This window comes from Eubalaena glacialis, chromosome 6, assembly GCF_028564815.1.
Source record: "Eubalaena glacialis isolate mEubGla1 chromosome 6, mEubGla1.1.hap2.+ XY, whole genome shotgun sequence".
Classification (NCBI taxonomy): Eukaryota; Metazoa; Chordata; class Mammalia; order Artiodactyla; family Balaenidae; genus Eubalaena; species Eubalaena glacialis.
In genome coordinates, this window is record NC_083721.1 from 124334950 (window position 1) to 124479128 (window position 144179).

At 37.3% G+C, this 144179-nt stretch overlaps 1 pseudogene; it reads left to right on the forward strand.

Annotated features, from left to right (window-relative positions):
* Positions 1-29684: 29684 nt before the first annotated feature.
* LOC133093047 (small ribosomal subunit protein uS17-like) lies at positions 29685-89434 on the forward strand (annotated as a pseudogene).
* Positions 89435-144179: the final 54745 nt, after the last annotated feature.

The following is a 144179-nucleotide window of genomic DNA, read 5'->3' on the forward strand; positions in this document are numbered from 1 at the left end:
GCCACCTTGGGTTTGGAAGTGGAAAACAATCAAAGGATTTCTTAAATAAAGAATGAATTACTTTGTCTTATTAATGTCAGTTCCTTCCATATAGCTTTAATCCATTGATTCTCAGGTGGAGCTCTCATTGTAATGGAAAGTGGAAGAAAACCATTGGGAAGTGAGAGAAATCTGTTGAGAAAAAAATTAGTCATAGGCTTCCATTTCTCATTCTAAAAGTGAAAAAGTAGTAATATACTGTCTCAAAATGGAATCCCCCAAATTATTTCCATAACAATGTTTACAGATATAATTAGCCTATCTATAATTATCACTTGTTACCTTGATAATCATAGTACAGCTTTTGCCGAACTAATGTGTCCTTATTCCTAGAGAAGGAACTGACAATGAATGAAGAGGTTGATGATTGCTAATCTAACATTTGAAGATATGATTAATGTGAACCAATCTGTGAACTTTCTCAAGCCTAACAAAATTGATCCCTGGATAGATTTGCCATTTCCCCTTCACTGCTTTGAGGGACAAAAACAAACAAACAAAAAAACAATCTTAGAATTCCTGCCCAAAACTTTTCTCTTTTCTCTGAAAAGAAACAGGTTGGTAAACTTGAGTATATTTGTATAAGAAATAAACATACAGAAATGTGTCATTAGTTTGTAATTTTGTAATTAGTGTGTCTGTGATATTTTTTCCATCTGAAGGACATACAAAAAATAGAGACAGGGCTAGAAATTTGTTCAAGTTATTATTTTTTGAACTATCATTTTAGGAATCTAAAAGGGGCTTGAGAGTTCATCTTAGAATGGTACCATCTGTTCTTATTATCATTTCCCTCCAACAAAGACTATATTGTTTCATATGAAGGTATAATCTTGTCAGAAAATGAGTTACAAATGTTAATTTCTGATCTACCTCCTGTCTTATTATGTAATTCTATCCCTAAGCCAAATATATAACTAACAAATGACTTTGCAAAATGAGAACGTTACCTTGTCAAATTACTATTCTATGGGCATTCAAAAGAAAAGCAGACTGCATTTGTTTTGTTGAATATTTTTAAAGGTAATAATTCTATATACTTCTTTAGAAGGATAAAAAACATGCTTATCTACTCTGTCATCTGAATATGTACTTACTTCATCTTATTGCAACATCTTCAATTTCATAATCATAAAATAATTTTTTCTTGTTTTTAGAGACTGTAGTTCTGCTCTGTGGCAAAGTCACTCGTTCATCCATGTATTCTTTCATTTATTCAGCAATATAATTTTTAGCACCAGTATATTTAGCCAAATATCCACATGCCCATTGACAAACAAACACTCCTGAATCCAGTTCTCACAGATGATTTGTATGCCTGGTCTATACTTAACACTTTGTTCTCAACTCAAATATCATCCCTTCAAAGACACCCAGTCAGTCACTATATGAAAGGCAGTGCATTCACAGTGTGTCATATTAACACTGCCTTATTGATTTTCTTAAGCAAATCACTATCAGAACATACAGTGTTCATTCACTGGCTTGCATGACTATTGTTCATATTCCCAAGCTACAATACAAGTTTCATGAAGGCAAGTGGCCTGCCCTATCTCACTCATTGCTGGGTCCCCAATATCTTGAAGAAAAACTCACATATAGTGGAAAAAGAAATATTTAGTGAGTAAATGAAAAATTTCAGTTGGGGATATAGGCATTTGTCAAATAATAATACATATATGCAAAAGCTCAACTCTGCTACAAAAGAGTTGGCATGGTGTTGTGTGCTGTAGGAAGGTTTGACATTATCTAACCCTGATGAGGACTATCCTAGGAAAGTCATAACTTATCTCAGGGCTTTATACAAATTAAATTCAGATAGATAAAGAGGGCAATACCCATCTCTCCAAGCTCAGAGAATGTACAAAGACCCTATGACAGGAATTGAAAGATGGCCAATGTAGCTAAAATGAATAGAAAGAGATAAGAAGTGGGAGAAACTAGCACGGTGATTTTCACTTTTTGTAACCATGACCCACGGTAAGAAATCCACTTTATATCAAGAACCAGTGCACATACAGACACATACTTACATACAGAAATAACAGAAATAATTGAAACAGTTATTATCCACTAAATAATTTTATGACCCACTAATGTGTCACATGCCCAGTTTGAAAAATAAGGGACTAGACATGCCATATAAAGTCCTCGTTCCTTTATGCAAAGAGGCCAAGAGAAAAACTTGTTTTATATATATATAAACAAGTTTTTTTCTTTATATATATTTATATATATATTTAATATTGCCTTATTATGGAAACCAGATCAGGGTAGGGGGGAGGTTTCTGGAGACTGGTCAACAATTCACACAAGAGATCTTGGCAACAGAGATCAGGAGATAGTAGGGCAAAAGGAGAACAGAAGAACAAATGTGATAAATATTTAGGAGCTACAAATCAGCTAACTTGGCCGTGCATTGTATATGAAGAAGGCAGAGTATTAAGGACGACTCATATGTTTCTGTCCTGCACAGCTTCGTGGAGGATGGCGCCACTCAGTCAAGTTGGAAACTCTGGAAGAGCACCAAATGTAGTGGGTAAAAAGACATGTTCTGTTTGACTTGGGTTGACTTTGAGGTGTTTTGAGACAGTCAAGTGATAATTTCGAACAAACAGTTGGGTATACCGATTTACAGTTCAGAGGTAGTCTGGACTAGAGATTTAGAGTTTTGGTTTATCTAAAACTGAAATCACAGATCTGGATGATATCATAGTAAAAAAAAATGAGTCAGGAGAGGAAAAAGCAAAGGAGAGAGCCTTATGAAATCCCAACACTTACATATGTAAATGCTAAGTGGAGGAAGATGAGCTTGTAAAGGAGAATGAGTAGTGACTATACAGGATAGAAGGGAAAAAAAAAGATGATAGTGTCATGGAAACCAAGGAAAGAATTTATTTCAAGAAGAGAACGTTCAATTCTGTATTTGCTGAGAACTTACACCCTGGCTATTTAATTTGTATTATTCTTAGTGTTGTTGTTATTGTTATTGTTGTGTTCCTTGGAAGACAGTGTTAGTATCCATGCATGTTCATTCCCTACTGTGTTTTCCTGTCATCTTCTTCCTGATTTTGCTCCCTTTCTCATCCAGTTTAGATAATATTCTATATCATTATAACCACCCTCTTGCCAATTTCTTTAATTTTACTGCTTTTCTATCCTTCTGTGTCACCTTCCTGGGGGACCTTCAATCCTGGATAAATTCAACTGTTTTACTTCTTTGCTGCTAGATGATACTGGAGGAAACCAACAACATCCAGATTATTGCCTGTATAAATTCATGGTTATTTACTATCTACTGACTTAAGGCTAAATAGCAGTTCTTCCTTTTGCTCCGCTCAAGTGTGTATCTAATTTTCTACAGAAACCATGTTAAACCTTCAACATTTATGCTAATCCCACCACTTGACCCCTCTCAATCTATTGACTCTGCTTCTTGAATTACAGGGAAAACAACAACAAATAACAAAATCATTGACCAGAAAATTGTTCAACATCCCATCACCAATTCTACAAACAACCCTTAGAGATTGCATAAGACAGGGCTTAAAAGTGTGGGCTTCAGATCCAGACAGCGGGTGACTTTTGGCAAATTACTTAAACTTCCTGTGCCTCAGCTTTCTCATCTGTGAAATGGGCACAATCCCAACATCTAACCTAAAAGGACATTGTACTGTTAAATGATCTAGTGCAGTGGTTCTCAAACTTGGGCAAGTATCAGACTCACCCAGAAGGCTTGTTATAACACAGTGGAGGCCCATCCCCAGAGTTTCTGATTCAGTAGACCTAGCATCAAGCCCCAGAATTTGCATTTCTAACAATTCCTAGGCAATGCTGATTTTGCAGCCCAGCATCAGGAACCAGAGTTTGGAAACTACTGATCCAGTACGTGAAAAGCACTTAGAAATGTGGTCAGCACATGATAAGTACTCAAAACCTTTTTGTCATTGACACATATTTCCTCCCTTTATCTTCAGACAGGGGGAAAGCCTCTCTCATGCCTACAGCTGATCTCCTAGCCTGTTCTCTGCGACCCATGACTTTCTGCCTTCTCAGGCAATTCGATCAATTGACTCTTCCCTATTAATTTTCTCTTCGTCCTCTCCCTCTCTGTGTATTCCTTTTCATTTGAATTAATAAAGTAGAGTTTAGCATGTTTCTTCTATATTAAAAAAATATCAATGTCAATACCTTGGCTCCATTTAATAACCGTCCTAACTCTCCGTCACTGAGCCAAACAGCTCAAAAAGAGTTGTTTTAGCTCATTTTCTCCAGTTCCTCAACTCTTACTAGTTCCCCAGCCAACTGATTTCTGAGCTTATTTCTACACTGCTCCCCTATACTGCTCAAAAACTATCAGCACTACCTTTACTGTAGCTAAAGGCAAGAGATGTTCATCTCCCCTGGAAGCCACTGGCATTGCTGACCACACCCTCCTTCCAGACACCTCCTCTTTTCTTTTCATCTTAAATCCATACACAGTCTCCTGGATTATCTCCTTTGGATCAGCCACTACTTCTCCATCTCTTTTACAAATTTCTCTCTTCTGTGCTGCTTTTTAAAATCCTAGTTTGTTTTATTTGTTTGCTTGTTTGATTTCAATCTTATTCAGAGACTTTTCTTCTGACTCTTCACTCTCCCTGAGCAAACTCTGTTGAGGAAGTAATATTGATCTGAAGGCATAATTTATTATATAAAATAAGGAAAATGTATCAGAGGCAGTGAGCAGATATAACATATCTGAACTCAGTGCATTCAAAGGAATAAATATGCCATCAAGAGCTTAAGAAACAAACAAATGGGGAAATACAGAATGTTTATATTATTTTGACCATAGAAAAAAAGACAAGACAAGAAGTAGGAGTTTGCGAGCAAGGTTCTCCATGTTCAGTCACCACAAGGTTCTCCATGTTCAGTTCTCCGTGTTCAGTCATTTCCCTTTGAAATAGAGGCGATGCTTTACACTAATAATGTATAATAGGGGGTGGGGAAGCCCGCATCAATGAAACAAATAGTTATCAGAGGTGAGGAAACTCAAGGTCTAATTAGCTTCACCTTGGGTGAAGGTCTCAGGAGGAGTAGAGTTTGGATCACATAAAAATGAGTTAAACTGACCCAGAATATTGGGAGCTTCTAGCGATTGCATACCTATCGTTTCTCACAAAATTTTATTTTTTAATCAGTGCCAATAAATTGTATAGTTACATATTGGCCTTATGTCTCATGTTCTCCCACTAAACTTTGTCACCTGGGAGAAATCTGGGACTGAAAAATAGCACAGTTCATTGGCTGGGTGATTGCTGTAAGTAAGGTTATCTGCTGCCCTCTTTCCTTTACTTTGGAAGGTTGGGTCCCTTTGCTCATTCACAGCACAGATCCTGCATGTTTTCAGATGTGTACATCTAATCGACTGCAAGATAACTCTGACTGAATGTTTCAGGCTCTTCAAACTCAATATTTACAAAGCTGAACTCGCCATCTTTCCCTACACCTGCTTTTCTACTTTTGTTTTCTGTCTTAGTGAATGAAAACTCCCCCAACACAGTTGCAGGTGACAGAAAATGGGATACGGTTTTTCTTTCTTCCTTCTCCCTCAGTCTCCCCATCTTATTGATCATTACCATATTCTAGTGTATCTACCTCCTATATATTTCTTAAGTCAATCCAGCCACCATTTCCAATTTATTGTTCAGGTCACTCTCATGCTTCCTGTAGAAGTGGGAGAGGTGTTAGGTGATGCTGTCTGCTGTGGACAGACATAAGCTGAATTGGTCCTGCCTTATGCTTAGGTTCTTTCTGGTAGATAATAATAGCTGTCAAGGAATTTCAGAGAGCAAAGATTAACTACATTCTCATTACTTTGCCATTAACTTTTAATACGAACGAATCTCATGCCGAATTCCGACAAACCTATAGACATTTATTAGACTGATAGTCTTTGGTAAAATTCAATCCTTGCCTCTAGTTGGCATCATGCAATCAGAAATCCTCCTACACCAATGGCTGAGTGTTGGATCAATCAGAGCTCAAACCTCAGGCATCATCCTTAAGGAAAAGAGGTCTGACTCAAATTCGCATACCCTGTTCTGGTAGTCATGTCTACAACGTTTTAGCCATTCTACGTGTATTGAAAACCTTTAATATAACAAACGATAATCTCTTTCTTCATTCATCATGCTAACTGACAGGCCTCCAGTTACATCAATAAGCACTATTTCTAACATTCAGTATGCCACTTAGCAAAGACTTTGTTGTCGATAGAGATAGGATTAAAGGAGTGCTTTGGGTAGCTGCCCCTTTTTAATAGAATGGGAGCTGATCTCCCTTTGACTGTGCACCCTCGATGTTCTGTCGGATAATCAGAGCCAAAATCAGGTCCTAAACTAACTGGTACATATATAATATCACAGTGATTGTCCTAAAATCTTATAAAGTAATTTATACATATTGTAACAATGTTTTTGGTCCTTGCCCTCTCTAAGCCTTAAAATACTTCTGAAAGTGAAACTATGATCATATTTGATTCTTAAAACTTATCAATGGCTTCCCATTGCTCTTACGATAAAATAAAACTTTTGTGAAATAGCCTCATCTGACACCATTCTTTTTTTTTAAAAATTCATTCAAAAAGTAGTTATTAAGCACCTTTTAAGCAACAGACACCATGTTAATGCTACAGTTGAGTATGTGCAGTGTCCCACAAAGAACAGTAAACAAGTGACTACATTAAATGATTATACATTGTGATATGTGCTATGGAAAAACCAATTGTAATGACACCTTTCTATCAACATCACTCACTCCCTTACCTTCATCCTTTGCTATTCAGCTATCCTGAACATCTCTTAAACATACCATATTTTTACCCAACTTTAAGCCTTCCCATATAGACTTCCATTTGCCTGGAAAACTCTTTTCTCCTCCTTCATCTGGCCTACTCATATTCATCCTTCAAGAGGTGAGTTAAATATCACTTTCTTCAAGAAATCTTTACTGCTGATTATTTTCAACAAAATTATGTTCTCACACATTTGTTTGTGAAACATCAATCATAGTGTTAATCACACAAATTTGAACTTCTCATCTCCACTTTGATTTGCTTATTTGTATCATTCATTAGATGAAATGGGATAACTCTTATAACTCCTAGTACAGTGCGCTGTACAATGTAGTTCTCAACAAATATAACAGACCTTCTCTTTCATTTCCCATAACACCACCAGTATTTAGACTTTGCCTATAAGGTAGTTCCTTGCTAGAAAGATTAATGGGTGGAAATATTTAATATTATAAATCAAATTATTTAGGAAACAGTCACAGACAAAATTATGCTATTTGTAAAATCTTTTCATTCAAAATATGAGGCGTACAATGCAATTTGTCCTAATTTGGTGTTTATATATTTCCTTTTCCAAATTTATAAGAATGCTCCCATTCTTGAGGACCTCCCCAAACCTTGGTTTAGAAAGGCTAAAAATAATTCATTTATGAATGTAAAATACAATGTTGAACTGCTGTATTATCTATACAACTCCAAGGAAGAGTTTGAGTTTTTCCCTCTAAAGTCACCATTTTGATTTGGAATATTTGTATATAGTTTTATTTATGGTTTCATTATTCCAATAGCAGTTTGTGCCTTTAGAGTATAAAATCTTTTAGACTCAAGAGTTCAGCTATGGAAAAATGGAGAGAGATTCACATATTAAATCATTATCAGCTAACTTTCCATGGTTGGCTGAAACCTTAACAACAATGGATTACTAGGCATTTGAGCAGTGATACTGGGAAAGATTAGGAAAACATAAATTATGCTTACACAGTTACATGCACTACCAGCTCCCAGCATCCTAACTGCTGTGGTGAAAACCTTTCGGCTGCTGAAACACTTACTCTCTTTTTGTTCCAGATATGAACTGGCTTAGCTACATTCCCAGGCTGTATGACCAATTTGACATCCATGAAATGCACTATAGTGACAGTGTCTTTGGGCTTCGCTTCCCTCTCTTACTCCAGACACATTGAGGGACCACAATGCCTGGGTCTCTGGGCTCTGGATCTCACAGAAACATTTATGAAATCATTTTTATTTATAATTATTCATGAAAAATCCCCCCTTCAGACAGCTTGTACCCAGCTTGCGTGCCTGGACTCTATTTTTCCTTAGGGTGGCCGATTTACCCAATGGCCATTCAGGCTGTTCAGGCGGCCAACTGAAGACATTCTTCCCCAACTGCAGAAAGAGTACATCGTCATATTTATCTGTACTGAAAAAGAGAGGTAATATTACTAAAGAATTATGTGCAAACAGGTATTCTCACCAGCCATTTTCTAAAAAAGGTTTAAAAATGCTATATTATTGCCAAAGAACTGAAACGATTTTTTTTGCATTGCTTATGGAAAAGCTGGCAATAGAAAAAATAAAGTTGATTGAGGGGGGCCCACATTTGGGAGGCAGCCCAGAAGAACAGCAGAGGAGGTAGGTTTAAAAACACAGGAGACAGAGACACAGGAAAAGAAAAATCATCAGCATGAGCCCGTGCAGATTTATCCTGAAGGTAATGATGCTTCAGCTTGGGAGCCCTTCTATCTCTGACCACTGGGAATGCAGAGAGTTCCCGGGAGTTGTGGAAGGTTCTAGATAGGGAGAGAAACCTGGGAGGCAATCAGGAAGAAACTCTGGTAAATTACTTTGAGAGAGCTAGGGTGAACTGGACCTGAATCACCAAAGCTCCAACAATGATTCATTCTAAATAGTTACTTTGGAACTTCATTTTGAGTTTGTACTTTTAAAGGATTTCTCAGAGAAACTTTGCCTCAAATTGTGTCAGTTTCAGGCCTCACAGAATTGGATCTTCCCTGAGCATAGATAATGACCACATTTCTCTAACTGACAGAAAAGGCTAAAGAGGTCTCATTTTATTTGCTTTGGTCTCCCATTACTTACATTTTCATTTCTGGCTTGGAGCTCATGGTCTGGGTTTTGGGGGCTACCACTAGGTATAGTGGCTTTCTCCACTCACTAATTCATTATAAAAATTAATAGAAAGATTAAAACAATCTGTAAACTTACTGGGGCTGGGTGGAGTTTCTTTTGATTTTTTTTTCAATCAGTACTAACAACGTCATTTTAGAAAAACATAATTATTTTCACATTTTATTCATATAATAGATGAGACGTGAAATGAGCTTCATGGATGATAAACACCCCAATGGCTACTAAGTTTTATACTGTATAAACAAGGATTGAGCTGCTGCTACACAAAATTAACAATAAAATTTTAGTGTAGATGCTGGATATGAAGACAATAAAGTATCCTGAGTAAAGAAGATCATTAGTCTTAGGATGAGATAGGACCATCTTATGAAATTATGTACGTGTGAACAAAAAAGAAAATGAGTTTAATTCCACACACAATTAGAGCTGTATTTCAAGTTTTTATCTTAACTGTTAAAATTGATTATACCTTGGGAAAAACAAAGTAAGGTGTCACAATTATAAAAATAGTGTCATAGCAGTTTTATGTGGAATACATAAACATAGACATCATTGTATTTCCCAAGTTGTGAAATATACAAAATAGAGAGTGATGAACTCCAAAAGATAGATGCAAAGATTTTGCACATTTTAAAAAGAAACTAAAAGAAATGTGTTTATTTGAAAATAGTTCTGAACAAGAAAGGACCTGATCAAAAAAGAAAGAGAGAAAGAAAGAATTCTAAAGTGTTTTATTAGAGAGTAATTAACTTAAGTAGGGAAATAAACTTGAACTCTGCAAAAAGAGCAACAGGGTCTATAGAACACAGTTATCAATAATAGTAATAACGATAAGGGGCTTATTTTGTGTAGCCGAGAACGGTGCATATCAGCATTCATCTTCTCCTGTCTCCATGACCACGTTCTTCTTGTATATTAACAAATTCCAGAAGATAAAAGCAAAATGCAAATATTATTTCCAACATTTTAATTTTTGTAGATGTGTTTGCTGAAAGTAGAAAAGAACACAGTTATTTCTCAAAAGGGCTGCAGATAATCTTCAAGTCCCTGTCTATCACTGGGATAAGCCTATCTCAAGAAGAAATTTAAAAATGCATTAACTTAAGTGTATGATATAGCATCTTCCTATTGCCTAAGGCTTTCACTTCAGCTCTCTTAATTCTTGTTTTATAAGAAAATCTGTGCAAGATGGATATACTTATTGTGGGTAAATCCCAAGATGTCAGCTATAATCCTCATTCAGTTATCTAATTAGTAAATGAATTACAGTTTCTCTGACACACACACACAAAATGCTCACATTGTTCACATCCATCAGGAAAGCACACAGCCTGGTGCACTGTCTCCAGAGCTTTGGGTTTGAAATATACACCAGTAAATGATTGTATAGTAGTATCTAATACTCACTTTTAAAATGCCGTATCACTGAAAGTTGTTTTCCTATTACCTGCATAAACTGTATGAAATCTATCATGTTCCTTGAGGAATCCATGTCATCAATGTGAGAGGCAGGGAAAAAAAATAGCTTCTAAGTTTGGGTCTTTTTTAAAGAAGATCTTTCCTGCCCCAATATTAGCTCCTAAACTTCCTCTGCTTTCTTTTAGTACTTTTTATTTATTTAGAGGCAGGGGGGAAAAAAAGCAGCTTCATTCTGATCTCAAAATAGGAGCAGTTAATTATCCTATTTTTCTTAAGAAAGTAACACAGGTATTTTCCCTCCTTACTTCCACTGAGAGTAGAACTCAATATAAACTTGCTTTTGTATTGAAACGCAAGTAATGTTGCTGCTACCTGTTCGCTCACTTAACCACAGGCCCACTGTCCCCACAGGAAACTGGCCATATTAAAAGGAAGTCAAAGTTTCCTTCATATAATTTATCTTAACAAGCGCCAATTCCATAAACTACCCCTACATTATTTTTTAAGTAAATTTTTATTTTAGAACAGTTTTAAATTTACAGGATAATTCCTAAGATAGTGCAGAGATAGTGTGCCCAGTTTCCCCTACACTACGTTACATTGCATTATGTTAGAGTAATAAATTAAAATGAATGAACAAACATCAATGTTATATGATTAACAAAATGCATCTTTACTCAAATTTTTATAGTTTTTTTTTAACCTATTGTCCTCCCCCTCCACCACGACCACCAGGAGCACATCCAAGATACCATATTACGTTTAGTCATCAAGTCATTTTAGGCTCCTCTGGACTGGGACAGCTTTTCAGACTTCCTTTGTTTTGATGACTTTGACAGTTTTGAAGAAGTACTAGTCAGCTATTTTGTAGAATGTTCTTCCATTGGGATTTGTCTGATTTTTTTTTTTTTTCACAATCAGACAAGGGTAATGGGTTTTGGGTAGGAAGATTCCAGGGGTAATATGGTGCCATTTCTCTCACAGCACATCAAGGTTCCAGCCTATCAGTTTGACTTATCACTGTTGACCTTGATGACCTGGCTGAGGTCCAACATTCTTTTTCCCGTTTCGAGATTCCATTCTTGGTTTTATCAATTAGTAGTGTTAATAACAGCAAAGTCAAAACTGTTTAGTTAGCTTTGTTCTACTCCTTGAAATTTTAAATTCATTCAGTTGTTTCTCAAATATTTGAAGTTATGCTCAAAAAATATCATTTTTTGTGCCAAATAAAATCCTTTAAATACTCTGGACACTCGGATACTTTAGGATTCTCAGGATCATCCATACTGATTTTTTCTAATTTCTTCTGTTTGTGTATACATATACATGTTTCCTCTCCATGAAAAAGAAAATGGGTAAAAACATGACAAAATTTCCACTTGCATTAAAGGGGTGATTGTAAAATTACTAAAAAAGAAATAAAAGATTTTTCAGAAATAATAATAATCATGACATAAGGAAGAATGTCTTTAAAAAAGGTCTATTTAAGAATCAATAAATAAAACAGTTCTAAGTTTGCTTTTTTAAATGTTAAAAACTTCTGAACAACCAAAAAATTGCTTTATAAAGAAAACTGAAAATCAGATGACAGACTTGGAGAAAATATTTGCAAGTATGTAAAATATTATAAAAATATTAATAATAAGAATATTTTAAAGTATTACTACAAATTAATAGAAAAAATAAAATCTCAATAGGAAAGTGAAAAAAAGATATATTCAAAGGCAATTACCAGATGGCAAGATACAAATGACTAATATATGAATGTAAAAATGTTTATTTGTAACATGAAAAATGCAAGTTAAACCAATAATGAGATACCATTTCCATCAGACTGGCAAAAATGTAAATATCAAGTGAAGAAGTGATTATTCTAAAGCAACACTTGTGAAAATATAAATTAATATGGCATTTTAACATAGCAATTTAGCAATATATACTTACATTTTCAGTGAGCATACTCTTTTAGCTCAGTAATTCCATGCCTTACTATCTAGTCGTAATTGCACCTATGTATCAAAATCTGTTTAAGAAGAATATTACTGTAGGAGGATTATCTGTAATAACAGACAATAAGAAATAGCTTAAGTGACATATATACACTACCAAATGTAAAATAGATAGCTAGTGGGAAGCAGCCGCGTAGCACAGGGAGATCAGCTCAGTGCTTTGTGACACCTAGAGGGGTGGGATAGGGAGAGTGGGAGGGAGACGCAAGAGGGAGGAGATATAGAGATATATGCATACGAAGAGCTGATTCACTTTGTTATACAGCAGAAACTAACACAACATTGTAAAGCAATTATACTCCAATAAAGATGTTAAAAAAAAAGAAGAAATAGCTTAAGTGACCATTAATTCGCAAATACACCCATATTTTAGAATAATAAGTAGTAATAAAATAAAAGAATGATATAGGGCTATCTACCACTATATTAAATGAAAAAGGAGGGTTGCAGAGTGACTCACAGAGTATAGTCCCACTCATGCAGGGGAAACACACACACAACTATTCTAAGACATACTTTTTTTAGTATACATCTTACAATATATGGCAAGTCACAGTTTAACTGAGGGTTTTCTTTCTTAGTGGTGTTTTTTACATTTGATATTACTTTAGATCTGAGGAAGTATAGTATGTATTTCTGTATAAATATATATTATTTAATCACAACAGAAAAACCTTTATAGGTAAGTAATTTTTTATGTTTATTAGAGTAAAAAACTTTAAAAATTTTCCTGTATCAATAAAAAATGAGCTTTGAGGTTTTTTCTTTTTCTTTATTATGATCTTTTTCATTAATTTGAGCTTTTATCTTTTTTTACTATTTATGAATAACTTTTAATTGAAATATAGTTGATGTACAATATTATTTAAGTTACAGGTGTACAATATAGTGATTCACAATTTTTAAAGATTATACTTCACTTATAAAATATTGGTTATATTCCCTGTGTTGTACAATATATTCTTTTTTTTTTTTAAACACATTTATTGGAGTATAATTGCTTTACAATGGTGTGTTAGTTTCTGCTTTGTAACAAAGTGAATCAGCTATACATATACATATATCCCCACATCTCCTCCCTCTTGCGTCTCCCTCCCACCCTCCCTATCCCACTCCTCTAGGTGGTCACAAAGCACTGAGCTGATCTCCCTGTGCTATGTGGCTGCTTCCCACTAGCTATCTATTTTACATTTGGTAGTTTATATATGTCCACGCCACTCTCTCACTTCGTCCCAGCTTACCCTTCCCACTCCCTGTGTCAAGTCCTTTCTCTATGTCTGCATCTTTATTCCTGTCCTGCCCCTAGGTTCTTCAGAACCATTTTTTGTTTTTTTAGATTCCATATATATGTGTTAGCATATGGTATTTGTTTTTCTCTTTCTGACTTACTTCACTCTGTATGACAGACTCTATGTCCATCCACCTCACTACAAATAACTCAGTTTTGTTTCTTTTTATAGCTGAGTAATATTCCACTGTATATATGTGCCACATCTTCTTTATCCATTCATCTGTCGACAGGCATTTAGGTTGCTTCCATGTCCTGGCTATTGTAAATAGAGCTGCAGTGAACATTGTGGTACATGACTCTTTTTGAATTATGGTTTTCTCAGGGTATATGCCCAGTAGTGGGATTGCTGGGTCATATGGTAGTTCTATTTTTAGTTTTTTAAGGAACCTCCATACTTTTCTCCATAGTGGCTGTATCAATTTACATTCCCACCAACAGTGCAAGAGGGTTCCCTTTTCTCCACACCCTCTCCAGCTGTACAATATATTCTTATAGCTAATTTTTTACATAATAGTTTGTACTTAATCCCCTACCACTATATTGTTGAGCTTTTATCTTGATCAAGTCCTTCTTTCTAGTTACTGTATTTGGTTTTTTGTCATTCTTTTTGTAATTTTTTATGATCGATTATAAATCCATTTTCTTACATTTTCCTGTGGGTTTTCTCTTTTTTTGTGTGCACTTAAGGATATAAATGCAAAAAATACGTTGTTTAATATGTTTTGATATGAAATATTCTCATTTACATTACTTTTTATATTGCTTGCATTTAAATTTTATTTCCTCTATGACTGAATATTATTTATGTCTTTGTTACTTTTAAATTAGGTTAAGTTTCTTCTGTTTTTGTTTTTAAAAGGGTCAACTTTTAAAATGTATTTTTATTTCTTAATTGTGATTATATATAGATAGATAGATTACATATTAGATATATGTAATATCCTTTATTTACAGTATATAAACTTGGTATATCAATTTATATTGACATTACATATGCATATATTTATAATTAAATTTGTTGAATATATTATTTAGTTGCTCTAAGTTTTTGATCTATTTTTTGCTTTTGACAACTACCTAATCCTGAAAGATATTTAATAATTAGTTATATTTAATTTTTTAAGCCTGCTTGCATTACTAACAGTTTTTGCTTTGAGTATAGTGAGCTGCTATGTACTTTGATGAACAGAATTTTTTTTAGTATAGTATTTTCTCTTTTAATTTGGACTTTTTCATTAAATTCTACTCCTCAATGTTTTTATTGCCATTAACCTAAAATTCCACCTTTTGTGGGAATAATATTGCTACTTCCTGTCTCTTCCTGGGCCTGGTCTTTCTTCAACCAGATCTTCATTTTCCATCTCTTTCAACATGTCAATTTAAGAGTGTTTCTTATAAATAGCAAGTAGCTATGAGGTTTTACCCTAATCTTATTGTTCTTGTCTTCTAAAAGAATCACTCAGCATGTTCACATTTAGTGTGTACACTTACATATTTGATTTTACTATCTTCATGCTATTAAATTTTTGCAATTTACTTTATTGTTTCATCTTTTTCCTTTTTTTTGGTAGATACTTATGATGCTTCACCCCTGTTCATTTGGATGTTCTTGGGTGTAGTTATCTTTCCTTTCCATAAATTCATGTATTTCCCCCATCCAAAGGCTCTGTTTCCTTGCCACTCAGACTCCCCTGTATAAGATGAAATCATTGGAATACATGTTCCCCACCCTACTCCTGTCCCAACTTTTGCTGATAATTTAGCGCTTCTAGTTTCAGTATTTTCCTTGCAATACATCTCTTCTGTTTCAAGCTTTATTTATCTCTTAGCTTTCACATTCACAGTCACGCTATCATTTTCCATTTAGAATTAACTATACATATTGCAAGATTCATTGCTCGCCAGTTTCCTTTCCACTTCATCTTCTGCTATCAGAGGTCCCTGTTTTGATTCATTTGTCTTGTAGAGTCTTTTCTCTAATATTTTACTTAGAGGTGGTGTGTAGTAACATATTTTCAGAACCCTTGCATAGCTTCAAATACCTTTACTTTTCATCATGATGGATAAAAAATATCTTGGAAGGATATAGAATCTTTACCTTGCAATTCTTTTCTCTCAGTCGTCTACATTCCAACACCATCTAGCTTGATAAGTTCAAAGCCAGCATTCACAATTTTGTGACTCTATCTCATAGAAATAAAAGCAACAGAAAATGAATATATATATATATTTATTCATTATATATATATATATAAAGATGTTGATTGTAGAATTGTTTATGGAAGCAGAGAAGAAGCTGGGAGCAAAAAGTATACAGAATAACAGGGGATTTGGTGAATAATTATGTTATATTTACACTATGAAATATTATTTAGAATTTTAAAAATAATAAATTGAAGCTCCACTGGTTCACTTAGAAAGATTTTAAATATGCATGGATTAAATATCCAAAGTTCAAGGAAGAAAAGTAGTATAACTGTATTTTTTATAACAATGACAAAAATGTCTCTGTATGACTGTGTGTTTTGTGATTAAATGGTTAAATAAATATAGAGAGGAGAATGGAAGAATATACACTAGACTATTAATATAGTTTAGGAGGAGTGAAGGGAATTTGAATAAGAAAAGGAAAGATTTACTACATAGATAGATAGATAGATAAACAAAATGTATGATGATAAAACCAGTATTTCTATGATCATGTATGTGTAGATTTTCATGTATGTGTGTCTATGTCAGTATGTAGGTGTCTGCAAGTTTGTACATAAATTTGAAAGAAAAGTCACCAAAATGTTCTGTTGGTTGGGATTTCAGGTAACCATTACTCTCTTCCTAATAATGGTATATTCTGTTTGGTATATACAATGAGCATCATGTATATAATAAAACTAGCACAATAAAGCTGTTTTCATTTTTGTTAAAAATGAAAGAAAAAATCATGCCAAATTATGAAAACATCTTATACATATATATTCATCATTATATTTAAACTATAGAAAAGCAACACTTGAGATCATAAAAAGTATAAAACTGAGTTAACATAATGGTCCATCCATCAAGAATATTATTCTAATGAACAATTTGGAGACGAGAGTGAATAGTTTACATAGTATTACACTCACAAAGTTAGATATTCATCTTTGAGGTTTTATGACCCTATCCACATTTCCAAATATTGCTAATAATAGCTATATTTTATTCTGACAGAAATTTTTAACAAAATGTTTTTATATAAGCATATTTCTTCTGCTTTAACATATTTTCTTTTAAATATTTTAAAATTACCTCTTTCAAATATCCCAGATAAACTATCCATAAAGTGGTCTAGAATTAATTCTAAATCCGCACAGACTGTTAATATTCATGGGCTTGTATGTCTTTGTTTTCATTTTCCAGAATACTGGCTCTTTGTACTCTATATCTATAAATCTAGCTCCGCCATGCTGTTCTTTGGGTGGCAATATTCTAGAATAGTCAGATTTGTAGATCGTAGAAAAGAAAGGCACTCAGTGTCTCTGGGTTGAAGTAAACAAGAGAAAAGTAATAGGGTAGGAGGCGGAGAAGTAATGGAGAATCAAATCATAGAGGCCCTTGTGGGTAGGTTTCAGGACTTTGGTTTTTGCTTGATTGCCATGAGGAGTCGTCACAGTGTTTTGCGAAGCAGAGTGACAGGAGCTGACATAGAACTTAAAGGATCACTGCTGTGTGGAGTAAAAACTGTAGGTGCTGTGTGTTCACCTAGAGGGGTGCGATAGGGAGGGTGGGAGGGAGATGCAAGAGGGAGGGGATATGGGGATATATGTATACGTATAGCTGATTCACTTTGTTATACAGCAGAAACTAACACACCATTGGAAAGCAATTATACTTCAATAAGGATGTTAAAAAAAAAGAAAATTTACTACAAAAAGACAACTGTAGGAGGCAAGGACGGAAGCAGAGAGACTGTGAGACTGGCAATAATGCAGGTGAGAGGTGATGGTGGCTCACAGCAGTGCAGTAGCTGAGGAGAGAGCACCAAGTGGTTGGTTTCTGGGTATATTTTGAAGGGAGAGCTGGAAGAGATTCCTGACAGATTGAATCTGAGTTGTGAGAACAAGAAAGGAGTTTTAGATAAATCCAGGGTTTGGGGCTTGAGCAACCAAGATGGGAAAAGCAAGTCTGGAGGGGAGTAGGAAATCAAGGTTTTAGTTTGAGATGTGGTGTGTTTGAGCCTTTTGAATTTCGTGCACAATTGTTTCTGGTAACTTCAAGAAGTCTTAGATACTCTGATCTGTTTAATGCTAGGTTGGAATCAAGCTTACACCCCAGAAATCACCTGGAGGAATTATTTTCCAGGCAAATTTCATAGTGGCCACTTGACAGTTACCTTCTACAGAAACTGCAGTATCTGCTTCAACAGTATATACTAAATAACCACATTATATATATACCCGATGGTCTCATGACAGACAAAGCTAGAAAATACTTCATTCTTTCAACATTTTTCTAATTTTGCAGTTGCCTGCAGCAAAAAGTCTCAGTTTTATCATGATTAGGACTTGTAGTATACATTTCGTCATATCTTCAAATTATATCAGTTTTGTAATGTCACTTATACAAGTTCTATCTCATCTTAATTTCTATCAATGTCTCATCTCTTGCTTTACGAAAAGAGTGACCACCACAACCTGCTCTTCTCTGAAAGCTTTTCCCTTACATATAATTTCTAATATTTTTCTTTTGAAATGTTTTCAGGTTATTCCAGAGAAAAGGCAGCCGGATTCTTGCTGCGGGGGAAATCAGCATTTTCTAAATAATCTCCAAAACAATATTGTCCTAGAAATAAGGTTTCCCATATATATTGGGTTGGCCAAAAAGGTCGTTCGAACGAACTTAGGCTCCAGGGAGCCTAAGGCAATGAGGCCTTAGGCTCCCTGGAGGCCCCAGTTAATCAGGGGCAGTTCTGATGTTGCACTTGACAAAAGGAGCTGATTGAGTCCCTTCACAAGGGCCCATTAATTTCAAGGGTAATCACTTCCAGTGATTACCTAAACTCATCAGAATCTGAATGACTGACAAGAATAGTGAAAACTCTTCAGACCAAAGATGATCCCTTGGATCATGAGAAACTATTATTTTCTAATTGACTGTGGCTCAAGACATATTCACTACAGTGCTGTTCATTCTTAGCCATGGAAGGAATACCAATCGTGCTCTTACTTACATGGATAGCTACCATTTATTGAGCATGCATTAACGACAGAAACTGTAATAAATGCTTTATTTTTATTTCATTTAATCCTAACACTACTCTCTGGGGCAAAATTTTTATTCTCACATTTTAGAAATGAATAAAATGAGGCTAAGAGAAGAAAGTAATGGTAGATCTGGGACCAAAGGCAGGTCTATCTGATTTCAGACCCAATCTCTTAAACACCATGCAATGCTCTCTACCGTTTATTGAGCTGACACTGATGATATTTAATCCTTGAAAGAGAAATATTACCATTTCCACTTTACAAATTTGAAAAACTTGGTCTTGCAGTGGTTAACAATTGAGATAGTAAGTTGCAGAACTAGGATCAAACATAGAATGATCTGACCCCAGTATCTGTGTTCTTTTTCACTATGCTGTGCTGTTGTATCAGCAGACTTTCCAAGATATTAAGAGTTAATCTTGTAAAGTCATTTCAAAAGGGAAGTAATAAAACTGTAGCAAAAGTCATTCTGGGAAGCAGAGTGGTTCCCAGTCCACAAGCTGGCTACCATGCAAAGTGTTCATGGTATTAATACATCAAACTCAACTATGTGGCTCCCGTGGCAGCCAAGTCCTAATGACGGCGGCAGATGCATTGGGTTATTATAAGTTGGCACTATTAGCTATTTTAATCATGCAACAAGCTCCGCTTGTTCTGACTCATTGCTCACCAAGCAATATTCTGATTTTAATTTGGTTTCCCATGTGGCTTTCCTAGGGCAACATTACTTCCTCTGGTCTCTATGACAAATGTATGCCTCATTTTAATTGAACTCCAAGGCAACCTCGTAAACTGATCAGTTTCCTTGTGAAATTGGTAACAGTCTCCTGGAGTCAGTTACTGATTACCCAACATCAGGAGAGGTACTCTAGTGATCTGACCCTGAACTACAGGGACTTCACTAAGGTAAAGCCATCACGTGAATCACTCTAAAGAGGCTCCCCTGAGGCACAATGTTTGTGAACCTATTATCTCAATGTGATATTAAAACTATAGCGAAAACAAATTAGTGACTCATTATTGATCACTGTGGATGTACATACACAAGTGAATATATATTTCTCTTTTAATTCCCCTAACTGAAGTTTGTTTCAGTGTTCTAATGCCAGTAAATAAATGTTATATCTGGATTCTCAAAGATAAGTTTCATTTTGGTAATTCAAATATGAATATTTATAATGAATGCATATGCCATAATTCATAAACCATTGCTGTTCTTTATATTAGCTTATTGAGTTAGATATAGTTCCCCATATCAAGGTACATGTTTTCTGCTTGGTGATTAGCTATGGATTATATTACTATTTTTTTCTTATTTAGCTGTGAAAATTGGGGGAGAATGAGCATTCTGTTTCGCTACTGTGGCCTTCCTGGCAATATAGCACAACCATATATGTATTTTTTCAAGTAGGATAGATTCTAGCACAAGACAATCCATTTCATTAGGACTGGGTTAATAAGAAATGCAAAACTCCATGCCTACTTGTTCCAAACTGTCAAATATGAAAGGATAAACTGAAATCAAAAGAGATACCATTCAGCATCATTATTAGGTAAAATAATTTCACTCTGCACTGCTGGTGCTTCCTTTATAAACCAGGCAAATGTTAATTTGATGTTCCACTAAGTATTTTGAATAATCTAAAATATTTGCCAACCTCATCTTTCTGAAGCTAATTTAATAATACACTGAAAAATTTCCCACTAATTAAGGGTATACTGACAGAAAATGACATTCAAACTATAATCTGAAAAGAACAATCCATTAGAAGTGTTTCTAAGAGTACCATCTACTTTCCTGGGTTTGTTTTTCCTAAATTCTTATTAGAAATAAGGTCTTACATATTAATGGGAATGTACCAAATATAACATCAAGTCTTACATTGTCCAGTGAAGCCATTCTGACTTCTAAAATACTGAATAAAAACTAATATGTTCAATAAATATATGCTTTTTGAGGATGATTGAAACTATTCTGAGCACCTTATATCAAGTCACTCTATGTTACTGTAGCAGGTGAAATTTTATCTAGATAAAAATGAGCAAAGAAAGAGATCTGGTTTAGGAAACCTTAAAGAAAATATAAAAAGTATAATTACCTGAAAACCTTAATTCTTCCCCAATCCTGCAAGGTTTAAAATTGATATATATCATGGAAAACAATGGAAAATACACAATAAAAAATAATTACAAGAAATGTAATAAACCGTAAATTATAGAGCAGAAAAATGTCAAGGCTTCCTCTCTTGGTCAATGCAAGCACTCCGAAACATTGAAGTTTGAACCGAACTTGCCGACATAAGGCATTCATGGAGTTTGTGTATATAGTAGAGCTCCATGTCGTTAAATCCAAATGCCATTTCATTTTGTAAAGGTTAATATTTTTGAAAAAAGCCTCCACACTGGTGTTTCCATTCCTCTAGGCCTTGAGAAAGTTTGCTATGACAGTGTCAAAATGTTGCTTAAGGATAATATTTGGTGAATGAGATTTTTTTTTTCCTAGGTGTAAAGAAAGTCACAGTGTTGGTTATATCAACTCTTAAAGCCTTCTTAGGAGTCAGCGTATGAAGTGGTACATCCAGCCTCTAACAAAAAACAAATCACTCCTCAGACAAAGCTTGGCTTTGAAAAAGTGCAAGCATTTTCTCTGCCCATTTCTCAGGGATTTCAGGTTACGGACTGCAAGTTAACTTCCTGAAGAAATGCTTCCAGTTGCTTTGGGCATAGCAGGTTCCACAGCATCCTCTGAAGACACCGCATTTGGGCAATGCCTTCCTTACAGTGGGACGCTGCCATCTGACCTAGGACTGCAACGATCTGGCCAGCCCAGTGTACAGTGACTGGTGTGCTTGCTCTATTAAGACAGTACAGAACACGTTTGCTTTTGACAACTACATCACATGCCTGACTCCCGGTGACCTTATGGTCAGGTGAACTTTCTAGGTCTTATTAGTGTGAATCACTGCTAAGCCAGTAAAATCCCCTTTGATGTACTTTAGGGAAATAAAGAAACAAATAAAACTGTGAACTGCCCATTGTCCATCAGTGTTATTAGTGCTTTAAAACTCAAACCACCCTGAGTCATCAAAGTGGAAAACACGCTATTTACCCCAGAACTGTGAATTCCCAGGATAGTCATTATGTGCAAATATACTCTGAAGCTGCAGTTTAACTAGGTTTATGCCTGAGTGCCAATAATAAAATTAACGGTGATGGCTACAGTAAGCTGCTTTCAGAGATGAAAGACCTTCCAAAAGGAAGTTACTGCTATCGTTTATATGGTTGACTACCATTTAGCACATAAACACACAGAACACACAAAAGCCAGGATCTTTTATTCTTTCTGCTTTTGTTCAAGAAAATGGTTGAAGGCAAAAGAAGAGAAGGTAGATCTGGTATGTTTCAGTGAGACAGACAGAAAGAAATGTTTTGTCTGTTAACACACTGAAATCTTAAATTTAATCATTTCAAGATAATGACGTCACTTTCATGCCATGGAAGTGTCTTGATTTTCTTTGTGAATGGGAAGGGGCACAGATAAAAATTCTAAACACTGGAAAGTGATTGGTAATTTGTATTCAATAGTCACACATCTAATTCACTCTCAGTTTGGCTCAGATCCTCTTCTGCTTTGTTCATGAAAGTTGGGCAGTTTAAAGCATGGTTATGTGTGGTAATATGCTTATGAAAAAATAGTAAGGACAATTCAGATATATATTCTCTTTTATTGAATTATTAAGTCCAAAGTAATATTGATGATTTTCTGATGAGAATTTGAAGTTTGGTTGTTTGTTTTCTTTATTTAAAATTTATTTCTTCTTTCAAAGAAGACAAAAATCACAGTTTTAACTCAGCAAGTAAGGAGACTATACTACCACGGAATGAAGTGTACTATCTAACTTGTGTGCTAAACTTAAAGGACCTTTATAATCTAAAGCTCTATACATCTGGAGAAAAGACAGCTATATGCTTTGTTATTTCCAAAATTCTAGAGTTCCAGGAATCAAGAAAATGGGCAAAAATTAAAATCAACTGAGCGTAACAGTGACAGAGTTAGGAAGCAAATCAAGATCTCTCTACCTGTGAAATTTAGCACAGCAAAAATCATTTGGTCTATAGTTTTCCATCTAATGTTTCCTATGCAACACCTGGTACAAACCCCATTCTTATTAAGTGTACTGGCAGCCTCTTATTTATAAGGAGGATATGATCCAAAAGTCCATTTATCCCTTAGAAACAATGCTGCAAATGGTTAGGTTGCTTGGCAATCACATGAAATATGTATTAAGCAAGTAGCTGAATTATTGCAGCATTCCAATTTTAAAATAGATTCACACGCAGTTGCAATAATAAAACTAAATGAAACCAAAATACAAATGTTTAATAATAATTTTTAAAATGTATCTTCAATTCTACTGTGAGCAGAGTAGTTTAATGAGAAGAGGAGGAGATAAAATAGGACATCTCTGGAGGGTCTGAAGTGCCAGCCGGTGACTTTCAAAGGTGTTGAAGATAGTGGCACTGATGTTCATTATATATAATATCACTTCACATATTAAGATAGTCTAGTCTCCCTCCAAGACTATTACTGCATTCTAAATATCATTAGGGCATTTTATTTTTGGTGGGGGTTTTTTTTGGTGGTGGTGGTAAGGGTCGGGGACCGTTTGCGTTCAGTAGGTCTCAGCTAACAAACTGAGTGATATAAAGGGAAAGCAACCTGAAAAGAAAAATAGAAAACAACAGTAACATACAAAGACAGTTATTTGGAAGCCCCTGGGAAAAAGAAGAGGGAAAAAGAAAAGAACAAGGTAAATGACTGTAGGCAAACTTAACTGGCTCCTAAGGAGAGTTGCGACTCTGGCCATCACAAGTTGACCCCATTTTCTTCCTACTGATGCCATGTTTTGAACTCAGCTTTCTGAAAAGCCATTAGATGCCAAACTATGATTACAAAATTAATGGAACAAAAATAAAAAACACTTGTATGTTTTATAGGCATGCAATATAATGACCTGACACCTTATAAAATCTATGTTATGGCTATTTTTTAGTATGAACTAGACTAGCTGAGGCTTCTTCAAACATTATTTAACAAGTATGTACTGAGCGCCCGCTACATGTTGGGTATTGTTCTAAGCACTTTGGATACATTAATGAACAAAAATGACATCTCTTCATTTTTCTTGATCCTGTGCTCTTCCCTTTCATCACCAAGCTCCCATAAAGGAGGCCTGCACATCTCCCGGTAACCAGCAGTACTTTTTCCTTCTGTAAGAATGTGGTTTTGCAGGGTCCTGGCTTTCCCAAAAGCCCTGCTTCATCAGCTTTAAATATACATTGCAGGACTTCCCTGGTGGTGCAGTGGTTAAGAATCCTCCTGCCAGTGCAGGGAATGTGGGTTCGAGCCCTGGTCCGGGAAGATCCCACATGCCGCGGAGCAACTAAGCCCGCGAGCCACAACTACTGAAGCCCATGCGCCTAGAGCCCGTGCTCTGCAATAAGAGAAGCCACCGCAATGAGAAGCCCGCGCACCGCAACGAAGAGCAGCCCCTGCTCGCCGCAACTAGAGAAAGCCCGCGTGCAGCAACGAAGACCCAGCGCAAACATAAATAAATTAATTAATTAATTTATAAAATATATATGTATATATAAATTGCAAATACTTGCCTTCCCTTTCAATGACCTAAATAAAATTTTCTGAAAAAGTCTTGGCTACTTCTATAGCCACGCTTCAAGTTTTCCCTTAAATCCTGACGCTGGGTCAACAATTTCTCTTCTGGAAGTAATCACACCATTCCGTTATTGATTCAAGCACGTATGCTAAAATTCATCAATTGGTTTAGACTTTAAACTTCAGAGGCATAGGTATTTTCTGACCAGCCATCCACAGAGTCACACGTTTCCACCTCATTGCTCAGCCAATGCATTTTCATGCCGCCATCGATGGAATGGACTCAGCATTTTCTTCTTTCTTCAAATATTTTCCCTTGTTCTAAAAAATGATACTCATACCCAAATGCGACAGCTTGAACTTGGAAGTTAGTTCCTTCACTTTTATTCCAGCCTTCATTTCTGAAGTAAGGTTCTTCTTCATTTTTGAGTGGATTTGCTGTCATATACTCCACAGCATATCACTGAGCACCATATCTTCTTTTCTACGACACAGAATCGAAGAATTTTAATTTAAAAATTGGAGAAAATACAGAAGACACGAAGAGCAGTATGAAAGACCCACACTTGCTCTAAGTGGGATGGCACACTCAGCCCGCCCACTCACTGCTGCCAGCAGCCCCTCGTCCACGTCTCCTCTGGATATGCTGAGACATGGCAGTCCAGCAGTGCAGACTCAGTGCCCTTGGCATTCACAGTCTTTTCTGGGGGTGGGAAGAAGGGAGCTCGTTTTGCGGTGCTCCCATAATTCGAGATCATCTATATTTAAAATAAAACAAATAGAACTCTAACTTCTACAGTTAAACTGTTTGTACTACAGGTATAAACTGTTATAAGAGGTGAAAGGCGAAACAAACGCAGAGTTGGGATAAAGGAGACTATGGTGGCATTTGGAAGTGAGGTTTTTATACCCCCAGCCTGACCTGTGTGTCTTTCTCATCAATTATACATAATTACTAAACATTATGAGTAACAGGTCTCTAAAACATAAGTGAGACTAAAATAATATTAAGAGAACTCAGTTGGAGGCACACAGTTTGGAATGGTTTAGACAACCTGCCCCATAAATCTAAGAGTGGTTATTACAGACTAAGGTCACCATTTTTAAAATGCATTTGAAACTTTAACTGTATTGATTCATGTTTGCACAAGAGATGTGTCAATTAGAAGCATACTACTATATTAATTTTTATAAGTATCAGGTATATGGATTGCTCTTAGAGTCAGCATATTTTACACATTTTACAAGTTACTCGTAAAAAAGTTTTTTTAATTTTAAATTTTTAAAACATTTTCTTATAAATGTCCCAATATCTCATAAGAGAGTTATTCAGCACTGCATACTGCATAACTGGAATTGCTCCAGATATTTCAACTTAAAAATTTTTTTTGCTATTAAGTGTATTTTAAAATACTAGCATTTGTTTCCAAAACAAGGTTTCAGAACCTTTCAAGATGACTGAAGTTTGAAACTACCATCATTATCTTACCCACACAAACTCATTTATCTTACCTGGGAGGTGTCAGAATATTAGAAACGCATAAGATCAAAAAATAAAAAATGCTGACATGAGCTAAATGTATTCTAGGAATTCAGTAAAAGATAGGGAAGCTTATACAATTTAGGGAATTCAGTCCAATCATTGCCCAAAATAAAAGAAACCTATGTGTTATAATATATTGTAATACAGCCTTTCCTAAAGCATTAATAAAAATTGTAGAATTATTTTCATTTCAAGTTAATAGGATCAGTTTGAAATATTAAAAAAAAAAAAATGGTGGAAATGACCTAAGAAATAATTCTCCAAACGCCAGAAACATTTACAACTAAGTATAAATTAGATATAGATATGTCACTAGTACTTTGTCACCCATACTTTAAGGAGGCCAACCACTTACTTAGTCTCTTCCCCAAATGAGCCCCAAAAGACAAGTTTCAAATGATATGCGATACTCAAAGGAAGAGTGCAAGGTCTCCTTCTTCAATTTGCTTCTAGCTCAATTTAACCAATTCTGGTTTCGCTGAGTCTAATCTGTTATTTCTAAACCCCATTGTCGCCTCCATCCTGCTTCCCTTCTCCTAATTCCCTTCTCAATTTGATAGTTAGCACTCTGCACAATTCTCAGGCTAGGAACATATAGTTTTATGTAACTATTCAAGATTTTTAAGAATTGATACAGCACGAGCCTCAACCTACCAGAACAGACACTGGTCATAAACATGGGGTATTTTCATACTGGTGCATACCTGCTCAAGAGTGCCCCATCTCCTCCATATTTGGATCCAGTCTCTCTGGTAGGGGTTCTGTTTTTCTCATTCCCTGGCCCTAGCATCTGTCATTGATATGCTGAGTCCCTGTTGCAGCTCCCAGTTATATGGAACTCAGGCACCATGATCGGGTCACCCCTACTTGAATTAACCTTCAGTCCTTTTTAAAGGACAGGGCATGGAAGGGGGGTAGCAGGGATGAGGGAACAATGAGCCAAAAGATATTCCCTTTGTATTATTTAGGAGGTTCTTCACTTAAATGTTTCTTAGATGATTGTCTTCGCATCTATGATTGTCTTCCAATCCCTATTGAGCAGCTGTATTGAGCAACAATAGCTGAAATGCCAAAAGCTGTTCTTGGGTATTACAAGTCTTTAATGCAACTCGATATTGGAGAAGAAGCACACACATGGTTATGACACTCCATAAGGACAAGACATTTCTGTTGGTTTTTTTCCTATTTTCTGTTACACAGATTTAATTCAAAATAATTTAGCATGTCATATGTGATTTGTCTAATAAATCATATCTCACCAACACATACCATTTGGATTAAAGTAAAAGGAAAGCAAATGATTTATTCCATTGGCCACCCTACTGAAGTGTTAAAAAATGACTACATTTAGACTTTATAGAAAAGAGAAATAAGACACTTCCACTAACTAAAAAAGGAGAAAGGAAGGAAATTAACCTTTGTTTAATGAATAAAGTATGTCAGAAAGCATAAGGGATACTTCAATTACACATTATCTCATTACATTTTCACACAAATTCTGCAGGTAGGTGTTATTAACTAACTCCCTGAATTTTATTCTCTGTTGTAGCCACAAGTATTTTGCAGTCCAGTGCCAGGAGCCAGATAAATATCTGTTAATTAAATAGATTCCTAATCTAAATGAGAAAACTGAGACTCAAGGTTGAGAAATATTAGTCAAGGTAACAATCTTAGTCAAGGTAAATCTTCATCTATTTGTAATAATTACTAATATTTATGGAGTACTTACAAAAAATCCAAGTAATTTATGTGAATCCTCTCATTAATCTTCACAAAAATCTTTACAACCATTACTCTTATTTTACATATAAAAGAACTGAGGCTCAGGGAAGGTAAACAACTCTCCCCAGTTCACACAGCCAGGAAGCAGCAAAAATTCCAGACTCTGGACCAGGCTAGAGTGCATGCTTAACCATGGAAATACCATCTCCTAGGAAAAGGTGGTGATTTGACACCAGATATAACAATGCCTGAACCCAGGCTCTTACATGACTTTAAGTCCAGATTGAAAGGCATAAGCAACCTCACCTTTTAGTGACTATAGTGTCCAAGGCTGACATGCTTTGATCATTTGGTGAAAATATCCCCCTTTTCTAAGCAGAAGTGATCATTCTTAATTATCCTTGTAATGTGTAAAGTAAGCTTGAAATTTTTCCTCTCCAAACTTTAGATTTAAACTCATTTAATCCTCACAAAAGCCCTACTAATACATGTATTGGTTCTACAGTGGGGTTAAGTGACACGCATAATGTCATAGCTAGTAGATGGCAGGGCAGAGTCCACATTCCTCACCACCACATGTGTCTCCGTGTAATCAGAAACTGATAAGGAAGATTGGGATTGATATATACCACTACTATACATAAAATAGATAACTAATAAGGACCTACTATAGCACAGGAAACTCTACTCAATACTCTGTAATGGCCTATATGAGAAAAGAATCTAAAAAAGAGTGGAGAGATGTATTTGTATAACAGATTCACTTTGCTGTACACCTGAAACTAACACAACATTGTAAATCAATTATACCCCAATAAAAGTTAAAAAAAAAAACCAACAAAAAAGTAGTACTACACAGAAAATACAAAAAAAAAAAAACCCAAACAAAAACCATTAGCTCAATTGTAGTCAAAATATTTGTACTTATAATTATACTAATCAATATATTGGATAAGAAGGTCTGAGGTGGGCTTTGAAGTAAATACATGAAGGTGGGAAATGAAAAGAAACTTAGTTTCACTTTGATTACATATATTGTTAAAAATTACCATTAAGAAATGTTTAAACAATTGGTATAGTATACACCATTTGAATAATTGCTTATGATATGCCTTAAAATAAAGAAAATTGATGCCATAAAAAAAAAAAGAAACTGATGAGAGGTTCAGGAGAAAAGTTGAGAGTTCTATGAAGTGTTTGACTGGGGGACCTAACTTTGTTTGGGATAAAAGGCATTGACCAGTCATAGCTGAAGAACGTGCCAGACAGAAAGAACAAGGTGTCTGAAGGTTCTGAGGTAGGAAAGCACTTGGCTCAGTGGAGGCCCTCAAAGTAGACCCGTGTGACCACTGTGTAGTGAGTAGGATAGGGCAGGCAGCTGGAGGGGGAGGCTGGTCAGCACGGGAGGCTCTGTTTAGGATTTCGGGTATTTTCCGAAAGATGGCAAAAAGCCATTAAGGTTCTGAGTGGAGTGATATAATCCAACTTACATCTTAAAACAAGCATAGGTTGGTGTGCGGAGTACACTGGAGGGAAATGCAGGGCGGGAGGAACCCAGTTAGTGCAGAGGTCTGGGCAAAAGGTGAGGCTGGCTGAGCAAGAGAAGAGGTCCCCATGGGGAGGAGCAGACAGTCAAGTCAATGGGGAGCATGGAATCAGCAAGAGACTGCACATGGATTCAATGGGTCCATAAAGTTAGAAGGCAAGACAGTAGCATGTAGGACCACAAATAAAGGTCTAGGGTCCACCAGGATGTACAGCACCAGTCTTCGTGTCAGGCCATCCATTGTCCCCAATGGATGGTTCAACTTGACCAAACAGCGTGTGCCATATGAGGAGGAGAAAAGGTGGGCTTTCCATAGACGCAACTGGAGTAAATTTTCATCCCGTGCAGGTAGAAGAGGGCATGCAGGTAAGTTACTCAGTCCTGCCCAGCTTCGGTTTTCATCTTCTCCAAGACAACTGAAATCTACATTGCCAAATCTGTCCAGGCATAATCCCTGTATGTTGTTATGCTAAGGCTCTGATCTCTCTGCCATTATGAGATACCCATCAAAGTCTCTTTCTGTTTTATGGATGTAGGGAGTATGTGCCAAGTCCACTTTTTTTATTAAAAATATGGATTACTTATTTGTTTATGTATAGTTTTAAGGTCCAAATATAAATATGTTGTGTTACCCCCAAAACACAGTAGAACAACCTAGAGTCTATTGTTATAATACACGTCAAGAGAAATATTGTTGTATAGCAGGCAAATGACAGCTCCCCAAAGATATTCACATCCTAATCCCTGAAACCTGTGAACATGTTACCTTCTATGGCAAAACGGACTTTGCAGAAGTGATTAAGTTAATGATTTTGAGATGAGGAGGTTCTCCTGCATTATCCAGGTAAACTCAATGTGGTCACAAGGGTCCTTCTAAGAGGGATGCAGGAGGCTGAGAGTGAGGAAGAGAGACTGAAAGATGTTACCCTGCTGGCTTTGAAGATGGAGGATGGGGGCTGCCAGCCAAGGAATAGGGGCAGCTTCCAGAAGCTAGAAAGGACAGTGAGATGGATTATCCCCTAGAGCTTCCAGAAGGGAAGAAGCCCTGCCACACCTTGATTTTAGTCAACTGAAACAGGTTTTGAACTTCTGACTTTAATAAATTTGTATGGTTTTAAGCCACTATGTTTGTGGTAACTTGTTAGGGCAGCAATTGGAAACAAATACGTGTAAACTCAGGTCATTTTAATCGGTGGCAAAGCATGAGCACTTGTGTCAGGGACACTCAGAAAGGAGACTCCAAGGTTGCCACTTACTCTGTGTGATCTCAGCCAAGGTATGTACCCTCTCTGAACCCTGGCTTTTCTCATTCATGAAATAAGTCAACTAATAACTACTCCCAAAGGTTATTATAAATATTTTGCTCTCCTCTCTAGCATTCTACCTAATAGCATATACACAAAGGGTTGTGTTGTCAAATGAGACACAACATACAAGTACACATTCAAGTTCAAGATACAGGTACTCCCTGCTTTCCAAAAGTTTACTTTAGGCCCACTTCACATTTATGAAAGACCTACATTAGTACTTGTTTTTGTTAACCAAAAGAAATCTGAAGAGGATTTTCAGTTTTAGGAAAAAAGATGCAGAGTGAAAATAGCATTCAGCGTTTGTTTTACAGGGAGCTTTTATATAAGCAGCAGGTCTTGCCCAAGGCAGCAAGAGTGGCAGCCCCCAGCTGCCTCCCTGGGGACTACACCCAGGAGCCCAGAGTCAAGACTCCATAGCTTCGAACTCTGCCTGTGAGCATCTGTGCTTCATCTTGATTTATTCTGTGTGTCTGTTAGCAAGATGTGTCCCTAAGGTAATTGCTTCTTCATTTTACATCACTTAGGCTTCTGAAAGATTTCATAGGAATGCTGTACATTTGGATAGTGGGGGAAACTCGTATTAATTATCCCAAATTCCTATTGTGGAATGTGACAGAGGCAGCTAGTTATCTGCTAGCTCTCAGTTCTACACTGGTCACTGTATAATCTCCATTTCAGTGGTAACAAATTATGGTCCATGAATTGTTGCTGGTCATAAAACTGTTACTAATCTCCGATGAGGTAAGTATAGAAATTAAGCTGAAGGTTCTACATGTTGTATTTGTAATAATAAAATGTATTTTGTTCCTCAGGCATTACTACCAATAAATAAAATTTAGTTCTGTGTTTTGGTTTTCAGCTCCTTAGCTGCAAACTAGAGCTGATATCCAGCTTGGTTTTGAAAGTCAGTTCACTTTGGTTTATCCTATACCTAAACTCATCAAAGCTCTGGGAGAATCTCCAGCCATTTTATCTGTAGGTAAAATCCATATTCCATATCTACTTTGACCTCAGAGCAGGATTTAAAGCCTCCTACATAGGTCCAGCATAGTTCACTTCTGGAGGAGAATCCTTTTATATTCCAAGGTGCTACTCTCTTACGACATATTCTGTAACCATCCACAACATAACTAACTATTGAACAAGATGCATAACATTTATCTCATTATGAACCCAAGTTCAAAATGTCTAAGAATAACTTTCAAGAATGGCAAGATAAGGTAAAACAGCATTATAACTAGATTATTTGAATGGTCTTCTCAGTGTACTAAAGAAAGCATTATGAAGACACTCCCTAAGATAAGTAGCTGTGTGAGCTAATCTAGCTTCTAACTTCACCTTCATTATTTATAAAATTAGGGAGCTATCATCCCACAAGTCCCTTCTATCTCTAAAACTCAAATTTAGGATTATCTTTTGCTGAAGAGATAGCATCGCAGACCAAATATTCCATGTGTTCTCCACATCTCTTCACCTCTTGCATTTAGGCAGGGCCATGTGACTGGTTTTGGTCAATGTACTGTGAGCAGAGGTTGGCTAAGCATTGAAAAGCAGGTGTGAGTTCTCTTCTCATTTATAGGAAGCTTGGAGATCGAAAACTGAGATGCTGAGCCATAGGTCAAAGGAGATTGGACTGGTAGGGCACCACCTGAAAGGCTGCTGGAGAGTTACTTGACCTACAACTGTCTTTACACAAGAAGAAATAAATGCTAAGTGTTAAACCACTGAGATTCTCCGTTTGCCTGGTACTGAAGTGTAAGCCTATCCTAATCTGTCTGCTGAATAATTAACCATCAAAAAGAAATAGTTATGAAAGTGATAAGTAAAATGGGAAAAAATATTTGGCCAAATGTAGAACTTGTTAAAATCCCTAAGATTTAAAATCATCTAAATCTTTTAAAGTCTTATTTTATTTATTCATCACAAAACACAACTTTATGTTCTATGTTCAAGATTGCAAAATCTTATGAAAAATTCTCTTGAGCTTTACCAAACATAAAAAGATCTTTAAACGTCTTGAAAAGTGGACTGAATATTAATTTTAAACACATAGCACTTTGCATTTATCTTCTCCTTTAGAGTGAGTGAATTTAAACCTTAAATGAAAAGGTGCAGACAAAATGCATTTTAAAGGATTATAACAATATAAATTAGGAACAAATGTAGCTTTTAAGAGTTGCAATAAGACTGAGTAAAAACTGGAATGCAAATGCATTTTTAAATGTGTCGTATATCACTACCTTGGAAAGTCTCTCTTAACATTTTTTTTTTAAATTTTGACAAGTCATTTCATAATTAAATATACTTAAATGCCAGAGATACTTTTAAAAATCTGCTGAAAATTCACAGACTTTACTATTTATGACCATTGTTTCTTATTTTTCTAATGTAAATGTTATTTTTTTAGAAAAAAAATGCTTTTTTTAATGAGTTAAATAGTTTATTCAGAACTAGATCACAAAAAGCAAGTTGTTTTACTCAGGATGCCATGTCCCAGATCCCAGATGTTGGAGTCTCACTTCTCTTCCAATGTGACATTTTTGAAAACCAGAAATACCTGATAGTATTCAAGGCTGCCTGGTCACATTGAATATTTTAGGGCTAAAGCTTTATTGGCCATCATTATGAGACAGTTGTGCTTTCTCTATGGGAATTGATTGATGATACGAGATTCCCTCCCAACTTCTGGAGATATCTTGAGGACTATTAGATAACAGACAGAATGAACACCGTATGTTAGCAATGCAAGAATAAATTAAAGAGGGCGATCTGCAATTTGCAAACACTGACCAATGAAGAGGAGAAGAGGCAGTGTATGGGGAAGATCAAGATTAGCATAAAGATAAGGCAAGAGAAAGAGCGGTGTGATGAAGGTAGGAGGTTAAAGAGCTTATTCGTTCCTGCGTATCCAAGTGAAAGAGCGGAGCCAGATCCTGGAGCCCATGTTCTTAACCCAGGGAGTCTCGAGAGGGTATCCATGGGAAATTCAGAGGACATTAAAACCTCCAAATTTGAAGATAAATACTGACTGCATATGTGCATTTTTCTAGGGAGAGGAACATAATTTTAATCAGCTTTTTTTCAAAGTTTAAGATTCAATCTGAACTAGACAATTTGTTATTGTCTGACATCAGGCTCAGAGACAGCTCAAGGGAAGCATAGCAATTGTGGCAGCTGAATCTGAAGGTGCCCCATTATCCAGAGCCAGGAGGGGTCAGTGGAGGGTCAGTTGCACTGGCAGAAGAGGTGAGGCCCTACAGCCCCATCCCCCCAGATGAAATCTCAGCTGTCCTTCAAGGCCCAAATCAAACAGCACTATCTCGTCACAAACTTCCTGTAGGAGTTCACAGTGTACTGAAAGGAAGGCGCACACATGCCATATATTTATAATCAAAATCAATATAATAATTATGGATCTGTCCAAAAGAATGGGTTATTGGAGAAACTGTAACTCTTGTGCACTCTTGGTAGAAATATAAAATAGTGTGGCCACTATGGAAAAAAGTATTGTAGCTCCTCAAAAAATTAAAAATAGAATTGCCATATGAGCCAGCAATTTCACGTCTGGGTATATACCTGAAAGAAAGCAGGGTCTCAAAGAGATTCTTGTACAACCATATTCATTGCAACCTTATTTATAATAGCCAAAAGATGGAAGCAACTCAAATATCCATCGACAGTTGAATGGATAAACAAAATGTGGTATATACATACAATGAACTATTATTTAGCCTTAAAAAGCAAGGAAATTCTGACACAGGTTACAACATGGATGAACTTTGAGGACATTGCACTAAGTGAAATAAGCCATTCTCAGAAAGACAAATACTGTATAATTCCAATTCCACTTTATATGAGGAGTACCCAGAGTAGTTAAATTCATAGGGACAGAAAGTAGCATGGTGGTTGCCATGGGCTTGGAGGAGGTGGGAACGGGGAGTTGTTGCTTAATGGATATAGAGTTTCAGTTTTGTAAGATGAAAAGAGTTCCAGAGATTGGTTGCACAATAATTTGAACATACTTAGTACTGTGAACTCTATACTTCAAGAAAAACTTAAAAATGATTTTAATTAAAGAAAAAAATCACAGGTTAGTCTTATAACTATTGAGCTAAAGGGATTGCATGTTGTATTGTTAAGTGAGACAAGCAAGTAACAAAATATTAAGTATCTCACAATCCCATTTTTGGCAAACAAACAAATTTTTTTTGATTGTTTATGGTTTTATTTCAATGGCTTAAAGTAAAAACCAGAATGATTAAATAAAAAGAACAAGTAGACTGAAAATTTCCTTAGCTTCAAGAATACTTTCCTAACAACATTTATAGCAAAATACATAGTACTTCCTTTTTACCAAGGAGCAACTTGATAGAAACTTCCAGAATTTAGGACTGATCAAGGTAATCTGAGCTGAAGAAAAGGCAAGACTCTAAATCCTCTACAGAAGAAATGATTCCAATAATGGCCTCGAGGAAGCAATGGTGGTAAATGAAAATAATTGTACAGCTACTTCTGAAACACATGGAAGATAGCCTTCAGGTAGATTTTACTTCCCCGAGGTAAAGAATTTGGAAAACCATAAAGTTTGGCATGTTGGCATTCTATATAAAATTGTATCCGTATTTCAAGGAAATTATGTCTGAAAAGGACTTGATTGGGAAGCAGTTCAGAACAGGGTTAAAAGTTTGAAGCCAGGCTATCTGGTCTTACATCCCAGCTCTTCCACCTGCTATGTGACCTTGGTCAACTTATGAAACATATTTGCGCTTAAGTCTCCTCATCTGTAAAGCACTGATTATAATTACCACCTCCTCACAGGGCATTATAGCAATTAAATGCAAGACGTATAACAGCACTGAACATATCACAGGCATTCTATAAATGGTAGCTCCTCCTCCTCCTCTTCCTCTTCCACTCCTCTTTCTACTACAATCCAACATCATCATCATCATTATCAATATAAATGCATTGGTTCAAATTTATATAATCACAAAGAAAGGTATGTAATGATACACACCAATCTATTAAGTCATTTCTAGCAGGTGATGGCAGTTGACTAACTTTCTTGTATGTTTATTTTTTCACTTCTCCAATGAGCATTTACTTCAATACTTAAAAATAAAAATTACCAAAGAAAAGTGACACAATGTGATAAAATATCAAATAGATGTAGATACCAAAGTTTATGTGAGATGAAGACAGAAGAAAGTCTCTGGGTCTGGGGGTGTTTCTGAAAGGCCTCACAGCCAGATTCACATAAAAGCGGGACCTTGAACTCATAGTGTCTAAAGGGAGATGGTCCAGATCCAGAATGAATGAAAGTCAAGAGGGCATGCTTTACAGTAGGTTCTTGTTGGGAACTCTACTCAATATTCTGAATAACCTATATGGGAAAAGAATCTGAAAAAGAATGGAGATATGTATATGTATAACTGAATCACTTTGCTGTACACCTGAAATTAACCCAACATTGTAAATCAACTATACTCCAATATGAAATAAAAATTTAACAAAAAAGAGGGCATGCTTGATAAAGATGGCATCTGTTGTTATTGTTGTTGTTGTGAAAATAATTCCATGTATATCAGTTGTTCCCTATTCATCTCATGAGGCTTGTGAGCAATATTAGATTGTTATTCAACTATGGCTAACATTTAAATGACATAGAATAGAATTCATAACTTTAAATGTTTAACCCCTAAACATGCTTTTCTTATTTCACAATACACCATGAACATCCCTCCAGGACTAAAAAGATTTAACTTATTCTTTTTGACAAATTCATAAATTAAAGAAAATCTCATTCATAAGCAAAAGAAATAAAAATCAATAAATTAAGCATTCAATTCAATAACTTAAAAGTAACATAAATAACTTAAGAAAAACAGGAGGGAAGAAATAATAACTTTAACATTTTTATGGAATTGATAAACAAACCCAAGATGAGTGGGAAAATTAACCAGCATAAGAGAGGACTTTGCAAAACCCTATCTAAAAGCATTTAAAATTCAAGTGAAGTGGAAGATTTTTTTAGGAAAACACAAATTTCTGAAATAGATCCCAGAAGATAGAGAAAACTGAAATAGATCAAATGCCATGTAAGAAACTGAGAAGCTTAACAATGGGAAAAACTCAAATGCTCAGAATTCACAGAGGTCATTACAGTGAGAAGATGTAATTCAAGTATAGAGATACAAATAACCCAAACTCCCAGTTCCTAGCATTTGACATTTGTTTAGTTGTGAGATAGCCATTGATCCAGAGAAGTTTAAGGTGTCTTTTAGAAGGAAAGGCAACAGAGAAAAGTTGTTCTCCCCCCACTCTTAACCATCTATGCCAACCCTATTGGACTGGCTTAACTAAGTTCCTGGCTAGCTGTCAGTCCCACTCTGCAAAAGGAGCCCTAAGAAGCCCCAGTTGTTGGCGGAGATGTTCTGTACCATGTGACCCTCATTACTGATTGAACCCAGGATGAACATCTGACGAAAAGATACTCAACATATAATCTGATCAATGGTCTACAAAATTTTATTTGGTCAATCACAAACACTTTGGAAATTTTACTAGTAGCAAATGAAAAAACATTTGTTCAGTGAATCACAGAAGCAGCTGCAGATAAAAGCAGACAAATTATGTTAATAGCTGTATAATATTAATGGCATAGAAACATAAAGGATTCCCAAACTCAGCTGCTGGAAGGGCCACATGATAATCCACCCAGAGTGGCTTTGGATCTTAATAGCCTTTCAGTACCCATCCCCCAAAAGCCTGGGTAGACACTAGCATTCCTGTTCTTCTGATGAGGCTCAATGGATTGGGTTTTCTTAGTTCCCTACAAGGCCTAACAGCATAGCTGGAATTCCTGTCTTTGTCATTTCCACGTCCATCCATACTGTAGATCCCCAATCCCACCCACCCTACCAGTTAGTTGAGAAAGTTTCTGTTCTGGGCTCTAGCCTGAGAAACAAACCATCCTCAGAAACATTTTGAATTCCTGGACTGGGGCCATGATTTACCACTTCGGAAAGATAAAAGGAATTGGTCTTTTTCTAAAGCCGAAAAGGCTGTGGGAAAATTTATTAATGGTATTCAAGAATATGATGGATTCTTACACAGGTGGTACTAACCAGCTGTTCTCCATCTCTACTGAGAGCAGAACAAAGGGAAATTGTGTTAAAGTTGCAAAATTCGGGATTTTGTCAATTTAATAAATCACCCAGTCCTCATTCTCTCATCTCCCACTCCCTGTCCCAGTTGCTAACCTTTTCAGCTAAGTGTTCATTACTAGGCATTTCACTTTCAATTTCAGTTATTTCTAAATAGGAGGACCTGGGCAGCCCTGCTCTTTGATTTATGGATGTACAGTGTACTCCACAAGTCCTTCTCAAATCTGTTTCTGTGATGAAGCGTTGCTTGTCAGAAACATTATGCCGAGCAACAGAATGAGGGCAAATGCTGACACACTTTTCAGTTCTGATCACAGTAAGGCGCTGACGCCAAATAACACAGAGCCACACAATTTCTTAACATCATTTTGTCTATTTCCCTCCAAGCAGCACGGTCACAGGACACTTGGCTCTCAGTTCTAGGGCAGCCCTGACAGCTAAGAGCCTGAGTATTACAAGGAGGAATTTAATTCTGTGAAATGAACCTAATGAAAGTACACAGGTGTAGCAGAGTCTTGGGGCCAAGAAACAAATGGAAGATACACTGAGGACGACTCTTGTCCTTGGATTCTGCTTAGCAGGGATGACAACGTGGACTTAATACTTGGCAGTGACATCAAATTGAGATGTGCTGAGGATCTGGAGACTCACCTCCCCAGGATCTATGCCTCTAGATACCCGAAAGAGCAGGCTTCTGTTACGTTTTGAGAAAGCTGTCTGCTGATGTGCCCAGAGCAATCAAACAAGAAAGACCACAGAGTGTTCCACCCAGAGGCAGCTAATAGCAAAAATAAGAACTTAAAAGTGCACACTGGACTATTTTAATGTGTTTATATAGAAAGAAAACTGCATGGAATATTCCATATAGTAAGGAGAAGAAATGCTAACCCAGCCTACAGTGACGTGACGTCACACCTCATCAGATTCAAGAGAAGCGGCTTCCACTTGCGTGACGCTTTTGATTTTCTCAAGTTGATTGTTCCCCTAGGATAAAAACTGCTCTCAATGAAAAGACATCAGTCTTCCAGCAGCCCTGACACCAGATAACTGCCCACACATTACTCAGCACAACAAAATATGCTTGTGCCCTTTACAAATACCATCAGCATCTCAGTACCACCCAATTCATTTGGCTTTGATTTTGCCGTTTTCCCAGATTGTGAAAAGCAAAGCAGTCATACAGATTTATGGCTGTGCCACTGCTGTTTGCAGTAAATAAGCGCACTCCTTGAAAGGCACACACAAAGAAGGTAACAGACTCGATGTGAGGGGGCAGTTCTCTTTACAGGACTTACATTCTACTGGAACTACATCATAAGCTTAGTAGTGTAACATTGATTTTTGAGTGTGAGAGCATCACAATGAAAAGATGACTACAAAAAAGACACATTCATCTTTCTCTCACTATTTATAATTATTTTATATTTCATTGAGAATGAAGATGAACAGGTACTTTAAAATTTGCTTTTATTATTTAAGCCTGTATAGCCATTCCTTTAATATATGTGTGTGTACATACATACATATATATACACGTATGACATATAATATATAAATACATGTAGTATATACATATAATGTATGGATATATATAATCATTATTACTTTATTGCTTTATTTTGGCTTTTTACAGTGTTTTACTCCATCACTCGCCACGGATCTATATATATACGAAAGAGATCTCTAGTGGAGTTTGAAGTAAAAGACCGACAAGTCAAAATAAAGCAAAAAAGTAATGTCTGATTCTACAAAACACAGATGTCTCATTCTTTCGATCACAACTCACATTTATTACCTGCTATAGTAAATGTCAGTGGAAGAATCAGAAGATATGAAAGACAGTCTTAGACCCCCAAACTCTGAAATTCAGCTGGAAGATAAGCTGGACCAACATCCGATATGTAACCTGCAATACGCCCAGGCCAGAAGCTAAACAGTGACTGCACACTGCATGCCCTGTCTTCCTCGAAAACTGCTTGAGAGTCTTCATGAAACATTCTGGTCAAGCTTTGCCATATTTTTAAATCATCAGATAAATGTTTTAGGACTTACATAAGAAAGGCCCATGTTTCTGGGCCATGCCACTGACATTAGCTTCGAGAGCTCATAAATTATGCCTCAGAGCCTTTAAAGGTGACATGTTGTAAATTTGCTTACTTTGTCCTACACTTCCCTCCAGCCTCAAGCAACTTTCTCAATTTGGCAAATTATCTTCTCCAGCCATTCGAGTTGACAGGTAGGCAAAGGGGGTTGAGGAGGACTGACGGCCTAATTATCCCAGTGACCAAACTTCTAAAACTCTGGAGTCTAATATGAAAGGATATAAACGCAAGACATTCTCCTTGCTTATGTGGAGGAATGTCATTATATCCTCATTATATCCTCTAGAAGTATACTTAATGAGATAGCTTAAATACTTCAGAAAGAAAGGGGCTTGATTACTACAGCGGTTGACATAGTTAAGAGCTCATTTATTGTGGTTTTATGTATCTAAAATGCACTTTCCATATATAAGAATGGAAATCTGCTGGCTGATAAACTCTGTTAAAAGGAATATTCTATCGTATACTTAAATCCCTTTGAGGATACTGAGTGCTCCATATGATAACTATTATAATTATAAGCATTTGTCAAGATGGTTTTAAAACACTCTTATGACAAAAAGCTTGATTATAACAGTGGGCTGACGTGGTTAGCAGTTCTATCATAGTGATTGTGTAGAAGAGCCTACATGGTACATTTGGGAAAAGGAAGAATGGTTTTTGTGCTCGACACTAAAAGTCTAGAAAATCTCCATTTGTGATTTAAGTACCCTGAGGAAGGACGGGAGGTGGGGGGCACTCAGACACAGGCTTTGAGGCCCAGGCTGAACCCTCATTATTAAAGTCTCACTGGGGTAATAATATATCTGTGGCACTGGAAAAGGTAGTAACAGATTTTGACATTGTTTCAAACTGCTGACTCAACAGATTTGGAGGGGTTTGAGAGCAGCTCAACGTAGCTGGATGTTATTAATTATGTTGTAAATAGCTTCACATTTATTTTCACATTTAGTGATTCAGTAAACCCAATGAGTTTCTAGACCCAGTTTCAAGTTCAGTTGTTGCAAACACTCCAAGAGATTCCCGTATCTATTTGAATTCAACTCCAAATCACGATTTAAAGCCTCTTGGAATCTATTGAAAGTTTCATAGAACGGTTGTGTTGGAAGTTGGGTTTAACAAATGGCCGTTTTATTTGACCTTCCTAATGCTTCCTTGAACAAAAAGAGAGGCAAAACAATACAATCATACAGATTTAATGAAGTGCTTATGTACCAAAAGATTTAAAACAATGTTATTTGATATGTACAGCAAATCTGTGGTGCAAAATAATTTTTTTAACAGGCAAACATTCAGTTTTAGGAGCTATAAAAGGATGATTCTTTGATTAAAAAGTACTGGAAGCTCTCAGAGAGCTATAACTTAAACTTTCATAAGCTGAGGGGAGTAAATAATTGAACGAGTATGATACCACTTCAGGAAACACCCAAGTTCAACTTAATAAGAAGCTACATCACGTCTCCATACCCATTTCTTACCCAGAGGGGAAAATAGTACAGAGACAAATCATTACACTGCCATCCATTCTCTAGGTACTATATTTTCAAAATTCATCAGCTGATAAAATAGGATGGAAGATTCTTCATGTCATTTTGCCTGAAAAAGTAGGTAGTTACTGAAGAAACAAATGAGAAATTTTATAGTTGAAACTCTACCAGAATTTTCAGGCTTGAAGCCTCCAGAAGGATGGGTACCAATTCTTCCAGCTTCCTGGAGAATGCTTGCTTTGAAAATGTCACCCAAACCATCTCCCTAGCAAGTTTCTTATTATTACCTTATATTCTCTTATTACATCATTATATTATAGCAATTTTTAAAATTATTACTTTACAATCTTTTGTCACATAATTACATTGTATTGTTGTTATTCTTATTACCCTTATTTATGTGTCTAACTTGTCTTCAAGACTAGTACAACCTAAAAATTTTCCACAGAGCACACATAGAAAATCATACCTGTGCACCCCACACTGGTGTAAGTGGAGGCACTTGGGCTCCCTGTAAGCTGGGGGAGTGGTCTCTAGCTCAGCTTACCTGTGACCCATTCATGCATCACACGAAAAAGTTCGGCACTAGATTCTGGGCTCATTGAGAGCAGGCTATTCATCTTCGTGTCCACAACTCCTGAAACAAGGCCTTCAATAAGGACATATAAAAAACTAAATAAAAAATTCCTTAAGGTGGGTTGCAAAGCCTTTAGCAGCCCTAACTCGAAACTGAGCTCTGCATTATCTCCAGCCACCAGCCCCAACTCGTACCTCATCCTAGGCTCTGAAGTATTCAAATATAGGTTTATGTTCTAGTCTTGCATTTACCAACTTGCTACATAGTAAACATTCAACAAAAAACCCTGAGTAAGGTATCTTCAACAGAGCGATGGCAGGATGCTGCTGCAGCAGCAAAAACTGCACAATCTCCCTGCAACACACACACTATCAGACACCTAAGACCTAACCCAGAGCCTTCCCTCCTGCCCTCACATCCAATCTAGGCTCCTGTCAATCTAACCTCCTAATGTCTTTCCAATCCATCCATTTCTCTCCATTTCTAGGATCATCAGGCTGTCGTCATCTCTCACTTAGACAATTTCCATACCCTCCTAATCTCTCTCAAAGCATTCAACTGCCTTTCTTCACACAGCAGCCTAAAAGAGCCTTCAAAAACACAAATATGATAACCTCAACTAAAATCTGTCAATCTGTGATTAATGCTCTTAGAATTAAATATATATATATATATATATATATATATATATATATTAACATGGTCTATGGTGACCCTGTGCCTACTGATCTCACAGGGCTCATCTAGCAAACCTTCTCTCCTTCCCTATTATTTTGCAGTCATACCACTTTCTACTACTTTCCCACATACAAGCTCACTCCTACTTTAGGACATTAACAAATACTCTTTGCTTTAGATGATCTACTCACCCCTCCTTCTTGAACTAGTTAATACCCACTTATCCATTAAATGCAGATCAAAAGTCAAAATCTCAACAGAAATTTAAGAAACATTTATTGAGTTCCTAACAGATATTCTGCTCTGCCCTGGGCTTTGGAAGTACAGGAGTAAACAAGATAGAAAAGGCACCTGCTCTCATGTAGGCTATTAAAAATCCTACTATACTAGCTTAAGTGTGTAAAGAATATTTCTTCTCAAGTACAAAAAGTCCAGAAGAGGCAAGCCTTGGACTGATACAGTGTCAGCTAAACAATGTCATCAGTGTTTCCATGGTTCTTTCCATATTTTTACTTCTTATTCTTAATGCAGGAGCCTTGTGTATTCATTCCTGTCATTCTTGGCCATAAGATGACTGTCCTATAGACTTTAAAGCAGGGGTACAGGGAAAAGGGGGTGATATTTCTTATCAGGAAAGCAAAATCTCTGCAGGAAATACTCAGCAGACTTCCCCCTTATAACTCATTCATCATAACAGTGCCACATTAAGCCTCTGTACTACAGTGAAGGCCAAGATAACTGAATTTTGTTAGCTGGGAAATTGCCACACTGAATAAAACCAAGTTCTGTTATTAAGAAAGAAGGGAAGAGTGGGTACAGAATCTCCTACATGATATTTACAGGCAGGGGGAGGGAGATAAACACTGTGGTGAAAAGAATAATGGCCCCCCAAAGATGTCCACATTCTACTCCCCAGAACCTATAAATATTACATGGCGAAGGAGAATTAAGGCAGAAGATAGAATTAAGGTTGCCAATCAGCTGACTTTAAAATAAGGACATTATCCTGGATTATCTGGGTGGTCCCAAGGTAATCACAAAGGTACTTAACAGTGAAAAAGACAACCAGAGGGAAGGCAGTGAGAAAGGGACTTGGCCCATGTTGTGGCTTTGAGGACTGAGGAAAGAAACCAGGAGCCAAGGAAAGCAGGCAGCTCTAGCAGAGGGAAAAGCAAGGAAATGGGTTCTCCCCTAGAACATGCAGAAAGGAAGGCACCCTGTCAACACCTCGATCTTAGCTCAGTGAGGTTCACACCAGACTTCTGATCTACAGAACGATAAGATAGGAATTCTGAATTGTTTTAAGCCACTAAGTGTGTGGTAATTTGTCACAGATACAGTCAAAAACTGATACAGACACCAAACAAAATAATCACTCCAATAACTGACTAACTACACCTCTGATGATTGTTGTAAGCAGAGTGCCACCCCTATGTTAATGGGGTACATACTATATACTGGGAATAAATGTCCAAATGCCAACATTTTTATTTTAGAAACTTCAAAATGGTTCATGCCTTCATGCCTATCCAGCCCTTGCTTCAATTCTCACCATCTTCCATCGTATCCAACCACCATTTTCCAGATTAAACCCCCAGTACTCAGAACACCAGCCAACACATACTAAGATCTTAATGAATTAATTAACTCGTTAATTATGAATGAAATAATTCATTAATTAATGAACACCTAAATGGTTGAGTTATATTTGTGAGATTGAAACATGAAATATAGATTTATGACTTGTAAGTGTTTAGGTGTTAGCTGTTCTGACAAAAGAATTGAGAAAGACTCAGGAGATTATAGGAAGTAGAAAAAAAAAAGAGTCAAAAACAGAATCTTGGCAAATATCAACATTTAAAAAGTACTCTGAGATGATTATATACACAATGTGAACATTAAAAGATACTAGGTACTTGATAGAAAATCAAGATTTAAAAAATTTAGATAATTTGATTAGACTATTGAGAAACACATAATCACAAACATATACACACACACACAGAGCCTGGAAAGAAACTGATCAAAATGTTAACTAGTTGTGTTTGGATAGTGTACATATTGGTAACAATATATTGTGACAATAAAGAATATTGTTTTATTCTTTCTAAATTCCAATTTTATGGAATACAATTTAATCATATCTTAAAAAATAACAATAGCATTTCATGAGCTCTTTCAAAGAGTTTCAAAAAGTTTCTTCCTTTAGAACAGCGGTCCCCAATCTTTTTGGCACCAGGGACCCGTTTCGTGGAAGACAATTTTTCCGTGGACTGGGAGGGGGGAATGGTTTCGGGATGATTCGAGCTCATTACGTTCATTGTGCACTTTATTTCTATTATTATTACATTGTACTTTATACTGAAATAATTATACAACTCACCATAATGCAGAATCAGTGGAAGCCCTGAGCTTGTTTTCACTTGCCACTCACTGATAGGGTTTTGATATGAGTCTGCAAGCGATTGATTTATTATGGTCTCCGTGCAGTCAAACCTCTCTGCTAATGATAATCTGTATTTGCAGCTGCTCCCCAGTGCTAGCATCACCGCCTCAGCTCCACCTCAGATCATCAGGCATTAGATTCTCATAAGGAGCACGCAGCCTAGATACCTCGCATGCGCAGTTCACAGTAGGGTTCACGCTCCTATGAGAATCTAATGCCGCCGCTGATCTGACAGGAGGCGGAGCTCAGGCGGTAATACGAGCGATGGGGAGCGGTTGTAAATACAGATGAAGCTTTGCTCGCTCGCTCGCCGCTCACCTCCTGCTGTGTGGCCCGGTTCCAGTACTGGACCACGGCCTGGGGGATGGGAACCTCTGCTTTAGATGTCCAAAGGGAAAAATCTCCTATTTTCTTATCTTGGGGATAGAACCCATTCCACCTTGACCCTTGATGATGGCACTGCTCCTTGCCCAGTTCAGTCCTCTCTATTTCACACACTTAGATTCAGATATTCTAAACCAAATATCAATACCATTCAGTGCATGGGCTCAAGTCATCACTCTTATTTTAGAAGACACTGCAAACTAGGGTCCACAATTTCAGTTTTCTACTTGCTGCATGTAGCAAAAGAAGCCCAAGGATGTTTACATTTGAAAACTGAGAATTCCTTTGCATATCACCACTTCCCAGGTGCTGGTGAGGTTTGCCTGGTAATGCCAAAGCTGTCAATCAACTCCCAGCTACCAGGCTCTCCAGGGACCAGCCAAGAGATGTAAGGCTAAAGAAGGCAATGACCAAATGTGTATTCAGCTGTGGACTCAGAGGATCAGTAGAAACTGAAAATAACTGTGGATACACTGTTAACGCCATAGATTCATGGACAATAATCTTAAAAAACAGTCCTAGCGGAAGCCCGTGCACAAGGTATCATGATGATTAAGACTATATCGAAGGTCATTTTTAAGTAAAGATACTGCCTTGAGAGGATGGACACAATAACAAGTAAATGAAATGTTATTTTTACCTTTCTTTATCATTTCATGTCTTATTTCCTTTATTTCTAAAGATTATTACATTACCTACCTTAAGATATCTCTCAGTCCATTGTGACATATATAACATGTGACATTATGACATAGGGTTAGATGCACCCTGAATAAAATAAACTTTAATTGCAGTGCTTCTTCAGTTTCATGGAGAAATGTGGTTGAGTTTCATTTTAAAAACTGTATTAATATATCTAGTATAAACATGTCTAAAATGTTTTTGTTTTGATTTTAGTCTGAAAGAGAAAACCAAACCTGAAGTTTTCATTATATATTTAAAGAATTGAGATTATTTGGGTTTTTGGTAAACCATATTTTAAAATATTTGGGGTTTAATTTTTTCTGGGATGAAAAAAATCTGGCATAAATAAATAGCAATGCAAATGCCCTATTAGGTGAAATCAACTGGTTATGTTTTTGTTGGGCAAGGAGAGCAGACCCTTCCTTCTGGATGCTGTGCAGCTGTGTAAAAACACAGTGATGTCTGTGGCTTCCCACAAGTCTCCAATATTATGATGCTAAGATTCTGTCACCATCTCCCCTCCCACCACCACCCACAGCTCTTTATTGGCTTAATGCTTTCTCGATGCTCTGTTTTTCATCTGACATATAAAGTCTTTAGGTCTTGTTCTTATTCAGAGCAATAGCTTTCATAAATGTATCACCCACTGTGCAGTGCTTCCTTGCCAATTGCTATGGGTTGAATTGTGTCCCCCGAAAATCTGTATGTTAAACCTAACTCCCTGTATCTCAAAATACAACCTTATTTGGAAATGGGGTCATTGCAGACAGAAATAAGATGAGGTGTGAGGGTGGGCCCTAATCCAATATGACTGGTGTTCTTATATAAAAACGAAATTTGGATAGAGAGACAGGCATGCACAGAGGGAAGAAAATGTGAAGATACATAGGAAGAGGAGGCCTGAAAGAGATCCTTCCCTCATAGCCCTTGGAAAAAATCAACCCTGTTGACACCTTGATCTTGGACTTTAGCCTCCAGAATTACGAGACAGAACATTTCGGTCATTTAAGCCACCCAGTTTGGGTGCTTTGTTATGGCAGCCCTAGCAAACTATATACAATTTTTAAGCATCATACCTTTTCCTAGTTATATCTAGAATTCTAAAACTTCATTCAACCCATATTACATTCAGTATTCAAGCCATTTTTCCATATCAAAGCTTCCTTATTTTTAAAATATATGTTTCTATAGAAATCTCTTTCTTTCTTTAGTTCTTCCCTCTGATTCCCCAATCCTTATTTGAAAAGTCCATTTCTGAACATTTTTCACTTTCATTTTCTTTAGAGGTAGCATCCAGAGCCAATTGCAGAAGCCTGTGCCTTGATATAAGAGCCAATCACTTACTGAGCCTCAGTTTCCTCATTTGCAAAAGGCATAAAAAATTATCACACAATAATAACTGTGATTTGTTTTGAGGACTAAACAAAATAATATGTATAAAAGTGTTTGAATTGCTACTGATGCTTCTGTGTCATTTGCATGGCCTCCTCTGATGATTCACAGAACTGTGATAACTGTTTTTGTCACCACAAACTTCAGGTAGAAGTCCAGGAGGAGAAGATAGTAATAACTCTCAAATCTTTATCCTGGGTCATCATTGATGCTCAAGGGTTATCATCATATAAAATTTGGTTTGTATTATTTTTTCTTATTCTACAACATTCACACATCCACGGTGAAGTCCATCTTTGTGTCCTGACCTCACACACAAGCAGGAAAGATTTTCCTGCAGTTTATCCTTATCAGCTTGACATTTAATTACCCAGAGAAGCTTAGTGTCATCTGTGAACTTGAAGATTTTACTGGGCACTTCATCTTCCTGATCACTTGTAAAAACCTTAAATGAAGACAGCCTGGCAAAAATCCCTGAAGCAGAGCCTCCAAACCTGAGTGCTGGGAATGAGTTACAGATGTGCTGAGGTGCAGGTGCTTTGGAAGCAGTCTTTTCCACGTGCCTGAGTGAACAGGGACAAAATTATCATCTTCTATAGGCATTATGTAAGAAAAATTGGGGAATGACGCTTTAAAGATAGCTTCTGTTAAGATCATTTTCTTCATAAAAGTAGTTGTTTATGCCCTTGCCTTTTTCCCCCTAAATAAACTGGGCTTCCAGCCATGAAATCATATTCTCCTGAATTTCTAGGCTATTTGTTGTGTGTGTGTTTGTGTGTATGTGTCTTCTATGACTATTTTTAGTGGACTGACTTCAGCATAGACGATTTTCAGATGTGTTGCAGTCATGGCAACTAAGAATCACAGGGAAGGTGAAATTCAACATTATGTGAAGAATCAGTCAGATGCATAAATAAATAAATCAGAAGTGAAGGTCAAAGAACTCATATGAAGTATCACTGTCATGTCTCAACAGGTGAAATCATTTTATGTTTCTCATGTGGAACTATATTATGATGGAACCTACATACATTCAGAAGCCTTGTAAATGTTACCTTTATTTTCTATCTACTGGATATTCCTTGGGCCATTCCAAAAGGTCATCTCAATTAATGAGTATTTTGTTTTACTTAAGTCCAGCAAAGCTTTCTGAAAAGATAAAGAGTTCCTGTGCAGGTAAGAACTCTTCCCTCCAAAGATCATGGAGGAGATAGGAGATGGGGAGGGAGTCGTTTAGTGGGAGGAGTAGGAATTCCCAGGGAAAAGGTGAAGAAGGAGCAAACCCAAGCAAGGCTGGGACATCTGTTTTAGAAACCTAACAGCCTGGCCAGAGCAGTGGCAGGCGAGGCAGTGGTTGATCAACAGCTCAGAGCCTAAACCTCCCAAAGGAAGGGGTCACCTAATAAGTGGCTCAGTAAACAAATAGAAAAATAAAAGAGCAATAGTGAGAGAGGGAGAGAAAAAGAACGGAAATGAAAGCAAGAGTGAAAGTAAGAGATAGTGAAAGAAAACTCTAGACAAGGCAATCCAATTCCTGTCTCACAGAAACATTTGTTGCTACGTGAAGACAGCTTCTATATACGCCAGTAGCAAAATTCTGTTTGAAATTTTATTTTTTAATTTTTTAAAAATTTATTTATTTTATTTTTGGCTGTGTTGGGTCTTCGTTGCTGTGTGCGGGCTTCCTCTAGTTGCGGCGAGCGGGGGCTACTCTTCGTTGCGGTGTGCGGGCTTCTCACTGTGGTGGCTTCTCTTGCTGTGGAGCACGGGCTCTAGGCGTGCAGGCTTCAGTAGTTGTGGCTCGCAGGCTCTAGAGCACAGGCTCAGTAGTTGTGGTGCATGGGCTTAGTTGCTCCGCAGCATGTGGGATCTTCCCCGACCAGGGCTCGAACCCATGTCCCCTGCATTGGCAGGCGGATTCTTAACTACTGCGCCACCAGGGAAGCTCTGTTTGAAATTTAAAACCTTGTGTGCTTATGTGTCTATCTACACACACACACACACACACACACACACTCTCAGCATCCTAGGTAGATATCTATTCTGCATATAGAGAAAACAATATAAGAGCTATTTGGAAAGCCAATTATTGATGAATATTGTGCTATTATTGTGCTTTCGCATTGTGTCATACATGACAAATTCAAACAGATGACTTCTCTGGGGTAGGACCCAAGGGGAGAGAAGGTTAGAGAGACAAGGCAGTGTCAAATAACTTGTGAAATCATGTCCCTGTCCTACGACACTGGCACATGTTCCGAGCTGAATTTTTCCTAATTGCTGTTATGGGGGTCTTTGAGAGTCCCTCTCTACCATCTCCTACTAGAATACCGGTAATGGACAGGGTGCCTGCATCATTCCCAGCCTCAGGACCCACGGATTGTCAGACCCTTTCCGGGCTATGTCACCCAGAATTGTGTTGCATGGATTTCCTTCCAAGATGGCTCCCCTCAGGCTCTCCCCTGATGGGTGTGTTGGGAGGTCCACCTAAGACTCTTCCCATGTGGCATAAGGTCTGGAAGGAATCAGTTCTCTTCCTACCCCAGTAGAAGGGAGAACACACAGCCGGCCCATACTCTCTCTAAAGAAAATCTTCCTCATTCATTTTCTACCTCTATGCTTTTGTGGTTGGAGGTGAGTGATCACTAATATGACACAATCAATTTAACCATCTCAACACATCCTGGTTAAAAGGCGTAGCAACTTTCTTTGAAACTTTTGGCATACTTGACATTGATTGCATTATTCCTGGCCTGAGGGGTTTCAGCCAAAAATAAAATAAAAAGAGTTCTGTCTACTAGGTTGCTAAATTTTTTTTTTAAAGATTTATTTATTTTATTTATTGATTGATTGCTATGTTGGGTCTTCGTTTCTGTGCTAGGGCCTTCCCCAGTTGCGGCAAGCAAGGGCCACTCCTCATCGCGGTGTGCGGGCCTCTCACTATCGCTGCCTCGCTTGTTGCGGAGCACAGGCTCCAGATGTGCAGGCTCAGTAGTTGTGGCTCACGGGCCCAGCCGCTCCGCGGCATGTGGGATCCTCCCAGACCAGGGCTCGAACCTGTGTCCCCTGCATTAGCAGGCAGATTCTCAACCACTGCACCACCAGGGAAGTCCTAGGTTGCTAAATTTTAAATTGCCATGTTTGAGGTTGAATATGGATGGTCTACATAGGCAATTTCATATATTTCAATATAATGAACATCTTATGTAAGAGTTTTCCCTCTGTCCTACTATTACCACCCAATTTTTGCCAAAATGGAACTTGTTAGGCAACTCTTTTCTGTCAACCAGAAGTTTTTGAGAGTGACCTAAGAAAAAATATATATATGTACTAAATTCAACTCTTTCCTGTTGCCTGAAATAGCAGTTCATCAAACAAATGAACAAAGCACATACCCCACTCAATGTTCTCAAAATTACACACTTCCAAGGTGGCTTTTATTGTAAAATGACAAAACAAATTGTTACTCATTGCCCAGCTTGGGGGATGGATCTGGGAAGAAACAAGTTTTCTTATTTCTTACAGAACGAGCTGTGACTTTTCTGACTGCCTGAAGGAACCCTGCTTAAGGAAGCCTCATGGCACTGTGTCAGATGCAGGTTCTGTAGTTACGATGCCCCTTAAAAAATGACTGTCACAGCTGCTGATCTGTGACTTCTACCTAAGCTCGAATACCTTCAAAAAGTGTCTTCACTCCTATGATCATCTACTATGTTTATTATTTGTACCTCTCATTTGCTAAAAATGAGAGGTATAAATATGTTATTCGTTTCCTCTTTTTGACTTGCATTGCAATTGAATTATGTTTATTTCCGTAGATTCTGTGCTCCTTATGTGGGGTGACATGCAATACATTGGAGTACAGTTCTTTATTACCCTCTGTGCCTCTCTGGCCTTTACACAGTGGAAAAACTCAATAAATGCATGTTGAGGGAGCTAATGAAGATGTCTGATCTTGAATGCTGAATTTCAATGTTAGTATTATTCTATTTAGCTGTAATATTTATTTTTGAGATTATTCAAATCAATCACAATAGCTGGAAAAAGACACCTTTTTACATTTCTTGGAGAATAATATGCATTATGTTTAACTTTAGGAGTGGTTCTTTGATTTATTGTTCTGACCTTTTAATTTTCTGCAAAAATGAGATCCTTTACACATATTCATCTTAGGCTAAAACCAACAAGAGAATTTGCCTAATTTTTAAGCTCAAAGAAAATGGAAGCTTATGTGGATCACAGTATGATCTTCTAAAGATTCCTTTGTCACCTCAGCATATATAGGAAGTTGAATAATCACATCAGAATACCAAAGAAAGTAAGTGTAAGACTGTATCACAGCTTTTGCAAGAATATGGAGAAATCATTTTTTTGTTCTCTTCCTTTAGCCATTATAAAAGGAGAAATTTAAAAAGCAAATAATACATTTTTAAATTCCCAAAGTTTCTATCATACTTAAAGTAATTTATCTGCTCATTTAGAATCAAACTACAGATTTTCCCAGAATGAATAACCACAACTTAGAGACAATCATATAAAAAGACCAGAATAAAGACAAGATACTTTATTCATGGTTGGTAGTTTTTTTTTTGTTGTTGTTTAATAGATGTTCTTTTTCTCTGGAGCTCAAAGTAGAGTTAGTCAAATTGTTTTATCTGTATGGTTTTTAATGAAATTTACTGATTGAGTCTCATGATTATATTTTCAGCAGTCAATGAATGTTTGATGATATAGACCTCGACCGCATCTTCTTTGCAAAAACTTCAGGAACTCCTGTAATTCTTTACAAAACATCTGTGCCAAATGGAAATAAATTGTGAAGGGAAAAATGAAAGAAACTTAAAACCAATATTCACAAATGGACAAATTTTTATAATTGGCAAGTGCTTTGCATGACTTGTAGTAGCAATTTGCTTACATTTATAGAGAAACATGCTGTCAAAAAAAATTGAATGTATGAACATTGTCCTTATTATCCAAACAACACCTGCTGTTGTCAATTAGTGGATGTTTAAATGAGATGAATCAAACGAGTTTGAAAATAAGGGAAACAGATCATACTGGGGAACCCCATTATCAAATACACTCAGAGGTGACCAAGCAGAGATAAGCAAAGTCACACAAAAGAAACAGAAATTCTTTCAGGCTTATAAACTCGATTATAACCAAGCTGAAGTTATGAGCATACAGAAGAATGATGAATGTCAGTCAATATGGAGTTGGTACAGAAAATGAGAATCATGAAGGCAATATCCAAAGTAAAAATTAAGTCAACTGCCTTGAGTATGAAAGGAAGATTGGCAAGAATATTCCCATCACTGTGTAAATAAATAAATTGGGATTAGCTTTAAACCATTACACATTGAAGTCATGTGACTAATTATCCCTTGAGCGTGGCTTTGTGAAACCCTTAGCAGGAAAACCACTCATGCTGGTGCACTTTTGACCTACTGACCTGTGAGCTAATAAATGGGTATCATTTGTTGTGCAGCAATATAAAAGTAATGCACTGTCTGCAACTAACCAGGATTTACAGGACCAACCTGAACTAACCAGGCTCTACTCAGCTCTACTTGATTATTATCATAGGAATGTGGGTTTGCTGTTGCCCTGTATTCCACTTTTTATGAGATGCTGGAAATGTATACTTTTAGGTTAAATTTCCTAATGTTTTTTGAAATTGACAAGTTATTCAATTAAAACAGAGAAAAAAATCATTGTGGAAGCCAAATAAATCACATCTGAGGGCAGCCAGTCTGAAACTAGCCTAGGTGATGATCAAGGTGCCTTTTAATTCCCATGTCCCATGGATCTACTAAATGAATGTTGTAAAGCCTTCTCCTTTTTGTTTTAAATAATAAATACTGTAAATGTTGTAATACCCTAAATGGCTTCCATTCTTCCAGATGAAAGATTTATGATTATTAATGCATTATTTTTTTTTACTTTTTCTATGAGATATCTTCCTGTCCAGAGAATTACAGGAATTGAAGCTTATATTGTAAATTTGCCACAGTAAGCCTTCAGGCAAATTCAAAAATAAGATATATTTACTTTGATGTGTGACCTTTTTAATTTTACTAGAAATATGAAAATAATAATATGTACCAAAAAGGAATAGCTGTGTTCTTCTTCCCATCCACAGAGGTGGTAGTTAAGAATGTGACCTTGGGCAAGTTGTATGACCTTGGGCAAGTTGCGTAACCTCTCTGTGTCTAAATTTCTTGATATATAAAAAGAACTTATAGTAATAAGGAATTAATAGGGTTTTGTGAGGATGACATGAGTTAGTATGTCTGAAGTACTTAGAATGTTGAGCAGAACATAGCATTTAACAAATGTCAGTGACGTACAAACAGAAGCATGTAAATTCTAAAGCATAGAGGAGCTCATGTCTTGACCAGGAATAATCAGTTGCTTCCATACTCCTTTCTGCGGCTTTCAGTCTAGCTCAAGTCCATCTTTTCAGGTCCCTCGTCTGCTTTAGGCCAACTTGACTCTATAGTCCAAATCATTCAACTGCTCAACATTTCCTAGACCCTTAAAGCAAGGGTCCCCAACCCCCGGGCCACAGACTGGTACCGTCCAGGGCCTGTTAGGAACCAGGCTGCACAGCAGGAGGGGAGCAGCGAGCGAGCAAAGCTTCATCTGCCGCTCCCCATCGCTTGCATTACAGCCTGAATCATCCCCTCCCCAGCCCGCCACCACTGGTCCCTGGAAAAATTATCTTCCATGAAGCTGGTCCCTGGTGCCAAAAAGGTGGGGGACCGCTACCCTAAAGCACCTTCCCTCTTATTTAGATCCCACAGCCTGGACTACCAGAGTCTTATTTCACCTTGTTTGTCCATCCTAAAAAGCAAACCTGTAGACAAGCCCTCCACAAAACCTTCCCAGATCCTGCAGAGGCTTGACTGGTTATTTCCATAGTAAGTGTTTAAACTTCAGGTAAAAGTGAATGGCTGATACCTTGCATTATACTCATTTACATATTGATCTGTCTCATCTGTAGATGATAAGTTTTTACAAATAAGTATATTTTAGTAGTGCTCCTACAGAGCTTAGTATAATGACTTCTCTGTTAGGAACTCAGTAAATGTTAATTGAACTGAATTTAAAATGTTCAAAAGAAGCAGACAGACCATTCAATGATGAACAAAGATAAAAGGAGAAAGAAAACATTCAATATTTATATATAAAATTTAAACAGGCTTTGGCCTTCCTGTTTTTTATAATTTTGTGTTTGTTTTGTCGTGTGTGTGTTTATTCACCTTTTCAGGTTTAAGAACAAAAAAACTACTGGGAAGAGAAGCGTGTCCAGGAATCATTTCAAACAACATAATTATGTTCCATCACAGCACAATAGTCTAGAGCTCCATTTATAAAACACACATAGGCCTTTGACAACAGCAAGAGCACAAAGAGAAAACTTTACCCTGAATGAAAAGGAAGCATGCCCATTTATTTAAGAGCATAGTATCCATTATAATGCAAAATGCTGCCTTTATTGACAGCAGCAGGAAGGGTTTTCTTTAGCATAGCAACTCACCCTCTGGGTAGAGTCTCAATGTTAGATAAAAGATGAGGCTTAAAAAAAAAAAAAAGAAAAAGAAAAAGAAAGGATTTGAGTGGAAAGTTCCTTTCCACCCCTCCCAAAGGCAAATCCATCAATCTTCATTTAACTTGGGATTCTAATATACTATTTCATTTGGTCAACAGCTGCTGCTGCTACTAAATTTTTGCCTCTTTACAAAGTAATCACATGGCAGAATTGTCTGCCAGGATATACATGGGTGGTTCACCTGTTAATTTTCTTTGCTCTCTACCCATTGTAGATGCTGAAAATACTAGATTCTTACTTCCTGGTCCTTCCTTCCAGCCTGGTTATGGATTTATAAACCAGTGCTGGTCAAGGGAACCTTGTTGCCAGTCTGCTGGAGGTTTCTGGGAAAGGTTTTCATCCCTAAAAAAAAAAAAAAAGACTTCTTTCTGCCTTTGAATGTGTTGAATGAGGATATGCCTGTTGTCTGGAGATTATTTTGTAGCCACAAGAGGACACACCTGAAAACTAAAGCCAAATCACCAAAGATGGAAGGACCCTAACACTGCTCTGCCAGAAGATAAAACCCAAGGCCTGCCAACTCGGGACTTCTTTTTCTGTTAGACCATAAATCCTTACTGTTTAAGTCACTTTAAGTTTGGTATTCTTTTACTTGCAGCTGAAAACATTCTAACAGACATGCAATTTTCTCCACATAGTCTAGATCTCACAATAAAAATACCAAGTCTAAAGTGTTTCCTGAATGATACAGTATTCATCATAATCACAGCAGACTAACACCTGTATTTCTCAATCAGTTTTTTTCTCTATAAAGTTCCAGTTAACAGCAAGATTGTTATGATAAAATGATGACTTAAGGGACATTTAAACTGAAATTATGTGACTGTCTTTATAAACCGTAATACTTTGAAAGATAAAACTAATGGTAATCTTGTGCAGTTAAACATTAATATCTTGCTAATCCTGGACCTCCCCGGTGATTTATAGCTCACCGAATAATGCTAATAAATATTCTAGTGTAATGCATGTCGATAATTCTGTGAGAGAAGGACTGTATCAGCTTACTTCCAAATGAAGCAGCAAGACATTTGAGCTAGAAACCTTTCAATTATTTTATGACAAAGAAATTGAAGAAGTTTCTATTTCAAAACTCAATTGATGTGTATTGCTGAGTTTGGGTCTGTGTACCCTTGAGGACTTATCCAGCCAGTATAGAAATATGTAGGGCACCTCTTATGCATAGAGCCATGCCTAAACAGTCCTGTTCACTTCAGGTGAATTAGCAAGACTCCTAACCCTAACACTCTCATTTTAGACAGATACTACCTGAGTAATATTCCATTGTCTATATATACCACATCTTCTTTATCCATTCCTATGTTGATGGACATTTAGGTTGATTCCATGTCATGGCTATTGTAAATATTACTCAGCCATAAAGAAGAATGAAATAATGCCCTTTGTAGCAACATGGATGGACCTAGAGATTATCATACTAAGTGAAGTAAGTCAGACAAATATCATATGATATCACTTATATGTAGAATATAAAAAAAATGATACAAATGAACTTATTTACAAAACACAAATAGACTCACAGACATAGAAAACAAACTTATGGTTACCAAAGGGGAAAGGTGGGGGGAGGGATAAATTAGGAGTTTGGAATTAATATATATACACTACTATATATAAAATAGATAATCAACAAGGACCTACTGTGTAGCACAGGGAGCTATACTCAGTAATCTGTAATAACCTATATGGGAAAAGAATCTGAAAAAGAATGAATATATGTATATGTATAACTGAATCACTTTGCTGTACACCCGAAACTAACACAACATTGTAAATCAACTATACTCTAACATAAAATAAAAATTAAATTAAAAAAAAGATAAATACTACCTATCTGTACTAAGACAAAGCACACAGAGCAGGGAAAAGTAGAGTATATATTTGACTTAAATAAAACAAAACAGAAGTTCTTTAAGATGTACAATTAGCAGAATCAGGATTTGGTGTTTGTATAGTTTACCTATTAAGAGACCTTACTTCATCCTTTTTATAATGAAAGTTAGATAATAACTGGTTATGGTAGAATGGGGGCAAACAGTGGCTAACTACATATTACAGGGTGAGTGGAATGTGTGGAGTTTACTTTTTGTTTTGGAAGGAATGGGCAATGAACATTTTAATCTTCCTTATTTGGTAAAAGAAGGTGAGTCAGAACTCCTATGATTACATATGACAGAAATCTCAGCTCAAACTAACTTAAGCTAAAAAAAGAACTCTATTGAGTAGGGTATCAGAAGTGACTAGAGCAGGTTCTTATTACGGTTGATCCAAGAATGGATTCAGTATCATCTGGATTTGGTTTCTCTGTAGGGTTTATTTCCAGGCTCCTCCTGTAGCTTTCCATAGCTTCTGGCTTACATCCTTCTCATTACTAATAAGATCAAGGAGACAAGAGCCATGCCTTTCTGTCAATGGTTCCAGGAAGTCTCCTTGCATCTCATTTTCCTTGATTGGGTCTCTATCCAATCCTGAATCACAGTGACCAGAGCACTACAGTTCCAATGAGCCAGGAGCCAGAAGTGAAGATTTCTGCACTGAGAATAAAGGAGGGTGTTGTTCATTAGAAGACAATTGTGGATTTATGACCAAGAGGAGAGAGAATAGTTGCTGGGTAGCAAAGACAAAGATGTCCACTATCATCTTTTCTTTTTTATCTAGACTCGAAATAAAACTAAACTGACATACATTCTTTGGATACACAAAGAAACAGTCATTTAATTGTCATGTGACAAAAAACACTTGGTTTAAGGTTGATTGAAATGACTCATTATTCCCAAATCTTTCAGGGTAAAACTAAATGCAAAATATATTTTATACATATTACTTAATATATTTACTTTCCTTTAATCAAACAGCAATTTAGGTATTTGATGTGGTGACGTCTACCATGATCTCGGCGCTGCAAAGGTGTTTTCATAGAAATAGAGAAGATGAGACGTGACTCCAGATACCAAATTAACCTAAATGGGGAGAAAATACTTACTTACTTAAGTAGTGTTGCCTAATGGAATGGGAGATTCAACAGTGTAAAATGGTGTGTTCCTGCTGTGGAAAAAGTAGGACAGATATAGAAAATTTTAAAGAGGATTGAGGCGGAATTCTCAAAGAATTTTAGGATTTAATTAGATGAGATCAGAAGATAATCTTGGTGGAAGGAACAACAGCACCCATTAAAAAACAACAACAACAAGAAAACAGTGAATAAAATAAAATTGATTTTTAGTGGGACAACAAGGATATCATTTTCATAAGAACAGAAGAACAAGTGAGCACAAAGTTTTATGCAGGAAATCGTGGAGTCCTTAAAACCATATAAAGAAGGAGTGACAGAATATGGTAACAATGTGGTTAATGGAATTACAGAGACAAGAGCTCAAATCCCAGCTCTGCCATTTACTAGGTGTGTGACCTTGAACCAATTACTAAACCTCTCTGTGCCTCAGTTGCTTCATCTGTTAATGAAGGTTAAGAAAACCCACTTAAAAAGATTGTGAGGGACAGTAGAAATACATCTACACGTGGAACTGCTCCTACAGAACACCCACTGAAAGCTGGCAGAAGACGTCAGACCTCCCAAAAGGCAAGAAAATCCCCACGTACTTGGGTAGGGCAAAAGAAAAAAGAAATAACAGAGACAAAAGAATAGGGACGGGACCTGCACCAGTGGGAGGGAGCTGTGAAGGAGGAAAGGTTTCCACACACTAGGAAGCCTCTTCGCGGGCAGAGACTGTGGGTGGCAGAGGGGGGAAGCTTCAGAGCCACGGAGGAGAGCGCAGCCACAGGGGTGCGGAGGGCAAAGCGGAGAGATTCCCGCACAGAGGAGCGGTGCCGACCAGCACTCACCAGCCCGAGAGGCTCGTCTGCTCACCCGCCGGGGCGGGCGGGGGCTGGGAGCTGAGGCTCGGGCTTCGGTCGGATCACAGGGAGAGGACTGGGGTTGGCGGCGTGAACACAGCCTGAAGGGGTTAGCGCACCACAGCTAGCCGGGAGGGAGTCCGGGAAAAAGTCTGCAGCTGCCGAAGAGGCAAGAGACTTTTTCTTGCCTCTTTGTTTCACTGTGCGCAAGGAGAGGGGATTCAGAGCGCCGCTTAGGCGAACTCCAGAGGCGGGCGCGAGCCGCGGCTATCAGCGCGGACCCCAGAGACGGGCATGAGACGCTAAGGCTGCTGCTGCTGCCACCAAAAAGCCTGTGTGCGAGCACAGATCACTCTCCACACCGCCCCTCCCGGAGCCAGTGCAGCCCGCCACGGCCAGGCTCCCGTGATCCGGGGACAACTTCCCCGGGAGAACGCACGGCACGCCTCAGGCTGCTGCAACGTCACGCCGGCTTCTGCCGCCGCAGGCTCGCCCCGCCTCCTCCGTACCGCTCCCTCCCCCCGGCCTGACTGAGCCAGAGCCCCCGAATCAGCTGCTCCTTTAACCCCGTTCTGTCTGGGCGGGGAACAGACGCCCTCAGGAGACCTACATGCAGAGGCGGGTCCAAATCCAAAGCTGAACCCCGGGAGCTGTACGAACAAAGAAGAGAAAGGGAAATCTCTCCCAGCAGCCTCAGAAGCAGCGGATTAAAGCTCCACAAACAACTTGATGTGCCTGCATCTGTTGAATACCTGAATAGACAACGAATCATCCCAAATTCAGGAGGTGGACTTTGGGAGCAGGATATATTAATTTTTCTCCTTTTCCTTTTTTTGTGAGTGTATATGTGTATGCTTCTGGGTGAGATTTTGTCTGTATAGCTTTGCTCTCACTGTTAGTCCTAGGGTTAGGTCCGTCCGTTTTTCTTTTGTTTTTGTTTTTTTTACTTAAAATTTTTTATTCTTCCCTAATAAATGTTTTCTTAATAATTTTTTCCTTATTTTCTATTTTTAAAAAATTAAAAAAAATTTTTTTAATAAGTTTTTTCATGTTTTATTTTAAAAAATTAAAAAATTTTTCTTAATAAATTTTTTCTTAATAATTTTTTTCTTATTTTTTATTATAAAAAATTAATAAATCTATTTTTAAAAATTAAAACAAATTTTTTTCTTAATAAATTTATTCTTAATACTTTTTTTCTTATTTTTTATTATAATAGCTTTATTTTATTTTATTTTATCCTTTTTCTTTCTTTCTTTCTATTTTTTCTCCCTTTTATTCTGAGCCGTGTGGATGAAAGGCTCTTGGTGCTCCAGCCAGACATCAGGGCTGTGCCTCTGAGGTGGGAGAGCCAACTTCAGGACACTGGTCCACAAGAGACCTCCCAGCTCCACGTAATACCAAACGGCGGAAATCTCTCAGAGATCTCCATCTCAACATCAAGACCCAGCTTCACTCAACGACCAGCAAGCTACAGTGCTGGACACCCTATGCCAAACAACTAGCAAGACAGGAACACAGCCCCATCCATTAACAGAGAGGCTGCCTAAAATCATAATAAGGCCACAGACACCCCAAAACACACCACCAAACGTGGACGTGCCCACCAGAAAGACAAGATCCAGCCTCATCCACCAGAACACAGGCACCAGTTCCCTCCACCAGGAAACCTACACAACCCACTGAACCAACCTTAGCCACTGGGGACAGATACCAAAAACAACGGGAACTACGAACCTGCAGCCTGTGAAAAGGAGACCTCAAACACAGTAAGATAAGCAAAATGAGAAGACAGAAAAACACACAGCAGATGAAGGAGCAGGGTCAAAACACACCAGACCTAACAAATGAAGAGGAAATAGGTAGTCTACCTGAAAAAGAATTCAGAATAATGATAGTAAGGATGATCCAAAATCTTGGAAATAGAATAGACAAAATGCAAGAAACATTTAACAAGGACGTAGAAGAACTAAAGAGGAACCAAGCAATGATGAAAAGCACAATAAATGAAATTAAAAATACTCTAGATGGGATCAATAGCAGAATAACTGAGGCAGAAGAACGGATAAGTGACCTGGAAGATAAAATGGTGGAAATAACTACTGCAGAGCAAAATAAAGAAAAAAGAATGAAAAGAACTGAGGACAGGCTCAGAGACCTCTGGGACAACATTAAATGCACCAACATTCGAATTATAGGGGTCCCAGAAGAAGAAGAGAAAAAGAAAGGGACTGAGAAAATATTTGAAGAGATTATAGTTGAAAACTTCCCTAATATGGGAAAGGAAATAGTTAATCAAGTTCTGGAAGCACAGAGAGTCCCATACAGGATAAATCCAAGGAGAAACACACCAAGACACATATTAATCAAACTATCCAAAATTAAATATAAAGAAAACATATTAAAAGCAGCAAGGGAAAAACAACAAATAACACACAAGGGCATCCCCATAAGGTTAACAGCTGATCTTTCAGCAGAAACTCTGCAAGCCAGAAGGGAATGGCAGGATATACTTAAAGTGATGAAGGAGAAAAACCTACAACCAAGATTACTCTACCCAGCAAGGATCTCATTCAGATTTGATGGAGAAATTAAAACCTTAACAGACAAGCAAAAGCTGAGAGAGTTCAGCACCACCAAACCAGCTTTACAACAAATGCTAAAGGAACTTCTCTAGGCAAGAAACACAAGAGAAGGAAAACACCTACAATAACAAACCCAAAACATTTAAGAAAATGGGAATAGGAACATACATATTGATAATTACCTTAAATGTAAATGGATTAAATGCTCCCACCAAAAGACACAGACTGGCTGAATGGATACAAAAACAAGACCCATATATATGCTGTCTACAAGAGACCCACTTCAGACCTAGAGACACATACAGACTGAAAGTGAGGGGATGGAAAAAGATATTCCATGCAAATGGAAATCAAAAGAAAGCTGGAGTAGCAATTCTCATATCAGAAAAAATAGACTTTAAAATAAAGACTATTACAAGAGACAAAGAAGGACACTATATAATGATCAAGGGATCGATCAAAGAGGAAGGTATAACAATTGTAAATATTTATGCACCCAACATAGGAGCACCTCAATACATAAGGCAAATACTAACAGCCATAAAAGGGGAAATCGACAGTAACACAATCATAGTAGGAGACTTTAACACCCCACTTTCACCAATGGACAGATCATCCAAAATGAAAATAAATAAGGAAACACAAGCTTTAAATGATACATTAAACAAGATGGACTTAATTGATATTTATAGGACATTCCATCCAAAAACAACAGAATACACATTTTTCTCAAGTGCTCATGGAACATTCTCCAGGATAGATCATATCTTGGGTCACAAATCAAGCCTTGGTAAATTTAAGAAAATTGAAATCGTATCAAGTATCTTTTCCAACCACAACGCTATGAGACTAGATATCAACTACAGGAAAAGATCTGTAAAAAATACAAACACATGGAGGCTACACAATACACTACTTAATAACGAAGTGATCACTGAAGAAATCAAAGGGGAAATCAAAAAATACCTAGAAACAAATGACAATGGAGACACGACAACCCAAAACCTATGGGATGCAGCAAAAGCAGTGCTAAGAGGGAAGTTTATAGCAATACAAGCCTACCTCAAGAAACAGGAAACATCTCGAATAAACAACCTAAACTTGCACCTAAAGCAATTAGAGAAAGAAGAACAAAAAAACCCCAAAGCTAGCAGAAGGAAAGAAATCATAAAAATCAGATCAGAAATAAATGAAAAAGAAATGAAGGAGACAATAGCGAAGATCAATAAAACTAAAAGCTGGTTCTTTGAGAAGATAAACAAAATTGATAAACCATTAGCCAGACTCATCAAGAAAAAAAGGGAGAAGACTCAAATCAATAGAATTAGAAATGAAAAAGGAGAAGTAACCACTGACACTGCAGAAATACAAACGATCATGAGAGATTACTACAAGCAACTCTATGCCAATAAAATGGACAACCTGGAAGAAATGGACAGATTCTTAGAAATGCACAACCTGCCGAGACTGAACCAGGAAGAAATAGAAAATATGAACAGACCAATCACAAGCACTGAAATTGAAACTGTGATTAAAAATCTTCCAACAAACAAAAGCCCAGGACCAGATAGCTTCACAGGTGAATTCTATCAAACATTTAGAGAAGAGCTAACACCTATCCTTCTCAAACTCTTCCAAAATATTGCAGAGGGAGGAACACTCCCAAACTCATTCTACGAGGCCACCATCACCCTGATACCAAAACCAGGCAAAGATGTCACAAAGAAAGAAAACTACAGGCCAATATCACTGATGAACATAGATGCAAAAATCCTCAACAAAATACTAGCAAACAGAATGCAACAGCACATTGAAAGGATTATACACCATGATCAAGTGGGGTTTATTCCAGGAATGCAAGGATTCTTCAATATACGCCAATCAATCAACGTGATACATCATATTAACAAATTGAAGGAGAAAAACCATATGATCATCTCAATAGATGCAGAGAAAGCTTTCAACAAAATTCAACACCCATTTATGATAAAAGTCCTGCAGAAAGTAGGCATAGAGGGAACTTTCCTCAACATAATAAAGGCCATATATGACAAACCCACAGCCAACATTGTCCTCAATGGTGAAAAACTGAAACCATTTCCACTAAGATCAGGAACAAGACAAGGTTGCCCACTCTCACCACTATTATTCAACATAGTTTTGGAAGTGTTAGCCACAGCAATCAGAGAAGAAAAAGAAATAAAAGGAATCCAAATCGGAAAAGAAGAAGTAAAGCTGTCACTGTTTGCAGATGACATGATACTATACATCGAGAATCCTAAAGATGCTACCAGAAAACTACTAGAGCTAATCAATGAATTTGGTAAAGTAGCAGGATACAAAATTAATGCACAGACATCTCTTGCATTCCTATATACTAATGATGAAAATTCTGAAAGTGAAATTAAGAAAACACTCCCGTTTACCATTGCAACAAAAAGAATAAAATATCTAGGAATAAACCTACCTAAGGAGACAAAAGACCTGTATGCAGAAAATTATAGGACACTGATGAAAGAAATTAAAGATGATACAAATAGATGGAGAGATATACCATGTTCTTGGATTGGAAGAATCAACATTGTGAAAATGACTCTATTACCCAAAGCAATCTACAGATTCAATGCAATCCCTATCAAACTACCACTGGCATTTTTCACAGAACTAGAACAAAAAATTTCACAATTTGTATGGAAACACAAAAGACCCTGAATAGCCAAAGCCATCTTGAGAACGAAAAATGGAGCTGGAGGAATCAGGCTCCCTGACTTCAGACTATATTGCAAAGCTACAGTAATCAAGACAGTTTGGTACTGGCACAAAAACAGAAATATAGATCAATGGAACAGGATAGAAAGCCCAGAGATAAGCCCACGCACATATGGTCACCTCATCTTTGATAAAGGAGGCAAGCATATACAGTGGAGAAAAGACAGCCTCTTCAATAAGTGGTGCTGGGAAAATTGGACAGGTACATGTAAAAGTATGAAATTAGAACACTCCCTGACACCATACACAAAAATAAACTCAAAATGGATTAAAGACCTAAGTGTAAGGCCAGACACTATCAAACTCTTAGAGGAAAAGATAGGCAGGACACTCTATGACAGAAATCACAGCAAGATCCTTTTTGACCCAGCTCCTAGAGAAATGGAAATAAAAACACAAATAAACAAATGGGACCTAATGAAACTTCAAAGCTTTTGCACAGCAAAGGAAACCATAAACAAGATGAAAAGACAACCCTCAGAATGGGAGAAAATATTTGCAAATGAAGCAACTGACAAAGGATTAATCTCCAAGATTTACAAGCAGCTCATGCAGCTCAATAACAAAAAAACAAACAACCCAATCCAAAAATGGGCAGAAGACCTAAATAGACATTTCTCCAAAGAAGATATTCAGATTGCCAACAGACACATGAAAGAATGCTCAACATCATGAATCATTAGAGAAATGCAAATCAAAACTACAGTGAGGTATCATCTCACACCAGTCAGAATGGCCATCATCAAAAAATCTAGAAACAATAAATGCTGGAGAGGGTGTGGAGAAAAGGGAACACTCTTGCACTGTTGGTGGGAATGTAAATTGATACAGCCACTATGGAGAACAGTATGGAAGTTCCTTAAAAAACTAAAAATAGAACTACCATATGACCCAGCAATCCCACTACTGGGCATATACCCTGAGAAAACCATAATTCAGAAAGAGTCATGTACCAAAATATTCATTGCAGCTCTGTTTACAATAGCCAGGACATGGAAGCAACCTAGGTGTCCATCATCGGATGAATGGATAAAGAAGATGTGGCACATATATACAATGGAATATTACTCAGCCATAAAAAGAAATGAAATGGAGGTATTTGTAATGAGGTGGATGGAGTTAGAGTCTGTCATACAGAGTGAAGCAAGTCAGAAAGAGAAAAAGAAATACAGTATGCTAACACATATATATGGAATCTAAGGGAAAAAAAAAAAAAAAAAAAGGTCATGAAGAACCTAGTGGCAAGACGGGAATAAAGACACAGACCTACTAGAGAATGGACTTGAGGATATGGGGAGGGGGAGGGGTGAGATGTGACAGGGTGAGAGAGTGTCATGGACATATATACACTACCAAATGTAAAATTAGATAGCTAGTGGGAAGCAGCCGCATAGCACAGGGAGATCAGCTCGGTGCTTTGTGACCACCTAGAGGGGTGGGATAGGGAGGGTGGAAGGGAGGGAGATGCAAGAGGGAAGAGATATGGGAACATATGTATATGTATAACTGATTCACTTTATTATAAAGTAGAAAGTAACACACCATTGTAAAGCAATTATACTTCAATAAAGATGTTTAAAAAAAAAAAAAAAAAAAGATTGTGAGGGGGACTTCCCTGGTGGCACAGTGGTTAAGAATCCACCTGCCAATGCAGGGGACATGGATTCGAGCCCTGGTCTGGGAAGATCCCACATGTCACAAAGCAACTAAGTCCACGTGCCACAACTACTGAGCCTGCGCTCTAGAGCCCAAGAGCCACAACTACTGAGCCCGTGCGCCACAACTACTGAAGCCCACGTGCCTAGAGCCCGTGCTCCACAGCAAGAGAAGCCACCACAATGAGAAGTCTGCGCACTGCAACAAAGAGTAGCCCCCACTTGCTGCAACTAGAGAAAGCCCGCACACAGCAACGAAGACCCAATGCAGCCAAAAAATAAAAATAATTAAAAAAAAAGATTGTGAGGACTAAACAAGACAATGTATTTGAATTTAGCACCACTCCTGGCATGTGAGGTACATGTAATAGTTGTCAGTAGTTATTATTATTACTATGTGACTTAACATAATAAAAGGAAAGATCCTATTTTGGGCTCTTTTAGGAAAAAATAAACACCACCGTACTCAATTCCTTCAAGTAACATAAAGTTGTTTGTTTTCTAGGAGTAAACACAGAAATAAAGGCAATGCAGGACAAGGTCTCAAAAGAACCCACGAACCATCGGAGAATAGAAACCACAGTCAACCTGACTTCACAGTAACCAGATCGCCATACTGGAGTGTGGTTCAGGCTCCAGGGCTCTGAAGAGACAAGAGTTAATTGTGCTTCTTTCTTATAACAACCTGGTCACATTCTCTGATGAATCTTTTTATGAAGATTCTCCTACCTCCACTGAGATGACTCCTCTCACATGGCCAGTCAAATCCTGAGAGTGAAGGTTGGTTCCAAGCCATTCTTTGGATTCACCCCTTCACCTGTGAGCCTGCAGATGGGCTATCCTTGGATCAGATGCCCATCTAGTCAGCAGCTGCCAGTGAACAGAGTGGAATTTGGAAAGAAGGTAGTTGTAGCATGGAGAAATTTGCAGAAGGAGTCTTGTAGATGGGGACTGTACATAGAAATGGGGGTGGAAGACTTTGTAGATTGTATGAAGTGTGGCCTATCCAGGAAACAGAAATTTCAAAAATTATCTAAGAAATTAATAATAAAAGTGATCATTTAAAACAACTACTCAGGCATCAATATACCAAATGCTTCCAAGAGAAGGATTCTTGGGTTAGGCAGGCCAGCAAAAAGGTTGTTACATTCATACTAGGATGATGTGTGAAGACCTGATCCAGGACTACAGGAATGACAATGGGGAGGATGAGTTCACCCCAAATATCTAAACAAATTAGTATGACTTGATAACTGACCAGTTAAGTGTTAAAAGGCCTTTTAGCAGAGTGGGTGAGAGCATATACTTGGTGCTTTGAGAGTCTGAACAACATTGTATAATGTTCATATTTTCTCATTTGTTAACTGTGTGACAACTAAGTGTTGTGTATACATTTCAAACCTTGGTTTCTTCACCTGTGAAATAGGGTTACTCACAACAGTAGCTGCACGGTGTTGGTGGGCCAAGCAGATGAGATCACGCATGTGAAATTCTGAGCTTAGAGTGTCATTTAGTAAGTGCTCAACTCATGTTACCAGCTTCCATTAACTCTATCAGAAGAGGAGTCTGAGGACTCCAAGAGATTTAGATGGAATCCAGGAGAGTCAGAGGCTCAGGAGGGAAACTGATCCTCCTTGGGTGGTTTGTGGTACAAAAGAGTCTCGAGCTGGAAAGGCCATGAGGGCCCTGAACACATGGAAGGTCATTAACTTGGAAGAAGGCAAGAGACAGAACAAGAGAGTGGCATTGGGGAGAAAAAGAGGATGATGTCGGAAGGTAAGCTTCCTAGAGGAAAAAGCAGAGAGATCAGAGAGAAGAGGACTGCCCCTTCCCCCCGCTAGAGGCTGAAGAGAAGTGTCAGGAAAGCGAATAGAAAAGGCTCTCCACGAGAGGGTCCCAAGATTCATTTAGAGGAATGTGTAATTTAACTAATTTCAACTATGTTTAAAATTGTGTGTTTGTTGTTGGTCTTTTATCTCCCTGCAAGAATATAATTCTCTGTAATTAACTGGGAAGTTCAATAAAAATGATTTTAATTTATGTAAAGTGGTCTGTGAACAAAATAAATCATGCGGAAGTAATGTTCTTTAAGTATTACACTGTACATGAGAATATTTGGGGGATTATAATACAATGACACATATTTTAAATTTGCTTACTTCTGTGGGTTGTATCATTCAATACCATAACACAAGATGGAATTCATTCTCACTGGAATCAATTGGTAATTCTGTAATATGTGCTAAAGATCACTACTTTCTACCTAGATTCTCAAGCCATAAATTTAGGAGAATTTCCTTCCTTTTTTCTCAGTGGTGCTATACAACACACACACACACACACACACACACACTCACAATCAATCATCAAGACTTGTTGCTTCCGTAGCTTAATTATCTGTCAGAACTGTCCCCATTCCTACATCCCCACTGCCACTGCCCTAATCCAAGCTGCCATCTTCCCTTGTCAGGACCACTGCAGGGCCTATGAGCCAGTATTGCAAATTCCACTCCTGTTCTTCTCTGACCCTTCTCCATTCTGTTATCTAGAGACATTTTGTAAAAACACAAATATAATCATAAATGTCCACTGCTTAAAACCCAACAATTGCTTCCCCTAGGCCTTAGATGAAATCAAATCTCTTGGACACAGTTTATACAGTCCTTCACACCTGGCTCCCCTCTACTCCCAGAGCTTCATCTTTCACCACTCTGATATGTATTCTATGTCCCAGTTGTACTGGGCTCTTTCCAGTCTGTGGCTCATCTCTAGTCATCTTCCTCACCTCCTGACCTTATGCTTACCTAAGACAAGTCTAACAAGTCTAACTATAAGGCCCACTTGGGCATTCTTCAAGTAGAAGTCTAAATCTCCCTTTCTCCAGGAAGACCTGGACCCCAAATCAGGATAAGTCTACAATACTATTCATTCTATTATTTTTTTGCCTCTTATGGCACCTGTCACACTCATAATTACTTACTTATTGTCTGTCTTTCTCATTAAGCTGCATACTTATTGAAGGCTGGGACTGTGTCAGTTTCGTTTGCACCCAAAGCTGCAATAATAAATAGCAGGATCTATTGTATAGAAGAAACACAATATTTATTGGCTAAGTTGAATTTTTGGAAGAATACTATCAAACCAAATGGTAGGAAACATTTGTATTATCACTGAGTAATTCTATTAATCATTTCAGTTATTTGTCTGTAGAGCCCATTTTTATCATTATAATATGACATACATGTCAAAATATAAACTAAAGGGCTTTTATCTATATGCACGTCAAATCAGATAAGAAATGCATTCTTTAAAATGGAGATATATCTTTTTAAGATTGTGATTTCATATGCATGTTGGTCTCATAATCATTTAAAGGATTTTAGAAATACACAAAACTGTTTTCTACAAATATATCCTCTTTGTTACTAATTTCTTGGCAAAATAAAAACTTGGTAGAATTTCCTCTGAATTTTTTCCCAAAAACTTCTCTATAACCCAAATCCTTTCTTTATTCTAAATTAATATAATTTTTCCATAAAAAAGTAATTTCTTAAGAGGAGGAATAAACCGTGTGACTTGGTACTTGAATATTTCCACTTATGCTAGTAAGACAGGAATGGCAGGGGAATATGATAAATGAAAATTATGCTTTATTGTCAAAATGAGCCAAACGGTATGGTATGGCAAGTATGAACGTTTGAAGCTCAGAGATACAGGGATTTTCTAGGAAATACATACCCCAGATAGTCAAAGGTCGTTTCAATTCAATCCTAAAATAATGGAGCCTAAATTATTAAATAGAATCTGTCTCAGACACCCAGAATTAGACCAGAAGCCAATTAAGTGTTTAATGCTATTGGGTATCATGAACTAATTCTCCCAAACTCCAGAGACAAGTTTCTTTCTAACCCAGTCCTAAAAATAAGAAGCCAGAGAACAGTCTTAGACTATTTTATCTCATTTCAGTTTATTAATCGACTTGATTCCTGCCCTTGTTGGGGGTGAGGGCAGTGGGCACAAGCTATGACAGGGTAAAAAGGCATTTTAAAATTAAAATTATGGCTTTCCATGGCAATCAACGAGAGGTTCCTGTCTTCAGAACATTTACTTCAAAGATTAAAGCGCAATACATTTTCATGGTTCATGTTAAAAAAAAAGAAAAAAAGACAGACACTATTTCACTCCAGTTAATGACCATGGCCACCGTAGGCCAAGAGCACAAGTTCAACAAAGCCCAAACTCCCTGGCCATCCAGGTCTTCCGGTCACACAGGTCTTTGAGGTTTTGACGAGAGTGAAATTTTCAGATTTAATTTAAGTTTAAACTTAACAGCCAGGATCATGGCAGAAGTCAACATCAGCAACTAGAGGACCTATATCATCTTTATTCCATGGTTTTGAACTCTTGTAGGGAAGAGATCAAAGTCTTACCTTTGCTAATTGGGAATAAGATAGGCAAATGAAAAAGTGATTATTCCTGCTTTTACTTCCAAATACCCTTCTCTATGTATGCAGATGTCGCTTTTTTCTGTTATCAGCTTGAAGCTGCAGAGGAATCTCATATATCCTCCTGTGACTAGGGCTGGTGTCTTAATGTTTGCTCTGCTATGATGTTAGTTCTACCTGGTGAAGATGTAAGCCTCACCCATCCCTACATCTCACATTCCAGTACCTCCACTGCACCTTCTTCTATTTAGGGGGAATTATATCCTCTCTTCTCAAGACATTAAATCTTCTCTACTTTACTTGGTTCAGCTGGCAACTTCATGTGAATGCTGAACATTGGCTTCTTAACCACTTCAATGATTTTAGAAATATATAAAACTGGCAACTTTGTCCAAAATGGGAAATCTGTTGTCTTTGCTGGACCAGAGATTCAAGAAAAACTATCCTCTCTGCACTGGAGAAACTGTCCTGACCAAGGCTACCAATGATCTCCTAAAATCAAAACAAAAAACTTCTTCTGGGCTTTCATCTTTCCATAATTTGGCACTGATGACCAATACCTTCCTCCTGAAATTGTCTCTCCCTTTGGTCTCCAGGACTACACACTCTCCTGGTTCTCCTCTAACCTCACCAAATAGTGGACCATTTATTCTCAGTCACATGAGAAGGTGCTTCCTTTTCTGTCTAGCCCATAAAAGACCCTGAAGCATTAAATGGCTTATCCTCTCTTTTTATCCAACACACTGTCCTACCCATACACCATCAGTCACCTAAAATAGCTAAAGATTTCCCCATCTCCATTTTCAGCCCAGGACTCATTCTAGAGCTTCATGCTTATATACCCAGCCACCCATTCAATATTTCTGCTCAACTATGATGCAGGAAGTTCAACTTCAACATATTTGAAACAGAGGTGTTCTCCCTTCTGCACTCTCCATCTTATGAAGGGTACCACTTTCCACCATCAAGTCATTAAAGGGAGAAGTATGGTATCTATCAGGATCTTCTCTTTTCTTTGAATCAAATCCTGTTGATTCTTCCTCTTTATATGTCCTTTGTAACTTCTCCACCTCTCACTTTCCTTTCTGATATTTCATACCTGCATGTTTTAAGGTCTCGTGATGGTCAACATGTATTCATAAATGGTCTCTCTGCTCATTTTATCTCCCTCTCATCAAATTTTCACTAAAGTAATCTTTAAAACACAGATTTGAACATATAATCACCAGCTTAAGGCCATTTAGGGGCTTCTCTTAGCCCAGTGGTTCTCAAACTTTAGCTTGCTTCAATCACGTAGAAGGCTTGTTGAAGCACCGATTGTTGGGCCCCACCCCCAGAATTTCTGAATCAGTTGGTTTGGGGTGGGGCTGATAATGAGCACCTTTAATAAGTTCCCAGGTGGTGGTGTTGATGCTGCATTGAAACTACACTTTGAGAACCACTGTGTAACTGACAGTATACATTTCAAACTCCATAGCCTGGCGTACAGGGCTTTGTCAACCCATCTCTCCAGCCATATCTCCTAACCACCACTATCAAGATCTGAGAAATGGGCTCCAGATGCATGAAAGTGCCTCACTGCTTCTTGTCTCCTTGCCTTTGCTTAGCTATTTTCCTCTTCCTCCTTTTCCTTCCTCTTTCCCTGCTTAATTAATATCCACCCATCTTTCAAGGCCCAGATCAAGTGTCATCATCTCACTGAGGTGTTTCCCAAAACTGTCTCCCCACCACCACACACACACACACACACTTTGGTCGAACTGGCTAATCCTTTCCTTGGACCTCATTTATGAACTGAGCCTACTCTTCTCACAGAACACATATCTCTTTATCACACTCAACTGCCTGTCTCCCCCTTTAAATGTTAAGGTCTTATGAGCAGAAACTCTCTTAATAGTATGTATACCTCCAGTATGTAGCAGAACATCTATAATATTCTAGAAATGCAATATTTGATTGTGGAATGAAAACAGATGACATGAGTTAAACTATTTTTAAGCCTACACAGTCCCACATATGCTACTCTGTACCCTTGTGTAAAGGAAACTTATGAACTAGAAAAAAATATCCAAGGGTATTTTACCTTTTTAGTACATGAATAATATGGAGAAGAGAAGCAGAACAGATTAAACCTTCTTCTTTCTTCTACTTAATGAATGTAGACACTAAGAATAATTTGGCTAATGGAATATTAAGCCATACAACTGATTACATAGCAATTCCATAAGAATAAAGAGACTCCAGTAATTCTATTGCATTCTTGGCTATATTGGGTAAGGCCAGCATTAATTTATGATGCATGTACCATGCTTAAATAAAAAGGATCAGGCCATCTTTACAAAGAAGAGAAATAATTCACTTTAAACAGGGCATGAAATGGGTGGAAGAATTAGTTCTAACTATAAATTACGGAATGGCCAACCAAAATGAAATCTTTATATTCCTACTGGGTCAGAGATATAAATCCCTGCATGTTTCATAACACATTACCCAAATGTTTTGAATAGTTCATCTATTTTTATTTTTAAAATACAACACAAAATAGAATAGCCAATAACTATAGTATAAAATATTGTGCTAAGTACAGTGGAGGATTCAAAGCAGAGGTCAACATCACCCCCACCCTATATGGCAACAGGGGCTCTATTGGTATTTGGGGTAGGATAATTCTTTACTGTGTGGGATGGTCCAGTGCATTCCAGGATGTTTAGGATTCCTGTTATTCATCTACTAAAATACTGGTAGCCTCCCCTAGTTAATGTAACTAAATGCCTCTATACTTTCCCAAACACTTCTAGGGGTAATATCAGCCACAGTTGAGATTTACTGTATGAGAGTTTCCTTGACAAGAGGGTTCTTTGTGAAAAACTGGGATACTTTCACTCCCTGGCTATCCCACCCCATTTTGAAGGGTATAAGAGAGAAATGAAGAAGAAATGCTTTAAATTTTCTATTTTTTTTTGGTTAACACACATGCTACTCATATAACTCACTAAGTTTACATATGGTAATGGTAATATCTAGTAATTAGTTACCAGAGGAATAAATATTTCTTGCACTGATGTCAGCTATTATAAAAATTGGACAATAATTATTATCTGGCCTGGACTCTATTTTTAGACAACAGGCACATAACAGAATGCTTCATTTTCTATCAATGCATAAGTATTCTTATGCCAGAGTTTATAGAGGGCTAGCTTAAATTTATTTATTGTAGTCAAAGTAAAAAAGGTGAATAGATTTAGACCATGACTCCTGGCTTTGATCTTTAATTGCGCAGAGCATTTGATTTTTGTCAGTTTACTCACATGTGATTAGAACTTGTTTAACTCCTGAAAATGTAAAATATGCTGATAAGTCAGAATGTCAATTTGTTAATTCACAGTGGGGCTTAGACTTTGTTTGGGACCAGAATGTTTGTGTCCTCTCCTCAGGACAGTTTAATAAGCCCAAGTCATAATTAAAAGGCTGTGCATCCATCTCTCCCACTTCTACCCTTGTCCTTGCCTAGCCTTGCCTTCTCTAACTGCATCCTGACCTGATGTATCCTGTTGTCCCATCTCCAACCTGTGCTCGACTAGTTATCCTTGTAATGTGTATCTTTAGAAAAATTAAATGATAGTTTTACTCCCCTGCTTAACCCCTCCAATAGCATCCCATTGCTCTTAAGATAAAAAAAACATAAAGATGTTTTTCAGAAAAATAAAAGCTCAGAGACTTAGTAGCAAGCAGGTCACAGCTCTAAGAACTTCTAAAAGAAGTTCTTCAAACTGAATAGAAATGATAACAAATGGAAACTGAAGGTGATACAAAGAGATAAAGAATACTGAAAATGGTAAGTATGTGGGCAAATATAAAAGCCTGTCTATTTTTTCTCTATTTCTTTAAAAAAACACTGAATTTTACAGCAAAAATAATATTACATTGTGGGTTTTCCAATATTTGCAGAAGGAAATTATATGATAAAGGGGGTAAAAGGAATTATATTTTTTAAGGTTCTTTTATTCTACATAAGGTGATACATAGTAATTCCAATTAAACTGTATTTTATGTCCTAGAGCAACCTATTAAAAAATTAAAACAAAAACATATAAGTAAAAATCTGACATAGAAATTAAAATGAAATAATAAAACATTATTTGAGTGATGAAAAATGAAGCAGAAAATAGGAAAAGAAAAATCGAAGAAACAAATGGAACAACAAGAAACCAAATAGCAAGACTGCAGGCTTAAATGGAATCATATCAATAGTTCCATTAAATGTAAATAAACAAAATAATTAAATGACAAAAATTGTCAGACTGCATAAAAACATAAGAGTCAAGTATACCACATATAAAGACGCAGATTGAAAGTAAAAAGACAAAAATTATAAACCATTCAAACAATAAGTAGAGAGAGAGTGTGACTATAGAAACATCAAACAACATAGATTTCAAGAAAGAAGTACACAATTCAGAGCAAAACAAAAAAAAAAGAAAGAAGTATTACCAAAAATAATGATAAATGGGACAATTCATCAGAAATACTTAAAAATCCTGAAAGTGGTCTATTTAATAACAGGACTTCAAAATACAGTGTTAAAGTCCACACCCCAAAATGATGTTCAGATGATCATTGATATGACGAGCAATTTAAAAGCTAAACCTCAAAGCTTCCCAGAGGAAAACAGAATGTTTTCACAATCCTGAGGTAGGCAAAGATTTCTTAGTGAAGATCAAAAACACTAAAGAGAAACGGAAAAAAAAATATATATATATATAATTCGGACTTCATCAAATTCAAAACTTCTGCTTATCCAGTGATACTCTTACAAAGATGAAAAACAAAGTCCAGACTGAGAGAAAACATTCTCAGCACAAGTGTCCAACAAAGCACTTGTATCCAGAATCCAATAAAGAACACTTACAATTGAATAATGCATGAAATGCGATTTAAAAATGGGTAAAACTTGAACAGACATTTCACGAAAATAAGATAAATAAATGTTCAATAAGCCCATAAAAAGATGTTGAACATCTTAAATCATTATAAAAACAGAAACTAGATTCACAATGATAAACCACTTTATACACCATGAACACCAAATACTGGCAAAGATGTGAAGCAGGTGGAACTCTACTTCACTCAAGGGGACTGTAATATGACTCAATCAATTTGAAAAATTGTCCTTTTATTAAAGTGTTAAATATATACCTAATATGTAATCCAACAATTCCAATTCTAAGTATTTATACCTAAGGGCTTATAAAAGAATGTTCATATGAACTTTATTTGTAATAGTCAAAAACTAGAAACAATCAAAAAATTCATCAACAGGAAGCTGGTAAAACAAATTATGGTATATTGATTCAACAGGATGTTACTCAGTAATAAAAAAGAACCAACTAGTGATACATGCAATAACATGCTTGAATCCTACAAACAGATATTATACAGATGAAGTCAGACAAAAGAAAGAATGCATATTTTATGATTCAGTTTATATGAAGTTCAAGAGCAGGCAAAAATAATGTATACCTATAGAAATCATAATTGTGGATGCCTGTGGGAGCAAGAATTGACTAGAAGTTGGAGAAAGAATTTTCTGGAGTGATGGAAATGCTCTGTGTCCTGACTGGAATAGTGGTTATGTGGGTGTAGACATCTGTCAAAACTCATTGAACTATGTACTTAAGATCTGTACATTATAAGAAGTTTACCTGGAGAAGAGCCTGAACCTAGATGGAGGAGTAGAAGGACATGCTCTCACTCCCTCTTGTGAGAACACTAGAATCACAACTAGCTGCTGGACAATCAACGACAGGAAGACACTGGAACTCACCAAAAAAGATACCTCACATCCAAAGACAAAGGAGAAGCCACAGTGAGATGGTAGGAGGGGAGCAATCACAGCAAAATCTAATCCCATAACTGCTGGGTGGGTGACTCACAGACTGGAGAACAGTTATACTACAGAAGTCCACCCACAGGAGTGAAGGTTCTCAGCCCCACGTCAGGCTTCCCAACCTGGGGGTCTGGCAAGGGGAGGAGGAATTCCTAGAGAATCAGACTTTGAAGCCTAGTGGGATTTGATTGCAGGACTTCGACAGGATGGGGGAAACAGAGACTCCACTCTTGGAGGGCACATACAAAGTAGTGTGTGCAGTTGGACCCAGAGGAAGGAGCAGTGACCCCAGGAGAGAGTGAACCAGACCTACCTGCTAGTGTTGGAGGGTCTCCTGCAGAGGCGGGGGGGGGGTGGCTATGGCTCACCATGGGGACAAGGACACTGGCAGCAGAAGTTCTGGGAAGTACTCCTTGACGTGAGCCCTCCCAGAGTCTGCCATTAGCCCCACCAAAGAGCCCAGGTAGGCTCCAGTGTTGGGTTGCCTCAGGCCAAACAACCAACAGGGAGGGAACACAGCCCCATCCATCAGCAGTCAAGCAGATTAGAGTTTTACTGAGCACTGCCCACCACAGCAACAGTCAGCTCTACCAACCACCAGTCCCTCCCATCAGGAAATCTGCACAAGCTGCTTAGATAGCCACATCCACCAGAGGGCAGACAGCAGAAGCAAGAAGAACTATAATCCTGCGGCCTGTGGAACAAAAACCACATTCACAGAAAGATAGATAAGATGAAAAGGCAAAGGGCTACGTACCAGATGAAGGAACAAGATAAAACCCCAGAAAAACAACTAGATGAAGTGGAGATAGGCAACCTTCCAGGAAAAGAATTCAGAATAACGATAGGGAAGATGATCCAGGACCTCAGAAAAAGAATGGAGGCAAAGATTGAGAAGATGCAAGGAATGTTTAACAAAGATCTAGAAGAATTAAAGAACAAACAGAGATGAACAATACAATAACTGAAATAAAAACTACACTACAAGGAATCAATAGCAGAATAACTGAGGCAGAAGAACGGATAAGTGACCTGGAAGACAGAATGGTGGAATTCACTGCTGTGGAAGAGAATAAAGAAAAAAGAATGAAAAGAAATGAAGACAGCCTAAGACACCTCTGGGACAACATTAAACGCAACAACATGCACATTATAAGGGTCCCAGAAGGAGAAGAGAGAGAGAAAGGACCAGAGAAAATATTTGCAGACATTTTAGTCAAAAACTTCCTTAACATGGGAAAGGAGATAACCACCCAAGTCCAGGAAGCGCAGCAAGTCCCATACAGGATAAACCCAAGGAGAAACACACCGAGACACATAGTAATCAAATTGGCAAAAATTAAAGACAAAGAAAAATTATTGAAAGCAGCAAGGGAAAAACGACAAATAACACAAAAGGGAACTCCAATAAGGTTAACAGCTGATTTCTCAGCAGAAACTCTACAGGGCCAATAGGGAGAGGCATGATATACTTAAAGTGATGAAAGGGAAGAACTTATAACCAAGATTACTCTACCTGGCAAGGATCTCATTCAGATTTGATGGAGAAATCAAAAGCTTTACAGACAAGCAAAAGCTAAGAGAATTCAGAACCACCAAACCAGATCTACAACAAATGCTAAAGGAACTTCTCTAAGTGGGAAACACAAGAGAAGAAAAGGACCTACAAAAACAAACCCAAAACAATTAAGAAAATGGTCATAGGAACATACATATCGATAATTACCTTAAACGTGAATGGATTAAATGCTCCAGCCAAAAGACACAGGCTTGCTGAATGGATACAAAAACAAGACCCATATATATGCTGTCTACAAGAGATCCACTTCAGACCTAGAGACACATACAGACTGATAGTGAGGGGATGGAAAAAGATATTCCATGCCAATGGAAATCAAAAGAAAGGTGGAGTAGCAATACTCATATCAGATCAAATAGACTTTAAAATAAAGAATGTTACAGGAGACAAGGAAGGACACTACATAATGATCAAGGGATCAATCCAAGAAGAAGATATAACAATTATAAATATATATGCACCCAACATAGGAGCACCTCAATACATAAGGCAACTGCTAACAGCTATAAAAGAGGAAATCGACAGTAACACAATAATAGTGGGGGACTTGAACACCTCACTTACACCAATGGACAGATCATCCAAAATGAAAATAAATAAGGAAACACAGGCTTTAAATGACACAATAGACCAGATAGATTTAATTGATATTTATAGGACATTCCATCCAAAAACAGCAGATTACACTTTCTTCTCAAGTGTGCACGGAACATTCTCCAGGATAGATCACATCTTGGGTCACAAATCAAGCCTCAGTAAATTTAAGAAAATTGAAATCATATCAAGCATCTTTTCTGACCACAACACTGTGAGATTAGAAATGAATTACAGGGGAAAAAACGTAAAAAACACAGACACATGGAGGCTAAACACTACATTACTAAATAACCAAGAGATCACTGAAGAAATCAAAGAGGAAATCAAAAAATACCTAGAGACAAATGACAATGAAAACACGACGATCCAAAACCTATGGGATGCAGCAAAAGCAATTCTAAGAGGGAAGTTTATAGCTATACAAGCCTACCTAAAGAAACAAGAAAAATCTCAAGTAAACAATCTAACCTTACACCTAAAGGAACTAGCGAAAGAAGAACAAACAAAACCCAAAGTTAGCAGAAGGAAAGAAATCATAAAGATCAGAGCAGAAATAAATGAAATAGAAACAAAGAAAACAATAGCAAAGATCAATAAAACTAAAAGCTGGTTCTTTGAGAAGATAAATAAAATTGATAAACCATTAGCCAGACTCATCAAGAAAAAGAGGAAGAGGACTCAAATCAATAAAATTAGAAATGAAAAAGGAGAAGTTACAACAGACACCGCAGAAATACAAAGCATCCTAAGAGACTACTACAAGCAACTCTATGCCAATAAAATGGACAACCTGGAAGAAATGGACATATTCTTAGAAAGGTATAACCTTCCAAAACTGAACCAGGAAGAAATAGAAAATATGAACAGACCATTCACAAGCAATGAAATTGAACTGTGATTAAAAATCTTCCAACAAACAAAAGTCCAGGACCAGATGGCTTCACAGGTGAATTCTATCAAACATTTAGAGAAGAGCTAACACCCATCTTTCTCAAACTCTTCCAAAAAATTGCAGAGGAAGGAACACTCCCAAACTCATTCTATGAGGGCACCATGACCCTGATACCAAAACCAGACAAAGATACTAAAAAAAAAGAAAATTACAGACCAATATCACTGATGAATATAGATGCAAAAATCCTCAACAAAATACTAGCAAACAGAATCCAACAACACATTAAAAGGATCATACACCATGATCAAGTGGGATTTATCCCAGGGATGCAAGGATTCTTCAATATATGCAAATCAATCAATGTGATACACCATATTAACAAATTGAAGGAGAAAAACCATATGATCATCTCAATAGATGCAGAAAAAGCTTCTGACAAAATTCAACACCCATTTATGATAAAAACTCTCCAGGAAGTGGGCATAGAGGGAAACTACCTCAACAAAATAAAGGCCATATATGACAAACCCACAGCAAACATCATTCTCAATGGTGAAAAACTGAAAGCATTTCCTCTAAGATCAGGAACAAGACAAGGATGTCCACTCTCACCGCTATTATTCAACATAGTTTTGGAAGTCCTAGCCATGGCAATCAGAGAAGAAAAAGAAATAAAAGGAATACAAATTGGAAAAGAAGAAGTAAAACTGTCACTGTTTGCAGGTGACATGATACTATACATAGAGAATCCTAAAGATGCTACCAGAAAACTACTAGAGCTAATCAATGAATTTGGTAAAGTTGCAGGATACAAAATTAATGCACAGAAATCTCTTGCATTCCTATACACTAATGATGAAAAATCTGAAAGAGAAATTAAGGAAACACTCCCACTTACCATTGCAACAAAAAGAATGAAATACCTAGGAATAAACCTACCTAGGGAGACAAAAGACTTGTATGCAGAAAACTATAAGACACTGATGAAAGAAATTAAAGATGATACCAGCAGATGGAGAAATATACCATGTTCTTGGATTGGAAGAATCAATATTGTGAAAATGACTATAGTACCCAAAGCAATCTACAGATTCAATGCAATCCCTATCAAATTACCAATGACAGTTTTTACGGAACTAGAACAAAATATCTTAAAATTTGTATGGAGACACAACAGACCCTGAATAGCCAAAGCAGTCTTGAGGGCAAAAAACGGAGCTGGAGGAATCAGACTCCCTGACTTCAGAGTATACTACAAAGCTACAGTGATGAAGACAATATAGTACTGGCACAAAAACAGAAACATAGATCAATGGAACAAGATAGAAAGCCCAGAGGTAAACCCACCACCTATGGTCAACTAATCTATGACAAAGGAGGCAAGGATATACAGTGGAGAAAAGACAGTCTCTTCAACAAGCGGTGCTGGGAAAACTGGACAGCTGCATGTAAAAGAATGAAATTAGAATACTCCCTAACACCATACACAAAAATAAACTCAAAATGGATTAGAGACCTAAATGTAAGACCGGACGCTGTAAAACTCTTAGAGGAAAACATAGGAAGAACACTCTTTGACATAAATCACAGCAAGATCTTATTTGAACCACCTCCTAGAGTAACTGGAATAAAAACAGAAATAAACAAATGGAACCTAATGTAACTTAAAAGCTTTTGCACAGCAAAGGAAACCATAAACAAGATGAAAAGACAACCCTCAGAATCAGAGAAAATATTTGCAAACGAATCAATGGACAAAGCATTAATCTCCAAAATATATAAACAGCTCATGCAGCTCAATATTAAAAAAAACAAACAACCCAATCAAAAAATGGGCAGAAGACCTAAATAGACATTTCTCCAAAGAAGATATACAGATGGCCAAGAAGCACATGAAAAGCTGCTCAACATCACTAATTATTAGAGAAATGCAAATCAAAACTACAATGAGATATCACCTCACACCAGTTAGAATAGGCATCATCAGAAAATCTACAAACAACAAATGCTGGAGAGGGTGTGGAGAAAAGGGAACCCTCTTGCACTGTTGGTGGGAATGTAAACTGATACAGCCACTATGGAGAACAGTATGGAGGTTCCTTAAGAAACTAAAAATAGAATTACCATATGACCCAGCAATCCCACTACTGGGCATATACGCAGAGAAAACCATAATTCAAAAAGACACATGCACCCCAATGTTCACTGCAGTACTCTTTACAATAGCCAGGGCATGGAAGCAACCTAAATGCCCATCGACAGACGAATGGATAAAGAAGATGTGGTACATATATACAATGGAATATTACTCAGACATAAAAAGGAACGAAACTGGGTCATTTGTTGAGACGTGGATGGATCTAGAGACTGTCATACAGAGTGAAGTAAGTCAGAAAGAGAAAAACAAATATCGTATATTAACGCATATATGTGGAACCTAGAAAAAGTGTACAGATGAACCGGTTTGCAGGGCAGAAATTGAGACACAGATGTAGAGAACAAACGTATGGACACCAAGGGGGGAAAGCCACGGGGGGATGGAGGTGGTGGTGGGATGAATTGGGTGATTGGGATTGACCTGTATACACTAATGTGTATAAAATTGATGACTAATAAGAACCTGTTGTATAAAAAAATAAATAAAATAAAATTCCAAAATTAAAAAAAAAAAGTTTACCTCAATAAAAATAAATATATTCCTTTTGAAAATCCAAAAAGGGGAAGGGAGGAGTTATCCAGTGAAATGTAGTAGAACTGAGAGACAATGTTTAAGATCCCATAGAGAATGGACTTGAGGACATGGGGAGGGGGAAGGGTAAGCTGGGACAAAGTGAGAGAGTGGCATGGACATATATACACTACCAAATGTAAAATAGATAGCTAGTGGGAAGCAGCTGCATAGCACAGGGAGATCAGCTCAGTGCTTTGTGTCCACCTAGAGGGGTGGGATAGGGAGGGTGGGAGGGAGATGCAAGAGGGAGGAGAGATGGGGATATATGTATACGTATAGCTGATTCACTTTGTTATACAGCAGAAACTAACACACTATTGTAAAGCAATTATACTCCAATAAAAATGTTAAAAAAATCCATTTGAAAATAAATATAAACTTATAGCTATACTCCGAAAGAAATAGTGAATCAAGGAATAAAAGTATACGTTTCACTGTGCTTAATAAGTATATTAACATTTCAGCTGATCCTGCAAATAAAATATAGTAACCTGTTAGAATGCTTAAATTCTTGTGACTGACATCCCATGATTTATAAATTCATATATATCAACAAATAATGTAGAATATTCCTTTGAATTAAGTTACTAGTCTATAATGGTTTGGAATAAGAAATTAATGTAACTCTCAAAACTGAAATATCAAAGTTTATCAATGTTTCATGAATATTTCTCCTGTAATAAATATATTTCTAAGGTCTAAATCTACTATTGGCATTAGTGTTCTGCACCCATAGAAATCTGAGCAAATGACAGTGTCATGTACTAATCTGTAAAATAAAATTAATGTTTTAAGATGGTATCGTGCCCAGTTTGCAAAGAGTTCCTCTGAGGTGTTTTACAATATTCTGCTAAGGAAGCACTGATCATGAAGAACGAACTAAACAGTGTTATTTTTTTCAGTGCAGAAGAACTCAAGTTTTTCTATGTCTTAACATCGTGGTTTGTAAAACCAGAAGGATGTATGAAATAAGTCCTGCCTCTTGATCTGTAAGAGAAAACTTTTAAGTGTTGATTTCTTTGATACACGTAAAAGATGGAGAATTAGCTGCACCTGAAGTAGTTAATCATACAAAAGGACTATTTCAATACATAAAGGGTTAACGTTCTGTGTAGGAAGCCAAAAATCAAGTACTAATGGTCAGAACCAAAGCTAAATGAACTTTCGCTGGGCATGAGGATGAACTTGAAACATTTGCAGTTGTTCTGATTCATTGTGATCAAAGTCTTTGTTCTATTCTGTCCTCGAAAATGTTTTCTTAATTTCTAAGTTTTTCTCTTAGCCCGAAACAGTATTAGAGAGCGTAACAACTTCTCAACAAATGTATGATGAATAAACTAATACACAAACTACATGGAATAGCAGATAGGGAAGAGTGAAAGAGGGGTCCCATAGTGTGTCTCTGGAAGAATGGCGGTGCCACAGACAGAAACCACTGGCTTGAGGAGTGGAGATGCTGTAGAGGGTAACAAATTCTTGCAGAATGTCTTCTCACAGAATCAAGCAGTAAGTCCTGAAATTCGAGACCTAAGCCCTGCCCTCGGAGACAATATTAGGTTGGCCAAAAAGTTTGTTCGGGTTTTTCCATAAGATGGTACGGAAAACCCAAACAAACTTTTTGGCCAACCCAATATATCAACAGAATATCCTTTCCTAGTGTTGTCAGGCTGAGAATATTTCAGAGAATTTTTGTCTGTGTCATCAGATGTTTCAGCATCAGAGTCAGGAAATCAGCTTAGCTGGCAGATCTTTCTCAGAGCTCAGTTTAAACAAAGTTCCTGACGGCGAGTGCATTAAAACTGAGATAATGAAATGAACATGAATCATCAGCCAACAAAGGGAGTAAAGAGGAGGACTGGCTTAAGTTCTAATTTAGGGATGTGTCTTTTACATGTGCCCATTATTGTTAAAGCCCCGTGTAAACTGATCATTCATCTGTGAGGATGCCGCTCAGACTGGAGGAGAGAAATGCGGGCAACATTGTCCCATAAATAAAAACATCATTTCCTGAAAATTTTGCTCTAGGAAATTCCTACTTACTAAAATAGCTAAATTAAATATTTTCAAGTGAAACAACTGCGTCCCCCTCGCTAACCTCCGGCTCATCATATTACTGTTCTATTTCCTAAAAGAAAGAAACCTTCGATTGTGAATTATCAAAGAACTCTGGAGTTTGCATGGTACTTCATCATTATTTTTCTCCGCACGAAAACAAAAAAGAGACTAGTAGAATGCAAAAAAAAATTCATATGTTTCAACAAGGTAATCAGTTTTTCTGAATGAACAATAGTGTTCAAAATGGAGGCTTCCCCACACAGCATTGTAAAACTAATTTAAATAAATAAATAAATAAATAAATAAATAAATAAATGGGGGCTTCCCTTGCAGGTCTATGGGGACCTGTAAGTATTACTGACCCACAAACACATGCATCAGAAGCCATGGCTGTGCTCACTTCACATTTCTTCGTGAGTCTGTGCGATACACAATCTTATCTTTATTGCATGGTATTATACAGTGGTAGAAATTTTGGGGAGCTATATAAAAAAATTCTTCCCAGAATCCGCTAGAGACAGTTTTTTTTCTTCTTTTCCAGCTCAGTAATTTGTATTTGGGCAAATTTCAGTTTGGATATTTGCAGCCTGTCAAAGATAATGATTTCATCCTTTAAGCTCTAGGCTCACTTTTTCTTTTAAGTAATGAGGATATCAATTTTCTTTTGGAAAAGAACAAGCAAACTGAGGAAACTTCTTATGGTCCTTCCAAACTGATAACTACTCCCCCACAGAGATGCCAGCTTCTGTCTTCTTTGAGCAAAGAGCTTACCTATTCTGGCATTGATTTTTCTCATTTGAAAAGATGTATCGTTGGAATAAAATGGCATTTCTCAAGATAGGTCTGTGGATACTAGGTCCTGTTTGGTGTAGAAAAACCTACTGCACTGTCAGATTTTTTTAAAAAGATGTTGCCACTTATAAGACCTGTGTTACAGAGGACAAAGGGGACCGTTTTTCACCCAAAAGTTGGAGACTCCACACTCCAGTTCCTCATCACATCAGAACCAGGATTTCTTATGCATATGAACGCCATCAAATCTCTGCCCCATGGTCAGCAGAGAGGAGGGCCCTCAGCTCTCAGCAGCAAAGGTGAGGCTGGACTATGTAATCATAAATCAACAAATTACAAAAGGCTATTTAGAAAGGGTTCTGCTAAGATACAGATGAAAGAGGCCACAGTATTTACACAGTAAAATATTAATCAGTAAGTTTTGTTATCAGTAAAGAGGTAACAGGGCGTTTCTAGGAACCAATAATCTCTTTGTTGGTTCAGATATTAATGTTTTGAATATGGGACATGAAGTTCTGTTGATTTTGGAAGGCATTTATCTGTTTAGTGATTCTTTAAGTATAAAGGGTCCAAGTTCAAAGAATTCTGGTAAACAGGGCTCCTACCCTTGGAGAGTGTACATGAACAAACTGAAGGCTCTCTGTAAGCTGTGTTTAACTGTGTTTCCCAAACATGTTTAACCACAACATGTACTTGCATCCCATGGAAATAACCTCCTTAGAACAGTCTTTGGGAAACACTGACCTCAAATAATTTCCAAATCCTGATATATATTCTGAAAAGAGGCTAAACCTCAGTAGACTTTGATTTCTAGCCTTCCAGACCAGGGAAAAAATAACAACAGTGTTTCAATGGTTCCTTGTTGTTTTCAGATTTCTTCTCTCAAATACATTTTAACTGATCTTTACAATTCCATGAAATGGGTTTTATTTTAAAATGACACGAGGAAACCACAACACTCAAGAGACTGCTGCACTTGGTTTCAGTGGAAAATCACCTGACCTCACAATAATAGTCATAAACTGCTCAGTTTGCAAGATCTTCTCTGGCTAAAGCCATGCCACGCTTCCATGTCCCTAAGATGTCAATTCCTTGAAAATTGCCAGCCAAAATTCCCCATGCTTCCCACATAGCCCTATGCAGTAACTACCTGTATGCTCCAAATGACTCCTACTTCCCTCACTCTCTCAAAATTTGGAGAAGTGCTATATTATGGAAATAACACTAGTTAGACACTCCTGGGTTCCAATCCTTACCCTGTAAGTCATCAACTTGAAGACCTTGCAAGTTACTTTTTTTTAGGTTTTTTTTTTAAAAATTATTTTATATTGGAGTATAGCTGACTATGTTGTGTTAGCTTCAGTTGTACAGCAAGGTGGTTCAGTTATATATATATACATATATCCATTCTTTTTCAGATTCTTTTCCCATATAGGTTATTACAGAGTATTGAATAGAGTTCCCTGTGCTACACAGTAGGTCCTTGTTGATGCAAGTTACTTTTTGTAATTTCATTTACTCCTCTTGAAAAGAGAATGATGACATCTATACTTTCCAGGGACAACAGCGTCTTGATCTAGAATAGAGACCTTCAGTAGAACTGATATTCCCTTGACCTCTTCCCCACTCTCATTTTCTTACACCATCAACAGAATTGCAAACAGCTAAAAATGAAGATTACATTGATATTTATTGCTGCAAAACTGTTATCTTGAGAAAACAATGGTGAATAGAGAAAGGAGAAGAGCCATCTCAGCACCATCATTACCCACAGCCCTTCTGCAAAATGTAATCTTCACTATAGGACAAAAGCAGTATGTTCCAAGACTGTGAACTACAGTGACTACAATGGGGTAGAGGGCTTTACAATGGACTCCCACTTCTCAGGCAGGAGAGGCCTTCTGACTATACTTAGAATGGAGTTAGGAAGTGAAGAAAGAAAAGGCCAAACATTCACACCACTTCTTCAGTGAAACCCAGTAGCACTGCATGGGTGTATTTTGAAAAATAAAGGGTATTCTTTTTCTTCCTTCCTTCCTCCATCCTTCCCTCCCCCTTTCTTTCTTTCTTCCTTTCTTTCTTTTTTTTTTTTTATAAATTTATTTATTTATTTTATTTATTTTTGGCTGTGTCGGGTCTTCGTTGCTGCACGCGGGCTTTCTCTAGTTGCGGCGAGCGGGGGCTACTCTTCGTTGTGGTGCGTGGGCTTATTGCTGTGGCTTCTCTTGTTGCAGAGCATGGGCTCTAGGCGCACGGGCTTCAGTAGTTGTGGCACATGGGCTCAGTAGTTGTGGCTCGCGGGCTCCAGAGCGCAGGCTCAGTAGTTGTGGCCCACAGGCTTAGTTGCTCTGCGGCATGTGGGATCTTCCCGGACCAGGGCTCGAACCCCTGTCTCCTGCACTGGCAGGAGGATTCTTAACCACTGTGCCACCAGGGAAGCCCCTTTCTTTCTTTCTTTCTTTCTTTCTTTCTTTCTTTCTTTCTTTCTTTCTTTCTTTCTTTCTTTCTTTCTTTCTTTCTTTCTTTCTTTCTCTCTTTCTCTCTTTCTCTCTTTCTCTTTTTTTTCATTCATTCATTCATAAAATATTTATTGACCATTTACCAGGAGTCAGAGGAATAAAGGAAATTGTGATTTTTCCATCTTCAGTCCTCAGTTACTGCAGTCCTGGGGTTGTCTTCTGTGTCCCAGGAAGCCGTGGGGTGGCCAGCACCAAAGTGAACAGTAGCTCATGGTGGCCCTAGAAGAGCAGAGGAACATACGAACTGGAATGGATATGAGTCAACCTCCCTTTTTACTAAAAAAGCCAAATCCTCTCCCCAAAAGAGGAGTTTACTAACCCAAATGGATTTTTAAAGAATCAGTCTGGGGTGATTAATTTTTTATGAGAGATTGTAGAAAGACTCATGTACTATGCATTATTTAGCAAAGGATGGCCACATTTTAAAAATGATTATTGGATACATATTGCACATAAAAAATAAACTATTTTTTTAGGAAAGTTATGTGGCATAGCATTGAATATTGGGTGTCAGAGAAGTGGAACTATCTGTATTTTTACTTCCAACTTATTTGTCACCGAAGCCAATTCTGAAATAAAAGATCTATGGTTGTTTCTTTTGATGTTGCATAGAAAGAACTTTCCCCAAAATTACAGGTGGCTTAGTGTGTAGGCAGTGCAGTCATGAGTGTTTTAGTTAATGTATGGTTTGTTTTGCAAAGACTTTTGCACATTTAAAAGAAATGTTCATGGATTTCCAAATGCTATGTTGCTGTAGCAAGACATTTAGAGCAATCATTACCTCCAGCTATGATTTCCATCTTCCCCACCACTGCTCCCTGTGTGTGCTTCTTTTATATTTGACAGACTTTCTGCATTTTTAGCCACCCTGACAATAATTATGTAGTTGGTGAGCAGCAACCATTAAGTTTAGGTGCATTTAGTTCCTACTTAGTCCCAGTTATATGATCACGAAGCACTTCAAGAAGTAAAACAAAATCAAGCATTATGACAATATAAAACCGAGAATTTAAATGAAACAAGGAAAAGAAGTTATTCTGAGTGAAGTACAAGATAAAACACATCTTTTATGGGGTTCTTTTTTAATGTAATAAGTTACCTTAGAACAAATTATTTGAAAATAATTTATGAAATTACCATCAGAACACATATCTATAAGCTATAGCAAAGACTTTGTGAGATTTTTAAATCTTCTGAATCTTTTTCTTTCTTAAATATTAAAACATTTTACCTTTTTTCAGGCGGCAGGGAAGACGGCGGACATTCAGGTGGAGAGTGCCTACCAAAAGCAATCGACCGTCTTTCAAAATAAGAAGAGGGTTCTGCTTGGAGAAACTGGCGAGGAGAAGCTCCCGCATAACTACGGGAACATTGGTCTGGGCTTCAAGACACCGAAGGAGGCCATCGAGGGCACCTACAATGACAAGAAATGCCCTTTTACTGGTAATGTTGCCGTCCAAGGGCGGATCCTATCTGGCGTGGTGACCAAGGTAAAGATGCAGAGAACCCTTGTCATCCGCTAAGACTACCTCCACTGCATCCGAAAGTACAACCGCTTCTAGAAGCGCCACAAGAACGTATCCGTGCATCTTTCCCCCTGCTTCAGGGACGTCCAGATCGGCGACACTGTCACAGTGGGCGAGTGCCCTCCCCTAAGCAAGACGGTGTGCTTCAATGTGCTCCAGGTGACCAAAGCTGCCGGCACCAAGAAGCAGTTCCAGAAGTTCTGAGACTGGACCCCTGCCCACTGCCCCAAACAAAGTAAAGTATTATTCCCAGTCAAACAAAACAAAACAAAAACATTTTAGCAATATTGTCTCAAAATAGAGTTACTATCCAGTAACTCCACAAAGGGGTTTTCATTTTTTTCTCTGTAGGATCTCAGAGTGCATATTATCCCATTTTAAGACTCCATTCAACGTGTTCTTTATAACAGGTTGTTTAGGAATAAAACACAATTAATGTAGAATGGCATCTAAATTATATTCTGCTTGAAATGAGCAAATAAAGTCAGAAGATTAATATATTAAAACTGTATACCAATGTCTTCAGCAGGCATATTGTATGTGTGTATGTATACATATATACATTTATGTGTGTGTATATACATATATACACATATATACATATATATTTAATTTTTTTAGCTGACATTTTTGGGATCTAGACATAGCTAATCAAGCTAGACATAGCTGATTCTAGTAAGAGTTATTTCCTTACTTTTCACTGCATTTTTTTGGTAGAAATATTTTAATGGAAACTCTTAATAAGAAAAACGACAGGTAGTATCTTTTAATTCATCAAATTCCAAATTATCTTAGAGTTGTGAGAATGCATATGATGTACACACACAAAGATTTTTCTTCCAAAAACATTAGACCTACTTTTCAAGTGTCAAATGAGATGGCAGACCTAGGTTATTTCTCAACTCCCTAAGTTAGGAATTTGGAATTTGTGAATTAAAAGATACTACCTTTTGTTTTTCTTATTAAAAGTTTCCATTAAAATACTTCTACAAAAATGCAGTGAAAAGTAAGGAAATAATTATTACTAGGATCAGCTCCTAAAACTGTAAGCTCAAAAGAAGTCTGGCTCCATTATATAGCACTAGGTTACATATAATTCAGATGTCAAACAGATAGAGTCAAAAAACACATATACATATTTTATTATTCGATATTAGGATTACAAAAACACAGCTTTGGAAAAAGGAGGATGGAAAATAAAACAAGATTACCTTCGTATCTCAGCAGTTAAAAATCGTGGAGAAATTTCATGGGAACAAATGTGATCTTGAATTGTATATTTCTATTAATAGTAGAATATATATTTTTTGAAGTTTGGGATTAGGAGATAGTCCAGAGCACAAAATGGAGAGAAGCTGCTTCCTTTGCCACATTAGGATTGTATAGGAAGCACCTGAACTTGGCAATGACTCTTTGCAATTAAGTGACATAAGAAAATATATTATCCAGTCAACATTTTGCAACATTTTTGAGAAATCTGAGCCCGTTGTACCAAAATTCTCATTATTTACCAGGCACCTTTCCAACCATAATACAGCAGAATTTTCTTCTTCTGAGCTCTTTCTCAATGGCTACAGAGAATTGGCTGAATAGAAAATGATGGGAGAAGTCAAAATGAGATCAGAACTGAGCAATAGTTATTGAACCATTTTTTAATGGGAGCCAACATGTGATCCATGAAAACTTTATCCTTAACCCATAATGATGACCTCTTTATATCAACCATCTCTACTATCCTTTATTATATTTATATGTACTTGTAACTTTCTAGAATTTAATTATGGTTGACCTGTGCTCCCTTTTAGACATGAGGAGTTCCATTTTCTTGTTGGTCCCATTACCTTTTTATTGTGATCTCATTTTTATGAGTAAATCCTTCATGGGCAACAGTCACAATTCAAAGCACTGTACATTAAACTCTTATCTCCTATAGTTATAACGCTGTGAGTAGGGTAATTCACTCTTGGAAACCCACTTTACACCAAAAAATACCAAAACTGATTAGAGAGAGAAAACAAACATGAATAGAGAGAAAATAGTTAGAAATATGTTTTATAAGCATGTTTTAAATATATAAAATCAACCAAAGTACAATAAAATCTAGCCTCAAAATGCTTTCTTTCTTTTTTTTTCTTTTTAAATATCTCTACAGTAAATATCACTTATTTTCTTACTCCAATGTACATTCAAAATTTAGAACCATCCATCTTTAAATTTCTGTTGCTGATTTCTATTACTGATATACATAAAAACCACAGAAAATCTCTGAATGTTAACACTGCAGAATTAGTTTCTCTAAGGCCCTTTGTATTGGTAAGAGGGAGTGGGTCAGCAGAATTCACTGAGAGGCGGGTTGTGAAAATTACTTGGGAGACAGACAGTTATAATAAACAGCCCTCAAAATGAACATCCACAAGTCAAACAGCCTCAACTCTGTACATGCAGTTTTAAAATATACTTCATGGTCCACTGGATCCTATTTCAGAACTGCTCAGATGATATTTATGCACAGGACTTCAAAACTTCAAAAATGTTAAATTTCTCCAAAATGTATGTATGGAGTCCAAGGAGGGCTCCACTCAATACGAGTTAGGAGATAGGAGTCCCTGCGTTTCTCACTGTGGTCCCTCGGATTGCTTCACCCAGCTATGCCAGGAGCACGTCCTTGAAGGAGAACCATCACCAACTGGGCTGAAGGACATCCTGATCTTTTCAGGCTCACTAGCAGGCAGGAAAAAGGAAGCAAGAGGGAAGATTAGGGTCACATACCCTGCTCTAGCCTGTTGATATTCTCTTGAGGCTTTGATGTGCACAGAGGAGACCTGTATCCCTCATCCCTTATTTTACTGACGAGCACATTCAGATTCATTCTGGGGCAGGGAACTCCCATTTGAAACCAAGCATTCAATCATAGTCTAGAATTCAAATGACATCCAACCCCTCCTTGGAAAAATAAGCGTTCAAGTCAGGGAGAGACACGTACTCAATAACAAACTCGGTTCCGCTCAAATTTCTCCCTAGTCTCTCAGAAAAGTAGCAGTGCCATTTTCTGAGGGTTGCAATGATTTTGTCACTTATGCGTTTTCATTTTTCCATAACATTTTATTAGAGAAGTTTTAAATTTGTTCTTTTCCCAACAGAAAATAAGCAGCTATGTTGTCTAAATATAAACTTACATAAAATGTCTTTATTTAAGGCTTAGTATTTAATAATCCAAATGGAGGGAAGGGGCACTAAAAACATATACCTGTGGAATATATATTTTGTTTCCTTCAATTTCAGAAAGGAAACTCTTTCAAAGAAGTACCACGGACCATGAGCAGTATCTTGTACGTCAAATCTCTTAACAAGGCTTTTAGCAAAATAATGGATCAGAGTGCCGTGTCTTATCAGTAAAACACATTTCATGGTAAACTCAGAAAGAAAGCATTGAGTGGAACAGATGTATGCTCTTTAAGGACCATTTATAACACCAATCCTATTAAAAATAATAATGTAGCTTCTCTCTCTTTATAATATTTTGATCCTTCCTTTTGCTACACATAATACTATAAGTTAATACTTTACATGAAAATCCATTTCCAGGACAATCCTATTGGGCTGCTGTACTACAGTAAACTCTAATCTCTGGAAGAGAGGGAAATTGCCATAAAGGATAACAATGTCTACCTTTTAAATATGGGTTGCTGTTTTCTTTTGCATTTAGTAAAGGAAAAGAAGGAATAAAGGGGGCACCATTCAAAAGATTTATTGCCATGCTAAAGAAAAGACTAAAAATAAGAATAATCCTTCCAAGTAAGAGATCAAACCTACCAAGCCCAGCATAGGGAAAGCTGATGTCATTGTATTCAATTGAATAAATGAATTCTAAACATGAATATGGATTATAATGAAAGATGACATTAGAGTCTTAAGAAAAAACTTTTCAACCTAAGGCAAACAGTTCGTAAAAATCAGGGTGTATGTGTATATTCACGCAGTGTAATATTATTCAAAAAATTTACATGTAATTTTATAGCTTCCTCCTACACACATTCACAGGGCACAGATGAATGAGGACTCACGTTGATAGAACAACTGTTACAAACAATGGTAAGTACGGTTTTCTACTTCCCCACCATCTCTCGAATCCCAACTCTTCTAAAAGGGAAAAACAGAGACAAAACCATTTCTAGAAAACAGGGCCCGGGGGAAATCTTACTCTACATGCCTCCCTCTCTGTCTCAATCATTCATTCAGCAAATACGCATTGATTGTACACTATGTATCAGCTAGGGTTAGGGATATAATAATGAGAATAATAGAGTTTCTTCCTTCAAGGAAATTATTATCTAGGGGGAAGAGAAATCTATAGACTATTACAATACAGCTAATTCAGCTAATACAATACACTAAATTCTCCCCTCTGAATACTGTATTTTGTGATAACAAGTCAAAATCCTGAGAGTGTCTGGAATTAGAAAAGACAAAACAGGTCTGCATTCAGAAGGGGAGATGGGGTTGGCATAGATGCTGTAAATTCATGTATCTTTTACATCAGGAGATGAAAAAAGATATTTCATGACCCCCTGCCTCTCTGGGCCCTCTCTCCACTCCTGCATTCTTCATATCTGTCCCCCATATTCCTCCAAACATAGGCTCCAAGACAGGTGCCCTCATTTTTTGTGTCTTATAGATAGTTTTCCAAAAACAAGCAGATAAAAACATTCTGAGAAAAATTCAATTGAGTACAGCATGCCTGCAAGACCGTGTCCCCTGTGGACTCCCAGTCTCCAAAAACCAGTATCATGGTCTATTAAAGCAGAAGTTTCATCTGAGACATTAGGATAGATATCAGACACCCAGGCAAGATACAAGACAAAGAAATTTTCGAAGGAAATTGTCAAGTAAAATATAAGGTTAAAGATGTGCCTTATTTACATCCAGATTAAGAATATAAAAGAGTCAAGTGAGAATTTGGGGAGAAGAACTCATATGGCAAGAGGAATTCTATAGGAAACATTTACCCCAAAGGAAGGGAGGGAAAACTTTTTCCTCTTCAACTCAGGTCAGAAGAAAGGAGGGTTCAAAGGGATCACTCCCTACAGGGAAGGTGACCCAGTAAACTAGGGTCTGCCTTCCATTTATAAAGGAGGCTTAGTAAGCAGGAGGGATGGGCCAGAGAGCTGTTTTGATGATGCAGAGAATGAGGGTTGCTTCTGTACTGGGACTGGTCTGCCCGCCCAGAAGTTGTATGGGCAAAGAGTGCCCAAGTGTTTCCTGTTGACCAGTTGTGACCTCTCAAAATAGAGAACCAACCAAAATTGCTGAAGAGGACCGACCTGAGAGAAAACCATCGTAGAAAGCCCCTTGAACTCCAACAGAGAGAACCTGGGGGGGAAGAGACCTCTGAAACACCAGAACTTAGGGGCCCACAGAAAACAAGAGGAAAAGCAGCACTCACATCGGGCAAGTACCACCTTATGTACCCAGTGGGGACCTCTGGGAACCCACAAAAGCACCCTTCTGAGAGTCCATGTTAAACAGATGCCAAGCCCACAGAGGCAATCATGAAAACCCTTCCTACCCCCTTCCTCGTCTTTTTTTTTCAGCCTTCAGAGTCAGAAACCAAACAAGGCAACAGAGGGAAAAGAGGAAAAAATAAAAAGCCTGGAACAGGGATGCTAGGGAAAAATGTCCAAAACTTGGGAAAGAGGCGAAAAGACAGACAGACTGCATGTCCTTTCAGTGTCCCGTTGAAGCACAGCTAACAGGTTTACCCAGGGGGAATCATTATTTCACTTACTATCTCTACTGATTAGGGCCCAGACTCTAGAATTTGACAGTGACTTATAGATTTCTGTCCAGGAGAAAACAGAACCCAAAAGGTACAGTTTTAGGACAAATTTAGGAAACTTAATTCAGCTTTATTTTCCTGAGCGACTATATTGATTCTGCAAATGCTCTGAAACCTGCTTTATCATCCTACTGATTTCCTCATTCATGAGTACATACATTTTTGACATGTGCTCATTTTATGATTGCAAGAGAGTCATGTTCTAAACTTTTTTAAAAATGCTTTTCTAGAGAGGCAACCTTTCTCTGTCTCTCATTGTCAACCACCAGCCTGCAGCAGAACCCCAACCAAGGAAGGGGGTAAGAGTTAACTAAAATTCAGCTCCAAATTTCTCATTACTACATGGGACTGTCCCTTTTAACTTCTGAGCAGAGGCCATATTGGCAATACAAAGTGACTTTTTAAAAGTTTCAGTAACCTGAGAGTGATCATAAATGTCTTGTATCTGACAAAATTACCTTTCCGGGGATAGAGGAATACTTCCTGTAATATATTTTTAAGTAAAGGGATAATTGGAAATAAAAATGATGTTGTCTTTGATAAAAATCCTATGAGTTCTGTTTGCTCTGCTTATAACTTGTAGTCTTCTTAAATTGATAGTTTCACTAAGAGAAAAGAAACCAGAATATGTATTTCTTTGTTCTTCTCTCTAACCAGGATGTCTCATTTTCAGTTAAAAAAGAAGAAATAAAAGTTTTATATATAATTGATGTATGGTTCTTTTACATACAGATAGCATATTTAAATTTACAAGCACTATATATGCTATAAAATATATTGAATCAGGTATTCATAGGATTATAAAAAGCAAGCTCCAAAAGTAATAATTTTCATCAGGGCGATTTCATTTGAATTCCACTTTATCCAAATGATACCGATAATGTATTTTTCTTGAGCAATTATAAAGCAGATGGGATCTTATTATAGATTTTTGCATAGCAACAGTAAGATTAACTATAACCAAAGTTGAGATGACCTATAAAACCTGGCACAGCTTGTGTTATACAAGATGTTAACATTTCAACATCCCAAACACAGAAATTCAAATGAAATAAAATGCAGAACTACAAAGAAATAAAAGGAACTTGTTAAAACACACTTTCATTAAATATAACCTTTGAGCATCATATGAAAAACTAAGATACTTAATTCAATAAAAGTAGTAATGCATTATATCTTCATGTTATGCGTAGTTTATAGTTCACACAGGAGTGAATATAATCCTTGGAATCAAGTCTGAAATTTGGGGTCTACATGGATTCAAAATCTATATAGAGTCAAGTTCTAAATCCACTTCTTAACTGGCTGTGGAATGTGGGGGGAGGAATCACTTAGGTTATATTGGCCCCCATTTCATCATAATGTCTACTGCAAAATGTGTTAAGTACTAAATATAACAAAGCAACATATATGAAGTACTCTGTAGACTTCTAAATCCTATGTTCATATTTATTATTAAAGTTTCTGTTTGTACATATTTTCTCTTCTTGGGGGAATAGTATCATTATAATACAGAGCATTTCCCTGAAGACTAATAGATTAATGGGAGAAGATATAATGTACCATCTTTGAAGGCTCTAATATGATTAACTGAGACTTGAACTTGAGAAATGAAGAAGGAAGTCAAGTGGAGACCTCTCTGCTGCTGCTTCCCTTATACACAGCTTCTACTTATTTCTGGCCAGTAGAGTGGGAAGGCAAGGAACACAGATCACTCTCTCAATGCGTGCAGGGAAAAGCCAAGTGCAGCAGCTGTTACCAACCATGGGCATTGGCTCCCTGATAGCCAAGCTCCCAGCAAGACTCCTGGCTCCGAAGCCAGGCAAGTACTCAGAGTCCTCGACTGCAAGAAAAGGCCTTCTTCCCTCCTGTTTTACTGCCCTGAATCTACTGAAAACCAATGCCAGAAGCAGCAGAAATTCAGGAGCTGAAGATCCACCATGCCACAGGACTGACATTGCTGAGGGTGGCAGAGTAGCCTCTGCCAGTATTTAGCTCTACAATGACTGACGAGGAGCAGCTAGATAACATCCTACTTTTTCAAACTGCAGCTTCTCTATGCAGAGCACAGACAATAAAGGGAGAAAAAAGTTAAAACTCAGAGAAAGACAAAGGAATGAATATGTTTCCTCATATTTTAAGGAAATACCTTGTTCTTCGGAGAAACATTTTGGAAAAACAAATGAATATGTTTTGGATTGGAATTATCCCATTGCATAAGAAAGTATTCTGCAGCTTCTGGAGTAAAAAATTGCAAAAAGAATGAAAGCAAACAGACGTGACATTATTTAAAAGTAGCATATGGTAACTTTGGACTATTAAGTAAATTATTGTGTTAAACTAGTTTCTCCTGTACTGCCTTGTACAGTTCTGAGAAATGTATAATGTCCTAAAAGGTAAATACCAGGTAATACATCAGATGATAAGCACATTGCGGATTTATAGCTACTGGATATAATTTTGGAAAACAGTGGAGTAAGTGGAAAACACTTAATGTATCATGGTGTTCAAGGTGCCACCTCCATATACAGCTAGCTTTTTGGCTCTGGAGAATGACTACACAAAATCATTTAAAGGTCAGCTAATCAACAATTTAAGAAAAAATATACACATAGTATTTTGCAGTTTCTATGTTTCTGGTATCAGACAAGTCATGTGAAAGTGATAAATTCCAGCCTGCAGCTGCTGTGCTAATAAAGTTGCCAGTGAGTCAAGTTCTGGCAAGTGAGTCAAGAAATGCACATGCATTTCTATTGCAATTACATTTACCCCATAGACATCAATTACCTCGAGAGTTAAAGGGCATTTCTTCACACCCCTACAAAAAAATTAAAAAATACCCAGAATAAATTATGCGTTCAACAAATCCCCAAATGTATTCAATATGCCCCAGGATAGCATTCGGATTTCAGTCATTTAAAAGGACAGCTTCTGGACCCTGACTTGAGCGTTTTCTGCCATCACAACTGAGAAAACAAAAGTTTTTACTGTGCAATAGTATCAGTGTGGGGTTTTTCTGTCTCATGATCTTGGTGATCAATATTAAAAGGAAAAGATATATTTGACCCAACATTTGTTCATAGTTGTATTCACAGACCTAAGGCAAACACAATCATTTTTCCTTAATAATTTTTTTCAAAATAATAATATTATGTAGTCATAATAACATCTTCTTTTGCTTTTGCGTGGAGATCACAATTCAGGGTGAAAACTATAAAGGCTAACAAATTCTTGATTATTTTAGTTTACCCTAGGAAAATCCTGAAGACAGCCATAGTTAAAGTAGCCACAGATTGTAGGAACTGAGATTCCACTTTGCAGGTATTTGTGATGAAAGAAACTACAGAGCATAAATTAGCAAAAGCAATAAACTAGGTCAGACTGCCAGCTCTGCCAACGAGGAGCGGCCTGACCCACCTGTGTCATTTGGTGCTTAGGGTCTCCATTGACTGACCTGGAACCTGAGAAGGTTAGGGAAGTTCACTTCAGAAGCCTTCTTAGTTCTAAAACCCTATATTTGGGTAAAGAGAAGGTTAAGTTATATCATAACTTGCAAAAGTAGCAACAATCACCCCCTCCAAAAATCACAACTTTTATGATTAATTTCCCCTCTCCCAGTAATTCACCTTCAAAAATAGATAGGCTGTACATCTGAAGAAGCAAACGTTTTCTTTGTATACAAGCATAACATATACACAAGCACAATTTTTAAATCATAGTAATCCTATACAGTAATTTCACATATATGCATATATAATTTATTTCTTATGTGTATATATACCGCATACAACCTTCCCAAGCTATTGGTACATGTGTTCATTTCTCCTCGATGTGAACGGGAGCCAGATGTTGAATTAAATACATATTGATGTAATGAATAATAGATGGCTGCTAGACATATATTTCATGCTACAGAATACAGCAGCCAACATAGTTACCACCACTATTTCAAAAACATTTTCTATTCAGACATAATACAATTACCTCCTCTTGTTCTCAGGACCTACCATCTGATTATGAGTTATAAACATGGAACATTTAATGTCTAAGCTGCCTGCATTTAAATGTAAGGCACAATCAGAATAACTAAGCATGTCCACCACATTAATTTGCAGTCCTGGTAGGAACTATAAATTCAGAGGAAAGTAATCAATTCACCAAGGAAATTATGTTGATCTCTTAGCCTTATATCATATTCACCCTGGAATTATTCCACTGCCATCAATCAGACAGAGAAACATAGCATATGGGCAGCAGAAACCATCAACCATTCTTAAATAGAAACAATCTTTGCATATGGTTTCCTAGAAATAATGCATGGAACAGGTTCTGAATAGTAAGAAAACACTGAGTCACCATACTGTGTGTTTTTCAACTGAGGAAGTAAAATAAAAGTTTCCTCTTTGAACATCTCCCCACCCCTATTTATGAGAAGGAAAAAGAAAGGTTTGATGGGACACCTATAAGTTACTAAAAGGGAGATAATTTCCTTGGTCCATGAAGTGGTATTGGGGAATTATCTGGTGACCACCTCACACTTCCCTCCACTGCTGAGATCATCAATGACCTGAAGAGTCAGTTTCATCATTTTTTAATTTAGAAAAATACTGTGCTTCGCACACGTGGGGCAGCTGTTTGGCTGGAGGGAGTCAGGCTCACTGGTAAGTGACAGAATCCACCGTAATAATGTGTCATGAGGGTTTCACAGCCTTCCCTTGAGAAGCAGGAGAGGAATCAGCTTTATCCAGCCTCTCTTTAAGAAACTTCCCCATCAAGATTTCTCTGAATGATGGCTATCGAGGTGCCCCTCTACATTTCTTTCAATACACATCATCTTTAGAAGGATTCTGGAGATGTTATCCCTCAGAAAGTACTTACAGACTTTGAAAGAGTTGAGTTGATCTTTAAGGAAATCAAGGCAATACTCAAAAGCAAATTTAGTGGTAACTAGTCTATATCTCAGATTCTCCCGCTGCAAGTCCTATTTATTTAAAAAGGAGAGAAGACTAAGGAGTGATGAAGCAACACTTCTGAGCATGTGACTTGTTTTAAGAAGACAAAGGTAGAACCTAGATAACTTAATATTTATCTTAGCTATGTTGTAGAGAACACATAAAAGTTGTTGGATACTTCTGTAGCCAGCCCCAAATTATACAGTTACTTTACCTTGAACTCATCAAGAATACGCCAAATAACCTCATACAATGAAGGCTTAGAATACATTGGATTAGGAGGAATTTGGTTGGATTTTTACTGAGTTAACTACTCACCAGTTACCAATTGATACAATTCAGTTAATATGAGAGGAGGGAGAACCTTGACATAACATGGGTTTTTTTCTATTCAGTGGCTCAGTTGAATCAAAATCAGAAAGATGTGCTCATTTTTAATTTATGCTTTATGAAAGATTGGGGAAGCTTAGATCCTACAAAACTCATGTTTATCTGAAGAAATATTATTGCTCATTATATATCTGAGAGGGAGACACCAAATAGACCCTTCCTTCACCATCACTATTGGTAACTATTGAATCCATTAATGAAAGGGCTGGCCAGAAGCAATTAGAGAATGAAATCAATCTCCAATGGCTGAAGATTCAGCCTCTCTCTTTCTGCTTGTGCCAGTTGTTGCTTGTCATCATTAATGAATAAAATTGATACAAGGGTTAGAATTAGAGTTGAGGCTAGATTTTAGGGTTTCAGTTCAGGTTCAGGATAGTATGAAAAAATTTTGCCTTAAACTTACACTGATTCCAGTAGCTACAATTTCCTAATGGACAGTTCCATGTGGGTAGTTCATGGTGTAATTCAGCATTCTCAAAGCCTAACTAAGGATCTTCCTAAAACATGGACCTTCCCAACTTGAGAGTTTCACCATTAGGTTGCCTTCCAGCCCAGAAACACTGGAGTTTTCCTGTCTCCCTCTATAACTCATATATCTCTAAGTCCTGTGAATAATTTCCTACTATCAACCTCCTTTGTTTTCAACGTCTTCCTTACCTCATCTTGAAGACAACCAAGTAAAGATTCTCACTCTCACAACATGCATTGCATCAAAAGCTACTAAATAAGTTTTTCTTTTCTTATCCAATTTATTCTACACAAGCAGAAGGTCTCATTTATATCACTGTTTTGCTCTTGAACCTATACTACCTCCTTGCTCCTTTTGAATCAAAGTTAAATCTCACTTGGTTTTGAAGGCCCTTTACAGTGTGCATCTCCCCTTCCCATCAAAAGATACAAGTGCTCCCACACATCCTTGTGCCTTAAACACATCCTTGGCTCAAAGAGAGCAGTCCCATCATGGCACAGCCATGTAGGGGTTGATACTTATGCTTCCACTCTTGCCACTCCCCACCCTGGAAGGCTCCGCCTTCTCTACCCTGCTTGACGACACTCATCCTTCTAGCTCAACTTAAGTCACCTTGAATCCATCATATCTCCTTAGACTATGATAACTTAGAGTCTTTTGGGGGATCCTACTGCACTTACTATACACACCTCCTCACTTAGCACTTTGTAAGTTGTGTTCTTACTCTAATTGTTGCCTGTATATTGACATCTCCATAGCAAGTAGTTCAATATGCAGAAGCTGTTCAATATATGCTTAAATCATTAATCTATTAATATGAAAAGTGCTCTACTATACACTAAGATGGAAGCCCAAAGTACAGATAGAAATGGAGATTGAGTGTTTACAAAAATGAAGCTATTTTGGAAAAACAGAAACAAAAAATATTGTCATTTTTTGAATTATCCTTTGACTGAGTACCTAGTATGTGTGGGAAAAGCTCTGTGTAGATGGTCATCTCTAAACAGTGTATCTTATTTAATCCTAACAACAATCTTGTTAGGTAGGTAATAGACTACATTCATTTGAGAGCAAAGAAACTGACTTTAGGAAAGGCTTGCCCAAGACTGTCCATCGGGCAGATGGTAGAACCAAGATGGTCTCTGGGTTTGTCTGACCCTAAATCTACTGTTATTTTTCCTGTCCAATAAGGTAGAATTTAAAGACATAAAAACAGAGGAGACATTTTAAATGGAGAAGCTATATTAAAATTAGACTTCTGTTATCTTTTTTTGCATGAAAGGGAGCTTGCCATGATCTTTCCCGGGCACAGACTTTCACCCTGCCACCTCCCATGCCAAGATTTATGCTTAGACAAAAGAAAGCACGGTTCTCCAGCTGCCAGGCAATGAATACCCCTCTGGGAGAGCAGCATCAGCTGCTTGGAGAATTACCTATATATTAAAATGACATCCCTGATCTTTCTAAATCAGTGCCCCTTCCAAAGATGCACATGGGCGAAACAGTTTTCTCTTTCTTGTTGAGGATTCCTTGTAATTTTTAATAGCGTACACATGTGAATTAAGAATACCCCATTCCTCACATTCTGTATCATCTGCCCTGTACTCAGAGTGGTTATAGGGATGGGGAAGGGAAAGCCGCAGGGATGCTAGGAGGCTGGCAAATGGAAGACTGGGGGAGGAGGACAAGAGAGAATCTGTAGCCCTTTGAACCCAGGCTGCGGAGTCTGGAATTTGTCTGATAGGCAACCAGAAGGCACTGAAATTACTGTGTAGGAAGATGGCATTATCCTAAAAGGATGCCACAAAATCCTGCAAGTAGGCTTGAATAAAAACAAGTAATCTATCCTTATTCCAAGCTCAAAATTACAGTTGAATAGCAAATTGGACCAAAATTTTTAATTTAAAAGCATCAGATTTAATATTATTTATTTGATCTTGGGCAAGATACTGAAATAAGATGCTAATGTTCAAGTTCTTCATCTTAAACACACACACACAAGAAATGATAAAGCCGATCTCCCATGCTCTAGGGGTATTGTGGAAAAAGTGAAATAAGGTATGTGAAAATATATACAAAACAAATTTATAAGCAGTGAGAGTATAAAAAAGCAAGTATTTCATACTACATTTTTATTATGGTGAAATGGGAAAATACAGACTCAAACCAGTAAAACAAAATCTCGAATTTGTAGAAAGAGTGTGATTCACTATCCTTGACATTGAAAGACAGTCAGAGAAGGTTTATTATTTCTCACAACTGGGAGGTTCTTCTTTATATCCAGCCAGATTCTTGAATTCTACAGTTTGTATGCACTTGTTAATGTTCTCCCTCCTGTCAAGTTGCAAATGGTTATCATCTTCTCCATAATAAGGCCTCCCATTCTTGCATAGTTTTTAATGATCTTGTGCTTTGTGGTCTAAATTATTCCAGTTTCTTTAGCCTTTTCTCCGAATACAACATTCTATTGCTTTTATAATTTGCCTAATCCGAAATTAGGGGGAAAAAATGTGGCCCCTGACCATTTTTTAAAAAGAAAGAGAAGGATGTTTGGTGATCTCTCCCAAGCATGTACATTTTGATGAAATGCAGATGAAGTATATGTTGTTTATTCTGATTAATAATAATGGACAGAATTGATATTTTCCCTAGAGCTTGTAGATAACCACCAAGCATTTTAATATTCCACATGGGCTCTTTAGGGACTTTAGTGATGGAAGCAGGAGGACAGCACTGATGGGACAAGCACCCCATTGCATCCAGCGGGGTTCCCTGTACTATCAGAGCAACCTCCTACCTCAGTCAATGGGATGCAGCCCAGAATCCGTGACAAGCTTCATCTACATTTCAACCAAATTTTTAATTTGTTTGTGCCTAAGGAATAATGTGTCTGACTCTCTTTTCAGGTTTTGCTCTTTGTTATTCTGTCTTTCTGCCTTTGGCTTTAAATGTTAAATTACTTTCGTACAACGTGTCCATTATTTTGTCCTAAATTTTTCCCCCGTGTGTTTCACACTGCACTTCGCGTCGCTCTCTGTTTTTACTCTTAGTAACAGCTTTGAAGTTAAAATAAGAGTGTCATTAATCCTTGTCCAGAGTTAGGGGATCTGAGCTCAGTCAATTGATCTCCCCAAGTACAGGGTGGAAGGCTGCCCCATTACTACCCCAAATAAGAAGCCAGGTCTCCCCACTCCATTTTCCTTGGATTTACTGGTGCCCTGGAATCTGCTGTGGGGTAACCAGAGAGAGACTGGGACTAGTTTTAAGGTACGTGTGGTGGAATATTTATGAAAATAATCCCGATTCTTCCCCCACCTTAATCTAGCTCTTGACTTTGCAGCTCTTCCCACCAGATGGCATCTATTTCCCCACCCACTGAATCTGGGCTGGCCTTCTAAGTCATTTTGGGCGGTAGAATGTGGCAGAACTGACAGTGTATCAAATCAGAGTTTGGGCCTCAAGAGGCTGTGTGCATCTCTTTTTTGATGCCTGCCACCACCATGAGAACCAGCTTGGGCTAGCCTGCTGGAAGGTGAGAGACCACATGGAAGAGAACTGAGGGCCAAGTCTCAGCCCAGCTGAGGGCATTCTGGACCAGCCATCCCTCAGCTGACCTACCAGCTCACTGCAAGTGCAGGAGAGAGCCCAGCAGATTCTTCAAGCCCAGTCAACCCCTAGACTCTTGAGAAATTATAAATGGTCATTGTTTTTAAGTCACAAAGTATTGAAGTGGTTGGTTATGTAGCATGATTGCAACAATAGCTAACTAATATAGCATGTTGTATTCAGATTGTCAGATTGTCAGCCTTCAAAAGGAGAACATGTTATGTACAATTTCCCAAATGTATTAATAAGAGAACTTCTATTATGGAACATCTCATAAAACTCGTCCTCAGAATGCATTCTGAATTGCACTGCTCTGGACTATTTACTTTATCAGTTGTCCTAAGTTAGACCTAGGACTCACATTACAATGACTTGTTTTCCATAAACGCAGCCCAGCGTATTTCTTTGCACCTCAGAACAATGAACTCCCCAGTTTCAGAGATGAGGGAATGGGTAGAACTAGAGCAGATAGCTCAGATAGTCAAAAAATATAAGTTTGCAGGCAATTTTCTACTCTTATTCAAGGCTTTTTACTCTCTTTAAAATTTCACTTAAGAAAATCAGAGACCATAAATAAAGGTTGATCATCAAATTAATAGAAAACTCCCAAACCTTTTGCAGAAATGAAAGTACTTTGCATCCTTTCTCCCATAGTTTATAATGATTAGTTCTTGGCATTTTTTCTCTTTTTCTTTCCTTGAACAATGTCATGAGGTTTTGTGTTTGTGTTGTATGTTAACTGAGTGGATTAATGAATGATAGTAATTTTATACTAATATCACAAATAAAGCAGTGACCTATGCTCACCTTTACTTGCTGGTACAGCTCTATAAATATGAAAACTCAGTCTCTCAGATATTTAAGATCTATGATAGCAAATGTTACAGACTAAATTGCATCCCCCCAAAACTCATATGTTGAAATCCTAATGCCCAGCATACCTCAGAATGTGACTGTATTTGGAGGTAAGACCTTTGAAAAGATAACTGAAGTTGAATGATGTCATAAGGTGGACCATAATCCAATAAAACTAGTGGCTTTATAAGAAAAAGGGGAGACACCAGGGATAGGGATGCACAGAGAAATGGGCAAATGAGGACACAGAGAGAAGGTGGCCATCTGCAGGTCTGGGAAAAAGGCCTCAGGAAAAACCAAAGCTGCTGAAACCTTGATCTTGGACCTCCAGCCTCCTGAACTGTGAGACAATGAGTGTCTGTTGTTTAAGCCACCTGGTCTATGGTATTTTGTTATGGCAGCCGTAGCTGACTAACACAGCAAGGAGCCAACCCATTGCCCAAACATCTAGCTAACTGCTTGGACTTTTTGCCTTTTACTTAGAAACTAAAATATATAGGACCTAGAATGAGACTGCAGGTTTTATGACTAGACTCTATTACTAACTGGTTGACCCACAGCAAGCTATTTAAAATCTCCAAGTCTCATCAGTAAGAGGGGGCTGATAGGAACACTATTACTTAGTGCTGTTGTGAAGAGTAAATGAAATAATAAATGTGAAGTATTTATTAAGCCCAGTTCCCAGAAGCGTATAACAAGGACTCAATACATGCGACCTATCAGCATTATTGTCATTCCATTAGCATGACTGAATAAAAGCAGACAATTCGATTCCCCTGTGCAGATTCCTATCTTCGTAAGGCTTTTAAAATACAAAGAGGCAGGAAGTCCCAGCCTTGAACTGCTTGTCCTTTCCGTCATGCAATATTAGAATAAATGTATGAAAGTTTGAACCCTCCTGAGCAGTGCTGGGAGTTGGTGGGATGGTGACATTTTCTAAGACTTTTATTAAAGTTAGCCTATGAAATGTGCAGTCATAGGTTAATAAAGAGCGTTAACAATCATGTAGAAGCTTCTATGATCAAAGAGCCTGATAACATTTACACAGAGGCTCAGATTTTTCCCCTAAAATCTGTGACATGCTTCAAAGGGAGCTCTGCAACAGCTCACCTACACATTTCCTGTTTGTCACCTACTTGTCACTCTCACAGTGAAAGCAAAAGGGTCAATATGTGAACAATGGTTGGAACCTGAAATTTGAGAATTCTGGGAGCAAATGTAAGGCCATAGGAATACAAAATGAGAAACAGAAAGAATCTTCTTTTAGCAAAAGCTCTTCTCATCACCCTGGAATTCTGAGCAGGGCCTGTTTAGTTCTAGGTGAACCGGGTTTCAAATCAATGCCATAATTTACATAAAAGAAAGAAAGCAGAAAAACAAGAGCACATAAATTTAAAGGGTAAAATTGCACAGCATCTCATGTATTTAAATAAGAGCACTTACTTGGATTTATTTTGGAGACATCAATTTGCTCAATTTTCACCCATTGTTTAAGAATCTCTGTTTACAATGATGTTTACCACCATCCCTGCCCTGCCTCTGCTGTACTCTGAATCCCTAATTTGAGAGTTTGCCATTTGGATTCTGACAGTCTGGGTTCAATCAACCAACCACAATTTGGCAGCTGTGTGGCCGTGGACAAGTCATTTAAGTCCTTCGTCACTCAATGTACCCACCTATGAAATGAGCATAAACACCATACCACTGTAATAATAGTAACCTAATGTTGCCTCATTTTGTTAAGTATTGAGCATGTTGACTATATGAAAAGTGCTTACTAAATTAATAAATTATACTATTATTGTGAAACATTTTCACACCCAAATCTCTCTTTAATCCTGTCACTTCACTTCTGTATGGTTCTCATACACACAGCATCCTTCTCCTGAACATATCTTTGACTCCCTCTACCCCCTTGATTTCAATATATGGTCTCATATTAGGAAGGGAATTCATCTTGACGTGTGGTCATTGTGAATGCCACCCTTCATTACCTAAAGTGTTTAAACAATGAAGCATTTTGGTTAATAAAGTGTTTGGCTAACCTAGAGGAAATGAGGTACTGCCTATGCTTGAATGATTAGAATTTAGAAACAAAAAAAAACAAACAAACAAAACTCGAATTCCTGAATCCTGATGTGGGGATTTACAAGATACTTCAGTATTTTAAAGTATTTGAGATAGCATAAGAGAGAAAACACTGGATAATGTGAAAATAAAATAGACCTTTTTGAAGTTTAAGTTTACTTGCAACTAAGGTCATTTGGATTTTTAATAAGTTAGTTTTCATATCATCTTTCATTGTGTCTCTTTTCCTGAATAAAATACCTTTTTTTTTCCATTGGTACATGTTGATACAGAGGTAAAACATCTGCCATCGGCTTTTTTTGTCCTGTCTTCCTTCTAATGAATGTGGTATGGTACAATCTATGTTGTCAGAATCTACAGGGACTGACTGCAGCTATTTCTGAAGACTATCATTAATTTTCAAGAAACTCATCACAAACGTGTAGAAAGAGTGGCATTTTGCAAATAACGTATTGTCCTCTTTAATATAGAAATGACCTCTATATACCCAAGGGTCCCAGTTCTTCAAATAGGCTTCTCTCCATTTTTGAGAGTCAGGCATTTTATCAAATTAACCAAGAAATTGATTGATTCTATTTCTGAACTAACAAAAATTTTATCTGCCAGCTTTGCTTTTATTTGTAAATGTTTGGAAGATAATTTTTATTCCCCTTCTCCTTAGGAAAAGCTCCTACACATTTGCAAGACATTATTTTTACATAACACCAATACTTCTAAACGTTTACTCCATAAAAAAATCACTATAGTCTAATTATTTAAAAAGTCTTAATTGGTTATTTCAGATTATATAATTTCCTAATATGTTTAAACATTTAGAATAGCTTGACTAGTGCTATTTGATTCAATATATAAAACCTTTCATACAATTAAAATAGATTCTGGTGTTATTATGTTGGCTTCAGTGCCTGCTATTAACTGTCTGAATTTTTGCCTCATACCAATAACGCATGAACTCCTTTATGATGACTTAATGGACTTCAATGATTTTTAAATCTTGACTTTATTTTGGTTTTATTACAGAAAAATATTTCCCTCTTGCTATAATATCCTTATTTTAATTTTTTTAAGTCATACCTGTGTGGATGTTCTAATCAACTTTAAAATTCTTAAAGTTATTTCCTACAGTTAATAGCTTTAGGGGCTAGTACACTTCACCAAACCTTTAAAGTATAAAGTAGCCAGTAGCAGTGTTTGTCAAAAGAACTAAGGGGGCAACCTCATAGACCCTGGGAAGCCAGGAGGGACCATGTCAGGGATATTTACACAGGCCTTAGCCCTTGCTCCCAGGGTTAGGTGAGTAGAGGTTTCACCATGACATGGAGAGAATAACTCTAACGAACCTCCTGCCCCTGAAAATTCTCTTGCAGATGTCTCAGAATCTTGAGAATTTGCAGTAAAATTTTAATAAAGGAAAAACTTCATCAATCTAAGCAAAGTCTCTAGGCCAATAAGATGAGTCATTCTGAGCTGCATGGGAAGTAATTTAAGAAAGCCTTGTTGGTATCTCTGTAACAGAAACAATGCATTTTTCCTTTATGGGTGAAAAAAAGGGTTCCTATCTATATGAGTAGACTAATTTCGTAGGTAAAGTTGAAGGCCTAAAAATATTCCAACATAAATCAGCCAAAAGACCTACTAATTTGCAATTAGTAGGTTGTCTTTTTGTGGCAGGTTGTTGGGGGGAGGGGAAGCAAGGAAGTGTTGCCTAGGATACAGAATATACAATGCACAGAAAAATAAGGCTGCCTTCTGTAAAGCAGCTGAGAACAGAAAAAAGAGACTCAATATTTTAGCATAACAGCTTTTATAATGCCAAGTGAAACTGGCATTAAAACTGCAGTAAAATATGGGACCATCTTGGAGACAGCGGACTTTGAGTTAGCACTCCTAAGGGGAGGTTGCCTCAAACTATCTCCTTCAAAGGAGAGGATCAGCACCCCTCTCTAGGACAGCAGGAGGGGAACAAGATTGATAGAACAGAATTAGTGCTAAAGGAGGAAAGGGGATGAGATTAATTCTCTTTGAGAAACCCATAGAACAAGCTGAATAGGGTGAAGCCCTGACCCTTACCCACCCCACTGTCCTTTGGATGCACACAAATTACAGAGATTAAGAAGAGCCTTCTGCACACCCTCTGGCTTCTCTGTGTATTGACTGGCTAAAAGTAAGACACACTTTTTAGATAATAAACTAAGCTTTTTCTCTTTTCAGCCCAGAGTGTACGGTAAGGACATTACTTGTAGAATTGTGGAAAAGTCACCCCAGATTCACCTGGAGGAACTAAACAGTTTAGAGTTTAGAATGCCAAACTGCCTTGCCTACCCTGGTGTCCCATTTCTCTGATCCCTCAGATCTCATCCTGATTATCTGACCTAGTCCAAGTCTTGGCCCTTACACAGAATCACATGCTTACACCAGTTACATACTCCTACACATGTGGGTTGATTGGGTGTGTTTTGTGTTTTCCATGACAGATTGGGATGCTGAGATGGCTGCAAGATCCAAAAGGCTTTATTCAGACAGCACAAAATTCATGCTGACCACCAGCTGGGAGCTCAGTTGGGGCTGATAGCCAGAGCCTTCCATTCTCCTCCATGTGGACCTATCCTTATGGTTACTCAGGCTTCTTCACAGTATGGCCGCTGAGATCCAGAAAGGAGGAAGTAGGAAGCCCCCAGTCCTCTTGAGGCCTGGCCTCAGAAGACCTAGAATGCTGCTTAGGCTACATTCTATCGATCAGAGCAGTCAGAGGGCTAGCCAAGAATTACAGAAAGAAGAATTACATTCTTCTTTTGGATGGAAGAGTGGCATGTATGTACAGAGACAGAGGAATTGATGGAAGCCACCTTTGGAGACTACCACACGGACTTAATTTGATTTCAGTTCTGAACGGGTTAAGAAAAAGCAAAAGAAAGCTTTCAGAATTGGCTTACACTATAATAGCTCTGTAAATCCCAAATCAACACAATAAATCTCTTTGTGTAATGTTTGTCTTTTGTGTAAGAAGTTTTTTTTATTTAGTTCTTAGAACTAAAAAGCATTATACATTTTCTTTGTTTCATTGTATTATTTTGAGGCAAAGAAAGCATTTAAAACATTACTAAGTAAAATGTTAGGTACTATTCCTTTTCTAAGTGTTACTATATCTACCAATAATTTGTTGAACAGAATAATTTTCAAGGATTTATGTTAAAAATAAATGAGCTTAGACTCAAAAATGAATCTTTAAAGGCAACGGAAGTTGCCCGAAAAGCTGACTTAAAAAGAAAAAGACATACCCACTAAATGATTATGAAGAATAACAGCTAAATATTTAACATTTTAGTCACACTTTGAGACTTCTTTAAAAAAATCTAAGCTAACATAATACAGTGGGAAAAATAAAAAAAAAAAGAAGAAGATGACAAAGAAGAAAGAACTACCAAGTAAAAGGCTAGCAAAAAAAAAAGTGAAGCTAAATTTGGTAAAATATGGCATTTCAGAGAGAATCTTAGTGTCGAAAAATAATTGAAGAGTGTTTATCCATTAGAAGATCACTGTTTTATTTACCCAAAATGAAATATGGATATAACATATGTCAACTTCCAAATCTGTTGAGTTAAATATGCCCAGAAATCTACTTAAGAAATTAGAAAGATTCTGAACTATTTGTCTTATTTATTAGTCTTACAGTCTGACACTACTCATCTCCAACTGGAAGAAAACTAAAAACCCACATACCAATGTGCCAGACTGAGAAACATATGGCACTTTCCAATAACCAAAGCCTGGATATTTGTAGGTGGTGAAAATCCACTGGGGGCCTCCGTACAGCTTATGAGAAATAGTATCATATGTTTACTTTCAGGAGTTTCAGTAAGAAGAAATTTTAAATTTATTTACAGCATAGAGGAAAAAGTATTACCTTTATTCATGAAATGTGGGGATCTTATGGAGACTGGAGGGAATTCTTTTAATACATTTCTTTAGAAAGGGTTGACAGCTCACAGAGAACACTTTGTGGGGTTTTTAAATATTTAATATCCCACTGCTGCTTTGTAGCTTGAGAAAAACTTGTGATTCTTTATTGGCAAATATTTCAGAGCTTACCTCAAGTTGTATGGCATTTTTAAAAATGTTTAATATTTCTAAAATGTAAAGCTAGATGATAAAACAACAGCTTAGGGCAACAAGGTAATTCTGTCTTTGCAAAATTAAAAAACTAAATATTAAAATTTCAAACTCATAGATTTTCACAGCTGGATAAAAATATTCTTCTTATTGGGGTTTTAATTCATTATCTTTTAATTAATATTTGTTGGTTCTCCATTGTACATGAATTATTTGAATTGAAGAGTGGGTGAGTCAAATAATCATGTGCTCTCTGTTCTTGATAGTGAATAATTTATTAGATAGATACACATATTAGACAAAAGATATAGTGATGGAAACAGATAATTCGAATAGGGCAACTGTAGAAATATTTTTTTAAATACTGCTAGAAAGTCACTCTTAATGGACTTACTACAGGTCTGGAACCACATATATTATTAACCTCATAAAGTTAAGTCATTATCAAAATAATGTGTATTGCCTGGAAGATAAAGAATATTATTTATTTTTGATCCTTTATATGTATGTATATATTAAATTATCTATTTATCTATTTTTCTGTACTATCAGAAAGAACTGTCAAGACAACTGGTGATAAAAGGCAAAATATAAGGAAATTTCTAAGTTATAATGCATTTTTAAAGTTAAATATTCAGTTCCGCAATTCAATAATGGCAGTGGTTAGTAGTAGGGGTCCTATAGTCAGAGTATCTGAAATTCTATCCTTCATCTACTATTTAACAGTCGTATCTGATAGGACTTTGGCAACTTAATTAAAAGCCTCATGGATCAACTTCCTCATCTTTAAAGTAGAGATGTGCCATATTTTATCTAAGATGCCTTTGATTATAAGAGACACCATTATTTTATGTACTACTACAAAAGAAAAATCACCCAAAGCAAGGAGTTGAAAAGAAGATGCTGTGTTAAGTGGATATACCAAAGGGCTATGAGCTCAACATGAGGAAAATGAGAAAAAGTGTTGATAGACATAAAAAGGAACCAGAAAACTTGCATACCTCCATCTTGGTACAGAGTGGAGAGAGAGAAAAAATATGTCCCCTAAAATATGAACAAGAAGCCAGTAAGCATGCTGTTCAGCCCACTGAATTTACACTATCAGTATGGTCTGAAAAACCTGGAGAGACTTTATTTGAAAGTGGCTTTAGGTTGGTCATGCTCCAGGTGACTGGCAGAAGCAAACACAAATTGTCTCTGGAAGAATTTGATGGAAATCCAGGCTGAAGCCACCCCAGGACAGCACTGAATATAAGACCAATTTCAGAGATGTTACAATGAGGAAAAAAGGGTGTATGGCAAATTGATTGCAAGTATAGCCCCCGTTCGTTTCTTCCCTGAATCCATATTCTTTGCACCATGACTTTGCAGGTTCTCCCATCAAGAAGTCTATTTATTTCCCCAACACTTCAATCTCTGCTTGCCTCATGACCTGTTTGGGCTAATACAATATGACAGACATAATGGTGTGCTCGTTGTAAATGTAAGCTCAAGAGGCCTTACACACTTCTACTTGGTCCTTGAATTCTGCCATTTCCAGGAAAATAAACCCTCACTAACTTGCTGACAAGCTGAGGGACCATGTGGAATAAAGCCAGTTCATCCTAACCAAGGTTTCGTTAGATAACTCAACCCCCAGCCAACCCAACAGCTGATCACAGATGCATAAGCAAGTTTATACAAGATCACCTAAACCCACCCAGGTAAGCAAACCACCCTATATGCTAGTGAGTAAGAATATTATTATTTTAGATATTACATTTTGGGAAGTTTTATTATACAATAGCTAGCTAAATAACATATATCTTAAAATCAATGAAATATAGTACTAGTATCACCTTAGCGAGCTATGGTAAGAAATTAATTGACTTAATACCTCTAAGGCGCTTAGAATAATGCTTCCTACATGGTCAGTCTTAAGAAATGCTATCTAAATTATTTATTGAGGTGTTACCATGTTCAACTGAGACACTTTTGTCTCCAACTTTACTCATAAATAAAACAGGAGTTCTGATTTGCAGAATGATTGTGAAGATCAAATGCAAGTAGACATATTTTTTGACTATAAGATACTAAATGAAGTGTGATTACAACTGCAATTACACATAAACAAATAGCTACAACATGTATTTGTCGAGAAAGGTATAAACATGTAAGTGAACACAAAAAAGCAAATGATGAATTCTGTCTAGGAGACTCAGGAATGGCTTTATAGAGAAGGAGGTATTTGAATCCGAAAAGAATAGGAAGGATTTGGTAAGGTAAAAGTTACTATGAAGGAGAGCGTGGAAGGCATTCTAGGTTAAAGAAACTTCCTGTACAAAGATAAAGATATGAAAACATGTGTTATATGGCCATCTTGCCTAACTGTTTGATGTGACAAAAGTAAAGTATAAGAGGAAAAATGGTCACAAAATGAGGCCAGCAAGATAGGTGGAAAAGCTAGTCATGTATCTGGTTAAGCAAAAATGTCTTTCTTCTTTAAGCAATATACGTCATCAGAGGTTCTAAGAAGGCAATAATATGACAAAATCTATTTTAGACATATAATTCTGGTAGCAGTGTAAAGGAAAGATTGGAGGGAAGATAGTAAACACAATCATCTAGATGAAAAATGATCAGGGCCTGATCTAGGGTCTTGAAACTAAACAACAAGGAAAAAATAAATATACAAATAACTAGAGACGCATTTGAAAGACACATTGGAAGACCATGAAAATTCTTAAGTGTGCTACAGTATAGCAAGTCCTGAGCTAACTGCTGTCACATGTATTACTGCAGGTAATTCCTCTGAATTATGAAGCTTGAACAGCACACTGTGCATGATAACACAGCTGGTGATAAAAACTTGAGTCAGCCTGCTTCCAGAGCCCACAACTATTTATTTTTATGCCTTGATCACCAATTCACAGAGAAAACCAGAAACCAAATTTAAATACTAAAACCCTAATGTATTTGTTGCAATTACTGAGTTTACTTCTAGATACCAAACGAAATACCTATGAAGCATAAATAAACTTTGAATTAATTCACTGAATTATCATAGAAATGAGTTTTTAAGAATGGATCATGGTCAAGTAAGACTTCATTGGGTGAAGTTAAAAAAATCACTAATCAGATAGGATGCCACACTGGGGATTCCCAGATAGTGCAAAAATTTTATGAGTGAACTAAGGTTAAAGGAGGAAAAGATCTGAGAGGAAAATGTTGGTAGTGAATATAATAAGGTGTCTAGATGCCAGACCATAGAATAATTCTTGAGGAGTTATTTTGCTCAGCCCTAAAAAGAGAAAAAGTATGCAAACAATCTTCAAAATATGTGAAGAGATGCCATCCATTCAATGGGCTGAACTCTTAGTGAGTTGCTGCAGAATTTGGGACTAGGAATATTGAGTAGGAATTAGAGGAGGTACAGTTTTTGACTTACCAAAGGAAATATTTTCTATTATCTAAAGCTATCCAACTAGGAAATGAGTTCATTCATGGGGTTATGATCCCCAACTCTGGAAGTATTCAAGTATTGTTCATTCAAAACTATTCAATTGAGCAACTAAAATTTGCCAAGCTCTATGCTAGGCATTCAGGAACAACAACAATCATTGCTGACCATATATCAGAAATGATTATAGAAAGGGATTCCACATTGTTTACTTTATATAATAGACCCTTATATAATGCTTACTACATTCTAATCACTGTTTGAAACTCTTCAAAAATATTAATTTACTTAGTACTCAAAACAACCTTACAAATAGGGAAACTGAGTCAAAAAGAGGTAACTTATTCAAGAGCAAGTTAGTGTCGGCACTGGAATTCAAATCCAGATGGTCTGGCTCCAGGGTCTGTGCTCTTGGCCACTATGACTGCGTGGTCACCAGCCCCAGTGGATGAAGCTGGACCACAGGAATGATAAGGTGCATCCATGTCTCACTCTCAGAAGACTATGAGTTCACTCATAAAGTGGTAGAAGACACTGAAGCCATTCTTTTTCCCCAAATTCAATATGCTTCCAGGGATTAGACTTAATCATGTTTTGTCACTGTTTTCTTTTTTCTTTCAGATGTGACCACACATACCCACAAAACATACATGTATACCACTGGTCCATAACGTTTTTCTGTTTTACCCAGCCTTTAGATATAAGAAGGTCTGGGTGTTTACAGGAGTGAAAGTTTAGAAATCTATTTCGTTATACAGAATTTATTTTAAAGAATCCATACAAACTTAAGACTATTTCTTCCGGATATGAGATGGGGAGAATGAGAATAGGGGAAGAAGGGATTTTACATTTTAGAATTCTGAACTATTTGTTTTCTTATGAGCATTCTTTATTAAAAACATATGGGAGACTTGTGTAAGTAAAAGTTTATTATGAAACAATATAAGAATGTCTCTCATCTTTGCTTATTAGAAATAAAAGCAAGGATTTGGAATTGTGAACAAAATTCATGACTGCCTCTAATTCTCATAATTAGAAAATGTTGAAGCTAATAGTATGAAAATCACCTATCACCTAACTGCCTTATTCTATAGATGAGGAAGCTGAGGCCAAGAAATTTTATGAAACGTGGAAAGTAAAGGGTCAGAAAGTAAACTGATTAAGTAGAAATGCACATAGAAGTCATTAAAACTATAGTCATTAAAACTATATATATAGTTATATATATAGTTATACAGTCATTACAACTATAAAGCACTATGCAAATACAAGTTTGGACACTATTGGTACCAGAGCCAGGCCTAGAACTAAGCTCTTCTTATCGGCAGGTCAGGGCTTCTGTTACTTTCTCACAATATGTGTTCGGAGTTGCCTGCCATTATGACTCACTTAGATATTAGTGTCAGGGGACAGAGAACCCTGGGAAAATTCATTTAATCTTTCTGAGTCTCACTTTCCACATCTGTAAAATGGGGATAATAATCGTACCTGCATCATACCGTTGTTCTGAAGATTAAATGAGAAAAATCACGTTAAGCTCATAGCCTGGAATATAGCACACTATAAATGTTATTGATATTTATTATTACTATTATTATATTAGTTACCAAATCACTGGCTGCTGCTGGTTTCCCACAGCAAAATTACTATTCCCTCTAAAGTAATCTGTTTTTTAAAGTATCTTGATGATGGACTTTGAAATGAGACAGATGGGAGCACAAATGCCAGCATTGCCAATTACTTACTGAGGGATCTTGAGCAAGCTATTTAAATTTCTAATACTCACTTTTCTAGATGAAAAATATAGTGATACTATATAGTGGAGTTGTGAGGTCTAAGGGAAAAGGCATGAAAAAACACTATATTCTGGCATTTATTAAAACCTTCAGTAATTTACAGCAATCATCATTATCTGTTATATCATATTATTATATGTTCTGAAGACTTTGTGGTGCATGCAAGCAACACAGTAGAAAGAGCTCAGAGGTCAGCAAGATTATTGCACCTGGGCAATAGTTTTGCTTCATTTTATTTCCCTAGGTTTGCTTTTCTATTCAGCTATTTGACTACAGCCACCTGCATTCAAGTGAAAACTCATGGAAAAAGAAACTAAAGAGAAAAATTAAGAATTCAATACCCCTCCCTGGGAAAGAATTAGGTATGGATCCATCCAGGGGCTCAAGCCTGTTCACTGGTCAATTCCAATCCACATGCTATAGCCGAGAGGAGGAGATGGAAAATGGCCAGTGTCTCTTATCTACTATTTTGTGTAACATAAATGGGTGAAAACATTGGATTTTGACCTTAAGGAGAGTCCCTGGGTCAACCCAGGATACTTCTTCAGAAAGGAATCATCAAGACGATGAGGGATACAGTGGAAGCCCAACTGTGGAGTCAATAGGGGTATGTGATGGCCTGCTGAGGGGATGGAGAAAAAACCTGTGAAGGGCTGAGGTGGCCATGACTGAGGCTAGGTGGGCTTTGTTGTTTTCCTGATATGCGTGATCAAGGATGCCACTATCCATTTAAAAAGATAGGATTAAGTGGATAGAAAAAGGTAAAATACATGAAATAGAAAAGCAAGGGATCAAGAGAAGTGTTTCATTTCAACACTTCACTTGACTTACAGCAGTGGTTCTCAACGTGTGGTCTCCAGACCCACAGTATCACCTTACCTGGGAACTTGATAGAAATGTACATTCTCAGCCCCACTCCAGGCTGTTGGATCAGAAACTCTGGGTGTGGCCGGTTGGGAAGGGCATTAATCTGTGTTTGAACAAGCCCTCCAGGTGGTTCTGTTGTATGTAAATTTTAGAGGAAAATTCTCATCATTTTTCTCACTTTTTATTCCAATTGACAATGTCTTTTTATGTCCCTATCTGAACCAAAAAGATAAGGGAGAAGGGTGCAAAGGCTAGGAGACTGGGACAGACCTACATAAATAATTTGAAAATTCCAGACTTCTGAAATTTGCAAGTTATTTATAGTAAATATACTAATTTATAGTAAAAGTGAAGGTTAACAATTTCTAATCACAGTGAATTTTTAATCACAGTCATGCCATGTATGACTTTCACAGAAGAATAGACGTATTAGTCCAATGGAATAAATAATATGATCAGAACAGTACAGAATAGTATTTGTCAAGTGAAGAGGAAACGGCACTTGAATGGGTTGCACAATGAACTGGGAACAAGATGTCCTAGATAGACCCTTCCCTGTCAGCATAGCTCCTACCAGACCATTTCTACCCACAGCACCGAAGGACATTATTAAGGACATTAAAGCTCAGTTGATCCTATGCAAAGTGGATAGAACAAGATAAAATACATGAAATAGAAAAGCAAACAGGACAATGCTGTATAAAGACTTTAGAAGTTTTGTCACAGCCCTGATTCCAGCAAAAGACTAGCATTATCAGGAAAATCCTGTTGTGGAAGTTAATTAAAAAACCAGCAAATAAAAAACTGAAAATTTATTTCATCTTTTGGAAGAAAAGACATACCCTGTTGGAAGGGCATTGGAGTAAGTTTTCTGCACATCTTGCCTCACCCATTTCCTGCCTGACAAGTCTAACATTGTACTTTTTAGTGGTATGAGGCTTGTTTTTATTCACCTTAACCAATAGCATGTTCTTTCAGCTGTTCCAGTGCTAAGAAGTTCTACTTTAAACTTAGCAAGTGAAAAATGGGCATTTTTAAGTTATTTCATGCGTTAGTGAGCCTTCCTTTTCATACAGTTACTAAAACCCTTGGTAAGGTGCTAATGAGAAATGCCATCTTGGGCACCAAAAATTTCTAACCAGGCTATATTTTACTGTGTATTCCATAAAGTCCCAAGGAATCATCAAATTCAAAGAGACCTGAAAATATAGAGTAATGCTGTTGCATTCTGATAGTACAAGATATATTGCCTCTCATTCACTTTTGTGGTAAAAATTAGTCTATAAAATTAGTCTATAAAATTTTCATGGCAACTTCAAAGCATTAAAGTGTAGGTAATGGAATGAAATGGCTTGAAATGAAAAAAGTTATTGAGATTATGCCGGTGGGTGGCACAAGTGAAATTAGAACAAAGAACTAAGACTTTAAAAACGTGTTTGGGAAATACGTTTTAAAAGTTGCTATAACCATCTCCTAAAGAGAATGTATAATGGCAGTGGTTAGATATTCTATCACATATCAGGCTGTCCTGGTCTGCAAGTCCATGTGTAGCTAGGAGACGGGATAGGATTTTTTTTCAAAGGTAAGGGATCTTTGCAGGACGCTCTCTGTTTATAAGTGGCATGTTCACTTCTTAGTCAAGATCCAGGTTTCCTGGTATAGAAGTGCCCACTATCTCTCCTATCTCTCGGGTAAGTGCAACAGAGAGCCCACAGGTAGAAAGCTCGTGTCTAAGGGAGTTGACTGGCCAGTGCTGGGGCTGGAGCAGATTCGGTGTTGAGTGGAAGTGCAATGAAAGGGCTGTGAGGGAGGAGAGCCTGGAGAGGAAAAAGAGAACGGAGTGAAGCCATCTGGCTACCAACAGAAAACAGTTCAGTTGCTTTGCTTGTAAACTCTCTCGACCCCCTACCTGAAGGATAACCACAGGAACCACAGCATCAAATGAAAGGGTTTATTTGATAGGAAGTCGAATCAGCAAACACCAGAGCCACCAAGGTCTGTGTTGCTCCCAGATCCTCCCAAAAGCCTGTGTTTGTTGCATGTGTGATGACTCTAGGGCAGCAAGTACCCATTTTGAAAGAGACAGGTGAAAGGTCATGATACATTACCACTGAAACTTCTTCCAGACTCCTTCATTTTTCTCAAACACAGTTTCCTTTGATGACAGGAAGACACTCTAATATGGATGTTTCAGAGAAAAAAAATTTGCTTGCTCAGAAGCCTTTGTTTTAAAGATTCACTGCAGCTGTTTCAGCAAGAAGGACAGAAAGAAAGAATATGACTTTGAGTGCCCCGTGTGCCATCCATTGAAAATTTACTTTGCTAAATGAATTAACCTCTTTGACTCAGTTGCTTGGCTTTAAAAATAGAAACAATAATACTGCAAGCTCACGGTCTTGCAAATCTTTTTAAGCAACAGACCTACATATTCAACTATCTTAGACATCAATCACCACTTGAAGAGACCCCGGCAGCTCAAAACCACAAGTTTTCCTAAGGAACCTTAGCATCTTTCCCCAAACCTGCTGTCTGGATTTCTTGTCACACAATTTAGACCTTCTGCTTAGTGACCGTTTCTCGAAACGACTTCCCCTCCTATTCTTACTGACCCTGTCTTCATTCTGATTCTCATTACTTACCTGGGTTAATGCAGCCATAATCACTATTCCTAACTGGCTGCCCTCACTCCAAGCTTGCCTTCTCCATTCCTCTTCCGAGAGGGACAATTTTACCTTTTTATCCTCATCGGACAGAAGGATTGGAAAGGGATGGAGAGAGATGCAGGTGGAGGAGATTAGCTTCTGGAGGCATGAAATAAAAATAATGTTGGGTGGGAATTTGCTCTTTCAGCTTCAACCTATTCTTTCACTCTACTGAATACCTCAAAAAGAATGTCATTAGAAGCCAGTAAAAAACAAAACAACAAAAACTTTCTTTATTCTTTCCAAAATATCTAACATTTTATCTGTTAGGCATTCTGAAAACGAACAGAGGAGTCATTCTTTTTTGTTGATTTGTAAGCTCAAATATATTGTTGGTTGTGCATAAAATTTCTCTCTCACAGTCGTATGCCAGAACATAGAAAACTTTAAAAACAACAAAAGCACTTTCTGCTTTGCAGAGGTAGTAAAGCACAGTCTTGCTCTCTTCATTTTGTACCCAGCTGGCAGACACAAAGATCTCATAAACAAGTATGTGACAATTCTGCTAGGCGGGCACTTGTCTCTGTCAACTAAACTCACTAAAACTACCTGCTGCTGAATGCAAGGCTCAGCTCTTCCTAAAGCACTAGAAATGTTCTCAGAACCTGCGCCTTAGAATAAGCACAAAGGACAAACAAGGGCCTGATTTGGCCTAATTCTCCAGAAAGAAAGTGACTAATAAGAGGCGTTTTCTCAGCTCAGCAAGGAATGAGTGGATCCTGTACAGGTGAGTATCAGAAATATTGCAGACCTGATTCCTAAAATAGAATCATAAAACTTTGGAGCCGGAAAAGACATTAGAAAAGCAACCTCCTGGCTGCGGTAGAAAAGCATGCTGATACTCAGAAAGTGACTTGCATTGGGCCCGTGAAACTGGCACCCAGCTAAGAGAGGGGCAGAACTAGCCTGGAACTCTGGGCTCCAGATGTAGAGAGAGGACACCAGCCATTTGCTTTTCTCACAAGTAGCAAGTACCCAGAAGTTAGCTCGTCTAAGTCCTGACAGGTGCTGAGTTATCTCAGCTTCCCAAATGGGAGCCGCTCTGGGGAGATTCCAAGCACATGAGTTAAAACATACAGAAGATGCACCCCCAAGTGTATCCTGCCTCTAATGAAATACTGTGCCAGTGTCAGAGGCAAAAACGCCTCCGTTTGCCAGTCCGAAACAGCAGCAGGAACATGAAACAAACGCTTCTAAAGTTGTGTCATCAGTACTTCGAAGAAATAATGCTGCCCGTCCCCTATAGGTGCTTAGATGCTGCTGCATCACACATCGGTTATTCTCTGAGCATCAGGTTACTAACATGGATTTACTCTTTCATGTACATGGTCATTTGCAACTCATTTAACAAGCGTTTATTGAGCCAGACATCATGATAGATACTGGAGCAAACCTGATACTTGTAGTCTGTGCCTTCGTGGGACTTTCCGTGCAGCAAACCTTTTTATGATTTGCCTATGCTGCTCTCCAAGCTCTACTCAAGAGTTTAAAAATATGCATTGATATAACAAAAAACTAGTTGCATGCATGAAAAGACTAGGAAAGCTAGCAAGTTACTTTTTTCTGGAAAATTACTTAATTACACCAACGCATGTGAAAATAAATTCCCCCCCCCAAGACAAGATAGATTTTCTTAATCATCCAAAAACGAAAACTTTAAAATTAAAAGATAACAAGTAGTTTTGGGCCAGAGCGCACAACATATTTAGCAAAGGATAATGAGAAATTGAAGTAGGATACAAAGTTATAGGTTTCTCCTCTGCCCTAAATCAGAGCCCTGGCTTGCAAATGACCCAGTTACAGTGTTTCTTGTTTCTTGCACATTACATGTTTTAGATTAATTAAATAGACAATCTATTTCTCTGAGCTTTATTTCTTAACATCTAATTTCTCAACCCCCTGAAATCTGGTTACCTTTTCATTGATCCACTGATTCAGTGAAGTGGCCAAATCCCAAGGTCCCGGCTCAGCTTTTAATAGCATCATGGTTTTTTGCTAAATTCAACACTCCTGAATGCTAACTCCCGTTAGTCAAAAAATCACTTTCTCTCTCTGATCATTTTCTCTTGTTAGCTTGTGGTCAATCCAGATCACCCACTCTAAACCCCTCTCTCTTCTTACGTTCACTTTTTTAAAATTTATTTTTTATTGAGTATAGTTAATGTTCAATATTATATAAGTTACAGGTGTGCAATATAGTAATTCACAATTTTTAAAGGTTATATTCCATTTATAGTTATTATGAAATATTTGCTATATTCCCCATGTTGTACTATATATATACACACATTCACACACACACACACACACACACACACACACACCACTTCTTCTTTATCCATTTATCTGTTGATGAAAACTTAGTTTGCTTCCATAGCTTGGCAATTGTAAATAATGCTGCTATGAACATTGGGGTGCATGTATCTTTTTGAATTAGTGTTTTTGCTTTTTTCAGATATACACCCAGGAGTGGGATTGCTGGGTCCTATGTTAGTTCTATTTTTAGTTTTTTGAGAAACCTCCATACTATTTTCCACAGTGGCTGCACCAATATACATTCCCACCAACAGTGTATGATTACTCCCTTTTCTCTACATCCTTGCCAACATTTATTATTTGTGTTCTTTTTCATAATAGCAGAAACTCTGCAGGCCAGAAGAGAGTGCCACGACATATTTAACGTGATGGAAGGGAGAAACCTACAACCAAGAATACTCCACCCAGCAAGGCTCTTATTCACATTTTATGGAGAGATGCAAAAGATTTACCGACAAACAAGAGCTAAAAGTTTAGCACCACCAAATCAGCTTTACAACAAATGTTAAAGGAACTTCTCTAGGTGAAAAAGAAAAGGCCACAACTAGAAAAAGAAAATTACATGGACTTTTTAATTTAGATTGTATATCCCATGTTCTTCCAAAAGCATTTAAACTGTCTTACAAGGTAAACATAATATAAAATGGAGCAGTTAGGAATAAAACAATTTTAACCACACACCTGAACTCAAAGGCAAGTAGATATCATCCCTTGCTTGAACTAAGTGGCAGTTTAGGTTGGGCAGAACTGAGTTCCACATTTTCTACCAGCTGAAACACCAAGGGAAACATGTTGAACTACATTCTTTTCATTATCCGACAAGCAAAGGTACACACAACTGTCTCTGTAGTCTGTGCTATTTCCCGGAATGAAATTCAAGCAGGAATTTATGACTTGAAACCTTGTAGAAGACACAGCAAGTAACACACCACTTCAATTACGTGATTATAGAATTATGTGGTTACAAAAAAATCCATTCAGACCACACTTTGTCAAAACAGCATGCATAAAGTCAAAGTAAAATTTGATGAAAGCATTGGGGAGAGAAGGTAAGACAAGGTAGTCTAGAGCCTCACATTCTCAGGATCTAAATGAAGATGGGGATCATTTTCAATAGTGAAACAATGAACATGTCTATTAGATTCTCTCAAATACCAGATTCCTTAGGCAATGTGGCTGAGGCTAGATTATCGTCAGTTCATGATTAAACTCTCACAAGAAACTGCAGTGTAAATATTCTGGGTTGTCAGTTAAAAGTAAACCTCCTTGCTTAATTATTAGTCAAGACGTCATTTTTGTCAATAACCACATTTGTTCTCATCACAAGCAAGTAGTCTCACTACAGCAGAGATGCCAGCCTAAGAACAACTGTTTTTCTTGTAATTGGCCTTGGACAGAATCTCAGTAAAGACTCTATCATCCGTATCTGCTAACGTGAGGAAAATAGTTTCACTCTGAAAGGTTTTTTTTAAAGCCTAAATGACTTTGTTTGTTTTGTTTTATGATGAGTTATTCTCAACTGTTGAAGAACCTCAGTGTAATACCTCTTAAAGATTAAGTATTAAGAATAACACTTCCCTAAAGACCTCATGATTGTAAGTGAGCTGTAAATGTACCCTTATATAACCACCCACCAATCTGTTTGTTGGATGAATCTCAATTAGTTAAATAGTGGTGAGTGTCCAGATTATTTCAATTTATATTTAATTGATGCTGAGTTGTTCCTTTATGTAATGACTTGCTAATAGTCTATATCTTAAGATCCTTCCTGATTAAAATGAGAAGCTTTTCTTGTGTACTATATAGTAGAACATGCAGCTAGCTCTCCTAACAATTGCCCAAATGAAATAGATGTCCATTAAAAGGGAACAAAAGGAATAGTGTTAAGACATATAACTTGTTGTCTGCATTTTGCTTTAAGATTGTATCTGTTAGGTTTCCACTTCTGGCCATAATGTAGTAATTTGAACCAAATCGCTTTCCCACCAAAAACAATGAAAAAATTAGACAAAATACACAAAATAACTCTGTAGATATTGGATGACATACAAGGCAGTACTATGATCCCTGAGAGAACAGAAACAAATGAGATGAGCCCTCTAATCACTCTAGGTCGCTGCCTGACAGTGCTTTCCAGACTGCAGTGCAGGGAGGGGGGTTCCATACAAGCACAGTAGGATCTCACAGTTCATGGTAAATATGAGTTCGAATATCTGTACTCACTACTTTATCCCAGCAGTTAAATTTTTAACTTTTAATGGGATCTAGTGGGACTCTAAATTCTTCAGATGATGTGCTCTGGTAAAAGAATTTGAACTTAATAAGACTTTCAAATACAAGTAGGCTTAAAATTGGACAATCTATTAGAGACAGCAGATCATTTAAGAAAATAAAGCAATTGATCAATTGATACAGAAACAACATTTTAAAAATCCTTCACTAAACCTTTTATTTTAACAAACTAGACATAAGAACTTAGAAAAGGGGAATTAGGAAGTAATTAGGGAGCATGATAAAGAACATTTAAAACCACTAGTCAATAACATACCGAATAATGTCGTTATTTCATTATTCTCAAGGTCAATGTAGACTAGAGGTCTTCCTACTAAAAGCAGTAATAAGACACAAATGCTCCTATTACGTTTGTGGCTTAATATTATTCTAGGATTAATAAAATGTCTAACAATAGGGGACTACTTTAGCAATATAGGTGTTAGATATAAAATAACCATTAAGAATGATGTTGCAGATAATTAAAAAGGAAATATCTGCATGACTTTTAAGGGCTTCAGAGAATTTAATTTTAAAGAGTTCCTATTATTTGTGTTATTAATTAGCAATTATTAGACATTTCTAGAATATAAAATGTAAATGATGAATGAAATAAAATACAGCAAATTTTTTTTTAAATTTTATTTATTTATTTATTTATGGCTGTGTTGGGTCTTCGTTTCTGTGCGAGGGCTTTCTCTAGTTGCGGCAAGTGGGGGCCACTCTTCATCGCGGTGCGCGGGCCTCTCACTGTCGCGGCCTCTCTTGTTGCGGAGCACAGGCTCCAGACGCGCAGGCTCAGTAGTTGTGGCTCACGGGCCTAGTTTCTCCGCGGCACGTGGGATCCTCCCAGACCAGGGCTCGAACCCACGTCCCCTGCATCGGCAGGCAGACTCTCAACCACTGCGCCACCAGGGAAGCCCAAAATACAGCAATTTTAGCAAGGATTATTTCTGGGTAGTATAGTTTTTTTTACCTTATTAAGTTTTCCAAAATAAGCATGAATTACTTTCATTATTACATCATTATTATTTCATTATGTTACAATTACATTTAAGAAAAAAGATTTTTTAAAACACCAACATATGTGTACATATGCTTATATAAGCAGAGAATATGTAGAAGGTTGCACATCAAGCAATTAATATTGGCCATCTTTGAGTTGGTGGCATGCAATATGTGGGCTGGGGCAGAGATCTCTATATTATTTGACTTGTTATAGGTACATGTATTCCTTCTGTGATTTCAAAAATCCAATAAAAAATTATTCCAGAACTACCATAAATAAAATAAAGGAAAAATAATAACACTCAGGGATAACTATTCGCCAGCTATGATACATTGGTATTTTAAAGTATTAATAACACAGATAACTTAATAATAAAAATACAAACACACCACTATAAAATGCAAAATAATATTAAAATAAAAGCAAAAGATACAAATGAGACAAGAAATTTGAAGAAGAAACATACATCCCCAAAGCATATAAATATTGGTAAATTGCACGTTTCAAAAAAATATAAAAATAATTTGTTAACATTTTGCCAAATTCACAAAAGTTCCAAAAATTATATAAGTTGCTGAAATTATTAAGTTGAGAACAATTGTCTTATAAACTAGTATGAAAAGATAAACTGGAATTTTTTTTCTTGAAAATAATTTGGTGATATAGAACCATTAACATTTTCTCCTATTGAAACCAGTAAATTCCACTCAAAGAAATCTACCCTAAAAATTAAGAGATCTAAAGAAAAATGTGTTGAAAACAATTATTGCAGCAATGTATGTAATGGAAATACTCTAAAGTCCAACAATAAGAGAATGGCATTTTAAGTACAAAATATTCAAAATGTAAAACATTACAGTCTATGGGTGGGTTAAGCTAATCTTTATTTCTAGTGTCAAATGAAATCTTGACCCTGTGGAATGACTTTGCTACAAATACTGCTTTGGGTTAAGGACCAGCTGGCCAAATTTCTGCTTTTCTAGGCAAGGGCAATCATGCTTTTTTTCAGTTTATCCAATCTCTGTTTAAAGTAGAAGTCTCTCTCAAACAGAAGAGTGATTTCAGCTTTTCTGGCCTTCTATGGTTCTCCAGTCTCATGTGTATCTAGTCTCACCTGGCTTCCTGGCCTTTCCTCAGACTCCTCCCAGGGCTGTGGCATCCTCTGCAGGTGGGGATAGACATTGTGTCCCCAGGAAAGGTCAGTAATGCACTACTTTTGGACCATAGCCAGTGTAAGATTTACACATAAGAATAAGATTCAACGTCATAAATAATATTTTGGAATGGTTAGAATAGCACATACTGCAGTCCTATTCATAAAATAAATCAATAAGTAAGCGTGGTGATATGTCACTGTGCCTAGAATGTATTATCTAAAAATGTTCTGGGTTTTGCAACCCGCACAAACAAGGCTTTCAGATCTGCCAATTGGAACAATGTTTCATTTGTCATGATTCATAGATTAAATATTAAATTATTAAACAGGACCTACTCAAGTTTTGCAGTAGTTCTCATTGCAGGTGTAGGAATATGCAGTATTAACGAGAAATATGAGCTCCATGGGACAGACTCTCCTTGTACAAGAAGCCAGTAGCCCTAAAACTCAGTGATTGGTTCACGCTACTTTGGCAGCCACCAACAAAATGTGTAACATCATACAAAGGATTTCATTCTCTGGCATTTGAAAACATTACTATTGTTGCCTATTATTCCTCAATATGTGAAGCCCACTTTTGTTCAGCAAACATTTATCAAGTATTTACCTTGCTGAGTACTGTATTGGAGACTTGATAATAACACTGTCCTAATTCTTGAGTTGCTCACCATCCTGTACAAAGTAACTGCTTACACTTTTTGGATGTTGACATAAACACTTACTACATGTATAGAAATATTGAATCACTATGTTGTATACCTGGAACTAACATAGTGTTGTGAGTCAGTTACGTTAAAAAAAAAAAATCCTAGTAACAAATAAATAAATAAATACTTACAACAAAAATAATCTTAGAGAAAAAGTAGGGAGGTAACAAGAAATGCTTAGGTTCAACCAGCATTTTTTCTTTGTTCTTTATTTAGATCTATTAAGTTAACATGTATACAGTGTCTGAAATCATTACTGGATTACATCTTTATCTTTGAAAACAGGCCAATAAAACGCCTTATTTATGATCCAAGAAATAGAATTTATGATCCAAGAAATAGATGATAAAGGAATTATCTTTTTTTCTTTTAAACTTCAGGTGTACAAAGTTGAGTTAATAAGACTTCTTCCTTTTGGGCCTGTTATCTTTGCAAACTGCTCTCCTACTTTATTTTAGTGTATTTCCCTTCATCCCCATCTCCAACCCCATTTTCCCCCTTGGTCACTCACTGTGACCAAGATATTTAATACATGTCCTTACTATCTATGCATCTCCAGAAATATGTAGTATTTCTTGTGTGTGACACTTAATACACATGAGTTAAATTGCACTGTAAATTTCAACACAGTTCTTTTTTTCACACTCAACACTATACTATAAAATGTGTCCATGTTCTGTGTCTAATTCGTCCTCGTTTCTTTGGATACAGCCACGCCAGTTCCATCACGTGCACACATTACATTTTTCTTATCCACGCCCTTAGCGAGTATGTCTATGCTGCCTCCAACTTTTGCTCCTATAAGCAGTGCTAGAGTGAACATCTTCCTGTATGTTCCTAATGGACCAGTGAATGTTCCTCCCTGACAGATACACCCGGGGATAGAAATGCTAAGGTAGGGTACAAGCATGTTAACCTTCCTAATTACTGCCAGGTTGTTCTTTTGAATGAGGGCAACAATTTACCATCTTACCATCAAGCACAAAATATCCCATTTCTTCTCATTTTCTCAAACATCTAACATCATCCAGTTTTTGCAAATCTAATGAGACACCAGAGGAATTCATTGTTATGATTTAATTTCTCTGGAATCTGAGGTTAAAGTAAAGCTGAACATTCCTTTACATACTTAGTCATTTGGGTTTCCCTTTCAACAATGCTCCAGTGTGAGGCTTGCCCACTAGCAGAGGTCCCGCCTGAGAACTCTGCACTAAGCACACACCTGCCAAGACCGACCTGCTGCCTTCCACCTCGAGAGATCAAGAGGAAGCCCAATGTGATCTGAGTTGCACAAGCCTCCCCAGCCCTCTCTACCCCTTGGTGTCTCTATCTAAACCTCATCTGTCTTTGTGTCCCTCATCTTCTAGCTCTAATTGAGCCCTGGATCCCTTCAGAAGACACTACATCTCCTGTAGTTCTCACAAGAGGTAGCTATTATTTCTCCTCAATCCTTTGTTCCCATGTTTGAAGAAGGTGTAGGTTTTCTTTGGCCTTGTTGTGGTTCCAGACCATTCTCTCCGTCTCCTCCCTAAAATCCTGCATCTCTGAATCCCATGTCATCACAATGCCTCACACCCACTGCTCAAGGTTGGTTGCCATCCTCTGCTGATGTCTGTTCTCTCCCTCACTCCCAGAGATGATATGCTCACATGCTCTCCTCTCAAACCCTTCCCATTTTCTCTCACAATGGGCCTTGCTTTCTACTTCCCTGAGAAAATAGAACTATGCAGAACTCCCCCACACTCTTGCACATCTACCCGTGAGCACACACCTGGCCTTCCCAACAGGTGAGTGGATGAGCTCTCCAAGCTCTTGTGGAAGGCCCAGCCCTCCTTGTGCACTGAAGCCCCTCTTCCCAATCGCTCAGGGACATTGTCCTAGCAATTCTCTGAATTCCTGAACATACACTCATACTATTATTTCTCCAACGCTAAATCGAAACCAAACAAACAAAAAGCGCTGCATCACTTTTCTCTCCAGCTCCTGTCCTACTCCTCTCTTTCCAGTTAGTGCAAAACTCCTTCAAAGAGTGGTCTGTACTTGCTTGCTCCCATCATCCCCCCCGCCATTCGCTCTTAACCCATTCCAGCCAGATTTCTCCTACCACCACCCTAAGGCTTCTCTTGTCAACGTCACCATGCCCCCTATGTTGCCAAATTTGATGGTCACGTTTTAGGCCTCCTCTGATTTGAACTGTCAGCCACATTTTGCACAGTTGAGCACTTCTCCCTAAAACAACTTCCTTCAATTTGATTCCAGGACACCGCTCTCTTGGTTTCTCTCTTACCTCAACACTCCTTTCCAGGTTTTCAGCTGGGAGTCTTTTCCTAATGTCTCTGAAACACTGCAGTTACTGAATCTCTCTGAGCCTCGGTTTGTGGTGTACCTTGCTTAGATACAAGGAGGATTCAATGAAATAAAATATATCAGGAACCAAGCATTAAGCTTGGATCACAGACGTTCAGTGAATGATGGTTATTATTAGTGGTAGTAGCAAACAGGATATCGGGGGACAGTTATAAGTCCCAGGTAAAGAATAATAAAGAAGATACCTGCAATGACTCCCAGTCAGCTTTCCTTAGGAGTATATAAAAAATAAAAGGTCACAACTTTAACCTTTAAAAGAAATAAATGTAAATAAAATACAGACTAATTTTATTTCTTGATATGAAAAAAAAATCCCCTGTTATAGAACTTAAACATAATCGAGAAACTGAAATGCAAAATGTTGCCTTAAATAAGAGATGGTAAAACCACATATTTTAAAAACCTCAACATCTATTATACCAATATATAAGCCAAAAATTATTGAGGGCAGTGGTATACTTTTTGAGCTTCGCATGTCCGTTATAAAACTTTGAGTGTCTGGTCTAGGGAAATATTACGTTATTAGGAAAATGTCATTAGTCACAATGGTATGTGCAAATATCCCCCAATTTCAATGGCTTAAAACTTAGTTTTCTGTGGGTTTTCCTCACTTATGTCACACGTTATCATGCATGTGGCTCTGACTCATGTTGTTTTCACTTTAGGACCTTGGCTGATGGAACATTCACTATCTGGAATGGTGCCCATCATTCTAATTGGGAAAAGATGTAGCAAGGCACACACTGGTTCTTAAAGCTGGCCCCTGGAGTGACAGGCATCACTTGCTTCACATCTCAAAGGCTAAAGCAAATCATGTGATTATACATAACTGCAATTGGGTGCAGTCATGTAACCCTTCTACGTGCTCAGAAGAAGAGAGAGAGCTGGATATTTGTGAAGAGCCCTGCTAGCTGCCAACCTTGAGTTTAACATTGAGAGTTCAGTACCCAGTTCCTTTGACTCCTTGAATGGGAAGAAACCCTTAGCTCTCAGTAATCTTTATAAACAGGCAGTAAGAACTTTCTCTGGAAATTGCAAGAGGTATCATACTTTCAGTAGCAAATCTGAACTTATATCTGCAAAAGAAAAAGGTTCCTTTAAGGGAACAAGACTTGTTGATACAAGTACTGAAGTAGGAGTTGGTATTTCTGTCTAGGTTTTACAACTGATATCTTCTGTGGCCTAAGGCAAGTTGTTAAATAACACCATCCTTCAAGAAAATAAGGAGATGTAATGACTGATTGATGGTGGAACATTTCTGAGCAGAGTAAGGAGGTGGTTGAGATTAATAGTGAAATCTTCCCATCAGATGGAAGCCTGAACTACTCAGTGACTGACACTAAAGAAGCAAAACACTGACATGCAAAGTGTTTCAAATCCTACGTGACGGGCTGTCTATATTGTAAAGGGTAATTATACATGAGCATGTCATATTCCTTTCTCTCTTTCACACTGATGGAAAAAGAAAACCTACAGGTTCAAATCTGGCTCTGAATTTTCCCTGTAGTAATACAGGCATTATCAAGAACTAGCTACACAATATTGTATTTATCACATATCCCAATGTGAATGTCTGCATTACCTAGTAAAGAGTCCCAAGAGGGGGAGCAGACATGATTTCTATAGAGACAAACTATTTTCTAACAAGGTTGTAAATAATGGCATGCAGGAAGCAGACATTGTTAGTAATAACTTGTGATGCTTTAAGTGATCCCAACTGAAACACTACCAGATCAAAATATTTGGACAATTATAAATTGTTTTAAACAAAGCCTTTCAATAAACAGGCATTGTGCAGCACTGCACATTATATATTATACAATTAATTTTCTCCACTTTCTGTTCCTTTTGTTCAAATTACATAAGTAATTTACCAACATTTTTGTCAGTGTAACAATTCAAACATAAAAACATACAATACAAAACCTCAAATCCTTCTTCACTTACCTCACCGCCACAGATAGTGGTGACCTCTAATTAAACTTGACAAGTTTCATATTATTTACACAATAATGAACACGTACACATACACACACCTGTGTAAAGTCTTTTTCTACATGAATGATATGAAAGTCTATATATTAAAATATAATTTATAACCAACGAGGACCTACTGTATAGCACAGGGAACTCTACTCAATATTCTGTAATAACCTAAATGGGAAAAGAATTTGAAAAAGAATAGATACATGTATATGTATATCTGAACCACTTTGCTGTACACCTGAAACTAACACAACATTGTTAATCAACTATACCCCAATATAAAATAAAAATTAAAAAAAATAATAAAATATAATTTATTTTTTCCCTTAACAATATGACTTGCAGAGATTTCCATGTAAATACATATAGCTTTATCCTATCTTTTAATTGGCTGCATAATCTAGTTAAGCATTATTATTTACCATGTTCCCTGTTGACAGTTATGTGGCCCATTTCCAAATTTTTATTATTAAAGATAAGGTGCAATTTTAAAAAAATATACCTTTAAGGTAGAATTTTAGTAGTGGAATTGCTGGGCCAATGATACGCTTATTTAAACTTTTTAGAGATACTGTAAGATTGCCTTCCCAGCAGATTCACCCATTTTACACCCCGGCCAGGGTGTGTGACAGCACCTGCTTGCCCTTCACCCTCAAAAGCTTGTGCCAATCTAATGTGTAAAAACATCTCGGTTGTTAATAATTTGTCCCTGATTAACAAGGTAAGTTAGCACATTTTCATTGAATTATACTTTGATGAACTAAAATTCATGTTTGAAGACATTTTTTAACTGTGATTTTTGTAGTTTTCTTATTAACTCGTAGAAAGAGTCTAGATATTCTGGATAACAACCTGGTCTCTGTTAAGGACGTGGTAAGTATTTTTCCAGGTTAATACAACTTTGACTTTATATTTAGTGCATTTTGTTATGCAGAAGTTTAAATCTTTTTGTATCCAAATCTGTGGTCTTTGTGTTTGCTTAGGAAGACTTTCCAAATTAATCCAATATTATCCTGTTCTTTCTCCACACCCTGTCTTTTGAAGCTGGTATTATTTTCAGGCAATAAAATTCATTCTTTTTAGTGCACAAGTTTTGACAAATGCAGGCAGTCATGATACCACTACCACAATTTAAGATACAGAACAGTTCCATCTCCCAAAAGAATTCCTTCAAGCCCCCTTTGTTAACCCTTACCTCAATACCCAGACCCTGACAACTACTGATCTTTTTTCTGTTTCTATGGTTTCCTTTTGCATCAAGTTACATAAATGGTTATCATATACCATGAAGCCTTTTGGGTCTAGCATCTTTCACTTAGCATAATGCGCTTGAGATTCATCTCCTTAGTTGAAGGTATCAATAAATGGTTACTTTTTATCGCTGAGTGGTGTTCTATTGTACAGATGACCACATCTTATTTTACCATTGACAGTTGAAAAACGTTTGGGTAGTTTTTGTTTGAGTGATAAACTACTGGAAATAGTCGCTGTAAGATTTTTGGATAAACGTTAAGTTTTTATTTATCTTAGGTAAACACCTAGGAGTAGGAATGTGAAATCATATGGTAAATGAACGTTTAAAAGAAAGTGTATGGGAATTCCCTGGCAGTCCAGTTGTTAGAACTTGGCGCTTTCATTGCCAGGGCCAGGGTTCAATCCCTGGTCAGGGAACTAAGATCCCACAAGTCTCACAGCCAAAAAAAAAGAAGAGATTGCTCAACTGTTTTCCAAAGGGAGTATACTATTTTGCATTCTCACCAGCAGTATATGAAAGTTCCAATTGCCCTGCATCCTCATCATCAGCACTTGATATTATTGTGGTTTTTAATTGATTTTTCTCTAGCCATTCTAATAAGTGTGCACTGATTAACACCTTGGTTTCAATTTGCATTTCCCCTATGACTAATAGTGTTAAGAATCTTTTCACGTGTTTGTCATTCCGATATCTTCTTGGGTGAAGTATCTGTTCAAATCTTGTGTCAATTTTTATTGGGTTATTTCTTATTATTGTGTTCTGAATGTTACTTATGTAGTCTGGATACAACTTCTTTATCAGATATGTGTATTTTCTCCCAGCCTTTGACTTGCCTTTGCACTCTCTAAACACTTTTCGAAGATCAGAGATTCTTAATTTTGATGAAGTCTAGATGATCAATGTATTTTTTTTTTGAATTTTGCTTTTAGTGACTTATCTAAGAAATCTTTGCCTAACCCAGGGTCATAAAGATTTTCTCTTATATTTTCTTCTGAAAGTTTTATTGTGTAGGTTTTATATTTAAGCCTTTGATTTCTTTTGAGTTTTGAATTTGATTTTCGGATTGTATTAGTTTGCTAGGACTGACATAGGACTGGATGGCTTAAACAAGAGAAATTTATGTTCTTACAGTTCTGCAGACTAGAAATCCACAATCAAGGCATCAGCAGGTTTGATTCCTTCTGAGGGCTCTCCCCTTGGCTTGCAGATGGCTACCTTCTTGCTATGTCCTCACGTGGCCTTTCCTCTTTGAGCATGCCTCCCTGATGTCTCTCTCTGTGTCCCAATTTCCTCTTCTTATAAGGACACCAGTCAGATTGGAGTAGGTGCCACACTCTAATGGCCACATTTTAACTTTAATTATCTCTTTAAAGGCCCTGTCTCCAAATACAGTCACATTCTGAGGTATTGGGGGTTAGGATTTCAACATATGAAGTTGAAGTGAGGAGGACACAATTCAGTCTATAACATGAATCAAAATTCATTTTTTGGTGTAATTGTTCCAGTACCATTTGTTGAAAAGACCACTCTTTCTCCAATTTTTATGGGGAAACTATCTTCCTTCTGTTCTACAAGTGAAATAGTACTGGCATCCTGACATTCCTTGGAGACCTTCCTTTCCTTAAATTTCTGGCTAGTTAGTTGCCCAGAGACCTTATCTGAGTCTCATTCTTGAACTTCTTTATGGGTTTGAGTTAAACGATGATTTCATAGATTTTCTGGCTTTTTCTTGTTGTTAGCATGGGAGATGCTCTTTTTCTAGCTTTATATCCTTTCAAAATCCCATAATGCTATTTTAATTTTTGTATGTATGTTTTATTCATTCAGATTTTCTTTTATGTTTCTCAGTAAAAGTTCATTTTTTTTTCCATAAAATTCTTACACTTTATAAGGTTTATTTCTTGGTATTTTAGAATTTTAATTTTTGCTATTTTGTTTCTCTTAATAGCACCATTTACTTTAGTATTGCTTCAAACTATGTGGAATATAGAAAATTAAATTATTTTTATAAATTGATCTGATAAACTTACTGAATTTTATTAAATTTAAGAGTTTACCCATTGATTTCTCTTGACTTTTCAGTCCATTTATTCTTGGTTTTTAGCTCCTAGAACTATTCTACTGCCATAGTTATATTCCCCTATGTGTTTTGGCTGTCATTTCATCTTATTTTTGCCCATAGATCTGATCCTATCTGTTTTCTCTCTTTCAGAAATTTAGAGCTTGCATGTGGCACTCTTGTTTTCCTGTGCTTATGTAGATTTTTTAAAAATCTTCTTTGTAATTTCATGAAGCGCATTTCTGCCAGGGGGCAACTTGAACTCAATCTTTGCTTGCTCTCAAATGCTGCTCCCCGACTTGATATTTTTCGTGAGTAAAGTTTGCTTGCAAATCAGGTATATTTTGGAAAAGTATACATATAAAGTTTATGAAAATTAATCACATTTTAAATATACTAGGTAAACTTAACTTTTAATAACATCTTGCAAACTGGGTAATCAGTTGTGAAGTACAAACTCAAAACTACCAAAAAAACAAAAAAACAAAAACCTATGGTATCCATTCTGTGTTATTTTCATTAGGGCTTGGTATCAGGATAACTCTCAGCTCATTCATTGAGGCTGAAGTTTCATGTCTTTTATTTCTGCAAAATTTTATCTAATATGGAAATTATATAGTCCTTATACGTTGTTAGATCTTTCCAGGATAATTAATTTGCCTTATTACCAATAATAGAAACAGATTTCAATCACTATTTTAAGTTTTTCAGTGGCACTGGTCTATCCTAATGTTTCGGCTCTTCTTGAGTTAATGTTAACTGAAAAAGTTATTTTATCTAAGTTTTCAAATTGCTTGTATAAAGCTTTTCATAGAATTATAATTTTTAAATGCTTCAGTTTCTGCAGTTATATTTTCATTGCTCATGTTTTCTAAATTTTCTATCAACTTGGATGTCTGTTCTATCAACCAAAAGATGTCTTTTAATAATTATTTTCAAAGCACCAGGTTCCTATTTTTTAACATCTTTTTTGGAAGTTTTCTCTCTTTAATTTCAACTTTCACATTTAACCATTTCTTTCTACTTTCCTTGAATAAATTTTGCTGTAATAACTTCCTGAGTTGAACACATTTCATTTATTTTCATAATAAGTATATTCCAGACTCCAAAACCTCTATAGTTTCTCTTTGCACTTCTCACAGGTTTTACACTTCCTTTGTCATTTATTTTTAAATTATTAGAGAACTGCTTTAATGGGACAAGGACTTGCTAGTAGTGATAGAGGATGGCATGTGTGTGTCCTTCTTTGCTAATATTTTAAATTTAATTGTTATAAGATTTTACATGGCTTCTGCTTTCTTTTTAATTTTTTTTTATTGATTGATATTTTGTTTAGAATGTCTTCAAACTTTTGACACTATCCCATGTATTTAAAAATAAATTGTGGGGAATTCCCTGGCAGTCCAGTGGATAGGAATGTGTGCTTTCACTGCCGAGGGCCCGGGTTGGTGGATCCCTGGTAGGAGAACTAAAGTCCTACAAGCCATGGGGCATGGCCAAAAAAAATTTTTTAATTTTTAAGAAAATAAAAAATAAATAAATTGTGAGTTGGTTGCAAACATCTCTTAGAGTCAAATAATGGCTAGGAGACAGAAAACAAACCTTGATTTACTTGCTTATGTCTGAAAAATTAAGATGGCCTCATGGGAAATCAAACAGCCTGACCAATAAGAAATCAGAGAAAAGGCCTGAAAAGTATTTTAAATACGTTGATGCTGTTATTCTAGCCTCCATCCTCTTCAAGTAGAAATGGGAAAGGTTGTGGTTTTTAATTTGCTTTTTTTGTTGTTAATTCATCTTTGGATGTGAAGACCCACAAATCTTATTTCTTACAATTTCTTCTAGGTCTGGTGGCACGGGAAGCACTAGAAAAGGAGACACTTCTGACATAGGAGACAGACAGTGCAAGTGTAGCTCACAGAGAATTTGTCAGGATCAAGTGATATTTCTTCGGAAAACCATTTGCAATATTTGATAGCACATAGTTAAGTTACAGCCTAATATTGCTCCAAAAATGGGATAGAAAAGGCACTACAATGGATGGTGATTTTTTTTTTTTTTTTTTACCCGCTAGTATACTGACAAGTATAAATTGAATACAGGGGAAAGTACTTAAAGAATATAAAGCAGTTATCCCTATTTCTTCAGGCCACAACATCTTAGAGGCAGAATGGTGTTCCAGTATTAGTAATAAGTGGCATTATTCTGGATTTCATTCCCCAACGTGTGAGAATACCTTTCAGTCCTCAAATTCACCTCACACTTGCTTCTAAGTTTCCGTGGACCAGCACAGGTGGACTTACAACCGCTTCTCTCAGCAGCTGCTAAGTGCAGAGGCCTCAGCTGCTCCCAGTGGTATATGAAGCAGCCTCACCTCCTCTCCAGGAAGGAGAAAGGCAATGGGGTCATGACAAAGACTGTGCCTCCCAGCTCCCTCAAGCCCCGAGCTCCTCCTACTACCGATGTGACGTGGCTGAGGGCCTCTGCCACCACTGTGGCCTTGGAGTCCTCACAGAACCTCACCTGGGTTATCTGGAGCTTCAGTTCACTCAAGCCAGAAGTGCCCCTGGGCCAAAGTGGCATTTACTTCCTTCCCCCTTTACTGCTATTCTATTATCCTGACCTCAAAGAAAAGCTGCCTTTTGCTCTCAACATAGCACAGAGATGTTGTCTAGAAAGCTCTCTTTTGGTTTTACCCATGCGCCATTTTCCCCCTAAAACTCAAATGTGGATATATGACCATCGTACTACTGTTACACAAGCTGTAATGTATTAGCCACCTCTTCCATCTGATGGCAAGACGCGGCTAGATATTAGACCAAGTTCATGTACCCAACTTTCTCCCCCATAAGATGAGGTTTTCTTACAGGGCCTCTCAATTTCTGATGCAGAGAGACTCCTGGCATCCACTCCCTATTCTGTCAGTGGTGCTCCAGTATTTCTGAACCCAGATGAATATGTAGCTCAGATAAGCCAAAGCCCTCCCTATAAAATAGAGACTATATTTAATCTCCTGGAAAAATCAGCAAAGAAAATATGCAATAAGTAATAATCCTCTTTGATAAGCATTTGGTAGAAATTTACATAGAGCGGGGACCTGATGGTGCACAAAGCAGTGATTCATCTGTGAGGCTGGCTGATGTCATAAACCAGGAGAGGCGAGTAGGAGAAGTTTATGGGCAGTAGCAGTTGCCTCTAAGTAAATTACAGCTGTGTATTCATTCTGGGACATTTACTACTTTCTCCTATAAATACAATTAATGTGCTGAATTTATTTTCAAAGCACAAAGCAGGGTTATAACTTATCTTAAAGTTTTTCAGTGGAGAAGCATATAAAACAACTTCAAAGGAAATTCTTTGGGACTGCCTTATTGAAGAATTGAACCAACATCTTCATTTTCCTTTTGGAGACCATGGCACACAAAAACAGAATTTCCTTTCAGGATGTGGCACATTTTCAAAAGCAATAGACAGAAACTAGATGCTCAGTTACTGTTTTCTCTTAACTTTATCATCTGACAGTTCGGGGAACTGTCTTTCCCCGAAAATCTGAATTTGACTTAAACATGGTACTTTTATTTTTTTGAAGGAGCTTGTCATCATGAATAAAACATGCTTACGAGTAACCGTAAGCCATGGAAAGTTACCTCAATTCGTTTTCAGTTATCTAAAAATACACAGTTAAAAGGAACCATTCACAGAAGTTTACCTGAAGCCTACAGGAATTTTCCAAGTTCTTCTAAAACTTTGGATAGCCATCAAGGGGCCTAATTTGCCCTGACTTTATATTCCATTGTCTTTAAAAACAAAAAAAAAGAAGAAAACAGTGATTTGTTTGATTGAAAAACTAAAAATACAGTGAAAGGAATTTCTTCCAGTCTCCCTTTCCCAACACACATTCTCTTTCCTTTGTCTTTCACACAGTCTCAGGGTTCATTCTACAATGTTCCACCAAGAAGGGGGAAAATAGTGCAGGTGGGGAATGGGTCCATCAGACAGGAAATGGAGCATGCAAGCAGGCCACTGACCAAGTACTTAAGCATCCAGACGAACCACATGGCCATAAATTACAGTCATTACTTTCTGAAAGTTCCCTAAATGGTGCAGGATTACCCATGCAATCACAATTACAAAGCAAGCTGTAGTAATCATTAAACAAACACTGCAACTTCTGCAGTCTTAAGTAAAATGCTTGTTTTCCTAACTGATGCTCGTGCACAATCTAGAATTACCTAGTGGGAGGCAATAGCTCACCTTCAGTCCCTAGGATTCAGAGAGAGATTTATGCTCTCCATAGGCGGTCATGATTTTCACCAGCAATGACGTTTGGCAAGCTTATGTTTCAAAGTGTTGAAATAAGCAAGTAATCAAGGTAGCTCTGAGGACCATCTAGGAAAATTACTCAAGAAATTCAGTGAGAAATTCACAAATTCGAGTTACCATGGGATGAAGTGTTTTCCACTTGGCACACCCCTTACAGGTGCTGTTTTACTTTTTTGATTTTCATGGAGGAATGTCAAATTTGGAAATTGACATTAATGGGTACTTATCATGTGGCAGGGTGCGAAACTTTCTTCACCTATTATCTCCTTTTAATATTCACAGCCACCTTCTATATAAAACAGCTTAATTGCCTCCATTTGATAGAGGGGCACAGTTAGGCTTAGAGTAGTGTGATGATTTACCATTTTTCATCACTGGTTAGTGTCAGAACCATGATTCAGCACCAGGATTATCTGTTTTGGAAGGCAACGCTACCTCCACTGCCCTGCACCAGTGATAGGAAAGCTGGGAGAGTTTTCTAAAGTAAAAAAAAAAAAAAAATCTTGGGTGGCATTTTATTTAATGTTTCACTTTAAAGATGAGGCAGTTTACACAGATCCAATAAAATTGCAACTGTTATCACAAACAAAAACCAATCAATCGGACTTCCCTGGTGGCACGGTGGTTAAGAATCTGCCTGCCAATGCAGGGGACATGGGTTCGAGCTCTGGTCTGGGAAGATCCCACATGCCATGGAAGAGCTAAGCCCGTGCTCCACAACTACTGAGCCTGCGAGCCACAACTACTGAGGCCGCGTGCCACAACTACTGAAGCCAGTGCACCTAGAGCCTGTGCTCCACAACAAGAGAAGCCACTGCAATGAGAAGCCTGTGCACCACAACGAAGAGTAGCCCTGCTCGCCGCAACTAGAGAAAGCCCGCACGCAGCAAAGAAGACCAAACATAGCCAAAAATAAATAAATAAAATAAATAAATTAAAAAAAAAAAAACCAATCCAGCCTGTACCCGGAAGAACACAGGTGCAGATGTTTACCGTAGGCAAAAGGAAAACTTAAGTCTAAACACAACATTTATTTACACATCTTAATGAGTGCTGATTTGCAAAATACTCTGTTAGATGTGGGTGAAACAACGACGAATATGGCCTGGCCCCATATTCTGAGCTCAGCAGATGGTCAGGAAGATAATTAAAATACAAAAGAACCAAGACAGCGAGAAACTACAATGAGTGGTGTACTCCGGTTCTCAAGAAAGAGGAACTCCTCCACTAACCTTGTCTGCCTTGTATACCCGTGCTCCCCAAGAGATGAGCAAGCAGCCGTATACCCTGGTGAAAATGCCACATTGTGAGAGGCGGTAACAACCATCTCTAAGGTTCTGGGTGGACCTAAGCATTGTGAAAGAGGAGAAGGATGGAAAAGACCAGCTAACGGTGAAGTGCAGCTTCACAAATGTCGCCTTAGATGCCAGCCTGCAGTAAGACAACAATGCCTCTAGGAGTCAAATCTCTATTCCATCCCAGACCAGCCCAGGCAGCAATACCAGATTCATAGGCGGGAGAAACCCAAGAAGCCATGTACTGCTAATCCCACTTGGAGAAATAACCTTGAATTGTCCTGAAACATAAATGTTGCCACTTCCAGCCCCCTCCTCAGCCCTTGCTCCTTGATGATGTGACTCATGGATGCTTGGCCAGCTTCCCCCTTCACTAGCCACTGTACACCCTGCACTGCTGGAACTCCTGCAGTTCCCAGAGAGATTCACATTCTGCTCTATCTACCTGCATGCCCTCCTGCACTCTTATTTTCCTACCTTAGCGCTTTAAAATGCAGCTCAGACATTTCCAGCTTCAGTAAAACTTCTAATTCCTCTAAAAGGGTATAGGTGCAACTGTGTGATTTCGTTCATGATACTATCCAAAACACATTTACAAACACTGAGGATTCAGCAGTGCACAAAGCAGGAAGCTCTGCCTTCATAGAGTTTATATTACAAATAAATAGGATCATTTCGGATATTGGTGAGTACCATGAGAAGGCATCAGGGAGAGTTAATGATGCAGGAGGACGTGGTGGATGGTGAGGGGCAGTGGCGGCCTGCTTTACCTAGGGCTCCACTTGGGGAAGCGATAATTGAGCTGAGCTGTGAACTACAGGAGACTTCCAAAAAAGAGGCAGTGGAAGAATTCATTTTCAAGCAATAGCAAAAACAAGTTGGAGAGCCCTATCACAGCATTTCTCCAGTGGCATTCTCATTGCCTTCTGATGTCAGTCTGAATATTTTGAGGGTTAGGTCTATGTCTTCTTCATCTTTGCATCGCCAACATATACCTTAGTACCTGGTAAATGGGCAGTCAATAAATGCTTGCTAAATGAAAGACAATAAAAATAGCCCAAGCCCAAAGAAAAACTTTACATGAGTGTCTTTATATCTGGAACATAACACTGTGATGGACAAACAATATCCTAATTCCACAAATGTAGTAGTGTAGGTGTCTTGGCAGAGCAGGGACTATAGTGGCTTTGGGTGTGCCCACTTAGACACATCCATCCTACATTTATCCAACTGCATCTATTTACATACAATGGGGTTTAGAAAAGCTTCTGGAGGGAAAAAGCCTTCCACAAACAGCACTGATATTTGGACATACCAGCCAGGCTAATGAACAAGGACCATGAGAGCACTGAAAGAAAACTTGCTCTAAGGGAGAAAAATCTGGCTTCCGGTCGCCAGCCAAGGCATGCATGTCCAATGGAAGTGGTGGTTTCTGGCCATAACAACCTGTCCTCAGCCAGCAACTCCAGAGCACTTGAGAGGAAGGGACCTATGAGCTGAAAGTAATGTCTTCATGAACTCTACACTTAGTGACCCTTAGTGACAAACACACCCCACTGTGGCAAGCCTAACAGCGTAGGATAGAGGGAGGAAGCGTTCCCTCTACATTTATGAACGCTGACTGAACTGCTGTAGTATTACAAAGGCTAAGAACAGCATTGGGCCACAGTAACACTCCAGTGGAGCCCAAAGTAGCTTAGTTCATGGGAAGCAAGCTCCAGTTCAGCCACAGTGACAACTCTGCCCTCGAGACATTGGCTGTGGGGACCTGGCCTCCTGGGGGTCACAGAAAGCAAAAAGGTGATTATATTTGTCAAGAAACATTTGAGTCTCCTAAAAAATACTAGAAATTCTTGAAGCCAAGAAACTGTCCAAATTATATTTTATAAGTATATATATATATACATATATGTATTTTATATCCACGTATGTAGAGATTTGTGGATAATGAAGATAATGTTTAATCATGGTTCTGTAGAGGAAACTGATGGGAGCAGGATCAGTTTAACATAATCTAGTTATTCCTAGACTATAACACAGACTGGGTATTTCTTGTGCTCTAGCTTACTGTTGAGTTGAAATTTAGAGAGTCTTGTAATTTAAATGATTCGTATTTCTTAAGCTAATATTTCTCAGTAGATGAGTGTGTGGAAATATATCCAAATCACCTAGGAAGTTTTTAAAAATAAGTTTCCCTAGTTCTCCCTCTGTCTATAATACCTACCCCCATGATTCTAATATACCACCCACCCCTTCCTAACCAGCTGAGATGGGATATATGTCTGTTTTTGTAAAATCCCCCTAGATGATTCTAATTTTATACTCCTTACATGGCCAGCCATCTCCTGAATTGAGAACTGCCCTAATCAATCTATCAGTTGCCTCAGTCTAGTCTTTGACTAAAACTGTATAGTAAACCAGAGGTAGTACCATGAGTAAGTCCCTGAAAGACAGGTAAGTTGATCACAATATTTCTGGCTGCAAGTAATTTTAAAAAATTGAAAATACCTTGAAATCAAAGAGTATGTATTATGCACACAGAAATACATCTGAAGATAGGGTGGCTCTAAGCCAACGTTATCAAGAAGGAAGCCTCTACCTTCTTCATCTGTGCTCCCCATAGCACAACCACTCATCCTCTTGGGCTGGGCACCTCATGGTTTCAAGATAACTGTGACAGTTGCAGGTATCACCGGCAAACATAGAATCACCCAGAGGAAGAAAGGTGTTTTGTTTTTTTTTTAAGTACAGACCTATCAATAATCACTTTATTTTTCATTGTTTGTTTTTATTTTTGTTTTGTTTTGTTTTTATTGAGATACAGTTGATTTATAATATTATTTTAGTTTCAGGTGTACAACATAGTGACTAAAACTTTTTGTAGATAATACTCTCTTGAAAGTTATTATAAAATATACTGGCTATAGTCCCTGTGCTGTACAATATATCCTTTTTTTTTAACTTTTTATTTTATATTGGAGAAGAGTTGATTAACAATGCCGTGTTAATTTCAGGTGTACAACAAAGTGATTCAGTTATACATTTTTCTTGTAAACTTCTTTTTGAAAGATGTCAGTGAGAAAAACCTTTCAACA